The 105,003-nt window shown below is 41.1% G+C and overlaps 2 protein-coding genes, 1 non-coding gene and 1 pseudogene across 6 annotated transcripts; 1 reads left to right on the top strand and 3 right to left on the bottom strand.

Moving 5' to 3' along the window:
• Window positions 1–6,813: 6,813 nt before the first annotated feature.
• Window positions 6,814–11,089, top strand: BSX (brain specific homeobox). The gene is made up of 3 exons (XM_012470657.2): window positions 6,814–7,244; window positions 9,280–9,476; window positions 10,771–11,089. Exons 1-3 carry the CDS (start codon window positions 6,983–6,985, stop codon window positions 11,008–11,010), a joined length of 699 nt encoding a protein of 232 aa, XP_012326080.1. The 5' UTR covers window positions 6,814–6,982; the 3' UTR covers window positions 11,011–11,089.
• Window positions 11,090–27,075: 15,986 nt separating this feature from the next.
• On the bottom strand, window positions 27,076–27,821 carry LOC105729707 (ATP synthase F(0) complex subunit B1, mitochondrial-like; annotated as a pseudogene).
• On the bottom strand, window positions 27,689–103,505 carry JHY (junctional cadherin complex regulator). Of its 4 annotated transcripts, XM_021671209.2 has the most exons (10): window positions 103,294–103,326; window positions 101,177–101,269; window positions 100,071–100,492; window positions 81,700–82,219; window positions 59,080–59,193; window positions 49,292–49,953; window positions 42,033–42,327; window positions 31,598–31,678; window positions 30,690–30,818; window positions 27,689–28,899 (listed from the first exon to the last, which is right to left on the bottom strand). In XM_021671209.2, exons 3-10 carry the CDS (start codon window positions 100,406–100,408, stop codon window positions 28,702–28,704), a joined length of 2,337 nt encoding a protein of 778 aa, XP_021526884.2. In that variant the 5' UTR covers window positions 100,409–100,492; window positions 101,177–101,269; window positions 103,294–103,326; the 3' UTR covers window positions 27,689–28,701. The 4 variants fall into 4 exon arrangements, with proteins under 4 accessions (XP_021526884.2, XP_064231573.1, XP_064231574.1 ...); XM_064375503.1 differs by lacking the exon at window positions 101,177–101,269 and having other exon boundaries at window positions 103,294–103,349; XM_064375504.1 differs by lacking the exons at window positions 101,177–101,269; window positions 103,294–103,326 and adding an exon at window positions 102,957–103,147.
• On the bottom strand, window positions 56,749–56,887 carry LOC135274731 (U4 spliceosomal RNA). The gene has a single exon (XR_010342499.1). It is a non-coding gene; the product is annotated as a U4 spliceosomal RNA (small nuclear RNA).
• Window positions 103,506–105,003: the final 1,498 nt, after the last annotated feature.

Raw genomic sequence — 105,003 nt, 5'->3', positions numbered from 1 at the left:
TGAGGTCAGGAGTTCGAGACCAGCCTGGCCAACATAGAGAAACCCCATCTCTACTAAAAATACAAAAATTAATTGGTGTGGTGGCACATGCCTGTAGTCCCAGCTACTCAGGAAGCTGAGACATGAGAATCGCTTGAACCCGGGAGGCAGAGGTTGCAGTGAGCTGACATCATGCCACTACACTCCAGCCTGGGCAACAGAGACAGACTCGGTCTCAAAAAAAAAAAAAAAAAAAAAGTAAACAGTTGCATAATCTTTACTGAGAAATAAAAGTTTGATGTCCCTCACAGGAAAATGTCAAATAGAGCTATGTACAATTTGGGTTCAGTAACTTATGAAGAAAATCTAAAGTCAGAATTTAAAAATTTAGTGAATTTGATTTGGACATTTTTATATTGAAGCAAAATCATTCTTTTTCCCATCGAGTTTCAATGTTTAAAAATTTAATATTATTCATTTACAAATAAATATTACATTTACATGACTTGTACTCAAAAGGGTATACAGGGGAAAAAATTTCCTTCTCACCAAGTGCCCAGCACTTTAGACTCTAGAGATAACTAATGCTGTGAGTTTCTTATGTTTCCTTCCAGAGGTATGCATACACAATCAAATGTGTGTTATTTTCTCCCTCTTCAGAAATAGTACCTTTCTGTATTTTGCTTTTTTTGCTTAATATATCTGAGAGCTCCTCTTTTGAGTGTGTATAATTTAGCTGTGATGTGCAAAGTATATATGTTGCATAAATTTCAATGTGCATTTGTAATTTTGATAGACATTATCAAATTGTTCTCCATAGACGTTGTGCAAATTTATATTCTTTGCATCAATATGTGAGAGTTATTCTTTCTCCACAGATTTACAGAGTAGGTAATTAAAGTTTTTGGTTTTTTAATTCTACAGATGAAAGATGTTTTCTCAGTGAAGTTAAATTTGTGTTAGTTTTATTATTTGCATCTTTTCAAATATTAAAGAGTCACTTGTTTCTTTTTTGTGAACTGTTTCTTCTTATCCTTTGCCCATTTAAAATCATGTTCTTCAGTTTTTATCTTGATTTGTAGAAACTTTTTATATATAACAAATTACCCTTGTGTTTGTAATGCATTGCAAATACTTTCTCCCAGTTTATTCTCTTATTTATTTTGCTTAAAATAATTTTTGCCATACAGAATTTTAAAAAATTAATATAGTTAATTTTATCAATGTTTTCTTTTATTCTAAACTTTTATTTTATGCATGGAATGCTCTTTCCTATTTTAATTTGTTTAAAATTATTTTTTCAATATTTTTTCCTTCTGTTTCCTTTTTTTTTTCTTTTTTGAGACAGAGTCTCGCTCTGTCACCAGGCTGGAGTGCAATGGAACCATCTCGGCTCACTGCAACCTCCGACTCCCTGGTTCCAGCAATTCTCCTGCCTCAGCTTCCTGAGTAGCTGGGATTATAGGGACACACCACCATGCCAAGCGGATTTTTGTATTTTTAGTAGAGATCGGGTTTCACTATGTTGGCCGACCCCCAGACCTGGTGGTCCACCTGCCTTGGCCTCCCAAAGTGCTGGGATTACAGGCGTGAGCCACCATGCCCGGCCTCTGTTTCCTTTTAAGGTTTTTTATCATTTGGTCATTGTAAGACAAATAAGACAAATACATTATGATCCCTTTAGAGTGACAATATTTGTACCTTCCATTTTTTTGTTCATAGAAGATAAAAATCAATTGGCTTCATGAAAAATATCTTCAAACAAAACAGCAAAATATACCTAATATTTAGCTCTACTAAATATTTAACAAAAATATACCTAATATTCAGCTCTACACACAAAGTCCTTTTGAGAAATGTTTAGAAGCTCACCTCCATACCTCATGATACAATTTGAAAGGGTCTTATAATCTCTAACACCAGATACTCTCAACATATGATGGTAATAGCTCTCATGCCCTTTTATTTTCAAAACTATGCATATTAATTTGGTATAATTGTTTGAAGTTTGTTGTGTCTAACTTTACTTTAAATCTGTTCATAGAATTTGAATGGTATAGAATAGAAGAAAAGAATATTCAAAAGGCATGTTTGTTACTTTACTGGATTTTCTTCCCAGTAATATATTTGGCTATTCTTTTGGGATCCAATGGAGAAACTGGTGGAATACTAGCAAAAGACTGATGAAAGAGCATTCTTATTCCACCACATATCTTTTTGAGGATTAAAAAAAACATAGATTTCCTCATACTTCAAAGGACTTCTTTTCTCTTTATCACTTCATGAAACATGTTTTGAATTGAGCTATCAAAGGCAGAATAGAGAACTTCAAGAGAAATAAAATGAGATTTTGACCCTATAGACTGACACAACCTAAAGGAGGAAATTGGATGGATTTAGTCCTCCTCATATTAAGAACACTGTGATTTGAATACCACATCCTTAAGCATGTTGTTCTCATGTGGGTTCACACCCTCATTTCCACTGCAAACACATTATTTTTGAAGATGCATTTGTCAGAAGCAGCCAGCAAGTCCCTTTCTTTTTGTAGACGTGTCATCCACTTTGGTAGTGCTTAAAATAAAGTACTCAGATAGAAGGTAAGTTGCAACACACAACAAGCAATATAATACAAAATGTTATGAGTAAAATGTGTTACTCAGATACTTCTAAAATACATTTCTTCCTTTATTTTGAAGGCCACGGTATAGGCAACTTGGCTAATGGAACCAGTCTCTTCCTTTGATCATCAATAGAGTTATCTTTTCGGGAAACTAAGTCCCAGCTCAGATAACCATTTTAGCTGAGGCTGACATGAAAGAGAGAGGGACTGTTTAATTATTAGCTCTCTGAAAAGCATGTGTTTTTCTTTCTTTAATAATTCTTCAGCTGAAACTACAAACAGGAGTACTTTTGGGGAGGTGGATTCATTTGATCTTTTTCTTTACTCTGGGGACTGTGCAGGATCTGGGCTTTATGCGTCAGCTTTGCAGAGAGATACAGCCTGCCGGCCTGGGTGACAGATTCTAGTTAAATAAGAACCAAAAGTAAATATAATTTGGGTGCATTTACTTAATCTCCTAAGACTTAGGGAGAGCTTGGGAAGGTGTGTGGCAAGGAGCCTGGCATATAGTAGGTGCTCAATGAATACTTAGAATAATCTAATATAATGAATGGATGAAGGGCAAGCCTGGAGAGTGTGCTAGGCTGGTTTCAGCAACTGATTTCCATTTTCCATGTGTATCTATGGACATTTGAGAGGGTAATAGGGACTATGGCAACTGACTAAAGGTGCTGTGCAACACAGCAGCCACCAGCCATATGTGGCTATTAAGCACCTGAAATATGACTAATCTGAGATGTGTGGAAAGTGTAAAATACGCACTGGATTTAGAAGATTTAGTATGAAAAAGGAATGCAAAAATATCATTAATAATATTTATATTGATTGCATGTTAAATCATATTTTTGATATGCTGGGGTTCAGTGAAACACATTAGTATTTCACCTGTTTTCTCCTACTTTGTAAATGTGACTTCCTGCTTTTTAAAAAATGTGACTAGTACAAAATTTAAAATTACCGGTGTGGCTTGCATTATATTTTTATTGGACAGCACCGGTGTAGACTTTATAAATAAACGAGGCAATGTAACATCTCTGCTTTTAGAGAGAAAACTGTTTCTCTGTCCTTGTCTCCTGCCCCAGACAACCTTTACAAGCTGTCTAAAAATGCCTAAAAATTTACTCCTTGCCTAGGTAGCCCTGGGGCCTGAGGCTGGTGGGTGGGGTGGGAGTTAGCTTTCCAGGAGGCAGGAAGGTGATGCCGCTGGCTTTGGTGCGCGTTTCCTGCCACAAGAAGATACCAGATTGAATACGAACATTGAATCTCAGAGGGGCCTCCCTAACCCCGCCGCGGAAGTAAGGCGGGCTTGCCACCGCCTCCAGCCAAAGTTTCTGCAACCCCGGCAATCCCCAGCGCGTTTCTGCTCAGGAGCGCCATGCCGCAGAGAAACTTTTCGGCTTCCCGGGCCTCGCTATCTCCCGGAGGATTTGGGACACAGCTTTAAGGGACTGCGGGGCCCAGACGGGATCAGAAACCTTTGGAGGACCAGACGCGCCCGCACAGCCCGCCCCTGCGCGCTGGCACCAGAACCCGCAGCCCGCCTGCTGCGAGTCCCTGCGGCTCTTCCTTTGGGCACCCCCGGAGAAGGCGGAGAAGGCGAAGGCCCCGAGAAATCCCCTTCACTTCGCAGGCCCTATTCCTCCTCCCCCAGGGCCCGGGGCCGCCTCCTGTCCTGGCCACCCGCGGTTTTCTCTCAGCCGCGGAGCTTTGTTTCCCAGTGCTGCTGAAAGGGAAAGGAAAAGAAAACGCCTTCGGTCCTGGAGGTCCTGCCCCTTCCTGAAGCGAATCTGTTTCCTCCCTCCTTCTCTCCTTTCTTAGATTCTTCCTGGGGCCCCGGCAGAGGCGGGGCGGCTGGGTCCCGAGTCCCTCTCCGGCAGCAGCGCCGGCTTCGGGCTGGCTGGTCCCCCCGGGAGCGGGGCTAGAAAAGGGGGCGCCAGGAGCCGCCCCGCCCCTCATCGTCCCCGGCTTCTCTGCCTGAGAGCAGTGCCTGGGGAGATTGCCTTAGCTTTGGGGGAAAGCAGGACGCCGAGTCCAGGGCTTACGAAACAAGGGGAGGATAAGGACGGAGGAGGCGGTACCGCCTCCCCACCCCCGTTCCCTCCCTAGTCCCGCAAACACTCTTGAGAGGTGTGTAAGTTCTGAGGGAGGGTTTGTAGTGCCTTGGCTCAAAGGTAATCGTCACTGGAAGACGTTTTTACTGCCCCTGCTCTCAAAGGGACATTCAATAATCACTTCTGCTTCTGCGGCAGAAGGTGGTCCACTCCCCAGAATGAAGCTGAAATCCCGCCCCCCAGACTGGGGGCAAATCTGCGCTCTGTGTAAGGCTGGAGTGTAGGAAGCGCGCAGGCACAGGCCACACTCTGGCTGTACACTCGTTCAGCCCTCGACAGTCACTTGGCCTGTAGGGTGGGGAGACAAAACGGCTTGATTTCCACTCTCCCGATGCTGTAAGCTCACAATGGAAGCGAGGGTGGACGTGGACGTCTGTATGTGGACCGACAGCCTCGGCGCCTCCTCACCAGTCTACTCCGTCTCTCTCCAGCCCTGAGGAGGATGGGCCAGAGTTTAGTGGTAGGGAAGGACTCTGGAAAGTCTATTGTCTTCCTCTCCACAGCCGCCTGCTTTCAGGTCTTCGGTTCTTTTTCTTTCTTTTTAATAGAGATGGGGGCCTCACTATATTGCCCAGGGTGGTTTCGAACTGCTGGGTTCAAGCAATCCTCCCGACTTGGCCTCTCAAAGTGCTAGGACTACAGATGTGCTAGACCTGAGCCACCGCATCGGGTCTCTTCAGTTCTTACTACTATCATAATCTTTTTTTTTAGTCACATTTTGGACTTCAGGTCAAAGCATTCTGATTTCATTTAGATACCTACTTGCCAAAATCTTATTTTAAAGTCTTGCCAACATCCCTTCCTCCTTCCTCTCAATCTCTTCATCCGTATGGAATAGAATGCTCCCACTTCCTGGTGCATTGTAGTTTGGGGCCTAATTGATTTTGGTAATTAATTTGTTCTACCTGCTAGATCAGATGAAATCCTACCCATGCGCCCCAGGATTAGCACTTGGCTTTCTAACACCTCCTCTAATTATCTAATAGCATGGGTTGTGAGGATTCAGTCTCTATTAAAACACTTTTACTATTAGCTGTAGTGATTGGAATTGTGATGATGACTAGATTTCAATAAATTAGAGCTTAAAAATGGGGAGATGGGAGGGAAGTGGCTTCTTTTAATTTCCCTGAGTTTAACATCAATAATTAGAGCAATTTTCGGAGATGCGAGCTGAAATTACCCCTGCTGTGTTGTAGATGATCACCCTAATTTTAGCAAATTGACTCCAGGGAAATGAATGTGACAGATTAGAAAAAGACAAACAGAAAAAAAGCAAAAGATGGAAGGGATGGAAATGAAAGGAAAGAGTCTGGGAAAAGGAATGGGAAACAAAAACCTAGTACAATTATTTTGGGGGACTAGGGATGAAAAAAGTAACAGCAGAAATAGCAAACTGTGTGAGTGAAATGAGGAGAAAGTAAAGAAAATTTGAGGGGACATGGAGGATGGCACAAAGAGATGGCTCTGGACATATATACACAGACCAAATAACTTGACTAATGTAGACAAAACCCTCCTCCTGCCCACTGCCTATAACTGAGGCAAAGACTGTTTTGATGACCATCATCATTTTCTTTCTTTACTTTAATAATCCAGTAATCCCTCAGCCATAAACTTAAGTAGAACCTAGCAATTTGAAGTATCAGATGCCCGCCCTTTCTCCTCACTTCCTCCCTTCTCCTTTTGCCACCAAAATTATGGAAACTCTTAACACCCAGGCCGAAATGCCTAAATAAGTGCTTTATCCCTATTGCTTTGGGGCCTTTTAGTGCCTTCTCTGTAAAGAGGAGTTTGCTGGACCACAGAGACTTTTTCCTTTTAGCTTTCTTTTAAAAAACGACTGGGAACAAAGCAGCCCCTGCAGTGACGGGGCAGAAATTGAGGTCGAGAAACCTGGTAAGAACAAGAACCCTGTGGGCTCTGTTGTTCCCAGGCTTGGCCGATGGTATTCAGCACCGCGGACAGCTCCCCGCCCCGCCCCGAACCCCCCGCACCCTCCCCTCTGCCTCTGGCAGTCTCGTCATTGGCTCTCCCGGCTCCCGGCTCCCCTCTCCAAGCTGCCAATTTTCCAATCCAGAGACCCAACCTACCCAGGAGCTTGTCTTCTTACCTCTCCAGCGCCAGGGGTAGCCAAGGCCCGGGAGAGAGCAGCGAAGATTCAAGCCTCTAAGGGTGGCTGCCGGCTTTCGAGCAGGCTTGCAGCGACGCTGCCTGCGTCCTCCATCCACTTCGTCCCGGCCCTTGCCCTGTGGCAGGTGCTCCGCTCAAGATGAATCTCAACTTCACCTCTCCTCTACACCCGGCGTCTTCTCAGAGGCCCACATCCTTCTTCATCGAGGACATCCTGCTGCACAAGCCCAAGCCGCTGAGGGAGGTGGCCCCAGACCATTTCGCCAGCTCTCTGGCCTCTCGGGTGCCTCTGCTAGACTATGGCTACCCCCTCATGCCCACACCCACCCTCTTGGCTCCTCACGCCCATCACCCTCTGCATAAGGGAGACCACCACCACCCTTATTTCCTCACCACCTCGGGTAAGTAACAGAGGCCTCAAGGTATGGGCAGTGAGAGAGCAACCCTTCTAGCACAGAACCTAAGCCTGTGACGGAGCCATGGAAAGGTCAGACTGGCTCTGCCCAGCTTGGTGGCCTCCTTCTCTAAGTGACAGTGGAAGGCTGGGGATATGGCTGATGGCCTGTGAAGCTCCCTAGAGGCATGCCAGCCCACGGGGTTGATTCGTGATCCCTCTGCACTCTTTATAGCGGAGGATGTGTGCCTGGTCAAAAGGCAGCCTTTCAGACTTGACAGTACTCTTGGTGGGCAGTGCTCAGTTTCCCTGCTCGTGATCTTCCTGGCCACTTTGGTCTATCTCTCAATCCTGATTCTCTGCCTTTCCCCTCTCAGAGGGAGACCCTTGACCATCCCATCCCATGGACACAACTTTTCCTGCATAGAAGCTTGAAGAACTCTGGCCAGGCCAGCTCTCTTTTTCAGACACTGAGCATTTGCAGATACTGCTGGGTGCATAAAAGTGAATGAAGGTTTGGGATTCTCTGAGAATGAAAGGTTTGGGCTAGTCTGAATTAGAAAGGGTGAGGGAAAAAAGGGGGTAGGGATATACAGCTCTTTAACCCTCCTCACCCTCAACATCTAGCATTTAACTCACAATCTTAGTCTGGGATGCCCTCCTCTGCCCCAGCTGCCAGCATTGCTGGAGCCGGGTGCTAAAGTAATTTGATTTCTCTGGCCTGGCGAAAAGCAGGGACTATCAAAGTCTGTTTGGGACAGGAGGATGTGGGGAAAATACCCAGATTTTTTTCTGTCTCCGTCTGAAAGGCCACATCCATGGTTTTTTCTCTGGCGTTTCCAATCCAGCCAGAATAGAATAATTCGTTGAATCCAGATTCATGCCTCCGAGGTGGAAGCAACCATGGTCAGTGCAGGGGCTGGGGGTAGATAGGAGGCAGTTTGTGGGCGCTGGAATCCAGAACAAAGCCAAAAGTGTTTGTAAGGTGGTAAAACCCAGACTCCAGGGCACTCGAGTGGAGAGGCAGTGTTAAAGCCTGCTTCCACGTCCGCATCTGTGCACTGGCTTCACCACCCGCCGGTGACAGTCTATTCTCGGCTGTGCCGGTGGTCCACCGATACAGCAGTGGCCAAAGCCCGCGGTACCAGCACTACTTGCTGTTATGTTTATTTTCCCTGGGATTGGCCGATGTTGCTTGTGGCAGCTTCTGTCTGCTTGGTGCGTCTCAGACAGAGTCAAACCTGCGAAGGTCAGGAAAGACAAGTTCCCCGGACTCGGACAGGGAAAAGAGCCTCAACTCTTCTGCTTCGCTGGGCTTGGAGTCAGAGGGAAAGAATGAGAAAAAGAATGAGGACCAGATTAGATAGCGAGGTACCCAGCCAGGCCCCAAACAGACAAGGAGACGTGAGAGGTGGGAAATGTTCCTCTGTTCCCGTCTCTGGATAAGGCAGTTTTGCTCGGCTCCCTTTGGCTGCAGGGGTATGGAGGTGGCTTGGGAAACAGAAAGGTGTTTTTCACTGAGGTTTGGAGGCAAGATTATTCCACGCATCTACTAGCCCCAGAACAGCACTGAGTGTCATCAGGCGTCTGGGAGGATATGTTGGGGGCTGGGGACAGGACTACTCCTGGGCCATTTGACATTTGCAAAAAAAAAAAAAAAAAACTTCGCCAGGCGCAACCGAAGACTCTGAGCCTACGGAAGTCTCTCCAAGAAGACATTTTTAAACGGCCTCCGGATCTATTTTCCGATTTTCTTTTCTGTTTTATTTACTGTTTGTTGTTTGTATTTCTAGATGGCTTTCCAGATAAAGATCTCCAAGCGCTATTCTTGCGGCTTTTTTTCTTTCTTTTTTTTTTCTTTTTTGCCCCCTCTGCCCTGGATTTCTGAGAGAAAGGCTTGAGGGGCTTTGGGGCGAGCAGGAGACTGGCGGAGGCGAGCGGCAGAGGGAGGCACTGGGGACTAGAGGAGGGGTGGGGAGCCGAGCGGAGGTTGCTCTCCGGCGACCCCGGCTCTGCCCACTTGGTTGCTCTTCTCTCTGCAGGGATGCCCGTCCCAGCGCTGTTCCCCCACTCCCAGCACGCGGAGCTGCCGGGGAAGCACTGCCGCCGCCGCAAAGCCCGCACGGTTTTCTCTGACTCGCAGCTCTCGGGCTTGGAGAAGAGGTTCGAGATCCAGCGCTACCTGTCCACGCCAGAGCGAGTGGAGCTTGCCACGGCCCTCAGCCTGTCCGAGACGCAGGTGGGCGGGAGGAGAGGGGGGCCCTGATCTCCGCTTCGTTCCTCTCTCCCTTCAACTTTTAATACCTTCGGGACATTGTGGAGTAGGAATGGACCCTGCTGCCGCTTATTCTAGGCCTTTCCCAAGAGCCTTCGTAAAAGTACTGATAACCGATCGGGAGCGGTGGCTTGTACCTGTAATCCTAGCACTTTGGGAGGCCGAGGCGGGCGGATCACGAGGTCAGGAGTTCAAGACCAGCCTGGCCAATATGGTGAAACCCCGTCTCTACTGAAAATACAAAAATTAGCCGGGCTTGGTGGTGGGCGCCCGTAGTCCCAGCTACTCGGGAGGCTGAGGCAGGAGAATCGCTTGAACCGGGGAGGTGGAGGTTGCAGTGAGCCGAGATGGCTTCACTGTACCCCAGCCTGGGTGACAGAGTGAGACTCCGTCTCAAAACAACAACAAAAACTCAAAACCTCAGGTCATACTTACTCAAGCAAAATTTCTCGAGAGAAAACTCTGGAGAGGAAGGAAACACTCCTCAGGTGACTCTGATTATGACCTCCGAGTTAAGAACTCTCATTCCTACGCCTTCCTCACTCCTCTCCGGCCAGGCGTGGAACCCCGGGTCAGAGGTAAATGGTAAGAGTTTAGGCGAGTTCTTGTCCTGAGAGAAAGCCACACAAGGAAATTTTTCCCCCTTCTTATTTCAATGTCTTTCACACCGGCCAATGTTCACATGCACCTCCGCTCCAACCCCAACACACACACACTATGGTTTAAGCTCCCTCCCTGTTACCCTGTCCCGACTAGAAGAACGGTTTTATCTTTCTGCAACCTCAAAACTCCGTCCTCTCCTCCCCGTCTCTCATAGTCTCTACCCGGAACGCGTCTTGCTGTGAAATCATTAGCTCTGCCAAGCCCGGGTCTGATTTTCTCTCTGATGAGAACCAGGAGGTTCAATTCTCATCTTCCCGTGCAGGAGTCTTGCTGATCAGGTGGTTAGATGTCTCAAATCAGAGGAACATTAGCTGAGCGTAAAAAGACTTGCCCACGCAGCACTTACTACTAGTAGTTCTAATTAATAACATGCATAACTGCTAACCACCCATGTTAATCCCCATCATTATTTTTGGACAGTCACTCCTAAAAACTTTAGACTGTTTCTCATTCGGCCTAAGGCGATAACTTATGAGCAGTTGAGGCTATCACCGCTCTTACTTCATCGATAGACTGCGACCCATTTTCCTAAATCCCAGCAAACGCTTAGATTTGGAGGAATGACGTGATTTTATTTTTATCTCTCCGAAATCAGGTGAAAACGTGGTTCCAGAACCGGCGGATGAAGCATAAAAAGCAACTGCGGAAAAGCCAAGACGAACCCAAAGCACCAGACGGGCCAGAAAGCCCCGAGGGTAGTTCCCGCGGCTCAGAGGTCGCCGCCGCCGAGGCACGGCTGAGCCTGCCCGCCGGCCCCTTCCTGCTGACCGAGCCGGAGGACGAGGTGGACATTGGAGAGGAGGGGGAGCTGGGCCCTGGGCCGCACGTGCTCTGAGCCGCCAGGCTGGAGAGGGTAGTAGGCAGGGGAGGAGACTGCCGGGCAGAGAGCGGTTCCCTCCCAGACCGGAAGACTCAGACTCTAGTCTTTCGGCGAGCCTCGGAGATCCGTTCCTGGAAGACGAACAAAACCCACCTGTCCTCCAGGCCGGTGCGGAGCCAGCGCGGCCCGCGGCCGGACCTCCCGCCTTCCCTCTGGCCCTCCCGTCTCAGCCGTGCGCATTTTCCTGCGTCCGTCGTCCTTGGCCTCGGGGACCAGCCCAGTACCGCGTCCCAGACTGGAAATTGGGCTCTCGGCTGTTTTCTCCGATCATAGACCCCTTTCTCCCTCGCCTCAGCCACTTGCCCCCAGCTCTGTTCTTTCCTCTCCACACCAACTCCTTGCCCTTTCTTGGGCAGTCCGTTTGGCTGCAAAGGTACCAGGTTTCTGGGGCCTCCGCTTCTCCGGGATCCAGATAGAACCACAATCTGATCTTTAAAACGTCCAGTGTCAGGACAGACTATTGCGCTGCTCGTCACTAACCTCCCACTCGCCCCCATCCCCCCATCCGCCAAGCCCCATCTCTCTCTGACTCAAATACTAAGGCGCTCCCTCCTTCTCTGGGCGGCGATTCCAGCCTCTCTCGTCCCTGTTCTCCCCAGGAGCTCGCGGTTCTGCATGCTGGCACCCTCTCTGAGCTTGTGGCCCCCAGACGCAGACGCCCCTTACACCCTCCCTCCCGCGTACTGCGCGGTGCCAGCGCGCGGGGGGAGGGAAACTTGGGTACGGAAAACCCCTAGAGTAATTTCTGCTTCCCGAACTTGCGCTCCTGTCGGGCAAAGGTTCCACGTTCCACGGGCCACTGATATTTTTAAAGTGAGTGTTTGTTGGGTTGTGTGTGGAAATACTCATTCTCAGTGCATTTTAGGAAATACGGCATTTTATCAAGATGAAGGCCAAAGGGGAATACGCTTAATAGCCTTATGATTAAGACTAAAGGCTTTCCGGGCGTGCACCTATTTGGGGACTAGTGGGGTGAGGGTCTGATTGCCTTTGCGCTTTACCCCTCTGCTTTTCCCCTGGGAGTTCTCTTGTTCTTTTACTGGGTTTGCAGTCTCTTAGATAATGAAAGGCTCGCCGGGCAAAACTGGGAGTGATAACGCGTTTCGGGGAATGGTTTGTTACCGCGTTCTCCTACGGGCACGCCCTCTCCCCTCTGCCCTAGGCAGTTTCCTAGTCCCTGTAGAAATGAACTTGCGAATAACCTTTCATTAACAGATTCCCTCCTTCTTACTCCAATTTTTATGTTTCTAATCGTTTGATTAATAGTCTTGAGTTCTATCTACATGGAAAAGTGGCTCTGGTATTTTGTGACTCTGAAATGCTGAAGGGACAGAGATGTATGTATTGATATTTGGAGTCTGAAACTATGCTACCGGATTGTGTGACGACCCTACACACTCAGTACACATATCAAATATAGCAGCTGAGCCAGAGGCACTCTCACCTTCCGATTCTTTTGCTTCTTGTGTCTTTAGGTAAGTGAGCCCAGGAAAGCTGGAAAAGAATGAGTAGGACTGGGTGGAATCCTGACCCTTGGGTTCTAATTAATAGTAATTATGTAAGCCACAGTGGGTGTGAGCATGGGCTAATCCTTTTGTTTTCTTTTTTTCTCCCATATGGGGGTGAATCCTAAAGATCATTTTAGGTCTAAGTTCTATACTTCCGTGAATGTAGCAGGAGGCCTTTTCATTTTTCTGCAATAGACTTGTTGGGGAAACATCCCAGGTAAAGATAAGTGTCGGAGTGACAGCTTATCCAAGTGCATCACTTAGGAGGCAAAATTATTGCTTTTAAAACATAAGCATTGTATATAACCTTATGGATTTTCCAAAGTGCTCTGTAATCAATCAATGATCTTGTGAGTCACAGATGACATGGGTATTTTTCTCTTTCATAGATGAGGAAATTGAGACTTAGCAAGATTGAAGGATTTACTCATGAAATCAGGACTAAGTAACAGCCAAGAAAGGATAAAAAAGTCTCTCTGATTCCTTGTTCACTTCTTTTCTCATGGAATTTATTTATTTATTTTTCTTGACAACAATGCATCGATTGGCCTTTTGTCTCTATCGCTTTATAAGAACACCTCTCTCATTTCTTTAGATTACACAAACTAAAGATTGTGGCTATTAAAAACAAATCTATGCTCAGATTTCTCTCCCCTTCCCTTGTTCAGATAATGACACTACTGTTTTAAGACAGAAGATTTTGGCAAATGCTTTGCAATAAGACCAAAGACTTGGTGGAAAAAAAAGTGATTTGTGACTGAGAATGCTCTTGGTAACTTGGAAGGGAAATTGTGTATCCCTTGTGTACAGGGATACTATTATACAAGATTATGGAGCCAAGGGAAAAATCGAATTCTTCTAATCCCAGGAAGAACAACTACTAAACAAGAGTTTGAAAGAATCTAAAGTGAGTAGAAAAACTATTTGGGCAAAAGAGTGTGTGTGTGTGTTGTGCATGCGTGTGTGTGTGTGTGTGTGTAAATTAGATGGTGAACCCAAACTCAAAAGTACCAGGTATTTCTGTCTTCTGCTTTCACAACATCTTGTCAAGGGCTTGTTCTGAGTCTAACAGAAGCGGATTGGGTGTATTTCATGATCTTTTTATCTTAGAAAAGCAGGTAAATAGGAAAGCTGTTAGTATATGCACAGCTCTGCCTGATTGGAGGCAGGATGAGTCCTGGAGCCCAGGGACTAGTTAGGAAGATACTCATTCCTCCTTACCCTGGTCCTCCCCTGTGGTGGTTTCTTGGTGGATTAATTAGCAAGGGAAGAGGTGAGCACTGTGGCACCAGCCACACCAACTATGGCACAGTTTTCTTATCAAAAAAATCCCCTGAAATTGATGACAAACAATCCAAAAGCAAAGTTCTCCTAGTTTTATTTATTTTTATGTTTATATAGTGAGTTAGTTATAGTGGTAGAGGATAGGCACAATTTAGTATCAATTTAATGTAACATGGCAGCACTTTTTGGTTTTGGCTTTCAATAATGATCAAAGCTTCCGTAAGCTGAAAAAGTATTTTGTCTGAATAACCCAGGCTTTTGCCTCAACTCAGTTTCACTGGTGGTAAGCATCTGGTGAAACTATGTTTATTATGATGTACTAAAGGAAGACATTCAGAGGTCTAATTTTGAAGAAGCAAAAACATCACAAAATACCCAAGGTGGGGAAGTCATTTTAGATCTAATCTCACATGTCATAAATAATTTGTTCTGTACTTGTTGGAATGCACTGTTTATGATGGACTTTATTTCATAGATTCTTAGAGAGGGATTCCTGATATTTCTGCTCACATGATGTGAAAACATAAGAAATGGACAACATAGCATGCAGCCCAGTTTTAGCTGATGGTAGCACTAAGAAATGCTGGACTGGAGTCCATGACACCGCTTCAAAAGATAGAGGGCTGGCTTTCATTGATGTATTTGATAATTAGATAGAGAGAGATGTGAAGGCACAGTGCAAGCAGAATGCTTTCTGGTGCTAAGAGAATTGTGCAATAAACATATTTAGTTGAAGCAGTGACTCCCTGGTCTTCCTGGATTGGGTTCAATATATGTGAAACATAACAAGTTAATTGACATATTTTATATATTTTTGGCATCATGTTTCAAAGAGAATATTGACAAGCTAAAACTCACCCAGTACACAGGAACCTGGATAGTAAAGGGTGTGGAAAATAACAAATAAAGAAGTGTGAGCTTTTTAGCTTAGAGGAGCAAAGCTTTGGGGGAGAAGTGGGGAAGGGGCTTCAGCTATGGTAGTTGTATTTGAATGGTTATGGGGCTATTAAGCATGAAGAGGTATATCTATTCTGCCATGCTAACAGATGATAGAACAAGAATCAGTGGGTGGTTCCAGGAAAGCAGATTCTGGAACAACATTTAAGGACAGGCATTGTGCTGTACATCAATAGAACAGGACCAGTCCACAAAACACTGAGTATCTTTTCACTAGAAATTCCAGAGGCTGGAAGACAAAACATAAGGGATTCTCTATTATGGATTTCTCCGTTAGTGGGAGATTGGGCTAGATATCCTGTATGGTTCTTTCTACCTGTTAAGATCCTAATCTTTTTTCCGGAAGTTATTAATTTTTTTAAGCTCAAAAAGATTTCAGTTTCTATGCTTTAATTTAAACACATATATCCACAGCAATTAGAAGTTTTAAGGGAAACAACAAAGAGAGGAAAAGGATATTTATTAAAGAATTTTTAACATCTCATTCAAGGAAGTCAGTGAGAACAAAGTGATGTTCCACTAAGTCAAGGACAAAGATACAGTCAGAAAGAAATTGTCAGCATTAAAAGAGACATTTGACAAAATCTGAGCCCTTCATTTTATAAACTGGAGAAATTAAGGCCCAGATATAGTGGTGAGTGCTTTGCCAATGTCACATAGACAGTGGCGAAATTAAGACGAAGTCAACGTTAATTATTATACCTTACAATTACTCATGTTGTGATAAAAGTGATTGTGGGGCTATTGTCATTGTAGCATGTGGAGAAGATTTTCGTAGCAATTTGATATATAAATTTTTAACACTGTAGCTAGAAATTATCTAGTAAACTCTTAGATTGACTTTTGGAAAATCTTCTGATTAAGAACCATCTGAAAGTTGAATGAGCTTTCCTGAAGGAACTAAATCCCTTAGCCCTATTAAGCCCTATTTAGAAAATATTCCTATAACCAATCGGATGAGCTAGGTGATTTCTTAGCTATCTTAAATTTCTACATTTCCCTACTATAAAAATTTTGACCAGATCTCTTTTAGTTAGAGATGAGGCAACTGACAGAGACATTGACTTGTCTGAAGTCATACAGCCTGTTAGTCAGGCAAGTTATGGAATTAATGCATCTAACGGTCAGAGATAATGCCAATCATATTTAGGAGTGAGATGAAAATTCGGAATGGTTCTTGTGTTTTCTTTCTTATTGTATTTTCTGGTTGTAACCCCCCTCCCAATGATACATTTCTTTTCCATTTTATTTATGCCTATTCTCTTGAGAATTCCCAGTGTGTACCCTGATAACCTTTCCTCCATGATTTCATTTATAAGAATTCCACGAGCCTTCTCTTTTACTCTATAGTATCAGGTAACCACATCAGATTCAGCATGATGGATGGCTTGGCTTAGAGAGTAAGTTCTTTTTTTTTTTTTTTTTTTTTTTGAGACACAGTCTCAGTCACCCAGGCTAGAGTGCAGTGGTGCAATATTGGCTCACTGCAAGCTCAGCTCACTGCAACCTCTGCCTCCTGGGTTCTGACGATTCTCATGCCTCAGCCTCCTGAATAGCTAAGATTAGAGGTGTGTGACACCATGCCCAGCTTATTTTATTTTTTTGAGACAGAGTCTCACTCTGTCGCCCAGGCTAAAGTGCAGTGGTGCAATGCAATCTTGGCTCACTACAACCTCTGCTTCCCAGGTTCAAGCGATTCTCATGCCTCAGCCTCCTGAATAGCTGGGATCATAGGCACACAACACTATACCTGACTTGTGTGTGTGTGTGTGTGTGTGTGTATGTGTGTGTGTGTGTGTGTGTGTTATATTTTTAGTAGAGACCAGGTTTCACCACTTCTGGCTAATTTTTGCATTTTTAGTAGAGAGAGTTTCACCATGTTGGTGAGGTTGCTCTCGAACTCCTGACCTCAGGTAATCCATCTGCCTGGGCCTCCCAAAGTGTTGGGATTACAGATGTGAGCCACCACGCCTGGCCCTAATTTTTGTATTTTTGATAGAGATGGAGTTTCACCATGTTGGCCAGGCTGGTCTCTAATTCTTGGCCTCAAGTGATCCGCCTGCCTCTGCCTCACAAAGTGCTGGGATTACAGGCATGAGCCACTGTGCCCTACTGATGCTTAAATTCTTATTTTACTTTTATCAATGATAACATTATTTCTCTAATTTGGCATCTGAAAAATTGAGGTGAGTGCCCTATGAATCAGTTTAGAATGGTGAGGGGAAGAGATAAGAACCATGAAAGTACCTACTGTGAGATCTTGGATGAAAAGACCTAGAGGAAGATAATGAATTACAATATAGATCTGAACATGATACCAGTGACAAACGTGATTTGTTCCAAACATCAGAGGACTACAACTGTTACAACATGTTTTATTAAAAGGTATTAGTCTTGGGCCTCATCACATCATTACAAAGGAGTTATGTCTCTTTCAATATATTTTATTTTTTAAAATAACTTCATCTTATTTTCTCTTCGTCTGTCATTGTTCTACCTCTTGGGCTAAGAGAGGATGTGTAAGCCCTGAATGAAATAGGATTCAGAGCCTTCACTGAGGATGTTTCCTTTAGAAGGGTCCTTTCCTCCCCCTTTACCTATCCAACCCTCATCTAGCCCCGGGGATTTCTGCTGAAGTTTTTACAAAACTTAAAAAAAGATATGATGATCTGGGTGTGGTGGCTCATGCCTGTAATCCTAGCACTTTGGGAGGCTGAGGTGGGTGGATCACTTGAGGTCAAGAGTTTGAGATCAGTCTGGCCAACATGGTGAAACTCTTGTCTCTACTAAAAATACAAAAATTAGCCAGAAGTGGTGGTGCACGCCTGTAATCCCAGCTACTTGGGAGGCTGAGGAAGGAGAATTGATTGAACCTGGGAGATGGAGGTTGCAGTGAGCCAAGATCTCGCTGCTGCACTCCAGCCTGGGCAACAGAGCAAGATTCTGTCTCAAAAAAGAGACATGATGAATATCTCTTTAAGATAAGAATAAGATTTGTTTAAAAATATTGACTAATGTAATCTTTGGGCATTAGCTGAACGTTTCTAACACCTATTGTCACCCTCGTCTCCATGGCTATATAATGGAGTAATTAAGTGTAGTTACCAAATTCAAGCTAGAAGTTAAAGAATGGCTAAATAGTCTTTATTTCTCCTCAGTGCTTGACCTGGGATTGGAAATAGGCTGTGGAAAACAATGGGTATAGGATAGAAGGGTGGCTCCTTATCCTGAGTTTCAAATGAGTATAATTTACATGCTATGAGCAAAAACCAAATACTGTATGCTTGCTCTGCTCTTTTTCCATCTATTTTTTCTTCTTCCCTTCCTGAGTTCTTTATTTTTAATTTTAAGGTTTAGGGTTTTATCACTATGCACATTGTTTAAAGAGTCAAATAGTCCCATGAGTTTTATGAGGATTATTTTTAAAAAGAGCAGTCCTGTGCCCCTTTTCTTATTTTCTTGACTACAGAGACAACCACTTTCCATTTTTGGCTGATAATTTTGGCATTTATCTCCATGTTTCTAAATTGTCACTGAATTGCTGTTTTTTTAAAAAAATTTCTATTTAAGGAATCATCTAGTACTTCACACTATAAAAGGTAAAAATTTCATTTTCTTTCTATTGCCTATTTCTATTTCTCCCCTATTCCCAACACATATATGCACCCTTTCTGTCCTTCTACCATAATTTTGGTTAGACCATTGTGTTTTTGTAAAATTTTTATTTATTTATTTATTTTGAGACAGAGTCTGGCTCTGTCGTCCAGGCTACAGTGCAGTGGCACGATCTTGGCTCACTGCAACCTCTGCCTTCCAGGTTCAAGTGATTCTCTTGCCTCAACTTCCTGAGAAGCTGGTTGCACCACCATACCCAACTAATTATTGTATTTTTAGTAGAGACAGGGTTTCACCATGTTGGCCAGGCTGGTCTCGAACTCCTGACCTCACATGATCTGCCTGCTTCAGCCTCCCAAAGTGCTGGGATTACAAGAGTGAACCACCGCACCCGGCCTTGACCATTGTTGTGATGTATACATGCAATTCTCAGCTAAGCCAGGTAATCAATGACTTTTCTGTGAGTCTTTTTGCTTTCCTTGGAATCAATACTTATTTTATGATTCTTAATTTTAAGTACTTATGACTAATTTATTCCCAAACTTTTTGCCATTTGTCTATATCACACTCTCAAGATACTCACAAATTCCTAACATTTAATTTTCCTGAACAAACCTCTCCCAGAACCTTCTGATCTGCTCCACTCTGGATTCTATGTAAATGGCTCTCCCTTCCTAATCATCTTGGGGATTCCTTTAATTTCACTGAAGTTTACTCTTATTTGCCGTATCTTTTTATTTCTTAGTTTACTCTCTCATTTTGGCGGAGCACAGTCTACTGTAGTTTCTTGACAATTGGTACATGAGAGGTAAATGTTTGAATATCATCCTTATCTCAAAAATATTTATCCTAATTTCATGCTTTGTTAGTAATTTGGCTAAATAAAGCATTCTAAGTTGGAAATCATTTTTGAATACTTTTGAATACACCACTCCACTGACTTTTAGCTTCCAATTGCTATTGCGAAGTCTAAAACTACTTTGATTCTTAATTTTTTTGTGTGTTCTATGTATTCATTTATTTTCCTTTTTGGAAACCTGTAGGATACTTTCTTTGTAGCCAGTATGCTGAAAGTTTACAAGTATATGCCTTGCTTTGGGTTTATTTTCATCCATTGTTCCAGATAGTCAATAAACTCTTTAAGTCTGAAAATACATTTTTTCTTCAGTTATGGGGAGTACTCTTGAATTCTTTAATGATTTCTATAGATCTCCTGTTATTTGGATTTCTGCCCCCTGGATTTATCCTCTACATTGCTAATCTCTTATCTCCTATTTTCTATCCCTTTGCCTTTTTTTCTCTGATTTTTGGAAAAATTCCTCAATGTTGTCTTCTAACCTTATTTTTGTGTTTTAAATTTTTTGACTCTAATTCTGATTCCCAAGATCTCTTAATTTTCTTGACCGCCTCCTTTTTTTTTGAGATGGAGTTTTTGCTCTTCTTACCCAGACTGGAGTGCAATGGCGCGATCTCGGCTCACCGCAACCTCCGCCTCCTAGGTTCAGGCAATTCTCCTGCCTCAGCCTCCTGAGTAGCTGGGATTACAGGCACGCGCCACTATGCCCAGCTAATTTTTTGTATTTTTTTTTTTTTTAGTAGAGACGGGGTTTCACCATGTTGACCAGGATGGTCTCAATCTCTTGACCTTGTGATCCACCCGCCTCGGCCTCCCAAAGTGCTGGGATTACAGGCGTGAGCCACCGCGCCCAGCCCAGTCCGCCTCCTTTTTAAAATGGTCGTGTGTCATATCCTCAGACGTTTGGAAATTCTTGGTTGCCTGCTCATATTTAAGTGAGAGGCTAGAAAGCTGATAGGAAACTATAGTACATGGGTGGGACTTGCTGACTGTGAGGTTTAACTAAGGTAACAAGATTGGGGTCTTTAGTTGGAAAACCTCTGAAGTCAGGATTTTTAGGTCTTTTCTTTTAGACTGATCAGATTCCCCAAAGAAGAACTTTTCAAATTCCTGCTTGTAGGATAAAGTCCCAACGTTCTGGGAGCCAAAAGGAAGAAGACCAGAGGTTTCTGTATTTACAATGCACATGTCCGCTATTGACTCTTTTATCAATACTGTGTATCCTCAGTATAACCAGTTGTCCCTGACTCCAAAAATACTAGGGCAGTGTCTTTTACTGGGGCAGTGGAGGGGCTGTGCATGGCTGTGTGGGAATTGAGGAAAGTATTTACAGGTGTAACTGCTCTTAAACTGACTTTCATGAAGTCACCCTTCATTAGCCGCGCCCCCCCCCCCCCACCATATCCATTCATTCTTACTTCAAGAGGTAACTGACACCATCAATTCCTGAACATTTTGGGTATTCTAGAGTGTAAGTTAGATTGATTCTTGGCTTTCCTATTGCTACCTTAGAATTTAGTATTTTTGAGAAATCTGATATTCCATGAAAATGTAAAAAGAAAAATAATTTAGTGGTTTTTTTTGATCTGCTAATTCTTTTAAACAATTCATTCATTTGTTTTCCAGTTTTCAAAATGTTGTTACTATTGTTCCTCCTCCTGTTCTCCCTGTTCTCATATGTTTATGCCATTTAAAAACCGTCACTGATTTTAGGAGGACTCATCAAGGGAATGAAATAGGGGTGTGTGTGTGTGTGTGTGTGTGTGTGTGTGTGTGTGTGTGTGTGTGTTCAATATACCATATTTATCCAGAAGTCCCATAATTTGAATTTTCTGTTATTTTATTTTGGCATTTACAGTGAGTGATGGAGGTACTGATCTTTTACCTTGACATTTCTTTTATGTAACTGAATTGTTGAGGTACAAAAGAATGGCATTATCACTGGAAGAGATTAAAAGGCTGATTTCCTTGACAAAACACAGAATAGCCCATCTACTTCATATTAAGTGATGCAATACCAATGGCTTGGGCTCTGCCTGGTTGAGAGCATTGGAAGTTAGAGTTAGTTCTTAAGAATCTTTGTCTGTGGAAGGTTCTGAAGAGCTCTACCAGATATTCTTATACATTTCAAGGTGAGGAAATTTATATTATTTCATTTTCCTTTGTCTCAGATTAATTTAAAACCTAGGTTCCCTAACTGCTGGAGGAGAGGGGAGAAACAGAAAGGATGAAGACAGAAAGCAAGACAAAGATACAGATACACAAATAGACACGTACAGACACACGCATGTACAGGTCTCTAAAGAGCATGATGCACACGGGACAGGACGAATTGGGAGGTGATCAATTAAGACATTAAGTGTTTTGTAACACATGGATGCATCTGCATTTTGCCCTGAGAACAAGGGCCATCAGCTCATTTTCAGAGGGCTGCTGCCTTCTGCAGCTTACTCCTCAGATCAAAGCAAAACTGTCTGCTTGCATTTTCCAATCAGAATAGGGATGCTAATTTATACTCCTTAATGTGTGATGGTAAGAGACTCCTTCAATTAACTGAATTCTATAGCCAGCAAAATAAAAGGTATACAAAGAGGCGCAGGCTGGAAGAGCTGAAATTCTCATTAAATCAAAAGGTCCAGTATTCATTACCTCGCGCATCTGAGGCTAAACACTAAATATTGGGATCATCAAAGGAGGTTTAATGGGTTAAATTGAGAATATAATCTAATTAAAATATTAGGCATGGCTAAATAGTTCTTTGATATTCATCTAAAGGTTTCATTAAAAATAGGTGCTTGAGGTTTGTATCATAGATTATTAATTTTAAGCAGAGACAACAAATTTGGGAACCTCATCAGCACAACTTCAAAGTGTCACCATTGTGTGGAAGCGAGGGAAATGGGAAAAGACATCACTGCCAGGTAACAGGGTGGAGATATGATATGAGGCAGGGCCAACCAAGCTTCATGATAATGATTTTGATCGTTGTCTGGATGATTAAAAAAAATAAAATGTAAGATTAATTTGGGAGATGATTTTGCCACAGAGGGAAGAGTACAACATAGAGATCTGCCCTGGTTTTATTCAGTGTGTTTTTGACTTCCTTGCTCTGTGTACACAGCTTCCTAAAGGATGGCTGATCATATTTTCTGGGTTTTAAATTTTGGATAGTTATTTCCCCTACTATGAAATTTGAGCCATAGGGATACCTAGCATTAAAGCTTGAGACCCTAATGACAGAGGGTGCCCTGAGTAGCCCGTTTAGCAGCCCCAGTATCAGTGCTGGTCTCTACAAGCTGCCAATTCAGCCAAGGGTATTTATGAAATCTTTATTAGAGATTGCCAAGGCTCCACTAAATACATTTGCCTGGAATGCTCACATCATTGTAAACCTCTCAACCTGTTAGAGCTATTTAATAGCGGAAGACCATTTATTCAGCTTATTGAAAATTAATTACTTACATTGCCCAGGTTTGCAAGGGGGAAATGAAAAGGCAATGGAGAGGCAGCAAGGGAGATAACCGAACACTTTTTTCCTTTCTTCATATTTTCCAGAGCCCCTACATTGAGAGGTAGAGAGAGCTGAAAATATTATTTGTTTTGTATCTTATTGTGTCTTGCAATGTGTTGTCTAACATTTTGGAAAAGTGTCAACTTTCCAGTTATTTTACTGAGCCAAAAGTAAATAATCAAACATGAAAAGTAGGAGTGTTTCAGACTGAGTAGTAATTTAGAGACTTTGAAGAATGAATGAATGAATGAATGAAGTCTCCCATCTGAAGCCTTTTGCTTTCCATTGGCCAGGTGTTTGCTTAGGAAATTGGGACATTTTATGTTTTCTCTGTCCCTTTGTGAGATAGATGTGTGGTTTTGCTTAATGAAGCTACAGGCTATGAAGAAGCAAACACCGCACTTAGTCTGGAGGCAGTAGGGTGACGAGGACAGTGCTGAGCATCAGATTTTCAGCTTCTGGGATCCTCCTTCAATATATTTCAAAAAGTGGAATAAACATCTAAATATAAATTTTTATTAGAACATATGTCCTTGCTTTTATTTTGTCTTTATAGTATGGAAATAATATTATATTGACCATATCTTGTAATCACTGATGTAGGGAGAACAAGCACAATGGATAAACAAAATCCACAGTCATTCAAAAATTTCACTTCACGCTACAGTTTTAAATCCTTTCCTGACCAGGGAAACAACTAAAGAGGAAAATGGAGCATTTCTGTATCTTTATGTCTCCCCGTTTTTACCCATTGGGAATAGAAATCATGGAAACACAGTTAGCATTAGGGAGGAGAATTCCTATAGTCACCCTATGAATACTTGACTGTCAGAATGAAATGTATATTCTTCAAGTCTTATCCTTACTCTAACAGGAAAAGGCAATCTTAAAAAAGGCATAATTAGGAAAGCAACCCTGATTTTTACTTAAGAACTTTACATTTTCTAATGCCACTTCTAACATAATGGTAACAGACATATTTCAAAGCACATCTTGGGATAGAATTAGCGAAACTTGCCTTGATATCTGCAGACTATCACCCACATCCAATTCATTTTCTGCTATTTTTCAATAAGTAATTAAAGAAGAATCCCCTCTGAGTTATCTAGTCTGCTATTGTGGGCCATTTGCTATCAACTCAAAGTTCTCAATTAGCTCCAGTGTTGTTATAATTACTGGACGTGTTTTCAAACAACTCCCAGTTAATAACTGTTGGGATGAAGAGTCATTTTCTCACTGTAGACTAGACTGTGCACGTTCATGCTTGCTGTGATGTTTTGACAATGATTCATTAACCAATAATAAGGCCCCAATTGGAACCATTAGGCATCAGTGCCTTTGCTAGGCTTACCTTTTATTTTGTTTCTCAATATTGTCTTTTCTTGACTTGGTTTCTGGATAACTCCCAAGAGACTCCTTACTATACAAAACAATATCATGGAGACAGCTGTCATTAAATTCAGCTACTTGTAAAAAAAAAAAAAAAGCTCCCTTTAAGAGGATGCTTTTGTTGGAAACTCAAGATGGAAAAACACAATTAAAAGGAGGCTTTAATAAGAGAGAATACATGGTTTAAACATCCTTTATTTGCAGCAGTTTACAGAGATTAGGCAGATTAGGTACTATGTCTTTCAATGGCATGGCTATAATGTCTAGTCAAATACAGGTGTTCCATCATTACATCACTCAAGTTTGAAGCTTTTTGTTTTCTAATTGGCAGATTATTTTTTGCTTTTGAATATTTGAAACTGAAATGCTATAAAATTGATCAGTGATCCAATTTGGGCCTATAAAAGATCACTATTGTTGTCATTAGTACAATTTACTTTAAAGCAGGAGCAAAATTGTGTTTGTTATTCCCTGTTTTTGCAAAATCTCTCCCTTCGGCATTACAGTAGCTTAGTGCCATTCTGCTGTATTTCACTATGGTGAGATGACTTGGAGCCAAATGAAGGGCCACTTTGATCCATTCTTTGATTTCAACCCCAAACTTTCATCAAATATCTTTTATTTCTTAGCCAAAGTTATTTTAGATGCCACATGGCACTATATAAAGAATTTTAATGTTCTAGAGTCTTATGTACTGGATAGTTAAGAGTTGCCTTGGGAGTAAGAATCCTGTGAAATGTTTGACATGAACTGAATCACTTAAGCTGCTTCGATAAGTGTGGGTTCTTGACAGTAGGTGTGAAAGTGAAGAATTTAACAATGCTTAAGCTAACAGAAAAACAGTATGGAAAGTTTGTGAAACGTTCTGGGAAAAAAAGAAAATAAATAATGTCTCTTACTGATCAGTTTCTAAGTTTGAGTTGCTTTATATGTGTATTCTAATTCTATCAATGTAGTAATGAAGTTGGCAGATTGTACATGCTAAAAAATTATTAGGTACATAGTAATGCATATTTCTAAAAATTGAACTTGGTGGAAAATCAGGTCCAAAATAGAAATTCATAGCAACTACATGTTCTTTGTCTACACGGAGAAACAAGACAACCTCCTTCCATAGACAAATAAACAGTACTACTCCTAGTGTTGAAAGATGGGAGATTCAGACCTGGCTACCCTCCCGTTACTCTCAGTAGGACTGATGGACTTCTCAATCATGTAGCCTTTCTCTTGACCTTCATTTCCTCCTCTGAAAAACTGGCAGGTGAATGTGAGAAACCCTTTCCAAGCTCTAAATTCTTTTAAGATATTCTAATACAAATGGAATATTTAAAAATTTTACCCTGTCCCTTTAAATATGAATGTCTCTATATGCATTATTTTTCTCTTCCAGTTCAAGTTTAAGGCCATTTAGGAAAAAATTAATGAAGGTTATTTATTCTACCTTATATTTCTAGAAATGTCTTCATTCATCCAGAAGGGGCCGTTTCTCTTACAAATATATTTTAGGAGCAGTTTTGGCCTTGACTTTCCTAAGCCTAATGCCTCATATATTACACTTTCCAAATCCCACTGAAACATGATTCACCAGTTTTCTGTTCATCATCAGATACTTGTTATCTTTGCAGACTCCCAATCCTAACTGCTTTCAGTTTTAAGAGAAGATTTTGTATAGGCACCTTTTACACTACATTCTGGTACATGTAAAATGTATACAACATAGGAGTAAATTTCCAAAGCTAGTCCTCACACCACATGTATAGATAAACAGATTTACCCAAACTGATATTCAAATTATCCACTTCTGGATAGGCCTATCTAAAAATGTAATGTCCAAGAAAGAAAGTAAAAAGTTAAACCCTCCAGTAATTATTTTAAGACTGGGAATTCTTGCAATGTTTGTTTAAAAAGATTAAAAAAATTTATTAATATTTACATTCAGTAGTAAAGTATGGAATGCTTTTATCTATTTTTTGTGTGTGTGTGTGTGAAAACACACATTTGACAATATTTTAAGATATTTGTGAGGGCAAAGTGCCCAACAAGTTTATGTACTTGGAGTAAGGAGCTTTGATAAAGTGTGTCTCTCAGAGTTGCCTGCATTGGGTGTTTCTGGACTTGTTGAAAGGTTTCTAACTAATGTCTTGACACTCTGTTAGAGCAACATTGGGATTTGTTTTATCTGAGCAGGCACAGCCAGATGTACCTTTATTTTTTTCAACTTTATTATTTATTTATTTTTGCTTCATTCAATTGTCACTTTATTGCAAGATGGTAGAATAAATTACAAATTTAAACTATAACTTGGTAATCTTTAGTCAGGCACCAAGATTTAATCAAGGCAAACCGCTCTTTCAAAAACCATCATGAGGCCAGGCATGGTGGCTAATGCCTGTAATCCAAACACTTTGGAAGGCCAAGGTGGTTAGATCACCTGAAGTCAGGAGTTAGAAACCAGCCTGGTCAACATGGCGAAACCCTGTCTCTACTAAAAATATAAAAGTTAGCCAGGCGTGGTAGTGCACACCTGTAATCCCAGCTACTTGGGAGGCTGAGACAGGAGAATCGCTTGAACCCAGGAGGCAGAGGTTGCAGTGTGCCAAGATCGTGCCACTGCACTCCAGCCTAGGTGACAGAGCGAGACTCCATCTGAAAACAAAAACGAGAAAACCAACAACAAAAAGAGTGATCATGGAACAACTCAAATGCAGACTAAGAAGGATGAGAAACATCTGACTGACCAATAGATTGAGTTCTCTCAGTATGTTGAACAAAGGTTTCATTTTTAGGACATATAAACTATCTACTTTAGTAGACGGCAATACAGAAAGATTTTGCCACATAGACCAGTTTCCACTTAGCCAGTCAACTGTTTGTGGCTGTCTCAATTGGGATAGATACATTTACATAACTGGCCGTGTGTGAGCCTTCTTTTCCAACAGGTTTAGGTCCCAAAGCTGCTGTGGAGAGATGCCCTTACCATGTGCTTCTCCACCCAATTTATCATGTGCTCTTGTTCCTTTCAATGCGTCATGTTCTGCACAGATATATGAGAGTCCAGGCGATTCCATACTTCCTTATACACTCTCTGCAGTCGTTCCCAGTGAGTAATCTCCAGAGCCATAGCAACGCTATTCCTCTGTACATCAAAAAGGTAATGGCGCTTGTGAACCAGTGACTGCTGTGACTTCTCCAAATCAATTGCATCCTGGATTTGTTTGATGAAGCCTGCTTCACCTCTTCTAGTTGGGCAATGTTTTGCTTATTGAGTTTATAAGCAAATTCTCCAATAGAGGCACCATATTTTTAAATTACATAGACAAGAAACCCTACTATTGATACAGTGGAGAAGGTCTCTGGGGTAATCATGTACATTTCTTTGGATAAAGCATACAAGATCAGCCCCAGTTTGGAGCACATAGGGTCCTCACCAGTTTCAGGATAAAGAAACTGGAAGAATTCCTCAGGTATCAGCCCAAAATGAACTTTTCCTCCACAGGAAAAGGAAGGAAGAGGTGGCAGAGGAGCAAGGAGTGGCTGCCCTGTGTGAAAGGTCCTTGTTGCCTGCAATATCCCTGGACTAGGAAGGCGCATTCTACAGAGAGGGGGCCACTGTGGCAGTGGCACAAAGTGCCACCCAGGACAGCATGGTCAGCGAAGGCCCAGGCAGCCAGCTGTCTTAGCGTCCCTGTGACCCCGACCAGAGAATCTGTCAGGGAAGGAGCCTTTTTTGTTGTTGTTGAGACAGAATCTTGCTCTGTTGCCCAGGCTGGAGTGCAGTGGCACAATCTCAGCTCACTGAAACCTCCGCCTCCCAAGTTCAAGTGATTCTCATGCCTCAGCCTCCTGAGTAGCTGGAACTATAGGCATGCGCCACCATGCCCAGCTAATTTTTGCATTTTTAGTAGAGATGGGGTTTCATCATGTTGCCCAGGCTGGTCTCAAACTCGTGGCCTCAAGCAATTCACCTGCCTCAGTTTCCCAAAGTGCTGCTATTACAGGTGTGAGCCACCGTGCCTGTCCTCAACTTTATATGTAAACCTTTTGCCAAACTTGGAGATTTTAGTAATATTTTGGAATGTTATTACAAAATTTACTGATGACTGAGTTCATTTTAGGAGCAACTGAAATGTTTATACTTGTTTTTCTTGCTAGGAAGGTAAGAGAAAAACACAGCTAGATTTATTTCTGGGTAACTTTAAGGTTTCCATTATGCTAAGGAAGGGGGTAGAGATTAAGAAATCAAAAGATCAATATAGAACCAAAAGCTTTATTCTCTAGTTATTGTTCAGCCCCAATTTCTAACTGATTTGAAAATAAATAATTAAAAAAAATTTCTTCCTAGAAAGTAAAATATGGCACCACAATCCAGCTGGACCCCATATTTTAAATCCTTCAGAAAGCAAACATGGACTGCAGTTAGACGGTAATAGTAGGTTATCACTCTCAACACAGAGAAGGTGGTTAGTGTTTCTTTTCTCCGTGTCCATTCCTGGATCATTTTTGGTCTCCTTCCTACCAAATGTTTTCTACACGATGTGAAGGACTTTGAAAGCAGCCACAGCCTGTTTTTCCCTTTCGTGTCTGTTCTGCAGTATTTCCAGCAGTGAGATTTCAGGTAAACTTTCTTCTTTCCCAGCATAGGTTGGATTTTGTTGTTCCTTTGATGCTTGATGAGTCGGATTTGATGGTTTGGGTTTGGGGATGGTCTTAGCATATTCCAAAGCCTAAATGCATAAAGATGAAATTTTATTTGAAATGGGAAGTGAGTCTGGATTCCTTAAATTAAATCTAGGAAATGTTTATTTATAATATAAATGGAGACTATTGCTAAAACTTACTAGGACATTGGTGGAAACAGAGATCAAATAATGCAATATAACACACAATTTAAACAAAATCTGTTAGCCACAAAACAATATACTGTGGGGAAAAAAAGGAGCTGAAGAATGATACGTACATTTGTGTCTTCTGAATGCTTTTGTATAAGACTGAGTTCCTTCTTATGGGTTTGGTCTACTTAGTTTCTAGAAGTCTTAGTAAAACCAAACTTCTTTTAAGGAGATATTAATAGACCTTTCTATCCAAAGAAGACTTGTTACAGCTTGAGACCAAAGACATCACTGTGGTTTACATACACTTGAGCTCCCATCATTATACCAGCTATCCTTGTTCCTAGGCTCTAGAAAGTATTTGAGGTTAACATTTTTTTTTCTTTCTGTAGCAATCTAGATGCTGAAAAAAGGCAGTCTTTTCCTCAGTGATGTCAGTTCTGAAAGGCATTCCAACAAAAATGAGATCACTAAATATGTTTTCTAAACCTGCCTTTATAACAGTTTTGCATTTCAATAAGGGGCTGTTGATAGCTGAAATGAGAATTGATAGTATGCTTTCAGTCCTGCAAAAGGGGAAAAAACCTCTGCAATGTAGAAAAGAAAAGTCTAGACTCTCAGCACATGTAGGCAAATGCTACAGACATTTCTAATTATAGGTTTGTTGCTTGAAACACTTCATGAAAAAAACAGTGGCTTGGAGAAAAAAGAAAAAGTAGCACCATGGAAACTCAATTAAGTGGATTGAGGTCTTCAAGGTCTGAGGAAGAAAGGCAATAAATAGAAAATACGATGGTCTGTGAAAGAGAACATGAAGTACAAAATCCTGCAGGCACCAAAGGATCTCTTGCTCCTCATGCGAAGGGTCCCGTGTCCTTACAGGGACTAGATGGATCGACTGAGGCAGAGACTTGTGCTGCAGAGCTCTGTGTCCCTATAGTACATGTTTCATTCACATCACAACTGATGGTTGATGCCATCTGAGAGGGAGAACATTCTGTATTCCATGAAATCATTTTTCTTCAATAGAGGAACCTATATATTACAATCCCTACAGAAAGCGTAGGGGAATGAAGTTGAGAGAAACAATGATATGTCTTTTCTTTGACAGATAAGCAGCAAAAAGACAACAATTGCCTTAAAACTTATTTAATGATACAAAATAAAATTAATAATGTAGATTGCTCATTTAAGAAATCACATTAGTATTTAATTTTTATGTGTGACAAATTTAAAATACTATTCTTGGAAGAAAAGACATGGAACAATAACTTCAGGAGAAACAAAGGTTAACTTTATAGCATCATGTGTGTGTGTGTGTGTGTGTGTGTGTGTGTGTGTGTGTGTTGAGTATTGCATTACTATCTGTGAATGATGGGGTAGCTACAGGAATGGAAGTAGCTAAAACATCTCCTGTGTTCCAAAAAACATGGGAAGGTCTTTTTTTTGTTTTTTTTCTGTTTTTTTTTTAAGTTAAGAGAAAACAGGCTGGATGCGATGGCTCTCGCCTGTAATCCCAGCACTTTGGGAGGCTTAGTTGGGAGGATACCTTGAGCCCAGGAGTTTCTAACCACCCTGGGCAAGATGGCAAGACCCTGTCTCTAATTTTTTTAAAAAAGAGCAGTAATAAAAGTGTACTTTGAATTCCGATTGAAAAAACAAATGCCTTGTTGAGAATTTCTTACCTTCTGCCGAGGGACAGCAGATTTATTTTCAGTTTTTGCTGTTTGTGGTTTTGACAGAATGGACAGTGTCTTCATGTTGTACTCCTTGACTTGTTTCGAATATTCCTTTTGCTGCAGTAATTTTTGCATCTGTTCAGAGAAACGAAGTTATGATGAATCCAGGTGCTGCTAGTTCTCTCTGCTCTCTATTTAAAGTGATGCCCGTCAGTACACTGGGCATATCTTGTCAGCTGTACAGGTGAAATGGGATCACCTTGAGTAAGGCGGCAGCAGTGAAATGGTTAAGGTAGTGTTTCTCCTTGAAATAGTCTCTCTGTGAGGAAAAACATCACTGCAATAGCACACCCAGTATTCCCTTAACAGGGCTAAATCACATTCAGAACCTTCTTTGTTGCATTTACCCAATTTATTTTCATTTTTGCTTCCAACTTTGAACTATACTCTCTTTTTATGCCTTGAGTGCAACTGCAGTTAAAACACATTAGATGAAGATCTCCTTTCACTAGCGGAAAGAGAATAAAGTGGATGCACTTTTCAGGGGTTGGGAAACTCTTCCCCTAAGTGTCTTCTCTGTAGCCACTCTTCACAATTATCGAGATAACTCTAGTGGGAAAGACCAACAACCGCATAACATACACGTTTCTTTTCATGTACATGTGTCCCACTTTTCCGTGCAGGCCTTCAAAACTAACCGAAAGACAGACACATATAACAACATGGGCTAAATATTTTTATTTTAAGGCAAAAGGAGTGTCGGGTCTCTATACCAATGTTATGTCAGAAGGGACTCTATTCAGAGTGAGACATTTGAATTAGGGCTGAATTCTGGGGGATGTCTTCATTAAGTTTTGCCAAAGGGCAGTTGGGCTGAGTCAGGCCTGGAAACACCGTATGCTCACGTTACTCACTTTGTCTCTGAGGGACTCAAAGTCAGGTCCGAGGCCTCCAAGCTTCACGTCTCTTTTCTGATAACCTTTCAGCTTGGTGTTCTAAAAATACAACCATAGAAACAGTTTCTTTTAAGGACTTGTGTGTCCCCCCACTCTTACCTCCCCATAAGGTGTCATAGCCACATAAAGAAAGAATGAAAATAAAGTATGAAAGCCCGTGTGCACTGTCAGAGAATGGCTGCATTTCCTGACAATTCTTTCATTTTGTTGGTAATTATTGGTAATAGTCTCTTTGGTAATTTGTAGCTAGTTAGCTAATATGTTTTCACTTTTCCACTTTCACAATAAAGAAACTTGAAATTCTGAAATTACAAATAAAAATTTTCAAGCTAGTGATGTCCTGTTTTCTTATGAATTTTTTTATTTTAATTTTTTTGGAGATACATACATGGTTTTGCTATGTTGCCCAGACTAGTCTTGAACTCCTGTACCTGAACTCCTGAGCTTAAGTGATCCTCCCACCTTAGCCTCTTGAGTCTCTGGGATTACAGGAGTAAGCCACTTTACCTTATCCTTGCTATTAACATTTTTGTTTTGTTTTGTTTGTTTGTTTTGAGACCAAGTCTTGCTCTGTCACCCAGGCTGGAGTGCAGTGGTGTGATCTCGGCTCACTGCAACCTCCACTTCCCAGGTTCAATTGGTTCTCCTGCCTCAGCCTCCTGAGTAGCTGGTATTACAGGCGTGTGCCACCACGCCCAACTAATTTTTGTACTTTTAGTAGAGATGGGGTTTCACCATATTGGCCAGGCTAATGAACTCCTGACCTTGTGAACCACCTACCTCAGCTCCCAAAGTGCTGGCATTACAGGAGCGAGCCACCATGCCCGGCCACTATTAACGTTTTTAACACAACATACATGTTATTACCTTGCCACCGCTGCTATTACCATTTTGTCCAGTCTCAGACAGTTTAATGAGCCAAATGACTTCCCTGGAAAAAGCCATCTAAACGCATCAGATAAACATAGTGCTTCAAAAAGAGAACACCCTGTCCAATGATGTCACAGCGTTACCCGTTAGAGATATTCCAGAAGAGAAGTGAAGAAGGTAGCAACCTTTCAAACTTTGCTATTGATTATTCGGGGGAAAAAAGATAATTTTAAGGGAAAAACAATTCTAATCCATTTATAATATTCAAAAGAAAGTAAGCATTTGAGAGTCTTGGCAAGACTCACTAAGAAATTCATTTTGTTCAGTCAGTCTGATTTCAGATATTTTGAAAGGCACATAGAATTTAATGACAACTCTCATTAGTATTGCCCATTTAAAATGAAGGACAGCAAGAAAGTGAGACCACTGGCTGATTAGATTATGGCACTTGAGCACGATAATAGGCAGAAAAAACCCTAATATTCTACTGCCTGTTTCCCCAAGATATTCCCCAAACCACTGCTTTCAAAATTAAAACTGAAGTTTAGGCTGGGTGCGATGGCTCACGCCTGTAATCCCAGCACTTTGGGAGGCCAGTGAGCGGATCACCTGAGGTTAGGAGTTCGAGACTAGCTTGGCCAACATGATGAAACCTCATGTCTACTAAAAATACAAAAATTAGCTGGGTGCAGTGGCAGGCACCTGTAATCCCAGCTACTCCTGAGACTGAGGCAGGAGAATCGCTTGAACCCAGGAGGCAAAGGTTGTAGTAAGCCAAGATCATGTCATTGTACTCCAGCCTGGGTAACAAAGCGATACTGTCTCAAAACAAAACAAAAAACTCACAAAAAAACCGTGAAGTTTAGACTTGCTACTTTCCCGTACAGGGAACTCACATCCTTTTTTTATTTCAGTTTGTTAATTAATTTGGCTTCCTTTTTGGGAAGGATAGGAAAGACAATATAAAAGAGATGGTTGGAGGACAGTAATTTAGGGCACATGTAAGTTACTGCTTAAAATGGAGAAAAATCAGCCACACTGAAGAGGCAGCTGTTGTGTACTTAACTGTGGATGTTAGTCCCCGTCTATATGTTAGTGATAAAGCATGGGATTTTTATCCATTTTGAAAACTCCTGTTATTTCATTTTCAAAACTTTATCTATTTATTTAGTTTGAGGCCAGGTTATGAGACTGTCTAATTTCTGTACTTTTGGCAGAGATGGGGTTTCACCATGTTGGCCAGGCTGGTCTCAAACTCTTGGCCTCAAGTGATCTACCCACTTGTGGCTTACAGGTGTGAGCCACCACAACCAGCTGCATTCCTGTTAATTACTAAGTCCTAAAATATACATCTAACTTGCCCTTTTCTAAGAATTTAGCAGAGATAGTCCAGAGACTTAAACTAGGACACTTTCTGAGATATAATTGTTGCATATAACTTCCAATCTTAAAAATGAACTTGTGTATACACACTATATCAACCACTACAAGAACATGTCCTACTCCCCATGGTCTACTGAGTACCCAGAGTCATCCCAGTTCCCTTCTCCATTGCCACTTCCCACTGTAGATGTTCAAAAGACGAACGTTCTCCAGCACTGACTCCTTAGCACTGAGCTCTGGCCCATGAGGTCTAAGCAAAAGTTTTCTGGGGTACAGCGTATGTTTTGGAAAGCTTTTATTAAGGCTGTGGTGGCCCCTTCCCCTTTCTTTTTTCTTGCCTTAAATAAGGATGTGATTCCTGGAGCTGGAGCTGGAGCTTAGCAGCAATTTGTAGCCAGGAAAAAAAGAGAATCACAACAATATTGCTACTGCTGTTCTGAGCTATGGAACCACCAGTGCTAGCAATCACCTACTTGTGGATTAATTGTATGTAAGAAGGATGAACTCATATTTCAGAAATCACTGTAAATGGTAATTGTGTTACTTGCCCATTGAAGGCAATATTCCTAGCATCTCAGCACTTCTATGTTGTATTAATAATTTAAAAGGGTCAAAATGATGGGCTATATAGACAACACTCTACACTGCAAGGATTCAAAGTTCTGTAAATAGAATTTGCCCCATTAGAATGTTAAACATTTATGGTCAATACTCTAATCCTAATTCTAAAAAGTGAAAGAAGATTCTTAAGGAAGTCTTTGGACTAAAATCATTAAAAAATTAATAACATTAAAGTATGCAGAAGACACATTGTTCATTGAAGGTATTTCAAAATCATAAAGCTCCTTTAAGAAAACAGAAGTCACTACTTAGCTAAACCACGATAGCTGCTTCCTCTCCATTCTATGGGTCTGTTCATACTTTTATACAATCGTTCATTCACTACAAATTCTTTTTTTTTATTTTTTGAGATGGAGTCTTGCTTTGTTGCCCAGACTGGAGTGCAACAGCACCATCTCAGCTCAGTGCAATCTCCACCTCCTGGGTTCAAGCAATTCTCCTGCCTCAGCCTCCCGAGTAGTTGGGATTACAGGTATGTGCCACCATGCCCAGCTAATTTTTGTATTTTTAGTAGAGATGGGGTTTCACCATGTTGGTCAGACTGGTCTTGAAATCCTGACCTCGTGATCTGCCTGCCTCAGCCTCCCAAAGTGCTGGGATTACAGGTGTAAGCCACCGCACCTGGCCACGAATTTTTATTTATTTTTTATTTTTTTGAGATGGAGTCTCGCTCTGTCACGCAGGCTGGAGTGCAATGGTGTGATCTTGGTTCATTGCAAACTCCACCTCCCAGGTTCAAGTGATTCTTCTGCCTCAACCTCCCGAGTAGCTGGGATTACAGGTGTCCACCACCACATCCAACTAATTTTTGTATTTTTAGTAGAGGCTGGGTTTTACCATGTTGCCCAGGCTGGTCTTGAACTCCTGACCTCAGGTGATTTGCCTGCCTGGGCCTCCCAAAGTGCTTGGATTACAGGCGTGAGCCACTGGCCCAGCCCAAATTCTTATTTTTTCTAAGCATTTTAGTACTACAGTGCATTTTTCTGTCAGTATGTACATATTTTTATGAGTTTTGTGCATAACATTCTATTGTCTAGTTTTAGTTGGACCATTTAGCTATTCCTCTAAATGTTGAACATTTAAGATATCCTAGGGTAAGCATTGTTTCTAGGCTACTTTGATTATTTCTTTGAGACAAGTTAATAGCAGTAGAATTCTGAAATAAAATGAGCATGTTTAAGGCCATATTAGCAATGGAGCCACAAGATTGCTCTTTTTGTCCAAACCTTGATTACAACTTGGTATTATCACATTTTAAAACCTTTATCAATTTTCAATAGGTGAATGACCTCAGACAACTTATATTTCACAGCTGCAAATTTGTTCTTTCTCTCACGTATGTCGTCTGTATGGTTGTTTTGCAGTCACTGAATTACTATTTGCCAAAGTAAACCAATAATTAAAAGGAAGGGAAAAAACTCCGCTCATATCCAAGTCATAAATCCAATTTGTTAAAGACGATGAAAAGAAATGATCAGTGCTCACAAAACATATCCTTAGTCTGAAGCAGCTTAACTTTTAGTCATTCTACTGACTTACAAAAGACACATTGTGAAGCATGAATAATTGCCCAGTGCTCTCCAGCCACAGTTCTTACTATCACCTCCAATAAATATGTTGGCTATGACAGAAAAACAGAGGTCTAGCAGGACACATCGATATGAAGGGACAGAGTGTGGCCCAAAGGGCGATCTCCAAGTGCTGCCGATCCCTTTACAGGATGGATAAAGTGCTTATAGCAAAGGGACATTTCTCAAGGGATGGTGATGGCTCCTAACGGAGTTTGTTCTGGGTGACTGGCAATGAAAAATCTTGGATTTACTTATGTTTGGCACAAGTAATCTTGATTTGTTCTCAGAGGTGCAATTTTGTTTGATCTCTCTCCATCAAAAGTCTTTTTAGCAGCTTATTGAGAAATAATTCACATACTGCAAAATTTACCCACTTGAAGTTGTATAATGCAATGGTTTTTAGTATATTCATCAAGTTGTGTAAACATGACCACATTTCAATTTTAGAACATGTTCGCCACATTGAAAAGAAATCCCGTAGCCGTTAGCAGTCACTCCCTTTCCCCCTCCACCCCCAGCCCTAGGCAACCACTAATCTACTTTCTGGCTCTTCTAAAGTCTTTTATAGTAAAAATAATCCCCAGAATTTACTTTGATTTACCTCTCCTTGGCTGTTTCAAGACTAAAAGTTCACAGTAGCAAAATGCCAAAAAAAAAAAAAGTAAATCAACACTGATAGCCTTGTTAAGTCTCCAAATACAAGGGGAACAAATTGGAAGATACAGGCATGCTCTCGACAAATCCCTGAAGAGATTTGCTGCTAGTCTTTGCATAAGATGCACATGAGCTGACATCGACCAACTCTGGCACCATCTGAGGATTGTTAAAGCCAGACCAGCCCCTCTGCACTGGTGTTCACACTTGATCGCTTTCATGGACGATGGCATAAGACTTCCCTGATGCAAGGTTTGTACCAGTAATTAACCACAGTTCTCCTCAAGACAGTAGAATTTTTAATTGTAAACTTGGGACACAGTGTGCTCGAACTGGAAATGACATTGACTGTTCTGTGAGGACTTGTTTCAACTCTGAAAGGTGGTACCCTGCTGTGGGGGCCACTGCAGAGCTATTCTCCAGAAAATTCCTCAGATGTGTAAGCGTGAGAAAGTTACTGAAAAACACGACAAAAAACAATGCCTCAAATACTGTGGACCAGCAAGTGAAGGAAATTTGCTCTGCAGTTGCTAAACTTAATCCAAATAAACCCCTTCTTAGAAGCAGTCAGGCAGCAATGCCCAGATTGTCTGAGACAACAAACACATGAGTTAATTACTTCGGCTCAGCGCAGTTAGCTGTCAGCAGTCTCCTGAAGCCGTTATTTTGTGATGGGTTGCGACAGATATGTTTATGCCATTTGTCATCCCTTGCACTATGTTAATCCCTGACTGCCTGACATCTAGATTTCATGGCATGGACAATGCCTGGCATTCAGACCTCAGTTACAACAGAATTGTCGGGAGAAGAGGAAGGGTGCTTGGGCCTATTATCTTTACAAATCCTCAAATTTTTAATGTGATTCAGGGTGATTCCCTTGGAAACCAAAAGATTTGGTGTGACCAACAAATGGGCATGACCTGGATAATGATCCCCTCTGTCTGGTGCCTTGACTACCTGCTGTCCTATACAAATAGCTCATTTCTAAGTCATTTTAGCTTCTGGAATAGCTTAAAGGACAAAGAGCACTTCTGTGAATTTGTCAGATGTAAGTGGAAGGTGCTGGACTGAGAAAATGGATATATAGATTGTAACATTCCCGATAGAAAGCGGGAAAGGGGATGCTCCTAGTTGGAAAGATGGCTGGAAAGGCAGCAACCGCAAATTTTCCTTTCTCTCCCCTGACCTCCCATGTTCTTAGATTTCTGGTGACACACACTGTCATCTGAGTACTTTCCTCTACTTTTCTCAGTAAAACATAAATTCAATTGACTAAGAAGGGGAAAAGAAAAGGAAACTAACATTTAGTTGATGGCTCTTCTTTCACTTAATATCACACCAAATCTACAAAAAGAAAGAATAATTCTGATTGTGCAGATGAAGAATTGAGGGCTCAGGTGAATTATAACTTGTCCAAGTCATAAGAGATATTAGGGAACAGAGGTGAGAACCTAGGAATGAATGAGTCCATGACTTCCACTAAATCTTGCCGACTGAGAATTGAATTCAAAAGCTTGCATTTTTTAGCAACAAACCATCATTTGGCAAGAACCCTAACCTAGACGATTCTCTTGTGAGCTAGTGTGTTTGAGGTAATTTCTAGGCCCAGTACATATATGTTCTGCAGTGAACAGGCTGTCCTCACTCTGAGAATGTGTTCTGAATACATGTTCCTAAAGAAATAATGCGGATGATGTCCAGCTTCCTAGTCAAGTCTTCAAAACCTATTTTATTCAGAAAACACTTGAAAACAGTACAAATAGTACCTTACAGCCTAACTACCATGTAATGATTTTTCTGTGGAAAAAGAAGTTACCTGTGATTCAAGAACACATTTCTGGCTAGGCGCAGTGGCTCATGTCTGTTATTGCAGCAATTTGGGAGGCCAAGGCAAGTGGACCACCTGAGGTCAGGAGTTCAAGACCAGCCTGGCCAACATGGTGAAACCCTGTCTCTACCAAAAAATACAAAAATCAGCTGGTGTGGTGGCGCATGCCTGTAATCCCTGCTACTCGGAGGCTGCGGCAGGAGAATCACTTGAAACCAGGATGTGGAAATTGCAGTGAGCCGAGATTGCTTCACTGCACTCCAGCCTGGGAGATGAAGTGAGACTCTGTCCCAAGGAAAAAAAAAAAAAAGAAAAGGAAAGGAAAGAAAAGAAAAAAGGCACCTTTCTCCTTATTTACAGTGGAACGGAAGATTCTCCAGCTGTAAGTCACTAGCAGCAGATTCCACAGTGTGGGCATGGATTAGGGTCCCCAGTAGAGGGGAGGACATGAGAGAGTGAAGTTGGAACGAAGAGTTCAAAGAACCCTCAGGTGAGTACGTGAAGGAGCTGGGGTAAGAACTCTAGGGTTGTGAGGTGAAGACTTGGGGTACACAGAGGGGCTCAAGATGAGAGCTGCAGGATTGGGCTGGGGTCGTATCTCAACCCCAGGCTATCCTCCTTTTTTTCTCATTAGTATCTATCGATACCTGTTCCAGGCTAGCTTCCCTTTCTTTTTGAGGCCACCCCTTATCTTTTTTTCTAAAGGCCCCACTTGAGGATCCACTGACTTCATAATCTCATCACTTTCTGGGATGTCTTGTATCCGCCCTGCACACCATAGCCAGAGCTGCCTTTCTAAAATACAAATCCAAACATGTTTAAAATTCCTCCATGGTCCCCTCTGGCCTATAGAAGAGAGGAAAACGAGATCCTTTAAGACCTGGCCCCTATCCACCACTCTGCTCCCATTTTTCAACACTCCTTGCCTCCCACGTTTAGTGACAAGGACCTGAAGTGCTCTCATCCCCAGCATGCATTATGTCACAGCTTCAGAACCTTTGTTCATGTTGGTACTCCCGCCTGAATTGCTCTTGCAGTCTTCTTTGCCAAGTCTTCCCCACCCTTTAAGACTCTGTTCGGAATCATCTTCCAAAGCTTTGTGTCCTTTAGTGGAAGTCATGGACCCATTCATTCCTAGGTTCTCACCTCTGTTCCCTAACATCTCTTATGACTTGGACAAGTTATTAATTTACCTGAGCCCTCATTTCTTCATCTGCACAATCAGAATTATTCTTTCTTTTTGTAGATTTGGTGTGATATTAAGTGAAATAATGTATAAAAACCTTAGCTTAGTCCCTAGCAAAGAAGAGCCATCAACTAAATGTTAGTTTCCTTTTCTTTTCCCCTTCTTAGTCAATTGAATTTATGACTCCCAGGTCAGCATATCAGTTTTCCTTTATGTTCCTCTGTGCTACCCATGCATGCCTATTTTATTATTATTACTTTTATTATTGGTTAATATCATTATTTGTTTTTTGCTTGCAACATTTACTGCAATATAATAGGCATTAACATGTCTGTCTTCCCAAGTTCCATGCAACTGTAAGCTTCTTCTGAGGAAGGCTCGTGGCTCATCTTTACATCCCAGCACTTTCCAAGTTCCTAGTAGAAATTATTATTATTATTACTGTTTTTGAGATGGAAGTTTGCTCTTATTGCCCAAGCACAATCTCGGCACAATTGTGCAATGGCACAATCTCGGCTTACTGCAACCTCTGCCTCCTGGGTTCAAGTGACTATGCTGCCTTAGCCTTCCAAGTAGCTGAGATTACAGGAGCCCACTACCATGCCTGGCTAATTTTTGTATTTTAGTAGAGACATGGTTTCACCATGTTGTCCAGGCTGGTCTCGAATTCCTGACCTCAGGTGATCTGCCTGCCTCAGCCTCCCAAAGTGCTGGCATTACAAGAGTCACCACACCTGGCCTAGAAATTATTTAATAACAAATTGAATTCAACTAAGGAATGATTTGCTTAATTCCTCTCAAGTTGTCTTAGGGTGGAGGCCCTCATAAACTGAGGCACTCATTTCCCCAGACACTGGGAGTGTTGTCTGCTGATGGCTCACAGTTGAGTTCCTCCCTAAAAACTGCCCTCAGCCAAGTGGAGCTGCTGTGCCCAAAGTCACCACCCTTCCCCAGGGCCAGTCACTACCCAATGGCAGGTCAGTATGGAAGAACAAAAGCACTCCCTTAAAGGGGAGGTTCCCAAGGTTGCTCCCTATAGACCTCCTGCATGCAAATCTCATTTCAGAGTCTGTTCCCTGAAAACCCAACTCACCACAGGCCTATTGCTTTCAACCAGGCCTTTCCCTGTTGCCTGTAAAACAGAATGCATTTTCCAGCATTTTTCTTACTATTTGACACTGGAAGCAAGTGATCTTTCCTGAGGGCTTTTTATTGCCAGAAACAGTGGAGAAATACACAGGACATAAAAAGTCTCCCTCCTATGCGCCTTCATTTTTTACTGAAAACATTCTACTTTGGGCCCCCAATTTTAGTTGTTAAATCTTGTAGGTCCTATGACAAAAGATTTAAGTGTGCAAAAGTGCTAGTAATGGTGAATTTAGTTGAGACAAAGAATTCAGGCCGGGCAAGGTGACTCATGCCTGTAATCCTAGCACTTTGGGAGGCTGAGGCAAGCACATCGTCTGAGGTCAGGAGTTCAAGACCAGCCTGGCCAACGTAGTGAAACCCTGTCTCTATTAAAAATGCAAAAATTAGCTGGGCGTGGTGGGGAGCGGTGCCTTTAATCCCAGCTACTCGGGAGGCTGAGGCAGGAGAATCACTTGAACCAGGGAGGCAGAGGGGCAGTGAGCCGAGATCGAGCCATTGCACTCCGGCCTGGGCAAAAGAAACGAAACTCCACTCAAAAAAAAAAAAAGAACTCAGTAAAAGTCAGCTAACATTTGAGAAGAAAGTTCAGTCACTGGCCAGCCCAGTTATTTTACTGCAGAAGTTGGGTTGAGATTAGGGCCACAATGAGTTCTCATGGTGGCAGACGGTAGGGGAAATGCAATGGCAACAGGCACTTTCACTCACTCAAACCTACTTTTTCTACTTTTTAAGATATGAGAATGACCTGGAAAGAAATTATTTAATAACCTATGAAGACTTAGGTTAGCATGGGGCTTGGGGTGGAGTAAGGAAGTTTTTCTGAGGAAGGGACATTTGAACTGGGGATGAAAGGAGGAATTTTGCCTGTCTGCAAATGAAGACCTCTTGCCATGATGACTTCAACAGGAGGGAGAAATGGGCATCCCTGGCAGGAACAACTTCTAGAAAGAAGGGGAGGGAAACCCCAGGGAGTAGCAGGGGCTGGAGTAGGAAATTACTTAGGGCTCTAGGCCACTCAGTTGTGGCAGTAACTCAGTAATGACCATCCCTAATCCAGGGCTATAATTCAATCAAGGTCCATCTGTATTCTCAAAATTTAAGGATTACAGGGTAAAATGGCACTTTTATTACCTTACTGTGGCTTCTTTTCCTATGCTTTTTTCCCTTTTCCAGCTGAAACAGATAGCCTTCAGAATTGCTACGGCTAATTTTCGTTTGATTTCTTTGACTTCTCTCTGAACTGAGTTGGGATTCACTTTCTACCCTTGACAGTATAGGTGGAAGCGTGATGCTGGGTAAGGCCCCTTCACTGGGCTGCAAGTCGGTCAGTTGCACCAAGGCTTGCTGATGCTGCTCCATTATCTGCGTGAGCCATGAATCTGGAGAAGCTCTAACTGGCTGGTTGTCAGAAGAAGAATGGAATTTCCTTAATAAAAAAAAAAGCAAAAATGTATTAATAAAATCTGGATACATAAGACCTCTAGCAGAAAAGTCTTTCTGAAGCATTAATTTGATGTATTTTTCACTCCCAAATCAAATTAATGACTTTTAGCTTAATCTTCTTATGAATATATTAATTTCTTACTTATCTTAAATGCCTCCTCTTTTCCCTTTAGGACATTCTACATTTTATTTAGAACTTTTGTTTAGTGCATTCAGAATAGAAAAATATACCACTTTGAAAAATCTAAGACCTTCTCACTACAAAATACCTAGAAATGTTGCGTTAAATTAAACATCCTTTAAATATATAGTTGAATTTGTAAGATAAATAGAAATCTCCAAAGACCAAAACCAAAAAATGAGTAGAAACCAAAGCAGATTTTAGATTAGCTAAAGTTATATCTTTCTTTTTTAGAGTTTTGGGTCTAAAGTCTTGAGTTTTAATAGTTAATGCCAGTATAGAATATGCAATTGGTCCTGTGTGAAGCAGGGAATCAGAACTAAGATCTTTGTATGAAGATTATAACTTGAGGTGCTACATCCTCAATTAAAAGCTAGATTAATTAAAAACCCATTCACCAACCATGAAAAAAAAACAAGCAAGCCTGTCTGTCTTGGTCTGGGCTCTGAATAGAAAAACAAAACAAACCACCACCACCCCCCGCAAAAACAAAAAACAAAAAACCCCAACAACAACAACAAACTCTTGTGAATATCTATAGGACAATATTTGGAATTCAAATTTACCTTACCCACATAATCATGGAACTCCAACACCAAAAAACTAATATAAAAATGATCTTGAATAAGGGATACTTCTGTAGTAAATGGCAGAAGCAAATATGAAACTTCTTTGGAGAGATACACTCCCACCCAAGCCTGCCTAGGTTTCCACCGAAAAGGTGGCTAAACATAAGTTCACAATCCAAAGTCCTTGCCCGTAAGAGGAAGCAATCTACCAAGTACGAGAGTCAGCAGACACATAGGCACACACATACAAATAGCGATAGTAGACTTCCAAGAACTTCAGATAATAGAATGTTAGATAACATTCATAAGGCAGGTTAAGATGATTAAAAACATGAAAAGCCGGGTGCGGTGGCTCACGCCTATAATCCCAGCACTTTGGGAGGCCGAGGCGGGTGGATCACAAGGTCAAGAGATCGAGACCATCCTGGTCAACATGGTGAAACCCCGTCTCTACTAAAAATACAAAAAATTAGCTGGACATGGTGGCGCGTGCCTGTAATCCCAGCTACTCAGGAGGCTGAGGCAGGAGAATTGCCTGAACCCAGGAGGCGGAGGTTGCAGTGAGCCGAGATCGCACCATTGCACTCCAGCCTGGGTAACAAGAGTGAAACTCCATCTCAAAAAGAAAAAAAAAAAAAAAAAAAAACCATGAAAAAAGGAGTTAAAAACCTGAGAAACATTTAAAAATCCTGTATTTTGGGAAAAAAACAGAGAGGTTTTAATCAGAACCAAATAGAAATTCTAGACATGGAAAATACCATCATTGAAATTTAAAACTCAATGAATACAGTAAAGAGCATATATCAGACACAGGTAAAGAGAGATTTATTCTGCTGGAAAATTTGTCTGAAGAAATTTTTCAGAAAGCAGCACTGAGAAATAAAAGATGTAAAACAAAAACAGTTAAAAAGGCATGAAATCTAGAATAAAAGAATCTAACATACAGCTATTTGGGGTTCCTACAGGAGAAAATAGAGTAAATTTGAGAGACATAATATTCAAAGGGAACATGTGTGATAATTGTTCAGAATTTATGAAAGAGATGAATCTTAAGATTTAGGAATTATAGAAGAGTCTCAGATTGAATTAAAAATTTCATACCTGAGCATAAGAAACCAAGAAACAGAAAAGTCATGTTTTCAACAAGTTTAATTCTTCACAATATTAAACTATAATTCAAAATAGTAAGTTCATGTAAAGAAATGTTCATGTAAATTTACCATACTTGCTAAAAGAACTTCTAAAGGATTTCCCTCAGCAATAAAGGGTAACATGGAAGAAAGGATGTGAAGAAAAGACATTAATAAACAATTGGCTAAATATAGCACAGTTTTTTTTTTTTTTTTTTTTTTTGAGACGGAGTTTTGCTCTTGATACCCAGGCTGGAGTGCAATGGCGCGATCTCGGCTCACCGCAACCTCCGCCTCCTGGGTTCAGGCAATTCTCCTGCCTCAGCCTCCTGAGTAGCTGGGATTACAGGCACGCGCCACCGTGCCCAGCTAATTTTTTGTATTAGTAGAGACGGGGTTTTGCCATGTTGACCAGGATGGTCTCTAAATATAGCACAGTTTTAACTCTGTACAACAATAATAAAAGCAGTGACTAATTTTGAAGATAAAGTGATAGACAAGTTGCTGAACAAAGCAATATGTATGACAGGAAAGGTGACTGGATTAAAACAATCTAATGAGTTTGAACATGTTTTGGAGGAGAATATGAATATTAATTTAATGTTAGACTAGTTAAGTACATGACTTACGACAAAAGAATATAAAGAGAATATATACTTGCAAATCAGTAGAAGGAAAAATAAAATTCTATCAGGTTAATAGAGGATATAAAAGAAATAAAGAAGTATAGAGAAAGTAGGGTGATTCAGAAGGACAAATTAGCATGGTAGAAATAAATTCAAAGGTATCAGTGCCACAATAAATGTAAGCAGCTTTTGTGGTTGGTTTGTTTTTTGAGACACCGTCTCAGTTTGTCACCCAGGCTGAAACGCAGTGGCACGATTTTGGCTCACTGCAAACTCTGATTTACGGGCTCAAGTTATCCTCCCACCTCAGCCTCCCAATTAGTTGTGACCACAAGTGCACCCCACCATGCCAGGCTAATTTTTGTAGAGATAGGGTTTTGCCATGTTATCCAGGCTGGTCTTATACTCTTGGACTCAAGCAATCCTCCCTTCTCAGCCTCCCAAAATACTGGTATTACAGGTGTGAGCCAGTGCACTTGGCCTATAGTTTAAAGTCACTAGCTAAAAGTGAATTTAAGAATGTATAAATAAATAAAATCCAACATACTATTTAAAAGAGACATACCTAAATCATAAGAAGACTAAAAAGTTTGAAGATGATGGAAAACATATGCCAGACTCAATGCTAAATTCACTGGAGGCTTTCATTCTGAAGAAGCGAACAAGTCTCCCTGTGAAGCACCAAGCACAGATAATAAATCTGACCACCAAGATAAAAGACCTAAAACCTACAGGAAGGGCTTCCTATCAGATGGCCCCCATAGATCGTTCTACAGATACTCAAAGTCAACAAGCACTGTCACTCAGAGCTTCCAATAAGCTTTCTAGTCCCTCGTACCTGATCATGAGAAGACAATCAAGAATTGACACACGTCTGACACAAGCGCTAAGGTGGAAGGCAGCAAAATAGGGGAAGAGAAATAAACATCCCTGACAAAGACCTGGAGGAAAGAGAAATGAAGCAGGGAATTAAAAACACTTAAAAATTCAATCATAAGGGCCCTTATGCCCTATCTTGCCTCGCTAAAAATCCAAGAAGATGTTGTGAAAAATGGATGTTGCATCCATGAACAAAAACATGGGGTTATAAAAAGAGAAACATTCAGAAAACAATAACAGAAACAACAGCAAAAAAAAATCCTCTCAGAAATCAACAAATATGATAGCAGTAGAAAGGTTGGAAGCTAGAACTGAGAAACCCTCCCAGACAGTAGAACAAAATTACAAAGAAATGGAAAACAAAAGAGAAAAGGAAAACAAAATCATAATGACAGTCCTGGAAGAACACATCTGAATCACAGGAGTTTCTAGAAAGAGCAAACAGAGAAAATGGTTGAAATGAACTACCCAAGAGACGACTCAAGAAATTTTCCCAGAACTGAAGGACGCACATTTTCAGGTTTAAAAGGCCCAGCCCAGTCTATGAAAATAGACCTATACCAAGGCATGTTATTATGAAATTTCATTTCAATAGAGAAAAAGAAAAGATTCTAAAGCTTCCAGAAAAAAAAAAACAGTTTATATACAAAGGATCAGGAATGAGGTGGCTTCAGATTCCTCAACAGCAACACTGGATGCAAGAAGGCAATTCTGAGGAACAATGATTTTCAATCTAGAATTCTACAATCCTCTGCCAAGCTACCAATCAGCGGCGAAGACAGAACAAAGATAATTTCAGTTCTGCAAGATCTCAAAACATTTACCTCCCAAGCAATGGAGGGTGTTCTCTACCAAAATTAGAGAGAAACTAAGAAAGAGAACGGGGATGGAAAAAACAGGAGAAGACTGAAGAGAGTCTCCTTGAGGACATGGAGATTCTCAAGGATAATATGAGCACAACAGCGGAATGCAGTCAGAAAACAAGTATGGCACAAGACACTGGCACGCTGAGAACTGCACATCACCCTGTCCCCTGTCCTTATACCACATTTCCAATCTGAAGAAAACACTGGAAGGGGAGCTCAAACAAAATAAGGAAAATGTGAGATACTGAAAAAGAGAATCCTATCAGAAGAAAGGCAAAGGGAATCCTCAGCAGGACAGCTGTGTAGCAAGTCTAGAAAGAGAAAGAAAGTAAAGGTCTCTAGAAAGTCCGTCTCCGGCCGGGCGAGGTAGCTCACGCCTGTAATCCCAGCACTTTGGGATTACAGGTGGGTGGATCACTTTAGGCCAGTAGTTCGTGACCAGTCTGGCCAACATGGGGAAACCCCATCTCTGCTAAAAAATACAAAAATTAGCTGGGTGTGGTGGTGCCTGCCTGAAATTCCAGCTACTCGGGGGGCTGAGGCAGGAGAATCACTTGAACCTGGGAGGCGGAGGCTGCAGTGAGCAGAGATCTCTCCACTGCACTCCAGTCTGGGTGACAGAGTGAGATCCTACCCTGTTAAAAAAAAAAATGAAAGAAAGAAAGAAAGTCTGCCTCCAAGAAAGAGACAAGAATTAAGAAACTGACCCACGGGGTTGTCCTTACGGAAACTTATACTAAGAGGCTACTCAAAAGTGTAGGATCCGTTAGCTATAGGTACAGAGAAAATTAAGCAAAAGAAGTTCAGGAGGTTGAGGCTGCCAAAAATTTTTTTTTTAAAAAGCAATTAAAAAATGGGACATGATTACAGATATAATAAAGGTGAATATTAAAGTTATTTAAATACTATGAAAAGCTTTATGACAGTACATTTTAAAACTTAGCATAAAAGGAAAATTTTTCCTAGAAAACATAATTTATTAAACTGATTAAAGAGAAAATGAAAAGATGGCAAACTTTTATAACACTTACAGTAAGTGCATCAGGAGTTTAAAATCTGCTCACAAACAACAACAAAAAGCCAAAGGAAACCCACCCATGGTCCAATAGTTTTAGAGGAAAATTCTATCAAACCTTCAAGTAACAGATAAGGCCAACTGTATATAAAGTGTCCCAGAAGATGCAAAAAGAGGAAATAATCCTCAACTCATTTTATAAGGCTGGTATTATCTTGATAACCCACCCAGTCAAGACCAGTGGCAGAAAGGAAAATTATAAGCCAGTCTCACTTTACGTATATGAAAATGTGAAATCCTAAACAAAGTGTTAACACATCAAATAAAGCAACTTATTAAAAATGCAGTATGACAAATTGGGCTAATCCTAGACATAAAAGGATAGTGCATCATCAGAACATCTGTTAACATATTTCATCACATTAAAGGATTAATGGAGAAATGTTTCAATTAATGCAGAAAAAGTATTTGATAAAATCAAATACCCATTTATGATAAAAGTTCTTTCCAAAGAGGAATAGGAGGAAATTTCCTATCTATCATCTATTTATCTATCTACCAAAAGCTAAATATTATTTTTAATGGTAAAAGTGTTAGAAACAATCTCTCTAAAATAAAAAAATAAAAAATAAAAAGAAATGATGCCTGCTACTTATCATGATCTCTTCTAGGAAGCTAATTTTAAATCTTATTAAATGTACATTTCATACCATGAAGTGTAGCACTTAAATGTTCTCTGATCAACTCACGGAGGAATAATTGTCTCCCAATTTTGAAAGTAAGTTCCTTGAAGAGGAACTTAAATGTAATTTTTTTCCCACCAGTGTCATTCAACCAAAGGTGTAATTTTGTACCTTACTATTTTCTTCCTATAGAAGCATTTCCTCATAGCCATAATTTTTAGTGGTTCCATGATACTAAATATCATAATTTACCTAAACATTCCCTATTGTTGGATTTTTAGGTCACTTCTATAAATGATGATATTTTTGTACGTACATATTTTTCTGTATTTTAGATTATTTTCTCAGGATAGGCCATGATAATGTTGGAGATCATTTGTTTCCTCCAAACACTTGCAACCCTCAAAACACACTGATGTTTTTTGACTGGGTCCCTCTGTCCTCCTCTACCTCCAACTTCTAGTTTAACTACAGTGGAAAAATTGAGGGGACAGAGAAGAGGAAAAGAAATACATCAAAAGTAGACTCTTGGCTGGGCGCAGTGGCTTACACCTGTAATCCCAACACTTTGGGAGGCTGAGGCAAGTAGATCACTTGAGGTCAGGAGTTCAAGACCAGCCTGGCCAACATGGTGAAACTCCATCTCTACTAAAAATACAAAAATTAGCCTGATGTGGTAGTGAATGCCTGTACTCCCAGCTACTTGAGAGGCTGAGGCAGGAGAATTGCTTGAACCCAAGGAGGCAAAGGTTGCAGTGAGCTGAGATCACACCACTGCACTCCGGCCTGGGCAACAGAGTGAGACTCTGTCTCAAAAAAAAAGAAAAGAAAAAAGGACTCTTTGAGGCAGTACTCAGAGCCAAGGAAATTGTCAGGTGAAATCTTCTTCTCACCTGGCCATCCTTATGAAGTCCCCTTCCCCTTCCCCCTCTCCTGTCTTTCTGCAGCAGCCTCTCCTTTCTCCTCTAGAAAACCACTTGAGAAAAAAGAATTCTTACCATAACATTTCTAAGTTCTTATATTTTGTCTCTGTGTAAGGCTGTTTGGGTTGTTTCTTATTTTCAGTTGATCCATGAACATTTATGTGATAAACAAACTGAGAGCCTTTCTGGCTCAGGAGCACATGTCTCTTAGAAAGTTCGTTAAGGTTGTTCAAATCCATATCAGAAAGGGTGTTGGTGTGTAGCTGCTGATATGAAAATCTTTTCTCTTCTTGTTCTTTGTGTCCTCTTTCTTCATTAACATTCAGCCCGGAGTCATATCCAGTAGAGTTTTTATATAAGACCTTGTCAAAAGCTTGTTTTGGTGGAGCAAATGTATTAGAGGTTTCTTTGAGATTCTGGCTCCTAAGTGCCCTTGAGTCTTGTAAGTCATTGTTAGAGGCATGCATAATCACAATCGATTCATGCTTTGTTGAAGTATCAAGAGGCTTGTTTTGGTTTTGTTGCTGCCTGGGAGAGTTATTCTGGTTCCCCTGACTGGCAATCACCTCCTCCTTTGTGAAAGACTTCAGGCCATTCTGGTGTTTATGCTGTTTTCTAATCTTGGGCTTGGCTGGTCTTCTGGAAGGTTGATGGTCATTCACTGTTTCAGAAGGTTGCCCTCTTGGTACATTGCTTGAGTTGGTACTTTCATATTGAGACCAGTGTTCCTGGTAATTCTAAAGAGATATTTTGGGTTAATGTAAAATTAGAAGACTGGCACTCTTCACAAATTTTAAATTAGTATTTTTCAAATTGGGGGTTGAGACTTCTAGGAAGGTGACCAAAGAATTGAAAACAAATTAAGAAAAAGTACAGGACTTTTTCCTAATTTCAGGCAACTGGAGAGTTAGTAGCTGAGTGATTCCTCCTGGAAATTTAGGATTATAAGCCTAGAAAGAAATAGAAAGCTTAGAATGGGCTTTATATTAAGGACAAGTCTTTGGCTTAAAAGTTTAAGTTTTAAAAGTTACGTCTTCGATGTAAAAGTGTTGCCAACTTGGGAAGGGGTGGGAAAGCTGGTTACCTCAAGAGATGCAGATAAAGTACAAATGCGAATCTGCGTCACAATATGCAAGCTTATTTTAAGTAACATGAATGTTTTTAAAAATCTTAACCAGAAAACACTAATAATTTGCTTTACAAACCAAGTACAAATTTAATATTAAATACAACTCAGATGATCAAATCTTTTTACTCATGCTGGTCAGAAGCTAGAAATGACCTCTTCACCAGATGAAACAAATTAGATTTTATTCAGAGGATTATAAAAGAGTCTGTGCTGTGATAGGACATCTGTGAAACCACAAGGGGTTGTTTTGCTTCTGTTCCTTAATATAGCCTGCACTTAGGCAATCAAACATCTGGGGGAAATATTTCAATTTCAGAACAGTCTTTATGCTTTTCAAAGTCTCCTAACAACAAAATGTACTCCTGGTATAATATATACACTATGTAACTATATCGTGCTATTGCCGTTTAGAAATATTTTCCAAGGAATAAAGCACTCATTACTTTGTGAAAAACTAGCTGAGTTAAGAGGCCTTTGCAAAGAATGATTAAATGCTTATTGAAAACAGTAGGATGACCATATGCATCAGTGTGTTATATAACTGCAACATATTTCTTCCTTTCTGAACACTTATATTTTAAAAATCTCTTTGGCTTATATCTATAAAACATTAACTGAAAAATGCAACAATTAGATGAATGATTATTTTACCTTGCCAAAAAGAATGATCAAATTACTGTGATAAGAGTTCAGCTTTGATTTCACTTTTCTGATACATTCTGATATAATCATTAAGACTCATCCTATTCCTATATAATATTAAGTAGTGTTCTATTTCTAGTGAAATCACATTATAATGCTAATGTTGAGATTATTAAATTTAAAACAGTAATATGCAATATTACTTATTACATTGTACTTTTAAAAAATAATGACTTCTAATTTGAAATTTATAAGTTGTTCTTTGAGAATTTGAGCTTTCTAGGGCATTGGCCAGGCTCTGATTAGCTCCAATACACTCTAAATTTTTACTTGTGGTGCTCCAAAAAAGGAGAACGCTAAAAACTTCTTTTCTGTATTCCAGGTAAATTCCAAGTATTCCTTCCATGCAGTAAATTAGCTGCATGGGGAAATGTGGGCAGGAAGGCTCTGCAAGTAATAGCTCCAGGAAAATCCTTCCTTGTAATGGATCCAGAAAAATAATTGCTATCTTACAATGTTATAGGTGTGGTTGTGAAACATAGCAGCTCTTTTTATGGCTGGCAGCACTGTTTGTGAAGGTAAAAAATGCCCCCCTTGACTTCGACCTAAAAATGTTAATTGATGCTGATAATGTCATTCTTTTCAATATTTGTTCAGCCTTTAACTCGCTAGAGAAATAACCAGGATGCTGCCATCTACATGTACTTTTCCTAGTTTTCTCTCTTAATTTTCACCAAAAAGAAAATACCTACTTCTCAGAAATTTCTTTTCTTGGGTACTAGATCTGAAATCCTGGGTTACCACTTGATCTTAATCTCGTTATTACCTTTGCTGCCGACAATTCAGATCATAATAGTACTCTTCACAGGGTGCTTTGACAACAAGGCCAAGGACTCATCATTTGATGAAACTTTAATTGTCTCAAGTGTTAAACCCGCTATTCACATAAATATAAGTGCCCAGAGATGGCATTTCAGTCCCAGAAAGGAAGGCATTTATGGGCTTGATATGGTTTTTCTCACCTTCCAAGCAGCCTACTTGAGATCTATGGTTTACTGAAGATTTATTACCCTACAATTGGGGCATCAGGTGTCACTCTTTAGGTGGCAAGACCTGAGTTCCCTGAAGTTAATATACAAAGCCATTCTCCGACGATTTAATCTCCATCAGCACTGAAATCCTCTATTCCATCCTGCTCTCACTGGGGTTCTTTTGTTACCAACACTCGCAATCAGTGCATACAACATGCACTCAGAATAACTGCTTAATGGGAGTAGGTTTTTGTGTCATACACAGAGTGTTAGCATGGGGGAATCCTGATGCCTAATGCCGGGATGATAATTTCTTAGTCGGACTCATCCTTAGTTATTAATGCTCATTCATACTGCGCCACCCAAGAGAAGTTTGCACCTGTCCCTGTGAAAGGCAGCACCTGGCTGTTTCTCTTTTACGGCTTCCCTTTTCACATGTCATAAGCAGATGGGACAATGCATGCTCTGATCGCAACCAAAAAGTTCATCTTCCTCAACACAAAAGCCACTCCTGCTCTGAGTTAACCTGACTCAACCATGGAGTTCTGAGAGCTGTGCCTGGGCTCTGAGATGAGCTCTAAAGTGGAGACATTTGTGTTGTGTTTCACTCTCTGCTGTGTGTATGAACAATAAAACACGAGTACCTTGAGATTGAGATACAAATTCCATCTGATAATATTAAGAGAATCTCAGGCAAAAATACTAATTGGCTCTACTTTTCTCTGTGGATAAGGAAGAACTCTGTGTTCAGATGAATAGAAGAAGCAGACAGTGATAATGTTAGAGAATATCGATAGTGTTGGAGGCAAAACCAAATTAACAGCTCTTTGGAAAGGTGGGAAGATTACTTAGGATTTGATTATAAGGGCTTTATATGAATGAGTAAAAGGTCCTACAATATCTTTCATACTATCATTACCTTTTCTTTGCCTGGAAAGTTAAGAGTTATTTTTAGAGGGATAAGAAAGAAAGCATCCTATTTATCCTTTTGAATCATTACTTAACTGGGGAACTTTTTATTTTTTCTACTGACATGTTTCTTGTCTGGTGCCATGGTTTGAATATTTGTGTCCTCCCTCAACGCGTACGTTCATCCTAACCCCCAAGGTGATGCTATTTAAAGGAGGGGTCTTTTCAAGGTGACTAGGTCAGGAGGGCAGAGCTCTCCTGCATGGGATTGATGTCCTTATAAAATCGGCTCAAGGAAGCTCATTCACCCCTTCCACTGTGTGAGGACACAGTGAGAAGGTGTCACCAATGAACCAGGAAGCGGATCCTCATCAGACATGGTAACCTCCAGTGCCCTGACCTTGGACTTCCAGCTTCCAAAACTGTGAAAAAAATAAATCCCTGTTTATAAGCCACCTGATCTATGGTACTTTGATATAGCAGCACAAAAGGACTAAAATACCTGGGAAAGATCTTCTGCCAGTGGGAATGTGCCCCTCACCCTGCCCACAAACAGTCCTGAGCCTGATACTGCGTTCTGCATTCAGTCTGGGCACACAACCAAAGTGAGATTCAGAAAACCTGTGAAGATTCACAGGCAACCACAAAGTGATTCAGGACACTAAGACCTATGTGGCAAGGTTAAATGAAGAGAGATTACTTGGCTTCAAGTGAAGACTCTAGGCATGGATAACATTCTTACAGAGAATATGATGATGACCATCATTCTTAGTATTTTTAGAGTAAAAATACACAGGCTGAAATGGTCTCAGGCATATCTTCTCTCTTTCCTCACCCTATCTCTGGTTTCTCATTCTTTCTAGCATGTAAATGTATTTAAGACTCTCCTACAAAAAGAAGGAAAGAAATATTCACTTGATGCCATTCTCTAGTTAAATCATATCTCTTTCTTAGCTGGGCACAGTGGCTTACGCCTGTAATCCCAGCACTTTGGGAGGCTGAGGCGGGTGGATCACTTGAGGTCAGGAGTTCGAGACCAGCTTGGCAAACATGGTGAAACCCCGTCTTTACTAAAAATACAAAAATTAGCTGAGCATGGTGGCGTGAACCTGTAATTCCAGTTACTTGGGAGGCTGAGTCAGGAGAGTCACTTGAACCTGGGAGGCAGAGGTTGCAGTAAGCCGAGATCATAACACTGTACCCAAGCCTGGGTGACAGAGCAAGATTCTGTCTCAAAAAACAGAAACAACACCACCAAGAAGCTATCTCTTTCTCAATTCACAGCAGGGCATCTTGACGGTGTCGGCAGCACTGGTCGCTGCTCCGCATCTCTTATGCTGACCTCTGCCCCCTGCCGTAGCGCATTCCTTCTCCCCATCCCGCTGAAATTGCTCTGCTCAGGCCACCAATAAACTTTTAGTCACCAAATCCCATGGGCACATTTTTCTTGACCTTTTTATTTTCAAGTCATTTCAAACTTGCAGAAAAACTGCTAGTACGGACAACTCTAAAAGATTTTTATCCAGATTGAACAATTTTAAACATTGGGTCACATTTCATCATTTTCTCCATCACTCCACACATAAACACACAAACAAGCATCTACCTACATGTATGTAATTATTATTGCTTTTATTTTTGGTATTTAGTTTTTCCAAGCTATGAAGCCTTCCATATGTGTGAGTTGCATGTGTAATGCCTCTTGCACGGCCCCTCACTGCTGGTACCTGCTTAGATTGTGAACAGTTTCTTCGCCACAGCACCGTCTGAGTCCTGGAATGCATAAGGCAGACAGCAGCACTTACCAACTATGTCAACTTTTCCCTCCCTAGACCATACAAATAGCAGCCAGAGCTGTCATGGTTCCTCGTTCCTCCTTCTGCTTGCACACCTTTGCCCGCATTTGTCCTTCTAGGGGCAGCTGAGATACTGACTCCTATGGGGGGTATTTCTCTGTCTTCCTAGGGCAGAATTAAGTGCTCTTTTAGTTCCACTGCATTTTGTGCCCACATCCATATTACTGCATTATAATGATTACATAACTGTATTCCCACTAAAGTGTTGAACTCCTAGAGGGGAGGTACCACTTTAAAAAAAAAACCCACCTTTCTTCAAGTTTTGTTTACTGGTTTAAAGAATTTTTGTTGTTGTTTGTTTGCTTGTTTTTTTTTAACCATATCTTTTGGGCCAGGCACTTAATCTACAGTGCCTAAAATGTAATAGATACTCAATAAATATTTGCTGTGTGAAATATTTTGATTTTGCATAAAGATATTTTGCATTAATGAGGGTTATTGTTGTTAGGGTAGGTTTATGAAACTTTCAAAGTCATCTTTCAAGAAAGAAATTTCAAATGAGGCCTATTTTCCCTTGGAGATATACTAAATAATCTTTTTATCCATATTTTGTATTTTTTAGAGACAGAGTCTTGCTCTATTGCCCAGGCTGGAGTACAGTGGCATCTATAATTCCTGGCCTCTAGCAATCTTCCCTCCTTGGCCTTCCAAAGCAATAGGATTATAGGCATGAGCCACTGTGCCCGGCCCGTGATCTTTAACATTTCTTTAATCAGTCAGTAAATATTTATTCAGTATCAGCCTTGGGCAAAGCATTGTGGTAGGTGATGTAGAGAAAAATACAATCAGTACCTTTAAAGTTCTTGTAGTGTAGGTACAAAAGAAACACAGGCACGGTGGCTCATGCCTGTAATCCCAGCATTTTGGGAGGCCAAGGTGGATGGATTACCTGAGGTCAGGAGTTCAAGACCAGCCTGACCAACATGGTGAAACCTCATCTCTACTAAAAATAAATAAATTAGCCGGGCATGGTGGTGGGTGCCTGTAGTCTCGGCTACTTGGGAGGCTGAGGCAGGAGAATCACTTGAACCTGGGAGGTGGAGGTTGCAGTGAACCGAGATCCTGCCACTGCACTCCAGCCTGGGCAAAAAGAATGAAACCATGTCTCAAAAAAAAAAAAAGAAAGAAAGAAAGACATACAGGCAGCCCCTAATGAGACCAGCCAAATATGGCAGACCCTGAGCCGGTGGTCCAGACAATAGACATAGCAGGAACTGAGGGCAGAGGAGCGGGGCGGGAGAAGCTGGGAATCTCCATGCAGAGGTAGCCCTTGAGGGAGCACTAAAAAGAAGGCATTGGACTAGGGTAGTTGAAGAGGAAAAAGAAAGGCAGCCTGAAGTGTCTGTGTACCAGAGTGCTGGGCAGTTCACAAATACTTTCCACCTAAAGAATGGGAAAAATCCCTTAGGCCATTCATTGTTATTGTCATTTTAGATCTAACACTCTTTAGATGTTTTGCTCCACAATGTCTTCATTCAGGAATGGGTTATAAGCACATTAATTACAGTACACACAGAGAATAAGAAGCATTCTTTTGGCTTTCTTTCCCCCCCGCCCCCTCCCCATGGACTTTCAGTCCTGTTGCCCACTATGAAGTGCAATGGTGTGATCTTGGCTCACTGCAACCTCCGCCTCCCAATTCAAGTGATTCTACTGCCTCAGCCTCCCAAGTAGCTGGGATTACAAGCATATGCTACCAACCACACTCAGCTAATTTGTGTGTGTGTGTGTTTTTAGTAGAGATGGGGTTTCTCCATGTTGGTCAGGCTGGTCTCGAACTCCCGACCTCAGGTGATCTGCCCACCTCTGCCTCCCAAAGTGCTGGCATTACAGGCGTGAGCCACTGTGCCCAGCTTCTTTTGGCTTTCTTCTGAATTTCTTCCATACAAAAGTTTTACTGCCTCTATCAAAGGTCATGCCATAAATCAAGCACTGTGATTTTACCTTGATTATTATTTTTTTCAGTCTCCATAGAGACTATCAAAAATTGCCAATGCCAACTATATTTCAAGTTTTCATGGTGGGTATTAGGCAAATTTTCAGTTAGCAATAATTGTACCTTGTATAAACTGCACTAGTTACGATATTGCCACTGGGCAAAGCTTTTTATCTAATGATCATTTTATCATTAGCTGAGAATCCTATGGTTTTCCTTAGTGACAATTATGAAAACTACAGGTTACAATAATCTTACACGCTTCAAATGTATTTTCTATAGTAATTTAAATAACTAGAAATACATGGTCATAGAATTCTAGCATTTTGCAGCTGTGATGGACCTTAAAGATCATTTAGGCTAATCCTTCGTTTAATAAAGAAGAAACTTAAGGCTTTGAAAAAGTTGAGGTTTGTCTAATCATGCATCAAGTAGGTTGAGGCCCACCCAGAAATTCATCTCTTGTGATCCAGCCATTACCCATAATGTATGACAAGCCTTAAGGTATTTCCTTTGTCCTAGTTCCTGTTGACCAAGCTCCCCTGGCTCTCTATCAGGTCTGGGAGTGGATCCTTACCTCTACATCCCACTGCCATGAGCCATTTCAGTCCCCATCCTCTCAGCTTCTAGGTGTGGCCTCACTGGCATCAACTTTCAGGAAGCTCTGGGTGAATGACTTTTTATTTCTTTTTTTGCAACACTTAAGAGCGGCCTGGAGGCCACTGGGGAGGAAAAGAGATGATTTGGGCTGTCCCTTCTTTGTAACCTCCCTGAAGCTGGGATAAAACTTACTATTTTTATTACTATGATGATCACTGTACTTAGTTTTAACTGATGTCAACAGGCTCTATAGGCTCAGTAATTTCAAAGAACTCATCTCTTCTTAAGCAGGGATAAAACCTGGTCCAGCCGGGCGCGGTGGCTCACGCCTGTAATCCCAGCACTTTGGGAGGCCGAGGAGGGTGGATCACGAGGTCAAGAGATCGAGACCATCCCGGTCAACATGGTGAAACCCCGTCTCTACTAAAAATACAAAAAATTAGCTGGACATGGTGGCGCGTGCCTGTAATCCCAGCTACTCAGGAGGCTGAGGCAGGAGAATTGCCTGAACCCAGGAGGCGGAGGTTGCAGTGAGCCAAGATCGCGCCATTGCACTCCAGCCTGGGTAACAAGAGCGAAACTCTGTCTCAAAAAAAAAAACAAAAAAAACCTGGTCCAAGGGGGGCTCCACATTGACCCTCAGCTTACAGTGCTTTTTCTATTTCTTTTCTTTTATTTCTTTCTTTTTGAAATGGTGTCTCGCTCTGTCACCTAGGCTGGAGTGCAGTGGCATGATCTCGGCTCATTGCAACCTCCACCTCCCAGGTTCAAGCGATTCTCCTGCCTCAGCCTCCCATGTAGCTGGGACTACAGGTGAGCACCATCATGCCTGGATAATTTTTGTATTTTTAGTAGAGACAGGGTTTCACCATGTTGGCCAAGCTGGTCTCGAACTCCTGACCTCAGGTGATCCGCCTGTCTTGGCCTCCCAAAGTGCTGGGAATACAGGTGTGAGCCACTATGCCTGGCCTTTTTCTGTTTCTTCTAGAAAACCATTGTGGAGAATTGAGGCTCTGGGAATTTCCATCCATTTTGTTTTTTTAGAAATAGTGTCCCCATCATCTGGAATAATAAGTAACTGCCAACTCCAAAAGGAATCAGATTTGGAAGTAGCACAGAATTGGACAATTCTTTGGAACTGTGATTTTTCCTGCATGTCTTTCCCTGTCTCTCTTCTTTTTCTTTCTTTCTTTTTTTTAGATGAAGTCTCGCTTTGTTGCCCAGGCTGGAGTGCAGTGGTGCAATCTTGGCTCAGTGCAACCTCTGCCTCCCAGGTTCAAGCAATTCTCCTGTCTCAGCCTCCTGAGTAGCTGGGATTACAGGTGTGCACCACCATACCTGGCTAATTTTTGTATTTTTAGTAGAGATGGAGTTTCACCATGTTGGTCAGGCTGGTCTCAAGCTCCTAACCTTGTAATCTGCCCTCCTCAGCTTCCCGAAGTCCTGGGATTACAGGCATGAACCATCTACCGTGCCCGGCCCCCATGCCTTCCTTCTGTGTGGGGTTTTAACTCAATATGTTTAAAGTGTGATATGATTATTTTCTTCCAGCAAACAGAATCCTTGGAAAAACAGGTAGGGTTGGCTGGCTGAGCAGGCAATGGCTCCTCTGAGCAGAAGCCAGTCTCACCCATAGGAAGGTGGGTAATCATTCTCAGGCATAAAAATAAACCCTTAAGTGATAAGAACTCAGTCACAATCATTACTTATATTCAGCAGTATCGCTTGAAACACACTTAAAATGCAATCTAGCAGGTGACCTTTATCTGTTGTGCTCTTTGATGCCATTTGTCTTCAGGATCGATGGCAGCATTTTCAATTTCCTTGGCATTCTGAATAGACGTCTTTTCTGTTGCTTTGATGGGGTAGGAGATCTAGGTAGGTAAAACACATACAGCATGTTAACTGGATTCATTTTAGTCTTAGAGCCATGGGGCTCAAGTCTGTGCATTCTAGAAAACAGTCCTGCTGGGCTAGGTTTTACTTTCAGTTAATTTCAAGGATTCATCCCATCAGTCCTCAGGGACCTGGATTGTTCCCAGGCAGAATGGGAATAAACAATGTTTTCTCTGTCAGGCAGGAAGAGAAAACTGGTGCTTTAAGGTTAAACTATTACTTACTTTACATGCTCAATACATACTCAGGGGACCCAATTTTAGAATAGTTATCTGAACTGGATACAGCAAGTCAGGTTTAATCATGCCATTAGAAGCACCATGAAATAACACTGTACTCCAAGATGAATCCAACAATGTTTTCTACGCATGGAATGCACACAGTGTGCCAGCATCTGTCCTAGGCCCTTAGCATACAATGTTCTCAGGTAATCCTCACAACAACCTAATTAGGTACGCATATGTTATTACGCCCTTTTTGCAGATGAGAAAATAAAGATACAGAGAGGTTAAGTAATTTGCCTAGGATCAACAGCTAGTAAGTAGAAGAGATGGGTAATCTATCTCCAGAGCCTGCACATGCAACTATTTTGCTAACTCACTTATTAGAAAGTGAGTTATCCTAGACCTGCACAGTTAGTAGTTTTGGTACTCAGATAATTTGAATAATGGAAGGTCAGTGGTTCTCAACTTTAGTTAGATATCAGAAACACTGAGGAAATTTAAAAAAAATACAAATTCCCTGATCCCACCTCAAATCCATTAAATCATAAGCTCTAGGGGTGGCCCCAGCTATCAATATATTTTAAAAGTTTTCTATCTACTATTCAAATGAATAATTTTAAAAAGCCCTCTAGGTGGGTCTAATCTGCATCCAAGTTTGGGAACCACGAATGCAGGCAGCTACACAGGATTTAGGTCCCTAAATTATTTAAGAGCCCTTCATTGCCTCCATTAGTTACCTGTTTTAAATCACGGAATTAGTGTCTGGCTATGTGGCATTCTAGCCATCAGGATGTATGGCAGGAGGCAAACTTAAAGTTATGCAATCTTTTTTTGTGTGTGTGTGGGCAACAAGGCCGTTTTATTTTGTGCTTGGGTGCAAGCAGGCCAAATCTGAGAAAGGACAGGCAAAGGGAGTAGGGGTGGGAATTGGTTTTATTGGTTGGGGCAATATTTTAGGGGGTAGGGGTGTTACAGAGTGAGACTAGTTACAGTGGTGGGGGTAAGGGCAAGGGGTATATATTACCATAAGTTCAGTTACAATGGTGGGTGGGGTAAGGTGTAAGAGTAGTTAAGATAGTAGGGTGGGGTGGAGGGATATTCACAGAGCAAGAGCAGTTAAGATGGCAGGGTGGGGTGAGGAGTATTCACATTATCATAATAACAGTTAAGATGGCAGGGTGGGGAGGGAAGCTCAATGTCCGGGGGAAGCTCCGGTTGCAGGGATAATGGCAAATGCAGGCAGGGGATGGGGGATGGGGGATGATCATCCTAGGCAGCTAGGACTTCAGACTTTCTGGGTCCAGGCATGGAGGCCTGGCAATTAGGACTGTGAGAGTGGCCTGAATCTTGTTAAAATGTAGGTATAGTTAAACAAGTACCAATCATTGTTCTGGAGGCCACAAGATTTGTAACTTTCCCAATTACTCCCGCAAATAATATCACTATTGTAAAACCTAAGATTGGCCTTTTGAGATGTCTTTGCAGACTTTTGCATTTCTCATGACCAGAAGGCTCCATCCAGATCTGTTACTCAAGACTCACCCAGTCCTGTGGCCCCCACCAGAAGCCGACTCAGCACATGAGGACCATTTTCCCACACCTGTATGATTACATTCCCAACCAATCAGCAGGACCCAGTCTCCAGTCCCCCACCTGCCAAACTATCTTTAAAAACTCTAGCTTCAAAATTGTGGGGAGGCTGATTTGAGTAAATAAAACTCTGGTCTCCCATTTACCTGGGTCTACATGTATTAAACTCTTTCTCTATTGCAATTCTCCTGCCTTGATAAACTGGCTTCATCTGGATAGTAGGCAAGAAAAACCCATTGGGCAGTTGCAAATTAGCAGCAGTGCAGCAACTTTTTCTTTTTTTTTCAATTAGAGTGTTATTCAGTTAACAAACAATTTTTTTTTTTTAAAGACGGGGTTTCACCATGTTGGTCAGGCTGGTCTTGAACTCCTGACCTCAGGTGATCCGCCCGCCTTGGCCTCCAAAGTGCTTGGATTACAGGCGTGAGCCACCACGCCCAGCCTAAAGTTATGCAATCTTAATGCTGGAAAAGATTCTGGAGATAATCCAGTTCAACCCCAGGTACATCCACATCACCCCTGGTAGGTGTTTACTCACTGTCTGCCTAAATTCATTCATCTCCTGGCAAGACTTACCTGTTTGTCAGTATTAGTATATGTTTAAAGATCTATGAGTTGATGAGGAGAAAAGAAATCTGTTTCATGCATGATGATCATATTGCTCCCAAACTGAGCAACCTAAATGCCAGAAAGCTCTTCCTTATATGAGCAGATACATGTCTTTCTTATTTTCTATCCCTCTGCCCTCTGGAATAACACAGAACAGGCTAATCCCTTCTTCAGACAACAGCTCTCCGCGGGTAGAAGCTGACTTTGGTCTCCCATGAGCCTGCTCTTATTTACAGGACCTGTCTCATCCTCCTGTGCTGTATTACTCAGGTCAGCCTCCTTCTGCCTACTCTCTGCTCCACTGCCTGTAAATGCTGTCAAGTCTCTCCCTTCTGAACTGATGTAATTAGTTTTAAAATTTAGATTAGGACTTTTACATGCATCTTATTACATTTCCTCTGGTGGGCTGTGTAGTCGAGAAGCGGCAAGGTGTACAACTAGAAAGAACTTGGGTTTTGGGATCTGTCCTGTTTGTGTTCAGACCTCCCCTCTGCTGTCTACTTTGACTTCAGACTTGTATTCAATACAGAAAGAGGTAAAACATGTGTTAAATATTAAGCGATAAGTAAATATTTGACAATGAAGATATCCTTATCCCTTACCACTCAATATAGCTTCCCTGGACAAAGACAACATTTTGTTTCTTTTATTTTGGGTGTAACCTTATTTCTACCTGAACTATCTCTATTAACTCTACTAAAGTCACTATCACAATTGCGGTACTTATATATAGAGAGATAGGGCAGATAGATAGGGTGAAAATTTAAATACTTAAAGGTTGATCTGAAAGTGGGAAAAAATGAAAAATTTTAAACATTTTCGTGCTTGAATTTTCACTCCTAAAACATGACACAAAAGTGAACTGACTATTTGATCATGGAATTCTTCTGATTACAAATGGAAGTAACCACCAGGTTTTGAACGATTAACCTACACTGCAAATGGAAAACTTCGCATCATGAAACAATTCAACTTGTGCTGAAATGAAAAGCTTAGAACTATAAATGCTGCTGCTCAAGGTCAGGAACTATTTCTCATATTTCTTTCTTTCTCTCTCCCTCTTTCTTTCTTTCCTTTTCTTTTTCTTTCTCTCTCTCTTTTTTGACCAGGTCTTGCTCTGTGGCTCAGGCTGCAGTGCAGTGGCATGATCTTGGCTCACTGCAACCTCTGCCTCCTTGGCTCAAGTGATTCTCCCGCCTCAGCCTCCCAAGTTGCTGGGACTACAGGCATGTGCCACCGTGCCCAGCTAATTTTTGTATTTTTAGTAGAGACAGGGTTTTATCATGTTGCCCAGGTTGGTCCCAGACTAATGGACTCAAGTGATCGGCCTGCCTCGGCCTCCCAAAGCGCTGGGATTACAGGCGTAAACCACTATACCCACTATTCCTCATATTTCTCCCTCAGTCCCTCTCATAATGCTAGTTCAAGATAAAACATCAGTTCATTATAAAAGTATTAGATTTCACAACTTTTCTCAACATTATAGCAAAGGTTTCAATCCTATATGACCATGATGTTTGATAGAAACACGACTCATTTAAAAGAAAAATCTGATGTGGCATGTTGGGTGAAGAAATAAGAAAAATAAAAAACAAAAATAAAAGAAAAATCAACTCTGTCCTAGAAGAGAAATGAAGGTCAAGAGTAAAAAACCCTAACTAAGCGGACTTAGCAGGCAAGGAAATAATCCCTTTCAAACCTCAAAGTGGGGATGACTCAGACCAACTGTCATCTGGAGCCTGGGAAAAAAAGAAGTTGAACTCTTTCACAAATCTGCCATGAGGATGCTGATTCCCTGACTTTTGTGAATGACTAAGAAATAAAGGGGACTTAGTTAATTCAGGTCTGTTGATATTGTTTGATTGACAATGATGGAATCTCTTATATAACACTGGTGAAAAGTTTATAATTAAAAACACAGTGTCCCATGCTTCCTCTTCCATAAAATGTAGGATATACACTATTTCCCTCCACAGGCTGCTTTGGTAGAACTCAGTGGCTGAATCACCCCAGTGAGATCCCTGGGTAAGTAAAGCATACTTCTACATTATCTCTTTGAAAGTGGAATGGGACACAACCTCTGCCAGCTATTTTTTTTTTTTTTTGTGAACCATTCTATTAATACCAATCAAATTGAGAAAATGATCAAATGAAATTGCATTTTGAGCATCATAAGCTGTGTAATGTCTATTCTGTTAAATTGGGGCCTATAATTGCTTCTCTACTGAAAAGATACAACAAAGACAGCAATCATGGCTTGTCATTATCCCAGACTAGAAAACCGGCCTTTGCAGGGAGGACTTCAAAGGCTTGTGGTTCTCGAATTGCATTTGGCTGCTATTGTTGAAGCGCAGGCAATCTTGATGAGGTGTTTACACTGAGGTAAGGCGCAGAGCAGAGCGGCTGAGTGCCTGGGTCTAGAGCCATTAAAAAATTGTACATTATGTTCCTTGCTTTGAAGTGAGGGTTTGTAGGTAGGAAAGCAACTCAGATTGAGTACAGCTGAGCTAGATTGGGCTGCTACTTCTTGCTCAAAGAAACTCATCAGGTTCTTAGAGAATCAGACAGCACTACAGAAAAAAAAGTTGATGCTTTACCAAGAGCTGTGAGTCAGTGAATCCATGTAAACACACACTGAAACATGTTTAAATAAGGATGTTACCGTTAAGTTCCGCAATCACGGGAGGTTTTGCCTCTTTTTTCCTTTATATTCTGTTTTAATTACTGACCTTATGTTTAGATGTTGTGGGGAGTCCCACATTAATTTATTGGGTTCTTTGTTACTCTCTTTCTTTGATAGTATTGACAACTAGCACATATCTAAATTAAATAGAGTTGATTTTTTAATGTAGTATTTGCTTACCATCATTCCAACACCTATTATTCAATCCCTTGCTTCCAGGCATAATACTGGATTCAGTGAGCATTTGTCCATTAACTTGGCTAAGGAGTGACCTGAAGTATTTACTTCTCTGCTCTATTTCTAATATACCTTGCTGTGTGTCTATTCACACCTGCTCACGCCAGAACTGCTGCCACCTGTGTTTATACACAGCCAGCAAAAGAGGCAGAGGCGTGGTGATAGAAATTGTCTGCCAGTCTGCCATTGCGAGGCTGCAACCCTGATATTTAGCACAGTGGTTTCAATTATCCAAAGGTTTGTATTATTCAGCTGTTTAGAGGCAAAAGACATGAAATGTTTTGGCTCTGCTGTTGGCCATATTCTCCATTCCTACAGATAACTTCATAATGTATTTAGCGTGCACATGCTCAGTGAGAATTGGATGACACTGAAACTTTTTTTTTTCCATATTTTTAGTACAGATGGGGTTTTGCCATGTTAGCCAGGCTGGTTTTGAACTCCTGACCTCAGGTATCTACCCACCTCAGCCTCTCATGGTACTGGGATTACAGATGTGAGCCACTATCTGTAATGGACCATGACTGGCCATGAAACCTTTGAATATATTTTTTTCTACATTCATTTTCAGTATAGGATACTTGAACTTTTAAAACCCCCAAGCTAATGGTCAGTCACCTACTTAAAAACCCTTCAATACTTTTCCATTACCCTGAGTCTTCCGAGATGTATAAGGCCCTGTGGTCTGTCTACTGTTCCTGTCTACTTCTTCAGTGTGGCCCCTTGTTCTTTTCCTGTTGTACCTTTCAGTTTTGTTGATGCGCCAGGGGCACGATTGTCTTTAGGTCTTTGCATAGGCCATTCTTGGCCTGGAAATTCACTTATTTAGGGAATTTTTTGCGCCTTTCACTTACTCCTTTTTTTTTTTTTTTTTTTTTTTGAGACAGAGTCTCTTTCTGCTGCCCAGGCTGGAGTGCAGTAGCACGATCTTGGCTCACTGCAACCTCCTCCTCCCAGCTTCAAGTGATTCTCCTGCCTCAGCCTACCAAATAGCTAGGATTACAGGTGTGCACCACCATGCCCAGCTAATTTTTGTATTTTTAGTAGAGGCAGGGTTTCACCATGTTACCCAGACTGGTCTCGAACTCCTGATCTCAAGTGATCCACCCACCTGAGCCTCCCAGAGTGCTGGGATTATAGATGTGAGCCACTGCGCCTGGCCCATTTCACTTATGCTGACCCATCCCATTCACTGTACAGCCTTGGCTGAACTATAACTTCTTCCAGGAAGCTTTCCCTGCCACCCTAGAGGTGGCTACAATAGCTGCATTTGAGTGCATGGCCTTAGTACTCTGTACTTCCCTTTTGTAACAAGTATCACCGTGGTAATTTTTTTTTTCCCCCCATCTGGATTGTAAATTCCAGGAAGGCAGGAAAAAGGAGGGACCATGTGCAGGGCTGCCTTGCTGTATAGCTCTAGGGGTACTACTTACCTGTGCTATGCTCTGGATGTGTCTGGCATCTAGATGGTCAATAAATACGACAGCATGAAAATATCAATCTAGGTTGCTCACTGAACTTGCATTTGTATCAGAATACATAAAGTCTACTTGGTTATCTGGTTAGATGTGTGGTTTATTTTAAAGCCAGGTAGCTGGCTGTTGACAAACTAGCGTGGAAACTAGACCTTCATCTTCCATTCCACCCTGCCTTGTTCACAGCTTCAGGCCCTGAAATTTGCTTTTGTTATTCCCTCTTCCAGAAATCCTCTTTCTCCAAATATTTGCATGCATGCCCTCTTAACTCCTTCATATCTTTTTCAGGGAGATCCTGCCTCATGGCCCATTTAAAGTTGTGATTTCCCACCAACTCAGCAATCCTTACCAGTTCTGCCCAGCTTTATTTCTCTCCTTACCTCCTTAATATATAGAACTTATCATGCACCAACCCACTAATTTATCTATTTAGCCTGTTGTCCATCTCCTTCCTCATGAGGCCTGGGATTTTTGTCTGTTTTTGTTCAGGGATGTATCCCAAACACCTAAGACAATGTCTGACACATAATCAGCTCTCAATAAATATATGGTAGGCCGGATGCAATGGCTCACACATGTAATCCCAGCTCTTTGGGAGGCTGAGGTGGGCAGATCACTTGAAACCAGGAGTTCAGGACCAGCTTGGCCAATATGGCAAACCCCTGTCTCTACTAAAAATACAAAAATTAGCTAGGTGTGGTGGCTCATGCCTGTAATCCCAGCTACTTGGGATACTGAGGCATGAGAGTCATTTGGATCCGGGAGGCAGAGGTTGCAGTGAGCTGAGATGGCGCCTCTGCACTCCAACCTGGGTGACAAAGTGAGACTGTGTCTCCAAAGTAAATAAATAAGTAGAACAAAATAAATAAATAAATATATGCTAAATGAATAATGTAATTGGCCATTTTCAAGAATGTGAAAGAGATTTTTAGGAATATCTCATACAACTTACAGGAAGGTTGATTATCCGGCAATCTAAACTCTCCATAACAAACTAAGAATATGTAAGTGTGACCTCTAAATGGTCATATTAGACATTAAAAAAAAATCATTTGCCACAAAGCTCACACGTTGCACTGAAATTGCTCCATTACTAAAATTCCTTCAATGAATTCATATGACTTAGGGGAAAGCCTAACACTTTAGCACAGTGGTTTTAAAATGTGAGCATGTATCAAAATCACTTGGATTGTTGAAACACAGATTGCTGGACCTCACCCCAGAGTTTCTGACTCAGGAGGTCTGGGATGGGGCCCAAGAATTTGTACTTGTATTAAGTTCCCAGGTGATGCTGATGCTTAAAATGACATACGAGGGCCTGCATGAAAGGCATCTGCCAATTTCTCTAACCTAAATACCCATATTCTCATCCTCACAATCTAGCCACATACACCTACAGCACTATCAACCTTATCCTTAGTGAACTCACTGGATTAAGTGACATTCTCTAGTCTTGAGATATCCTGAGGCCATGGCTAAATGCTTACGGCTGCTAGGTTCTCTCTGGGACAACCTTGGTACTTCTACTTCCACCTGTTGAGTTGTATGTTTACCAAGAGTCTTTTACATTTGTTCTCAAACCCATTTATTCCTATTGTACCTGTTGTTAAAATTATGAAATTTATTTAAAGATTAGATAATCTGGCTGGGTGCGGTGGCTCATGCCTGTAATCCCAGCACTTTGGGAGGCCAAGGCAGGCAGATCATGAGGTCAAGAGATTGAGACCATCTGGCCAACATGGTGAAACCCTGTCTTTACTAAAAATACAAAAAAATTTAGTTGGGCATGGTGGCGTGCACCTGTAGTCTCAGCTACTCAGGAGGCTGAAGCAGGAGAATTGCTTGAACCCAGGAGGTGGAGGTTGCAGTGAGCCAAGATCTTGCCACTGCACTCCAGCCTGGTGACAGAGCGAGATTCCGTCTCAAAAAAAAAAAAAAAAATTTAGATTATCTGAAGAAATCTGAGAATGAATAGAGAGGTGTTATATTCATGAAAACAAAGTTAAACGATTCAGAATGACCCAATAAAAGCAAATTGCAAAATAACATGTGCAGGAAAAACTGTAAAAGATTAGGGGAAACATTCACAAAAACCTAGCAATTACGGCCAGGTGCAGTACCTCGTGCCGGTAATTTCAGCCCTTTGGGAGGCTGAGGTGGGAGTATCACTTGAGGCCAGGTGTTTGAGACCAACCTGACGAAACTCCGTCTCTACTAAAAATACAAGAATTAGCTGGGCATCGTGGCAGGTGCCTGTAATCCCAGCTACCTGGTGACTGAGGCATCTGAAAATTGCTTGAACCTGGGAGATGGAGGCTGCAATAAGCCGAGATGGCGGCTCTGCACTCCAGCCTGGGTGACAGAGGAAGACAACATCTCAAAAAAACAAACAAACAAACCTAGAAATTATGTTCTTAAATTGTTTCTAAAGGTTTTTTAAATTTATACTTTTCTATCAAGAAATCAAAACTACAAATCATAGATGCTGTCACACTGATGCAAGAAAAACAATGAAACTCCAAACAATAGAATGTGCACTGGTAGAAAAGACCTTGGCCTCTTGGTAAAAACAAACAAACAAAAAAAACTGGTGAATCAATGTATATTTATAAACTTTAAGTGAAAGTCAAATAATTATGATAGTTATCATTTTTCGTATCTGCTTTAACCAATATAAAAACAAAATTTTATTGATATATAATGTTTGTACATATTTATGGGGTGCACATGATATTTTGTTACGTATACAGAATGTGTAATGAACAAGTCAGGGTATTTGGGGTCTATCACCTCGAGTATTTATCATTTCTTTGTGTTGGGAACATCTCAAATGCTCTCTGCTAACCACGTTGAAATATACAACACATTTTTACTAACTACAGTCACCCTAACTTTGCTGTGGAACATTAGAATCTATTCGTTCTATCTAACTGTATGTTTGTACCAATTCACCAACCTCTCTTCATCTTCCCTACCTCCCAGACCCTTCTCAGCCTCTGGTAACTATCATTCTACCTTTTACCTACATGAGATCTTTGATTTAATTGACCAAATACCAGTTCCTGACCAGCAGTATAGATGTTCCTTCTGTACTGACAGCTTTCTACTTAAAAAGAGTTCTTTCATGACTTCATGCCATTGCCCTTGCCCCCACTGCCTGCAGTGCCTTTACTACCCACTTCCACCTGCTAACTTCTTTTTTTTAGGGCTAGATGCTGTGGCTCACCCCTGTAATCCCAGCACTTTGGGAGGCTTAGACAGGCAGATCACTAGAGATCAGGAGTTCAAGACCAGCCTGGCCAACATGGTGAAACTCCTGTCTGTACTAAAAATACAAAAATTAGCCAGGCATGGTGGCAGGCACCTGTAATCACAGCTACTTGGGAGGCTGAGGGAGGAGAATTGCTTGATCCCAGGAGGCAGAGATTGCAGTGAGCCGAGATCATGCCACTGCACTCCAGCCTGGATGATAGAGTGAGACTCTGTCTCAAAAAATAAACAACCATAAATAAAAACAAAAAATACCCTTATTCATTTTAAAGAATCAGTTCCATGATTGCCTCTTGTGTGAAGCCCTCTCTGACTTCCCAGGACAGTTAGGCACCTTTCTTCCAGGTTCTTTGGGACCTTACCTAATACTAGCACAGCAGTTTTCACTTGGTATTGACTGTTTACATGTCTGCTTCCCATTCGGCCATAAGCTCCTTAAGAGCAGATACAGACAGCGGCAGAAAATGATTGTGGACTCATAGCAGTCTGGGTCATTTAACAAAGAGGCAAAGAAGCGATCACATTGCCACAGCTTCCTACTTTACTACAGAACGGTGCAATGTGACCTGTGTAGGGCAGCATAGAATTATTAGGTACACTAGGTACATTTTGAAAACTAGCCCCAAAAATGTTAAAAATGATAGACATTTATGTTAAATTTCTGGTTTTCAAAGGGGCATGCTTTAGTTATGTGGAAATTTTTTTTCTTATGGATCCCTCTTCAATAATGTCAAATTAATGAAGTGTCACTCTATAGATCATACAAATTGGCAGTTTAAGCAGCTAAGTGCTGAACAGTGCACACAAGAAAGAGGCCTTAAAAATGGCTTGTATTGAAAAAAATCATAAAGTTCAATTGAAATTATGCTGTCATAAGTAAGTGCTCTTGTGGTAATAGCAGAGGGCAAAATAAGAAAATTTATCAATCGATGAACATCTACTGAGCTCCTACTCTGTAGAAGAATAATTTTTACAAGTGTAATAGGATAGTTAGGGCTCAAAAGCACCACCCATCTGGCAGAATCCTATAAGAAAAGAATTCTATGTTTCTAGCCAAATATAATTATAAAAAGATGACCACAACTTAAAAGCAAAGCTTACTCTTATAGACAACCAAAAGTTTCAATAAATTTAAAACTATGAAAAAAAGCAATATATCCTTTAGCTGGTAGTGTTACACAGTAGGAGACTGACTGTAAATTTTTTTTTTTTGAAACGGAGTCTTGTTCTGTCACCCAGGCTGGAGTGCAATGGCACGACCTCGGCTCACTGCAACCTCTGCCTCCTGGTTTCAAGGGATTCTCCTCCTTCAGCCTCCTGAGTAGCTGGGACTACAGGCGCCTGTCATCATACCCAGGTAATTTTTGTATTTTTAGTAGAGATGGGGTTTTACCATATTGGCCAGGCTGGTCTCAAACTTGTGCTGTTAAACACTGGAATTTGAAGTCAAAAGACCACTCCCAACCTGTAACTTTAAACCAAACATTCAATAATAAATGTAACTTATATTTATATAGGGCTATAAGACTATAAAAAGCTTTCACATAGCGTATCTCATTTGATCATCTCAACAATCCTGAGTCTGTGGTATAACGCAAATATTTGTAATTTAATGAGCAAGAATAAGACTCAATAAGATTATGATTTGCCAAAATAATAAATGGTTCCAAATGGGACTCAAATCAGGTCTTTTGACTTCAAATTCCAGTGTTTAAGAGCACAAGTTCGTGTTAATCCCCCCCCGCTTTTTTTTTTTTTTTTTCATTTTGAAAGCAATGAAATTTTGGATCAAAGAATTAAGTATTTAAATATTACATTTTGGCTGGGTGTAGTGGCTCACGCCTGTAATCTCAGCACTTTGGGAGGCTAAGGCAGGCAGATCATGAGGTCAGGAGATCGAGACCATCCTGGCCAACATGGTGAAACCTCATCTCTACTAAACATACAAAAATTAGCTGGGTGTGGTGGTGTGTGCCTGTAATCCCAGCTACTTGGGAGGCTGAGGCAAGAGAATCACTTGAACCAGGGAGTCGGAGGTTGCAGTGAGCTGAGATCACACCACAGTACTACAGCCTGGCGACAGAGCAAGACTCCATCTCAAAAAAATAAAAATAATTTAAAAACTATATTTCTTTATCAAATATTTAGCTTGTGCTTGCTGCAGGATCTGGGAATTCAAAGATGAACAGGCTCATGATCTTAAGGAGCAGACAGTCATCTTTACATGATGAAGACAGGGCAGGGCGGGGTTTTAGGTTCTGCAGCAGATGTTCAGGAATGAGGGAGGCAGAAGGAGAAGAATGTTCAGAAAGTCTTTACAAAGGCAGAGACATATGAGCAGAGTCTCAATAGGAGGCTAAGCTTTTCTGTAGGAAACAAGCCAGGGAAGAGTAGCCCATTAGATGAACAAAGAAGGGGCCAGAGGAAATGCTGGGTCTGGGCTCTGTTCCTAGAGTATAACTGGGGCGTAGGACACAAGTGGCGAGGGATGAAGGATGAGGCTACAGGAGCAGGAAGGAGCCAGGTCAGGAAGGGTCTTTCATACCACTCTGAGAGTTTGAATTTTATCTTGACAGCAACGAGGCGTCACATTAAGCAATGTTGAAAGAATTACCCTATGAAATTGTACTTCAAAACCAAAGTATCAAATATAGAATCCAGAATTATTAATAAATTCCTTATTGTAAAGTGTATGTGTATGTATTTTATTTATTTATTTATTTAGAGATGGAGTCTTGCTCTGTCACCAGACTGGAGTGCGGTGGCATGATCTCGGCTCACTGTAACCTCCGCCTCCCAGGTTCAAGCAATTCCCCTGCCTCAGCCTCCCAAGTAGCTGGGACTATAGGCATGTGCCATCACACCCGGCTAGATTTTTGTATTTTACTAGAGAAGGGGTTTTACCATATTGGCCAGGATGGACTCCATCTCCTGACCTCATGATCCACCTGCCTTGGCCTCCTAAGGTGCTGGGATTACATGTGTGAGCCCCCACACCCAGCCATAAAGTGTGAATATTTGATACAGTATCTGAGACCACATGCAATTGTTAAATACTGTCAACTAGTTGCATACAAGACAGTGTTTGATTGACTGAGGACCCTCGGGAGACAGCATGGCAAGTGTGAGGTGTGCCTGGATAGGCCCCTTTTGTAGGCAGTCTTCTGAGAGTCTCACCATCCAATGGCCTACTAGGGCATGTAAACATTATTGTTTTGGCTACACTTTGTCTTTACTCTGTCTGAAGTAATAACTCTTTCATTTTGAGGCAATGCAGGCTGAAGAAAAGAGAAAGTTGATTAGAAGGGCCTCTTTCCTGGGTGGAATCTTCTCCCATGGGTAAAGAATGCCTAATGATAATAATAGCTTCCCTTCTATGAGTGTCTGCCCCGAGTCGTAGCTTTGCATATACTCTTCAAATAGCCCTCCAAGGCAGAAATTGACCCCATATATAGATGAGGAAGGTAAGGTTTATTTTTATTTATTTTTAAATTTTACTTGTTTTCTCTTCTTTGGAGACAGGGTCTTACTCTGTTACCCAGGATGGAGTACAGTGGCGAGATCCGCTCACTGCAGCCTGGGCCTCCCGGCTCAAGTGATCCTTCTGCCTCAGCCTCCAGAGTAACTGGACTATAGGTGTATTTGTATTTTTTGGTGGAGACGAGGTTGAGCTAATATGGGCTATACTGAAAAGCCAGGATTTCATCTTTGATTCTTTGATTCTCAAATCAGTATTTTGTTTGGGTTTTATTTTCCACAATATTTTGTTGTTCTCTAGCAAGAATGGTGCTACCAAGGATGGGGGAAAACCAAAGCTCTTCCTCTGGATCTTGCATGCTTTTCTCTTTCTCATCCATTCACATCTCCACTTGAATGATACATCCTCAGAGAGACATTCTCCAAGCACCTGCCTAGACATCCTAGTTTATTTTTTAATTTTATTTCTATTTTTTTGAGAGGGAGTCTCACCGTCACCTAGGCTGGAGTGCAGTGATGAGATCTCAGCTCACTGCAACCTCTGCCTCCCAGGTTCAAGTGATTCTCCTGCCTCAGCCTCCTGAGTAGGTGTGATTACAGGCACACACCACGACGCCCAGCTAGGTTTTGTATTTTTAGTATAGACAAGGTTTCACCATGTTGGCCAGGCTGGTCTTGAACTCCTGACCTCAGGTGATCCACTTGCCCCAGCCTCCCAAACTGCTGGGATTACAGGCATGAGCCATCACCCCAGATCCCCAGTTTACTTATTAATGTCATTACTTTATTAAATAAAGGACTTTATTCCCTCTCACTACTTTCTTAAATACAGTTTATTCTGTTTCTTTTGAAGTATTATCAGTATCTAAAATCACTTTGTTACATCGTTCTTTGTCACATCGTTCTTTGTCATATGACTGGAATGTAAACTCCTTCAAGATGGGAGCTCTGCCTGTCTTGTTTTCTGTTATATCTCAGCATTGAGAAGAGTACCTAATATTTAATACATATTTGGTGCTCAATAAATATTTGTTGGCTGACTGACCTGCTGTCTCAGCAACAGCCACAAAGATGTGTTAATCGAAGATAGGAATGTGAATTGTTTGTGCCTTTATATTTTCTTGACTATAGTCCATTCAGTAACCATATCACTGTAAACTATCTGTAATTTCTTTCTAAGAAATTACAGGGAAAGAGTCGAATAACAAGTATAAAGCATTTCTAACTCTCTTCTGAACCCATACTAAATTTCACCTTCATCAGCCTTTAACATTAGAATCAAGATAGAAAGGTAGTTCATTTTTCAAAACACAGTTTCCTTTAATGGTGGATTACAAATGGACTCAAAGTAGAATGAGTTTCAGACAAATACTTTAGGCTAGTGAACAAAATCATGAATAAAAGTAGGAACTGATTATTCACAGCAAAGTTACTGCCTGACCGTGATCCTTAGGTGCCCTCTAGTGTGTGTTGGTTTTTCCATCGGTTCCTTGCTTCACACATTATGTGATTAAAATTTTGTCATGTATTCAAAGGTGATTTTTCCAACGTATTTTAATGTACAGTCAGCAGATCTATGCAAAATGACAAAAAGACTGCAGAACAATTGACTTTAAAAATCAATAGTTCTACCTTAAGCCATTAATTACAAGCATAAAATGCAATTTAGGGGGTGAGCAATCAGGGGTGTGAAGTTATATGGGTTACTACAAAATTTATGTTACAAATGTCTCCTTCTATTTTTGTTGCTATTTTTCCATTTTAATTTTTCAAAGGTAATACATAAGCATGGTTCAAAATTAAGAGATTTGAAAAGATACACAGTACAAAGTTGTGCTCCCACCCATTCCCCCTCCATCCCTTACAATTAGCTATTTTTATCACCTTCCACAATTTCTTATGAATGCCATGCAAATACAATATGTATTTTTATTCCCCTTTTTTTTTTTTTTTTTTTTTTGAGACAGAGTCTCACTCTGTCGCCCAGGCTGAAGTGTTGCGATCTCAGCTCATGGCAACCTCTCCCTCCCAAGCTCAAGCAATTCTCATATGCCTAGTAGCTGGGATTACAGGCTCCCACCGTAACTCACAGCTAATTTTTGTATTTTTAGTAGAGACAGAGTTTTGCCATGCTGGCCAGGCTGGTCTCAAACTTCTGACCTCAAGTGATTCGCCTGTCTCGGCCTCCCAAAGTGCTGGGATTACAGGCGTGAACCACCACGCCTGGCCCCTCTCTGCTTTTAATATACTGTATATACATTACTGTTCTGCACCTTGAATTTTTCTTAACAATAAATCCTGGTAAGTTATCCCTCATAGTTCATGGAGAGTGTCTCTTTTTTTTTTTTAATGGCTACAGTGTACTCTACTGTATGGATGTACCATAACTTATTTATTCCCCAAATGACAGCTATTTGGGTGGTTTCCAATCTTTTGCTATTAGAAATAAGGCTGAAATGAACAAATTTGTACAGGTGTGATTTCAAAACTGCACACAAATATCTAGGATAAATTCCTAGGAGTGAAATGTGTAGGGTCAAATAAAAATAATAATTTCGAACACTTTTATACTTATATGTATACCTATATACTTGCTATGGGCCAGGCACTGATCTTAGCACTCTCTATACATTAACTTATTTATTTTTTAATCTTTATTTTTTGAGACAGAATCTGTTGCCCAGGCTGGAATGCAGTGGTGCAATCTTGGCTTACTGCAACCTCTGTCTCCTGAGTTCAAGCGATTCTCCTGCCTCAGCCTCCCAAGTAGCTAGGATTACAGGCTCCCACCTCCACACCCAGCTAATTTTTGTATTTTTAGTAGAGATGGGGTTTCACAATGTTGGCCAGGCTGGTCACGAACTCCTCACCTCAAGTGATCTGCCCGCTTCGGCCTCCCAAAGTGCTGGGTTTACAGGAATGAGCCACTGCACTAGGTCTGATTCATTTACTTAATCTTCTTAATAAGCCTATGAGGTAAGTCCTATTATTGTTCTCATTTTAAAGTTGGGGAAACTGAGGCACAAAGAGGTTTAGTAACTTGCAGAGGGTCAGACAGCTAGCATGTGGCAGTGCCAACCAACCTGGCTCCAGAGTCATTAGCCATTATGTTTTACTTTCTCAAGGAGTATATTTGTGTTTTAAACAGACATTAACAAATTGTCCTCAATACTGGTTATACTAATTTATTCTCTCACCAGCTTGACTGTACGTTTTTGCCCACAGGGTCATTATACTTAAACAATTTTGATAGTTTAATTATAGTTGAAAAATGGAATCACATTATAATATTAATTGCATTTCTTTTATCGACTGAGTTGGGTAACTTCTCATATGTGTAACAGCCATATATATTAATTTTTCTTTGTTAACTTTTATTAACAAAGAAAAATACACAAAAAGTATAAATGAACAATTCACAGATTGCTCCTCTCATTACTCTTAATTTCCAGAGCTTTCTTCCTTTCTTTTTTTATTTTTTGAGATGGTGTTTCGCTCTTGCTCACTGCAACTTCCGCTTCCCAGGTTCAAGCGATTCTCCTGCCTCAGCTTCCCAAATAGCGGGGATTACAGTCATGCGCCACCGCACCTGGCTAATTTGGTATTTTTAGTAGAGATGGGGTTTCTCCATGTCGGTCAGACTGGTCTCAAACTCCTGACCTCAGGTGATCTGCCCACCTCGGCTTCCCAAAGTGCTGGGATTACAGGAGTGAGCCACTGCGCCCAGCCTGGAGATTTCTTTATTATCCTTGCTTATTCACAGATTGTTCATTTATAAGTTCTGTGTATTTTTCCTTGGAATTTGGTCTTTTTCTTATCGATTTCTAGGATTTCCTGAAATCTCTACCAACAAATACAAAAATTAGCCAGGTGTGGTGGCAGGAGGTGGAGGCTGCAGTGAGCTGCGATCATGCCACTGTACTCCAGCCTACGCAACAGAGTGAGACCCTGTCTCAAACAAAAAACAAAACAAACCAAACTAAGAACCTCCACACTTGGTACCCCAGCTTCCCGCCTCCTACCCACAAATCAACTGAATAATCCTATCAGCCATGGAAAACATCAATGCTCTGTAGATAATGACTTATACAACTTTGACTTTTAGATTTTGATAAAACCTTTGTGTTCTCTGTTCTAGCCCCTGCTAATTGAAATGTGGCCCATGAACTAGCAGCCTTGCATCTCCTGGGAACTTGTTAGAAATGCACACTCTGTGTCTCACCCCAGACCTACTGGATCACAATCTATGTTTTAACAAGAGTCTGAAGTGGTTCATAAGCACTTTAAATTGTGAGAAGCAAAAGACTAGTGGTTCTCAAAAGTGTAGACCTGATAGCAGCAGCAGTATCACCTGGGCCCATGCAGAAAATTCACATCCCTGGGCCCCACCCTACACCTGCTGAATCAGATTTCAGGGGTCGAGGTCCAGCAAGCTTTTTAAAGAAGCCCTCCAGATGATTCTGGTGCCTCCTAATGTTTGAGAACCACTGCTCTAGATCAGCTATTCTCAATCTCGGCTAAATATTAGAATCACCTGGGCAGTGTGGCAGACTCCTCATATTTAGATCGCAGCCCGGACAACCTGAATTGGAATTTCAGTGGTTCATCCAGGGAATCAGTACTTTTTAAATTCTCCAGATGATTCCAGTGTGAAACCAAGGCTGAGAACCGCTGCGCTAGTCTAGAACAGTGCTTCTCAAAGTTGGCTTCACTTTAGAAATACTCCAAGAGCTTTAAAAAACAAAAAAGGAAAACTGATGCTCAGGTTCTCAGAAATTTAAACTGGTCTGAGTGAGGCAAAAAAAAAAAAAAAAAACCTTTTAAAAATTCTCAGGTGATTTTGATATCCAGCCAGGTTTGCAAAAACTTCAAGTTATAATAAAGAATAGACAGTTTGGAGGTGATGGAAGGTGATCACTTGAACCCAGGAGGCAGAGGTTGTGTTGAGCCAAAATCATGCCATTGTACTCCAGCCTGGGCAGCAAAAGCAAAACTCTATCTCCAAAAAAAAAAAAAGGAAAGAAAAGAGAAAATTTCCTCCATGGCACAACAAAAAGAAAATTAAGCTGCGGAATCACAATACACCCTAATATTGTTTAGTAAATTAACTTACAACTATATTTTATAACATTTTTAATTTCCCTTATATTTACTCAGCCTTTACAGTGTGTTAGGCTAGTGACTATGAAGATTAAAAATGAGCAGAAACCCTAGCTCCTGCCCATAGGGAACATATAATCTGAATCGGGAGGAGAGATCCACACACATCTACATATGAATACTGTTTCAAAAGCAACATCATTTTATGCTACTGACTAGAATTCACTAAAATAAGTCACACATATTATTATGTCACTGTTAGGTCAAAGTCATTTCTATTCTTTTTAAAAGAATAGGAAGCCAGGTCAGTGGTGCACACCTACAGTCCCACTCAGGTGGCTGAGGCAGCAGGATCACTCGAGCCCAGGGGTTCAAGGCTGCAGTGTGTGATGACTGAATCTTGCATAACAACTACACTCCAGCAACATAGTAAGACCCCATCTCAAAAAAAAAAAAAGGAGCAATCTCTTAAAACAATAATAGAAGGCCATATATGTTGGAAAATGATGAAGGAATAATTTTAAATACAATTAGCCCTTAGACATTTGAACCTGGAGGAAGTGGTAGAGAAAGTCAATGGCCCCTTCAGAGAGTAATATAACAGCTTAGAGAAACTTTTCTCAGCCCAGGCGCGGTGGCTCATGCCTGTAATCCCAGCACTTTGGGAGGCCGAGGTGGGCGGATCACCTGAGGTCGGGAGTCTGAGACCAGCCTGACCAACACGGAGAAACCCCATCTCTACTAAAAATACAAAATTATCCTGGCATGGTGGTGCATGCCTGTAATTAAAGCTACTCAGGAGGCTGAGGCAGGAGAATTGTTTGAACCCAAGAGGCGGTGCTTGTGGGAGCCAAAATTGTGCCATTGCACTCCAGCCTGGGCAGCAAGAGCAAAATTCTGTTTCAAAAAAGAAAAAGAAAGTTTCCTCCACGTCTCAACGAAAAGAAAACTAAGCTGTAGAATCACGGACAATACACCCTAATATTGTTTAGTAAATTAACTTATAACTACTAACAAAACAGCAATTAAGAAATCAACAATTAAAGAGTTCATAATAAATATTCTTCCCGCTTACTGCTGGAAATATAACTATTTCTTTTGACCTCAAACTAAAAAGAGAGTTTCTGAATGAAGAAAACCCCCAAATGTTCTCCTTCGAGATCAGCTCTTTCAAGAACACTTTTTAGTGATGAAAAATATTGTCCTAGCTTGAAATAAATTACTTGCTATAAACATTTTTCAGGCCAGGCATGGTGGCTCATTTCTGTAATCCCAACACTTTGGGAGGCCAAGGTGGGAGGATCATTTGAGCCCAGGAGTTTAAGGTTAGCCTGGGTAACATGATGAGAGCCCCATCTTTACAAAGACATTTTTTAAAAAATTTAGCTAGATGTGGTGGCGCATGCCTGTGGTCCCATCTACTTGCCAAGGCTGAGGCAGGAGGATTGCTTGAGCCCGAGAGGTTGAGGCTACAGGGAGCTATGATCCTGCTTTCATCCAAGCACTCCAGCTTGGGTGAAAGGCCAGACCCTGTTTCAAAAAAATTTTTTTTCCAAAGATATTGGACTGTTGAATTTATTTACATTTTTAAATGAGCAATCAAGCAAAATTCAAAATTTCATATAAGTTACACTGGCAAAGATGTGATATAATTCTTTTTTAAATTTTTATTTATTTATTTATTTATTTATTTATTTATTTATTGAGACAGAGTTTTTGTTGTTGTTGCCCAGGCTAGAGTGCAATGATGCAATCTTGGCTCACTGTACCCTCTGCCTCCCGGGTTCAAGCAATTTTCCTGCCTCAGCCTCCCGAGTAGCTGGGATTACAGGCATCCACCACCAGGCTCAACTATTTTTCTTTTTTTGTATTTTTAGTACAGGGTTTCACCATGTTGGCCAGGCTGGTCTCGAACTCCTGACCTCAGGTGATCCACCTGCCTCGGCCTCTCAAAATGTTGGGATTACAGGCGTGAGCCACAGCACCCGGCCAAAAAAATATATATATATATATTTTTTGAGACGGAGTTTCACTCTTGTTACCCAGGCTGGAGTACAATGGCGCGATCTCAGCTCACCACAACCTCCACCTCCTGGGTTCAGGCAATTCTCCTGCCTCAGCCTCCTGAGTAGCTGGGATTACAGGCACGCGCCACCATGCCCAGCTAATTTTTTGTATTAGTAGAGACGGGGTTTCACCATGTTGACCAGGATGGTCTCGATCTCTTGACCTCGTGATCCACCCGCCTTGGCCTCCCAAAGTGCTGGGATTACAGGCTTGAGCCACCGCACCCGGCCCAATAATATTTTTAAGCCCAAATCTCACCAGACATAATTCTTTTTTTATTTTTATTTATTTATTTATTTAGAGACAGTCTGAATCTATCACCCAGGCTGGAGTGCAGTGGCACTATCTCGGCTTACTGCAACCTCCACTTCCCAGGTTCAAGCAATTCTTGTGCCTCAGCCTCCCTCGTAGCTGGGATTACAGGCGTGCATTACCACACCAGGCTAATTTTTGTATTTTTGGTATAGATGGGGTTTTACCATATTGGCCAGGCTGGTCTTGAACTCCTGGCCTCAAGTGATCCTCCCACCTCGACCTCCGAAAGTGCTGGGATTACTGGCATGAGCCAACGCACCCAGCCACCAGACATAATTCTTTAAGACAGAAAAAGTGAGTCTCTGAATAAAGAAAAACCACAAATGTGCATTCATCTCATCTATTTTATTCCATGAGAAAATGCTTTGAGGTTAGAACAGGTTAGAGTATGTTAAAAAATACCAATTGGAATTTGGAATAGGTCTAAGGGCAACCATATTTAACATAATAACCTCTCCTTTGTATTTGAAAATGACCTCACATTAGCAGATGATAAATCTCAAGCTCTTTTCCCAATAACAGTGGTGGATTCTACCACTCCAAACCCACTCTTATCCTGTATCCATGGACATATCCATAGGAAGTGGGTGATAAGATCTTTATGTGCACCAATGAAATAGAACTAAGTTTACTGGCTCCAAAAGGTTTTGAATCCATCATGTGAGAGAGAATTTACTCTCAAAATAACCTGATGAGGAAGAGAAGGCATTTATTATGGTCCCAATTTTATAAATAAACAGATTAATGTTTAATCATATCATACCATTTACGCAGGACCATAAAAAATGATGTGGTGATTTTCAATGGGGGATATAGAAACATCTGAAGATTTAAAAAAACAAACACCTTATGCTGTACCCTACCCCCTGCCCGACCTCCTAATTTGTATACAGAATCTGAGTTGAGAATCGCTTCTGTATATAAGGTGGAGCCTGTGCCGTGTTACCCACAATGTGCTAGGGCATTTAACAGGGTTGAAAATCACTGCTATGATTGGTAATAAAGGTAATCAATACAGGAAATCAAATGATTAAGTTCTGTATTTTATCGTTTGGAAAACACAGTTTTAAAAAGTTCTAGATTTCTTTGAATGGAGAATTTTGGATATAGTAATTGACATAGCAATGGATTTATAATTACTTATAGCAGTTACAGCAAGGTTTGATTTAATAACTGACATAGCAGTAATTGACTTGTAGCGATTACACTGTAAACCATTGATGGCTTTTATTTTGGTCATAAGAATTTGTGGTATAATTCCCCTCCTTCTACAACAAGGGGAACATACAGGGTATGCTGTGGAAGCGTTTGTTTTAGCCAGCCAGGTGGCTGCTATGACATCGTCATCCTGAAGGAAGTGATATCTAGACATTTCAAACAAATGCAAATTTTAGTTTAATGTTTCAGAAGACATTTTTTAAAGTAGCCACAACGTACCTGTTCTGGGTGAGTTTCCCCTCTTTTTTTATTGTGAAGTTGAAGATAAGAGTCCATTTTAGGAGTGGATAATCCCAAAGTCAACTTGTTTTTTTCCACAAAATATTGTTTGGACTTCCTTCGCCGAGGGCCATGTGATCCCGGCAGGAACACCTCGTTATGTGAACTTGAGCTCTTCACGGACTGAGAAAGGCTGCTTGACTTCTCTTCCAGGTCACTGCCGCTCAGCTCTGAAAATGGCTTGCTGCGACGGGCACCATGCTCATAGTTTGGGCTTAAAAATTCACTACCAAGCAAAGAAGCTACACTCTGTGAACTCTCTTTCTGCTCGCCTTTTTCCCCTGAGAGTTCCACTGAAGTCTCCTTGGAAGGGTAGAGGGGAGCCAAAGGCAGATTTTCTAAAGAACTATCCGTAGATTCCGGCAATGCTTCCACAGGCAGCAGCTGCCCTTCCTCCTTGTTACTCTTCCAGTTGGGGTCACAGCGGAGGTCTGAATATTTGTCTCCTATTGGTTGTTGCCTGCCCAAAGCAGAAAAGAAATATCAAGTCCTTATTCACAATAAATTCACTCATTATAGTCAGTTGATCATTTTATTTGAAATCAATCTAAGTCTTTTTTTCTATAATTTTCCTTTTATTATCTGTATGTTAAACAAAAATCCCAGCAGGGTGCAGTGGTTCATACCTGTAATCCCAATACTTTGGGAAGCTGAGGCAGGAGGATTGCTTGAAGCAAGTAGTTCAAAACCAGCCTGGGCAACACATCGAGATCCCATCTTTACAACAAATTTTTTTTTAAAATTAGCTGGGTATAGTGTCATTACCTGTAGTCATAGTTACTCAGGGGGCTGGGGCAGGAGGATTGCTTGAGCTGAGTTAAGAGGCTACAGTGAGCTATAATCACAACACTGCACTACAGCCTGGGAAGACAGAGTGAGACCCTGTCTCTTAAGATAAACAAATAAATAATAAACATAAAGACAGATCCCAGGCCCAAATTAGACTCACACACTACACATAAGGGCAAAAGGCCTTAATTATCCAAGTTCATTGAAATATGGAATAAAAATGGGTGATAATTTCTAAGTGTCAGAAAACAACTGAAAAACAAATGTCTATAATGCTAAACCAATAATCACTGTGGTTCAATGAATGCAATTACTTATGTACACCAATGACTCAGTATTTCAGCTGGTGAAGATAAAACTACGTGTCACACTTTGGTAGTACATTTCATACACTGATGAACAACGTTTTGGTCAAGGACAAGCCACATGCACGCCTGAGGTCCTACGAGACTGTAATGGAGTTGAAAAGTTCCTATTGCCTAGTGATGTTGTAGCCCTTTGAATATCATAGTACAACGTGTTGCTCACAAGTTTGTGGTGCTGCTGGTATAAACAAACCTACTGCACTGCCAGTTCTATAAAAGTATAGTACATATAAGTATGTACAGCACATAATCCTTAATAATGATAATCAACAACTATGTTACTGGCCTTTGTATTTACTATATGATATGGTTTGGACCTGTGTCCCCACCCAAATCTCATGTCGAACTATAATCCCCAATGTTGGAGGTAAGGCCCCGTGGGTGGTGACTGGATCATGTGGGCAGAGTTCTCATGAATGGCTTAGTACTATCCCCCCTTGGTACTGAGTAGTGAGTGAGTTACGGTGAGATCTGGTTGTTTAAGAATGTGTAGCAGCTCCCCACCCTCTCTCTTGGTCCTGCTCCTACCATAAAAGGCCTACTCCCTCTTTGCCTTTTACCATGATTGTAAGTTTCCTGAGGTTTCCCTAGAAGCCAAGCAGATGCCAGAATCATGCTTCCTGTAGAGCCTGCAGAACTGTGAGCCAGTTAAACTTATTTTTTTAAAAATAAATTATCCAGTCTCAGGTATTCCTTTGTAGCAATGCAAGAACAGACTAATATACTATGCTATCTTTTTTTTTTTTTGAGACAAAGTTTTGCTCTTTCGCTCAGGCTGGAGTGCAGTGGTGTGATATTGGCTCACTGCAACCTCTGCCTCCCGGGTTCAAGAGATTCTCGTGCCTCAGTGTGTATTAACATGCCTGGCTATTTTATTTTTTTATTTTTAGTACAGACGAGGTTTTGCCGTGTTGGCCAGGAGGTCAAGACCAGGATGGTCTTGACATCCTGGCCTCCTGGGACCACTCACCGCAGCTTCCCAAAGTTTTGGGATTACAGGTGTGAGCCACCATACCCAACCACTATACTAAATTGTTTATCATTATTTTAGAGTGCACTCCAACTTATTTTTTAAAACGTTAACTGTGAAACAGCCTCAGGCAGGTCCTTCAGGAGGGATTCCAGAAGAAGGCATTGTTATCCTAGGAGACGACAGCTCCATATGTGTTACTTGCCCTGAAGACCTTCCAGTGAGACAGAGAATGGACATGGACGACAGTGATATTGATGATCCTAACCCTGTTTAGGCCTAGACTAATGTGTGTGTGTTTTAAACAAAAAAGTTTAAAAAATTTTAATAGAAAAAAGCTTATAGAATAAGGATATAAGGAATTTTTATACAGCTGTACAATGTATTTGTGTTTTAAGCTGTGTTATTACAAGAGTTAAAAAGTTAAAAAAAATTAAAAATTCAATTAGTAAAAAAGTTAAAGTAGCTAAGGTCAATTTATTAATGAAGAAATATTTTAAAAAATAAGGGGTATGGTCTGAGAAATTCGCCGTTAGGTGATTTCGTCATTGTGGGAACATCATAGAGTGCACTTATACAAACCTAGGTAGTAGAGCCTACTACGCACCAGGCAGTGCATGACTGTATAGACATCTGGCTGTTAGAAAGAGAACTGTGAATTGTTGCCTAGACAATGTTTGCTTCGGACTGCTCCTTTTTGGGGGAAAGCAAGGTTTTATCTTGACTGAATACCTATATAGATTCATTCTTCTTTTCAGTAATTTTGCTTTTTACTTCATTTTGTCTTTGTAGAATATATCTAATGTACTACAGAAAGATCCCCAAGACTTCAAATCAGACCAGATCACGCACGGCTCACTGAAAGGTTCATAGCCTCTTGTCTGTCAGCTCTGCACATGAAGCTCAGTCAATAGGTCAGAATGCACTTGACACTGGAGGAGGGGCCTATTTGAATAAAAGGTTAAGCATATGGTCCTGCCTGAGAAAAGCGAACTAGTCAATACTCAGTTCATGTGACCCAAAATAAAGTCTCCATTTTCCCCATGACAATCTTAATTTGTAAAGCATCCCCAGTCTTAACCAAAAAAAAAAAAAGCTGGTAATATGGCATATTTAATAGCCTCTTTGATCTTCAAAAGCTAAATGAGAGAGATTTTCCTTCCTTGAGTACAGTATATGTAATCCTCTAATCAAAAAGAAAATGTAAATCACCTAGGCTTTTATGCTATTTGATATTCCCATTTACAGAGGGCATAATTTTATGCTGGGTAAACAAACTAATGGTCCCCCTAATGTTAATTTACTTAATGTGGACCCAGATTTCTTTGATTTGATATAAAGCCAAAAACTGGAGCAAAAAGCCAAAACTGTCGTGCCTTGCTGAATTGTCATTTTGAGTTTTTAGTTCACAGGTTATGATGAAGAACTTCTTGAAATAAGTGGTTCCTCCTTTTCCAACAAGAGAAGAGAGATGCTCTTCTCCTTCAGCAAAATGGACATGGTCCACATCTGTTAGGAAATGGGATGCCCAAATGTTTGTTCTCCTCACCCCTCCCTGCATTGCAGGGTCACCTGCCTCTGGGTCTTTGATGGGGAGGTTTCTCCCAAGTGATGTGCCATCCTAAGAACTCACAGTGTTTCCTGTCCCTGCCTTTCACTTGACCCTTAAGCATCATGGGGCATGAATATGGGACATGGGTGGTCCAGAATTGTCTGGGAGTCCACAGACCTGGACTCAGGTTCTCCATCTGTTGCTACCAATTCTGCATCAGTTGACAAATCGGTCATCTCTGATTCAGTTTTTCTCATCTATAAATCGGGCTAAATTCTATTTGTTTTATTTCTCAGGGCTGCATGAGGATCAACATGAGAGAATGTGTCTTAAAGTGCTCTATATTTGTGCGTACTTAATTTTTCATTGTGGTAATCTTGTCTCCTCATTAGACAAATTCTCAGGCAGCGGGGACTGCAGGTGGTCTCTCCTTCCCTAACTTCTACCCTAGTATGCTGCACTGTGCTATGGACAGAATAGTCAATAAATACTTCTTGAATTACTCCCTCTCTAACAATATTCTAGTCAACACAAATACAGCATAAATGTTTATTTTTAAACATCAATAGTAATAAATTAGAATCCAAACATGCAGAGGCTTCTTGCATTAGACCAAATTAGAGAATGATTTTTAGGGCTTATCTTGTACTGAATTAAACATAAGTTTCAACTGTGGTTGTTTAGGTGGGGAAGAAAGCACAATTATTATCTTCAAGTAAATACAGATTTTTTTTAAACAAAGGTGCTGTTTTCCCATATTTATGCTGTGCTGAAAGAAAAAAAAACCTAGTTTAACTCTCTTCATTCATTTGCTCACTCATATTCAGCAAGTATTTATTTATTGAGCCTTTACTAAGCTACAGGAATAGTGGTAAATAGTGAAGCAGTGGACGCACAGCCTAGTAGGGATACAGATCAGGAAACAGCAATTAACACTTTGGAGTGATGTGTGCTCTGATGAGGAGCACCAGGCCATCAGGACACAGAGGGACATCCAGTCCTGTCTTGAGAGGTCAGGGAAAGCCTCCTGGAGGAAATGCTAGTGTAGCTCAGAGCTAAGGCTAAGAAGGGCAGGAAGTCTATGCCAGATTGAGGGAATAGCATGTAAAAAGGAGTGGAGGCAGAGACAATGTGGTGTTTTCATAGAACAAATTCTGTGTGGACAAAATGCAGGGCGAGAGGAGGGCAGGTCGAGGAGCACAGCTCAAGGGTAAGCAAAGGTCAGATCTCCAGGGATGCTGCAAACTCCTGAAGCTGCTTGGGCTTAACAAAACTAACCGGAGAGTTAATTAGAAAGCAAAGATTTTAGTAAGACATAAATACATTTGGACAGCCAAACTGAGAAGTTTCTGAAAGGGATTATCTACAGAGGCTATGAAGTCCTTTTTGGAAAGCTTAGAAGGACAAAGCTTAGTCCTCTACTTTGTACTGTTTAGAGCAGGGCTGGCCACATTTCACAGGTGACAACACTGGGGATCACTGTTCTGCCACTCACTCAGGAGTGGGATGTGGAAAGAGCACGTTACGTTTGATGATCTAGGGAATGTTTGTTCTGAGTCTTCAGGTTTTTTTCCTTGGAACAATGTTGAGGGAAGTACTATAATTACCCCCATTAAACAGATGGTGAAACTGGGGCTTAGAGGGTTATGTACATTCTCAAGGTCAAAGAGCCTGGCAGTCTGCTCTGGATTGGGCTCCTGCACATCATGTTGCATTGTATCCTGCAGCTATTCCCATAGGTGACAGTGAAGCAAGTGTGTTACAGTGTCTGCCTCATGTGAATCAATGAATAGATGGGTCAGCTGGCCAGCCAATAGATATGCATGGAGCACCTCCCACGTAGAGGCAGAATCTTAGGCACAGAAAATACAGCAGCAAGGAAAACAGAAGCAGGCTGCTGGGTCTTACTCTTCAGTGAGGAGGACGGGCTTTATACACTGTAAGTCAGTAATCAACTAATGAACTACAGGTGTAAAGAAATACAGGATGTTATGGGTATTTAACACAGGAAGATGTGACTTATCACAAAAATATGTCTGCCTCTTATTTCCACATTCAATTGTTAGATGATATCTCAAAGTCCATTCCAACTCCATTGTTCTATGATTCTGTGATAGACTCATGAAAGAATCAATAACTGAGTAATGCCCACTATTTTTAAAAATTATGTAGTCTTCAGTTTAAGGAAATAGATTTCCTGGTTTTCATCTCTGCAGTTATGCTAAGAAAACTGGTGCACTCATACTGGTCATGGTATTTAACCAGCATCAGCTGATAAGGGCATAGTTTCTACAGTCGTGACTATAGCCCTCCTTCCGCCATACGTAATATTGTGGTACTTTGTTTCTCTGTATGATAATATGGATTATTTTGGTTCTCAGAAATGGTACAGAAGAGCGTCTAAGAACAAGGGTCCTAAACTACCTGCATTCAATTCCTGGTGCCACCAGAGTATGTGAATGTGGGCAAGCTATTTAACTTCTGTGGCTCAGTTTCCTCATCAATAAAACGGGGATAATAATAGTGCTGGCCAGGTGTGGTGGCTCACGGCTATAGTCCCGGAATTTTGAGAGGTCCAGGCAAAAGGATCACTTGAGGCCATGAGTTTGAGACCAGCCTGAGCAACACAGAGAGACCCCATCTCTACAAAAAAACAAAACAAAACCAACAGCCAGGTAGTGTGGCATGGGCCTGTAGTCCCAGCTACTCGGGAGGCTGAGGCAGGAGGATGGCTTAGCCCCAGAGGTGAAACCTGCAGTGAGCCATGACTATGCCACTGCACTCCAGCTTGGGCAACACAGTGAGACTCTGTCTCGATAAAAATAAAATAACTAAAAAATAATAATAGTACCTACCTCAGAGTGTTATTGAGAGGATTATAAGAATTAATACATCTAAATGCATAGAACTACGTCCTTGGCACAGAGTAAGGGTTCCATGAGGACCAGCTGTGGAAACGCATATCAGAGAGCTCCAGCACTAGCCTTGCTTGCTGTGCGTCACACTCAGTCCCCATGACTTAACACCGTTGTTATGTATTATACTTCTGGTGATGGATCTCAAGGGATTCTTCTCTCCCCAGGGCTTATTTCCAGGGCACAAAGTTGTCTTGTGAAACACTAAGTGGTACCCTAGTGGCCTGAAAGAATTAACATCCATCTTTAAAAATCCAGTTTTTAATCACAGTGGAGAATGGCCAAACCACAATTTGGAAATGGCAATAAGAAAGGTCAGTACTTTCACAAGATGAAACATTTTAACAATTGCTAAAGATGACAAATAAGGTAAAACTGGGATAATTAAATTATTTTAGACCTTCTGAAAAAGCTGTAATTTCTAGCCGCAGCAAATTTCCATTCTTAAATGGCTGTAGGCCCCACGCAGTGGCTCGCACCTATAATCCCAATACTTTGGGAGGCTGAGGCAGGCGGATCACGAGGTCAGGAGATCAAGACCAGCCTGGCCAACATCGTGAAACCCTGTCTCTACTAAAAATAAAAAAATTATCTGGGCATGGTGGCACGCGCCTGTAATCCCAGCTACTTAGGAGGCTGAGGGAGGAGAATCACTTGCATCCAGGAGTTAGAGACTGCAGTGAGCCAAGATTGTGCCACTGCACTCTGGCCTGGCCACAGAGCAAGACCCTGTCCCAAAAAAAAAAAAAAAAAAAAAAAAAGGCTATAGAAGCAGTATCACCCAGCACAGAAGACTGATGTTTTAAGTGGAACCTAGAAAATACAAAGGGTTTAGAAACATACCAGAGGAAATGAGTTGCTCTGGCTGAGAAAAATGTTTTTGAATCAGAGAAACTCTAAGAATGTATAAGAATATATAAGGGTAGAGCCTGAAGATGTGGCTCTTATAAGAGTTTTAATTATGTCGCACCATTTACACCTGAAATGACTATCTTAAAACATCCTCTTTCTCCCCTTTCTGGATGGAAACCATATGTTGAGACAAATAGGAGGTTATGCTTTGCAAAATCATGAGCCTGGAAAGCTGTAATACTTCACAAAAACAAATCTAATGGTCAAAATAGAACATGATACTGAAGAACCCCATTTTACTGAGCTTGTGTGCTTGGAAGCCCCATTGTGTTTCATGGTCCAGGTCAACACACTGGGACAAAATGAGTGTGAAGTGCCTTTTCATCAGTAATCATCTGCACACAAAACATGCACCTCTTTTCCTCCCCATTTGATAGAAAGGTTACACAGAAAATGAGTACACAACTCTTTTGTTACTGTTCAGACAACAGATGCAGGGTCTCCTCTTCAGATGCCTAGGTTAGAAACGAAGGCAGAGAGGAAGGGAGTGGGGGACGGTTTCACATGCATATGCCATGATATTTGCTGGCTTTAATGGACCATATTTGAGTACTTACTGTGATAACTTCAAACAAAATAAAATAAAATCTCCATTTAATGAAGAGCCTCATATTCAATATTGTATTCAATCAAAAAATTACTAAAATTAGAGCATGTTTCTAGTACAATTAACATCCTTTGCACTCACAATAAAATATTCAGTAACTGGCCATTTTGCCTGTTGAGGAGGTGAATAAAAGCATTGCTATTAATCATTTAGCTGTTATTTATTTGTCACTTCATTTTAAGTAGGCAGTTAAATTGAAACTGCACATGTTATTATTGATTTAGGTTTAATTTAATCCTTTTAAACAGAATAATTATTCCCAATTTATATGCCATTAAATCTTTTATGCATATGAACAGGAAATTCAATTTTTGTTTAAGTGTAAAGTTTTTAATGCTTCTTTAAGGGACTATAAAACTGATCACTGTTTCCAAGGATTTCTGAATTCTGTGCTCACCTTAATCTTCTTATCAAGAGCTTTTAAGTAAATAAAATGAAATAAATCTGAAAGATTAAAAATTCACTTTTGTAAATATGAAATAAAATGGTTCCACAAATATACTGAAATGCTTTGTGAAGGTGATTTACAATTCAGAAAATTTTATTTAATGCAGGCATTTATTTTGCTAAAAATTTAAGCATTTTAATAGAAAAAAAGATGGTTTAATGAAATGAAGGTCAAAGACTGCCTACAGAATCACACTAAAGGAGCTAGATTGTTATTTAGTGAATTTTATGTATAAAAATACATAATTTGGATAATTCCAACCCAAGTCCTTTTTTTTCTCTTTGATAACAGATTTGTGACTGCAAAATACCAGATATTTCTCCTGGGTTCTTAATAGCACCAGTCTTGATTCAAGAACAATCTGTGAGTTAAATCAAAATAAATTATCTAAAGAAGGCATGTTGTAATTGCAATGCAAAATTCTAGTACTTCACTTCTATTAAGATTATGTCATGTGAAACCAAGGCTGCACCTTCACAAGGGAAATGCTGCATGACACAGTATTTAGAAACATAATTCGTCTCATTCAATGAAAGCTTACAATGCTAATGCCAGACATTTTCCATGGAAGGCTTGAGTGTTGTTTTTCATTCTCCAAAATAATAGCTAAGAGACAGAGACCTAGATTTATAAAATGTGCGGGTGCTTATACTTTCTTTAGGTAGAGTTTCTTCTTCTTTTTCTTTTTTATTTTTGAGACAGAGTCTCACTTTGCCCCCAGGCTGGAGTGCAATGGCACGACCTCCGATTACTGCAACTTCTGCCTTCTGGATTCAAGCGATTCCTGTGCCTCAGTCTCCCGAGTAGCTGGGATTACAGGCCCAGCTAATTTTTGTTTTTTTTTTTTTTTTTTTTGTTTTTTTTTTTTTGAGACGGAGTTTCGCTCGTTACCCAGGCTGGAGTGCAATGGCGCGATCTCGGCTCACCGCAACCTCCGCCTCCTGGGTTCAGGCAATTCTCCTGCCTCAGCCTCCTGAGTAGCTGGGATTACAGGCACGCGCCACCATGCCCAGCTAATTTTTTGTGTTACTAGAGACGGGGTTTCACCATGTTGACCAGGATGGTCTCGATCTCTTGACCTCGTGATCCACCCGCCTCGGCCTCCCAAAGTGCTGGGATTACAGGCTTGAGCCACCGCGCCCGGCCAATTTTTGTATTTTTAGTGGAGATGGGGTTTCACCATGTTGGCCAGGCTGGTCTCGAACTCCTGACCTCAAATGATCTGCCCACCTCGGCCTCCCAAAGTGCTGGGATTACGAGCGTGAGCCACCACACCCGGCCAAGTTTCTTATATTTTAAATGCCAGATTTAGCAGCATTAAAATTGCAAGGCAGCTGTGATATCATAAGAAGGCAATGGAGTGGTCTTGACACCTGGGTTCTAGTCCAAGGTTTGCCACTAGCCAGCCATGTGAACTTGGGCAAGTCTTTCCACCACTCTAGGTCTTAGGTTCCTCCTCTGTACAATAAATAAAGGGAATGGGCTGACTTTTAAGAGCCCTAAAAGGTCTAATAATCCATTATTTTATTAGTTGGATTGGGCCTATCAGCCAAAACCTAGCAATAAATGGAGGTGTTGGGAAAATCATTTATTTTTAATTCCATATATTTAAAAGTTATATTAATCAAAGTTTTACATATTTTCAAACTTGTCAGGGAGGAGAAATAAATAAAGAGGCAAAGGTCATGAATTAAAGCATCCCTTTAGTAATTTTATTACAGTCTTCTTGATCCTCTTGATAAACTCACAGCGTTGTCAGTGATTTAAATTTAAATCATACTTTATGAGGTTTTGAACTCACTATGTAGGTACTTACTTTAATACAATAATGCATCTCAGTTTTGAAATAACCTAGAAAGGACCTAGTGGTTGTCTCTGGAGGCAACAAGTCCAGGAGTCACTATGGCTTTAGCATTTCTGGCAGGGGCTCGGCCTTTAATAGCTACAATTCATGCCCATGCACACCCTTTACTTCCCTCTATGACTGCTCATCTGTTACAATGGCACCATGCCTGCTCTGAGGAGTGTGCTGCGGTGTAACTAAAGCATAGTTTGTCAGTAAATGAATGAACAGAAAAGAGAAATGACTAATATCTGCAATAAAAAGTCACTCCTCTGATATAACTATTCCCATGTGATCAGAAATAAATAAATAAATGCTAGTAGCTACTCCCAGAATACTGCATGGAAACCTCTAGAACATGGCAGGTAGTGTAATGTATTGGAAAAGGTTGACAAAACACTGGACTTAAATTGAAAATCTAACAAAAGACAACAGAACACAACGTGGATGAATGTTGTTAGAAACCAATGGGAATGAAAGTTGACTCCTGAGAGCTTCTAGAATGTTCTCAATCGCCCTAGCATATTAGGCCTAACTTCAAATGTCTTCTTTAATCTCCTAACCAGTATGAAAAAATTCTCTACACCACCTACGGAGAGACAGTAGTCTAGTCTCAGCTTAAATATTTCCGATGCATTCTACAAACAGCCTGGGAAATTTGGGGGAAATGAAAATCCTGAGTTTTGGTCTTCCCTAAGTCTTTCTCTACCTGTGGTCTGTTTGGGTTATCCAGTGCCACTCTTCAAACCCTAGAAGTCATCATTCAATACTTCACCTGACTTTTGTATTATTAATCAGAACCAACACACATAAAAGCATCTGAGAGAAACAATTATATGCAACAATTAAAATGCAGATTTTTTTTTGTTTGTTTGAGACGGAGTCTTGCTCTGTCACCCAGGCTGGAGTGCAGTGGTGCGATCCTGGCTCACTGCAACTTCCGCCTCCCCGGTTCAAGCAATTCTCCTGCCTCAGCCTCCTAAGTAGCTGGGACTACAGGCGCATGCCACCACACCCAGCTAATTTTTTTATTTTTAGTATTTAGAGACAGGGGTTCACCATATTGGTCAGGTTGGTGTCAAACTCCTAACCTCAGGTGATCCATCCACCTTGGCCTCCCAAAGTGCTGGAATTACAGGCGTGAGCCACCGTTCGAGACCAAAATACAGATTATTATGAGTCCCTTTTTTTTACTTTCAGACAATTCTGAATGCTCAATTTAACTAGTAATTCCTCATGTGCCTATCTCTCTCCTATTAATTTCTAATGCAAGGTGGTTTCTTAGACAGAATATGTGCCCTTTTGTGGAGGCTATGGTTTGAGGTGATCAGAGAGGAAAGCACTGGAGACCTCACTGCATAAAAACATTTGTTTCCCAGGACAAGTGCTGAAGAATAATGGATACCATGACCTCCCGGCCCAAAGGAAAACATAAATTCATGTCTATCTACTCTGAGGACACAGTATCCTCTAAAAATGTTTATTACTTTCCTAAACTTTATCATTTTACATGCATATTTACTCTGGATTCAGTTTAATCTATATTGAAATTGTCATAGTTTTAATTTTTACTAGAGAGTGAAATAGAATCTTTTATCAGCTCAATCCTTGATTACCTAGCTAGATACTTGTAATTAGTGGCTCAGGCTTTGGCATTTGGAGAGAGGTCAATTTGATTTCTGGCTCTACTATCTAGTAACTACATATACCTATACAGCTCTCAGATCCTTATCTGCAAAATAGGGTTAATAGTGCCTATCCAAGGGGCTCTTGTAAGGATAAATGAGACTGTATATATAAAGCAAAAAGTTTTACAAATGGTAGCTAATTAAGTGAATATTCCTGTTAACAAGATCTTATTAAGCACACATATAAAGTAGTGTATGGCTGCTCTCCGAATTTTTTTTTTTTAATATACAAGGTTTCAGAAGTCCCCAGGACTGAAGAGGTTATTTCTAATGCTCTAGGAATTACACAGATCTCTTTCTTCATGAGTGCCGAGTGTCATAAGGCCAGTTCTGGAGTGGGGTTTAAGGATTATCACGTGAAGATCCCCTCTCTACTCTTCATTTACTTACTACAGTCAATGCTGCTCCAAATTCCATTAAGTAAAAGGTTTTCTCTCATCCATATACATTGAACTATGGCTTGACTTTGGTCAGATACAAGGGAATAATTGCTTTGAGGAGGTTCTAGTAACATCAAAAACACAAGTGTAGGACTCAAGTGATTTGTCAGGCAGCTTTTTAAATTATTGATCATAAAAGCAAGAAGAAAGAAATTTTCCTTGGTTTTAAGGAAAGCTTTGAGTATTTTTTTTTGAACTACAATTCCCAGAATGCCATCAACTTTACAGAAATAAAAGCCTACTTTAATTTCATATTGAGAGTCTGAGATCAATTTACTTGTCTATTTCATGGCTCATAAACTACTCAGATCCAAGCAAGAGTATTCTTAGGAGAGGCTTCCAAGACTAACATGAGGCAGGGAAAGGGACCAATAATGAAACACTCACCTGAATAATATTTTTGAGGCATTATTTGTCTAAATGCTTCAGTTCTGTTTTCCTTTTTACTTGAGAACTGGTCATCCTAATGTTCAGTATATGAAGCACTATATGGCCAAACAATGTCTAGGGCTATAACCTATTCTGACCCTAGGGTTTATAGTTCACTGTTAAAAATTTTCCAGGCAAATCAATCTGAAGAAAAAAGCATTATTTGAGGATCTCTGAATCAGAAAAACAAGAATCTAACCATAATTTTGATTTTTGTAAGCATTATTCTTTATTTTGAAATATATTAGATGGTATTTAAACTGTCTTTGGTAAGAAAAAGGGTTAAAGCAGGTCCCTGAGCACTGGACAAAAGGAGAAAACAACTCGACAACGGGAAACGAGGTCACTTAATGGATCCTTACCTTGGTTTCTTCATCTTAAAAGTACAGACAAAAATACCTATCCATTGCAAAAGATTTTTTCCTTTTCAGTGGCCCCATTTCTCTAACTAAAACTACTCCCATTTATTACCTAGGAGATTATAAATCTCTTAAGAGCCAGGATAAAAACAGGGTTTGGAGCCGTGGAGTCAGACTGCCTGAGTTTTCTGCTCTACCACTCATTAGATGCAATAAATGGGCATAATATAAACTTTTAAAGTTTCATTTGCAACCTTCAAAATGGGATCATTACAGTATCTACCAGACTGCAATAAAGATTAAATGAGATAATACACGTCAAATGTTTAGCACAGAAACTGGCTCATGAAAAGCATTCTATAAATGCCAGCTATTGTTAAAGGGACCCTTCATCTTTGGCTTCTCTTGTTCCTTCAATCCCCATATCTAATCTGTCACCAAACCCTGTCAATTCTTTTATTTATATATATATAATTTCAGTCAAAGTTTTGCTATTAAAGAAAAAAAAAAAACAACAACAACACTGGGAGCCTGTAATCCTAGCACTTTAGGAGGCCAAGGTGCACAGACTGCCTGAGCTCAGGAGTTCAAGACCAGACTGGGCAACGTGGTAAGACCCCATCTCTACTAAAAGAAGAAAAAATTAGCCGAGGGCTGTGGCACATACCTGTAATCCCAGCTACTCGGGAGGCTGAGGCATGAGAATAATTTTAACCCAGGAGGCGGAGGTTACAGTGAGCCAAGATAGTGCCACTTCACTCTAGCCTGGACGACAGAGCAAGACTCTGTCTCCAAACAAACAAACTGGGAACATCCCAAAGTCCACCCTTGGGTGACTGAATAAATTTATCATGGTACCTCCAGATACTAGAATACTATGTACCATATACAATATGTACTATGAACATATAAATATAATCATCACTTAGTTATCTGTGAGGGAGTGGTTCCAGGATTCCCTGCCAATACCAAAATCCAGGGATGGGCAAGTCCCTTTTATAAATTGGGGTAATATTTGCATATAGCCTATGCATGTCCTCCTATATATTTTAAATTATCTCTAGAATATTTATAATACCTAATACAATGTAAATGCTATGCAAATAGTTGGGGTTTTTGTTTGTTTTTTTTTTAGATGGAGTCTTGTTCTGTCACCCAGGCTAGAGTGCAGTGGTACGATCTCCAGCTCACTGCAACCTCCACCTCCCTCAAGGGATTCCACCGCCTCAGCCTCCCGAGTAGCTGGGATTACAGGTGCCTGCCACCTCGCCTGGCTAATTTTTGTATTTTTAGTAGAGACGAAGTTTCACCATCTTGGCCAGGCTGGTCTTGAACTCCTGACCTCGTGATCCACCCGCCTCAGCCTCCCAAAGTGCTAGGATTACAGGCGTGAGCCACCTCGCCCAGCCTGTAAATAGTTGTTTTACTATATTATTAGGGAATAAAGACAGGAAAAATAGTCTCTGTACATGTTTAGTACAGATTCAACCATTCATTTATTCCCCAAATATTTCTGATCTGTGGTTGATTGAATCCACAGATGCGAAAGCCATGATACAGAAGGCCAACTCTATAGAAAGATACTCAAGATTCACATAGGTATTCTGTTAAATGAAAACAACCAGTTGCCAAAGAGGATGTCTAAATTTATCTCATTTGGTTAAAAACATGTAAAAAGATTCTCAGGCTCACAAGTAATCAGACAAAAGTAATTTAAATCTATAATAAGACAGGATTTTATAACCCATCAGAATGGCAAAGGTTAAAAAGACTGAGTAATTCTGAGGACTAGTAACTTGCAGGCACTTATGGGTTAAGTTGAAGATGTTCATTCTCCCATGAACCAGCAATTCCACTCCTGGGAACTTATACCCTAAGGAAACTCCTGCCTGCATACCCAAGGAAGCATACGAGGACGTGCACAGAGCACTGTCTGAAATAACGAAAACTGGAAAAACCCTAAATATTCATCAATATTTAACCAAGACCATGTCTTAGTTCAAAAGCATAATTGTAAAATGCCAAAAACATAATGTTGACTGAATAAAAAGGGCATCATCCATCCATAAATAGATATATATTTATCTACTAATTCTAGATTACCTATGAAATAAATGAATGGAAGATTGGTGAGAAGGATGCACATTCATGTAAGAGTATGTATTGATTACCTCTGAGGGGGAAGGAAGGGGAATGAGTTTCAGAAAGGGGTACAAGGAAACTTTATCTGTAATAAAGTATGAATTTAAAAATATGTCTGAAACAAATATGGCAATAAGGGTCATACTGTATTTTTCTCTGTAATTTTCTATAGGTTAGAATTTTTACATGATTTTTTAAAAAACAGCATCAGTAACAAGACAAGGACATCCTCCAAGCACTATAACCTTAGACAAGTTTCTTCATCTCTGCTAGCCTCATTTTCCTTATCTGTGAAATAGGAAAAGCAGCATCTTCCCTACCGGATTGCGACGGAGAATTGAGTGAAACTAAGATAGGCTTTAAAAAAGTGATATCACTGTTATTACTGTCATATCCATCCAGTAGTCTCTTTGCCCATTGTGTGTTTACTCTCTTATTCAAAATGCACCAACTTGCAGAATAATCTTCCTTAAACACTGCTGCATCTCACCGCCCTCCCCAAGAACCTGTATTCTCTCTGCCTGGCTTTCCCAACTCAGTCCAATCAAGGGTGTCTGTCTCTCTGAAGCTGTCCCGCATGCCTCTTCTGCCTCCAGCACCTTGGTGACAGCTCTTATCACTTTTACTGTGACATATCACTAAAAAACATGTATGAGACTGATTCAACTAGATATCCCCAGTGTAAAAAAGGGAGGAGAAGACGAAAGGAAGGCAGAAAAAGAAAGATAAGAAAGAAAGAAAAGACTCAGGACTGGGCTCTACTTCTGTCTCCCACACGATCCCTGGCAGTGACTGTATCTAGAGGACAAGTCATTTGCATTCTGTAAGACCCAATATCCTCATCTGTGGTAGGATGGTTACACTTCATGACCTGAAAATTCATCTTCCAATACTATAAGCACATTTTTTTTTTTTTTTTTTTTTTTTGAGACGGAGTTTCGCTCTTGTTACCCAGGCTGGAGTGCAATGGCGCGATCTCGGCTCACCGCAACCTCCGCCTCCTGGGTTCAGGCAATTCTCCTGCCTCAGCCTCCTGAGTAGCTGGGATTACAGGCACGCGCCACCATGCCCAGCTAATTTTTTGTATTAGTAGAGACAGGGTTTCACCATATTGACCAGGATGGTCTCGATCTCTTGACCTCGTGATCCACCCGCCTCGGCCTCCCAAAATGCTGGGATTACAGGCTTGAGCCACCGTGCCCGGCCACTATAAGCACATTTTTAAGGCCCCTATAATCAGATCCATACTCAGTCTACTTTCCCTACACTCAAAACAAATCCTCTGCAGTCCAGCTGGGCTCCCTAATGTGCCAGAAACATGTCACTCCCATTCTGTTCTATTATCCAGATCTTAGCTTATTTTCAAGACTCTGCCTAAGTTCTAGGCCTTTCAATAAACTTTTAATATATTTCAGCCCGAATTAAAAGAAAAAATCAGCCAGGTACAGTGGCTTACTCTTGTAATTCCAGCACTTTGGGAGGCCGAGGTAGACGGATCACAAGGTCAAGAGATTGAGACCATCCTGGCCAACATGGTGATACCCCATCTCTACTAAAAATGCAAAAATTAGTTGGGCATGGTGGCACTCGCCTGTAGTCTCAGCTACTCGGGAGGCTGAGGCAGGAGAATCACTTGAACCCGGGAGGCGGAGGTTGCAGTGAGCCAAGATCGAGCCATTGCACTCCAGCCTGGTGACAGAGCAAGACTCCGTCACCCCCCCACCAAAAAAAAATCTAACACAATATAATTTATAAGGAGCCAGTCACTATTCTAGACACTTTATATATATTTATTTTAGCCTCATGATAACTGGTTAACTATTGTTATTATCCCATTTTTACTGATGAAGAAACTGAGGCACAGAAACATTAATTGGACTTGGCTAAGGTAATACAGCTAGTAAGTGGCAGAGCCACTATTTGAACCCAGATGGTCTGCTTCAGACGCCATGTACTTCACCATCACACGAAAACTTCCTCTTGCCTTCTTCTGTACTCTCTCATATCATTAGTGCCTCAATTGTAACAAAGTGATATCACCACATCATTTTATATTCCCTTACATTTTTTGGTAGCTCATAGCACAAAGTCAAATCTCATAAATTCTGGTTATTAGATCAAATCTTTATATGATCTTAAAAGCCCTGGGAGGTAGACCTCTACTAGCTCTGAATGGGCCAGGTAAGATTCTACCCCCAATTATTTGTACTTTATTGACATTCATAGCAATCCTGTTAGATAGGCAGGTCACATTATTTGACAGATGAGAAAAAGTGAGCCAAAAAAAGAATTAAGTGGGTCAGGCATGGTGGCTTATGCCTGTAATCCTAGCACTTTGGGAGGCTGAAGTGGGAGGACTGCTTGAGGCTAGGAGTTCAAGACCAACCTGGCCAACATAGTGAGACCCCATCTCTATTATAAATATTTAATACTATATAAAATTTTTTCAAAAAGTGAAAAAAAAAGTTAAGTGATTCCAAATTATACACTAAACAGCAGCACCTAGACCAAATCAAGACCAACTGACTCCAAATCCTTCTCTATACCAGGCGTCTGGAATTTTTCCCAGGTGAGATCCTAGTGTAGAGACACTTGAATATGGACAGGAGATAAATGGTATGAAAAATGCAAATGCCCTTATTAATACCCATTGCACTTTGTAATTTAAAAAAATCTGAAGATGGAAAAAACATGGTGCCCAGCTATCCTTGGCTGCTTAGAGAACTGTCTCACACACATCGCACGGCGCTCATTAGGGCAGCTTGCCCTTACTCTCATTTGAAATGATACCAGCAATTATTTAATAATACATTTTATAGCCCATTATTATCTTACACAAGCCAATTCCTCACCTGATATTGGCGCCCTTGTCCCAGCTATGGTGGTTTTGCTCTTGAGTCATCTGAGCTGCTTTTCTGCTTGCTTTCTCTTCCGCCTCATGCAGGCTTTCCCGTCGAGGGCTTTCCTCGTCTAAGCTGTCGGGCTCCATATCATCCTGGATTTGATCATCAAACTCAGGCTGGGACATAATCTCTTGAGTGGAGCTTTCTGAATCCGATTCCAAGGAGTCTTTTGAAATCTGATGTAAGTCTTCTTTCTTAAAAGGTGGGTGTGTGGACTGAGCATTTAAGTTGGTATGACGGACAGGAGATTGAATAGAGAGCTTGGGAATTAGTTTACTTTTACTCATCTTGAAAAATGCAAAAAATTAACGGGATACTCTTGATAGGAGCAGCTGGCTGATATCGAAAGTTGTAGTTTGTAAAGGCATTACCTAAAAAAATTACATTTCTGTTACTCTGCGACTACTGAAATCTCATAAATGTCAATGTTAATCAAATATTTAAATCAGTAAGAGAACCTTGTTCTACTATCTGCAGGCTTTTGTACGTACCTTTTGTGTGTATAAGAAAGGTCTATTAGAAAAACAATTGTTTTTCTCTCTACAGAAACACATCTGATGTAGAGCTCATAAGCAGCCAGAGTAATCTAATGCAGTTTAATTGATGAAATAAATGGCTGCTTGGAAGCGGATTCCTATTTCTAGCTTCCAAGCGCTTGTTGCAGACAAGCCTGGACTAAGACAAATGATTAATTATGGACAGTACTTTGATGGCCTTATTTCAAATGCCCAGAGCAACAATATAAATATGCCCAGTAGTATTTGTTAAATACTACTATAGGTTAAAACAGGTTAAAACAGGTTCAGGGGCTTCCTTTTGAAAAGTAAAGGGAGAAGAAAGAAGAATGTGGTTTTCCATAGTTGGAACTGTAAATGGGAAAGCCGTTTTTTTTCCTAGACCTGTTTTGGCTGGCAATATCATTTGGAAAAGACTTTCTGATGCCCAGGTTGTGGCTAGATAGGAACATATAATTTAGGTGGCCATAAATGGAGATCAATCTCATCTAGTATTTTTTAAAACCCATAATAATGATTAAAACTGTTCAACAATCACACCTGTAATACCAGCACTTTGGGAGGCCAAGGTGGGCAGATTGCTTAAGTCCAGGAGTTCAAGACCAGTCTGGGCAACATGGCAAAATCCCATCTCTACAAAAAAAACAAAAAAAAAAAACAAAAAATTAGTGGGCATGGTAGGATAGGCCTGTAGTCCCAGCTATTTGGGAGACTGCAGTGGGAGGATCACTTGAGCTGGGCAGGCAGAGGCTGCAGTGAGCTGAGACTGTGCCACTGCACTCCAGCCTGGGCAACAGAGCAAGACCCTATCAGAAAAAATAAATAAAACTGTTCAACAAAAGATTTAGTGGCCTTGTGAATTCTACCACTGAGCAATTCAAAGCAGAGGCTGGAGGTCTACATTCCTGAAGGGTATGCCATCCTGGGGAAAGCTGAGTGGGTGGGAGATTGGCCGGAATTACAGCTGGGAGTTAGCTGGAGTCCCTTCCAACTCACTTATGAGTATGAGTCAAGTGAACCTTCACTGTCTCTAAGGGTCATTATAAAGACCTATTGAAAGGGTGCTTTGAGTTCACGTAGGACTGAAAGGACACGATGCTTTTGGATTGTGCTTCCTTTCATCTCTACCTGGCATTTCTATTTTGGCCTACCTTCTATCTCACTGCCTTTATAACCACCCCCCCTTTTTTTTTTCTGTGAGTCAGGTAACAGAAATCTTTATCATTCGAAATTACTGTAAGATTTGTCTTAATGGCTTGCTCTTGTTCTTTTGGCAAATCCTAACTTTAATTAAATGACACAACCTTATGACTTCCTAGGATTGCTTATAATGTTGACCTTGTTGCTAATGTTTCCAAGGAACATCATCAACTCCTTGGAGGAAAGCACCTTAGCAAACAACAGGCAACAGGTGACATTCAGATATAAATACACATGAAGTGAGTCTTCTATTTAACTCGAAGTCTGCCCTGTTCGTAAACTAACATATTATTCTCTAATTTTACAGATGGGTTTGTTGTATTATTTTGTCTCTTATTTTTAAAATACGTATTACATTCTGCCTGATTATTTCAATTGTTGCTTTTTAGGATGTGCCAAGAAAGCAGCAAATCTATCAAATACTAGCATGTTTTAACTAAAAGAGTTTGTACAAACACTAGTTTTAGTGCAAGAGCTAAGGTCACCGAATTTGAGATCTTGAAGAGCAAGCTTAAGCATTATAGTGCAACTTAGAATTACTCTTAAAATAATTCAGTCCCTTGAACTTCTCTTCTTAAATGAAATAGACGAAGCTTTCTTAGAATGAATAAATAATAAAACAGTAACCATAGAAGATAATTTTGTTGATGTTAGCAGATTCCTGAAGTTTGCTAAAGTATGCAAAAGCAAAGCCAAATGCCACAAAAGCGGGGTTTTCTGTGGAGGCCTGATCTTATGAAAACATGAGGTTGAAGAAGGAACAGCTGACAGCTTGAATAAGTTAGAAAGTGGGCATTTAAATTTAATGAATGTGGCTCACTCCTCCTGTGCAGTGAAAAAAAAGGGTTGTGCCACTGAAATTTCTGACCAAGAGAGGCGACCGGTCTCCTAAATAAACAAGACAGGGATAGATCAGATGGCACCTAGGGACTAAGAAGGGGCCAGCTCCCCAGGGATCCCTGTAACGAGTCTAGTCCACTAGCATGGGACAAACAAGCTTTCTCCTGGAGGGGAAAAGGAACCCTGCTTGGGCTCACCAAGGTGAATCGTAAAGAAAAAGGAACCCTGGTTTGAAACAGGCCGGAAGCTGCCCAGTAGAGGCGTTGGGTTTGTTATCTACCTTTGCTTGTTCCTGAGGGACACGATCCGCCACAAGGGGTGTTTGGAGGTCCCGGAAGTGACGGGTCGGTGGGCCTGGTGCCTGGGACCGGTCCTGACTGACCGGGAACAGGACTGCTCTGGGAGCCCAGACGCCGAATCCTGAGCTCGCGGTCTCCCGGCCCCTTGGCGCAGCCTCGGCGCCTTGTCGCTCCCCACTTCGTCCCGAAGACTCTCGCACCGGCTCCTCCCCAGCTTGCTCCGGTTGTTTCCTGTCCTCCCCAACCCCAGTCACCCCTTCGCGTTTCCCTCCCCGGGCGCGCCGCCCACCCCGGATCCGTGAGGCCACCGCCCGTCACCTGCCCGGCGCTCCTCGGCGGCCGCAACCCCTGCGGCCCCGCATCCTCCCGCGTCGCCACCGCCGTCGCCGCCGCCGCTGCCGCTCAGGCTCCCGCCCGCCCCGGCACTGCCCTGGAGACCGCGGGCAACACAGACGCCTGCGCCGCTTGGGCGGGGCGGGACCCCACCAAGGACCCCACGTCCCGAACGGCCCGGAGCTGCAAACGGCCGTGATAACGACGTCGGGGTGGAGCGGGAGGAGCCCGGGCGCCCCCGGAGAGGCTGCCTCGCCGCCTGGACTTCCCAGCGCCGGAGGGCAGAGGCCGCCCAGGGGTTTTATTTGCCACAAATAAAACTGCTAGGATACGCGAGGAACTCCTACAAATCAAGAAGAAAAGGAATCCTATTAACGAATGGATAGATGGAAAGATATTTCACAAACACCAGAGAAATCTAAATGGCCGATATCTGTGTATTGAAATGGTGCCTTAATTCATTAATAATCAAAAGATGGCCAATTAAAACCACAACGGATAATACTACACTTACTGTAAGCTGAGTCGAAAAGGTCTAAGTTGAAACGTTTGGCAGCGTCCAGGTGCTGGGGAAGATGTAGGGCGAAGAACCCTCACCTTCTGCTGGCGGGAGTGAGAACCGATGCAACCAACCATTTTGGAAAATGGGTTGACCTTAGCCAGGATATGTATACCTGGGGATCCAGCAATTTCACTTTTAGGTATTTACTCTAAGAAGTGCGTGGTCCTGTGCATACAAACTGGAAATAACTGAACTATCCGTCAACAATAGAATGGTCAATTAGATTATGGTATTTCCTATACTGGCATACTACACAGCATTGAGAATGAATGAAATACAACTACGTGTGACTATATGGAAGCATACTAAAAATACAATTTTGAACAACAACGAAGACCCAGAAAAAATACATACTGTATGATTTTTGTATATAAATTAAAGACAGGCTAAGTGTCTTAAGCATACTTAGTGGAGGAAACTATGAAAAAAAGCAAAAAAGCAATTTTATGGGAATCACTACCCACTTAGTGATTTCCATAAAGTTATGAGCATTGTGGTGAGTTCTGGCAGGTAGGGAGAACAATGCTTTTGAGATTGTATTTCCTGACCTTAATGGTGGTTATACAGACGTTCATCTTGTAAAAGTTCATTTAGCTGAACATTTATGTATGGGTGGAATATTTTACTATCAAAAAAGGTTTCAAAAAGAATTTAAAAAGGAAGCATTAGGAATTATGTTCACATTAAAACAACAAGTAGATTTGAATAACTGTCTTCAGATTGCTTCGAGGCCAGGTGCAGTGGCTCACCCTGTAATTCCAGCATTTTGGGAAACTGAGCCAGAGGATTGCTTGAGCCCAAGAATTCAAGACCAGCCTGGGATACATGGCAAAACCTTGCCTCTACAAAAAATTTTAAAAATTAGTTGAGTGTGGTGGCACGTGCCTGTAGTCCCAGGTACTTGGAAGGCTGAGGTGGGAGGATCACCAGAGCCCAGGAAGCTGAGGCTGCAGTCAATCAAGATCATGCCACTGCACTCCAGCCTGGGTGAGAGTGAGACCTTGTCTCAAAAAAGAAAAGAAAAGAAAAGAAAAAGAATGCTCCATCGGGGCACGGTGGCTCATGCCTGTAATCCCCGCACTTCGGGAGGCCAAGGTGGGTGGATCACCTGAGGTCAGGACTTGAAGACCAGC

This window comes from Aotus nancymaae, unplaced genomic scaffold, assembly GCF_030222135.1.
Source record: "Aotus nancymaae isolate 86718 unplaced genomic scaffold, 86718_ANA_hifiasm-v0.15.2.pri h1tg000012l, whole genome shotgun sequence".
Classification (NCBI taxonomy): domain Eukaryota; kingdom Metazoa; phylum Chordata; class Mammalia; order Primates; family Aotidae; genus Aotus; species Aotus nancymaae.
Note: the sequence above shows the minus strand (reverse complement) of the source record. Positions and strands in the feature narration are given on the sequence as shown.

Excerpts from the sequence above, each read along its gene's own strand:
- BSX (XM_012470657.2), top strand. The coding sequence starts at position 6,983 with ATGAATCTCAACTTCACCTCTCCTCTACACCCGGCGTCTTCTCAGAGG. Across the intron at positions 7,245-9,279 it reads TTATTTCCTCACCACCTCGG|GGATGCCCGTCCCAGCGCTG; the intron begins GTAAGTAACAGA and ends TTCTCTCTGCAG. Across the intron at positions 9,477-10,770 it reads TCAGCCTGTCCGAGACGCAG|GTGAAAACGTGGTTCCAGAA; the intron begins GTGGGCGGGAGG and ends CTCCGAAATCAG.
- JHY (XM_064375503.1), bottom strand. The coding sequence starts at position 100,408 with ATGAGTAAAAGTAAACTAATTCCCAAGCTCTCTATTCAATCTCCTGTC. Across the intron at positions 59,194-81,699 it reads GGGAAACTCACCCAGAACAG|ATCTCCTACCCCATCAAAGC; the intron begins GTACGTTGTGGC and ends TTACCTACCTAG. Across the intron at positions 42,328-49,291 it reads AAGAACTTAGAAATGTTATG|GAAATTCCATTCTTCTTCTG; the intron begins GTAAGAATTCTT and ends TTTTTTATTAAG.